Here is a 102,828-nt window from a genome sequence, read left to right as displayed (position 1 = left end):
AAAAAGCCCAACTTTGGCCTGCACATAGTATAACTTTCCTTCTCTAACCCATCCTCTAAAACATGAACCAACCTCCTTTACTCATAAACCAAAACCTGGTCTGAGTGTCCTCCTCTGTTTGGCCTGCATTTTGTCTTTTTATGCTGGATGGCTCTGTAAAGAAAAACATGAGTAAAGGAATATGTAGAAAACTATGAAGACCGGATGAAACTGTGAAAAGGAAGGAAGGCTTCTATTTTTTTATTATTATTGTTTTTTATTTTTTTTTTTCAGCACAGACACTGTGTAATATGCATAGAATAAAATGAATTTTCCACTTGGAAGGGACTGCAAGTTCCCAAGAGCTGTAAGTACATCTACTCCGTGTATGTACTGTTACAGGGCTCCAGTGAAGTGCTGGCACAGTCCACCACCACCAAACAAGAAATAACTGTTGCAGCAGCAGTGTTGTACCTGGTGCTGTGGAGATAACCTCAACCCACTCCAAGTGTGCTGGCATGGGCACGAGAAAAACTCCAGCCACAGCACCACGGATTTACTGTGAGTTACATTTTCCTTATGGGCTTTCTCTAGGCAAAGACAAAGCAGACACTTGCTTCTGGCAGCGGATTCCTGGGAACAGCGACATAGCTGTGGTTCTGCTGCCTGCTTCGCCTGTGCCAGAGCCCTGGAAAGCGAGAGTTGTTCCCGTAGCTGAGGGTGGAGCCAGACGTGCAGGGCAGCATTGCTGAGAAAAAGAAGAAGGATGACTCCTTCAAGTAGAGGCAATCACCATCCCTCAGTGGGTGCATGAACAAGACCAAACCATGTCAGGATGCCTACCTCCACTCCTTTTGCTCCCCTTCTCTCTAATTGTAGGGCTAGAGCAGCCTCAGCCCCTCATCCTTGGATTTGGCTAAGTCTGATGTTGCTTGTGTTGTCGAGAGGCTTCGAGCTTGCTCAGTTTACCCAGTTTTTCACAGGTTGTTTGAGGATATCACTATCCAAACAGAGGTCTGAGCAGCTTGGGCACATCTGTATCAGGTTTTAAATAAACGCTTGAACCATCAGGGAGTCTTCTGCCTCACATCTTTTCCAGCACCGGCAGAATAGGACACTTGTTCCGTACAAGCATGTTTCATGCTGCTCACATCAATTTTCTGCATGTTTGTGGTGTAAGATGCTAGTTCTCAGAAGAAAAACAGGTGGAAAAAGCAGCTGTTATCTTATGCAACAAGTTGGTGAATGCAGCATTGCAGAGACTGTGCTGGACAGCTGGTTTCTCTGTTCCCTCACAGCAAAGATATCAGAAATACTATTGTCTCACTACGCTTTGCTTCAGCCCCTAGAAGTGAAGCTACAGATTCAGAGAAGCTGAAGATGGAGGCAGGCAGACAGGTTCGGAGATGCACGACTGAAGGGAGAGAAGGAGAAAAAGGGAATCAGTAGAGTGGACACTGAACAAGAAGCACCTGAGAAGACTGTATAATAATAGCAGACTGTATAATAATAGCACAGAAATATTGCTGTGTAATAATAGCACAGAAATACTGGGAGGCACTGAGATGAACAGGCTGAGTGGCTTCACGTACTGCCACCAGAATGTGGATTCTGTCCTTTTTTTTGGTCAGACAACCAGCAAGATCCAAAATTCGTCATTTAGCTTCACGGCACTTTTCATCCAGATTCAAAAGAGGTGTCAAGAGGTGAATGAGCAGGCTGATACGGACAAATGAAGATAAACTTTCAGTTACCAACCAAAAAAAGACTCAGAGAAACATTTAAACTGGCTGCAACTGAACTTAATGCAATTTGTAGAATTGGAAAGGATGATTTTTTCTAGCCAGCACTGTAATTGAGCTAAAGATATTTGTTCTTCTGTGTATGCAAGTACCTGCTGAAGCAGCTGCATAAGAATGAAGTCATATTATTTGTGATTAAAGATTTTAGGGGCAAATTCTACTCTGAGCTACAAGGACATAAATTTGAAGTAATTCCAGTGAAAGTTGTCATCATCTAATTATATCAAAACTCCATAGAGTCCTTTTTTTTTAATTTCTTTTTCTTTTTTTTTTTTTTATCCACATACCGAGACCTGACTTTAGACCACCAAAGTTTTTAATGGATTGAGGTCCAGCAACCTGTTTTGTTATTCGTGCTGTGTTTCTTTTCTGCTGCAGAAAGTAAGACTCTGAGATGCTCAGAATGATGTGTTGTTGGGATATCTTTTTATTCCAAGAGATATGGCTAGATCCCAGACTACAAGATCTTCCTGTTGATGGTCTTTTTCATCCTCCTCAAAACTATGAGACCATGTGGAGGAAGAGGACAGAGACATGCCCCTGTGCTGCTGTACTGGACAGGGACTGCTGTACTGTACTGCACTGGGGCTCCAGACTGACCTCAGGTCAGGACTGTGACCTGTGGATGAGTCCTCACAGGAGCAGGTACACCCCTAAGCATCTCTGGCCATGAATAAGTCCACTCCGAAGCAAAGTGCACCTCAAAGCCTCTGTGGCCACAAATAAGTCCATGCCACAGCAGGTATACCTTGCGGTGTCTGAGTCTGTGGATAAGGCCGTGCCAGAATACCTCAAAGCATCTGTGGCTATGGATAAGTCCACGGCACAGCAGGCAGAGCTCTGAAGGGACTGCGGCTCATGGTTAAGGCCATCCCGGAGCAGGCACACCTCTAAGGGACTGTGGCCAATGGAGAAGCCCAGGCTGGAGCACGGGCGAGGGGAGGAGTTCACTGCAATGTTAAACCGTGTAGCCTGGCCTGAAGGGACCAGGGATGGAGATTGTGATGGATATACCTTTAAATTCTTGCAACCCATGACCTGAGTTGCATATTACAGGAAGTCCTACAGCAGGAACCACTCAACCCAGTGGAGGATGAGCCTTGCAAGACAGTTCAAGTGCAGCAGTGACCCAACCTGAGCTGGCTTTGGAGCTCCATAAGTCCATGCAGCTCACTGCCTCTCCTGCCCTGAGCAACCACCACAACAGACAGAAGCTCAGTCATGGATTAAAACAACTCAGTGGACATTTTAAGAACCTTTCACAGGGGTGGTCCTTAGACTAAGGGAATGATATCGGTGTATTAATTGAAGGGTGGATACATTGGAAAGTGTGGGACCTGAGCATGACATAAACAGTATGGAATAAGCGATGATTATTGCCATGGTTTGTCTGGGATAGAGTTAATTTTCTTTGTAGAGGCTCACACAATGCTGTGTTTTGGAGTTTTGTAGAAATAATGGTGATAACCCACTGATGTTTTGGTTGTTGCAGAGCAGCACTCACACAGAGCCAGGACTGTTCTGCTCCTTGTGCTGCCCTGCCCGCGGGGAGGCTGTGGATGCACCAGGAGCTGGGAGGGGACACAGCCAGGACAGGTGAACCAAACTGGCCAAAGGGATATCCCACACTGTTTGGTGTCATGCTCATAAATAAAACTGGGATAAGGAAGGGGGACATTGGGAGTGATGGCGTTTGTCTTCCCAAGAAATCACTGTGCATGCTGAGCCCTGCTTTCCTGGAAGTGGCTGAACACCTGCCTGCTGATGGGAAGTAGAGAATGAATTCCTTATTCTGCTCTGCTTGTGTGTGTGGTTTTTGTTTTCCCTAGTGAACCGTCCTTAACCCATGAGCTCCTGAACTTCTACCTTCCCAATTCTCTCCCCCATCCCACCCGGGGAGAGTGAGCAAGCAGCTGGGTGGCACTTAGCTGCCTGCTGGGGTTAAACCACAACAGCTACCTTTGGATTTGTTGTACATTTGCATAACAATGTTGATGACTTAGTAAACCTTAGAAGGTAAATTCTGTAAGGATTCTGTTTCCATTCCGTCTAGCCAGCAAGGGCTGAAATTTGTAATCAGAAATCGCTTCCCTGCAGTTTGCCTGACCTGGCTGAAGTCTCAGTCTCAGCTGGCATTGGTTCAAGACCCGGTGTAATTCCTTGCTTTTACTTCACCTTCCGAACATTATGCCTGATGTTGGGAAGATTCAGAGGAACTGTCAGCCATTTCACCTGATTCCACTCTTTATCCTACTAGTCTGAACAGTTTTCTTGTCATTGAAAATTTGCTTGGAAGAAAAGAAACAGTATGTAAAGATACAACATATAAAGATACCCAAACATCCAGAGGCAAAGTGAACCTCTGACTCCACACATACCCAGAGATCCTGAGACTTCCCTGAATTTTGGCTTCAAAGCCAATGGCTATGGATGAGCTAGAGCAAATCTTCTGGAAAAATGTAAAGATTTTGAAGTCTTTAGTGATGGAAAATCTATTACAAGACTTGCTGAATTGTTCCATGGTTAGGTTTATCCCTCCTGTAAAGAACAATGGTTATCATTGAATACCTTGCTGAGAAGATGCCCAAAAGCTCTAGATTCCAGGTTAGACTCCCCATCTTCTCATGTGTCTGCCTACATTATTTCTTGCACTTCACCTTACTTTTAAGCATGCAGAAACATGCACCGTTTTCTTGCACCAGGCTTACAGGCAGATATTGGAATAAATTCCCTATCAGTGGGAGAATCTCTCCCATAGAAGAGCAGATTAGCTAACAGTCTGTTATCCTTGGAAACAGGGTGGGAGAGATGGAGTGGTCCGGAGGTCCTCACCTGCCCTATTTACAATCTGACTAAGTTGTCCCCTGAATTTTTTCCTCTCCCCTTTTTACTGAAGCCATAATTTGTGTCATTAGCAAAATTTTCAATATCAACTTCATAGTTAGTTCTGGGTCATTGTTAAAAACATAGTTAAATACTGCAAGGTTAAGAAATGATCTCTTTGGGCCCTCATTAAAAACCCATCAGGTTGATAAAATTTTCCCCATTTATGGTGGCATTTTCAGACCTAGGAGCTAGTCAGTTTTTAATCAATTTAGAGTAATACAAATTCAATACAGCTTACATTAATTTCCTAATTAAAATGTCAGGTAGCATGAAGCTGAATACCTCTGGAAAGTCTGTAATATCAGACCCATTTCCTTTACCAGCCAAACTTGTAATTCAGTTTTAATTTCACCAGATATTTTTTGCTGACTGGTGTTACTCACATTGTCCTCCCTTAATTTTAATAACTAAGACCTGTATGAACAGTTAATCACATCACTCATTCCATCTATCTCCTTAAAAATGTTGATATGGTATTAGCTGTCTTCCAATCTAACATTTCCAGCCTTCCCAAACCTGTTGAAACAATGCGCATGGGTCAGAGAGCTCCTCGGCCTGTACATTTAAAATTCCTGAGAGCAAGGTATAAAGAACTGATGATTTCACAGTGACTTTTGTTAAACTTTGCTTTTTATCATCATCTTCAACCACTGCTAAAAGAGAAAATATATTAGCTTGCCTAATAATACCTAATGTTTCATGTAATGATACCTAATGTATCAATTTCAGGTTTTTTTTTCAGATACTTTTTGAATGGTCTTTGCTCTATTACTCACAGTTCTATCATTTCCAGATAGTAGTACCATTTCCAGCAACAACATTAATTGTTGTTCAAAGGACTTAATTTCTGAGATGCTTAACTCATTCCTTACTGTTAATTCTGCTAGCCGTGGATTTCTTTTCTTTTGATTCGCCTTCTTGTTTTTTGGTTTTTGTTTTTTTTTCCTAAAATCTCTGTTTCTTTTTTGTCTCCCATGTTTTGTAGAATCACAGAATCATAGAATCTTTCAGGTTGGAAAAGACCTCTAAGATCATCTAATCCAACCTATATTTGCATTTATACCCCTTCTGAGTCTGTCTGTTCTCTGTTAACTAGAATTGACTCCATTCTCAGTTGGATTGTGGTTTTTAAAGCATCTCCCTGAATGTTTTAGGCACTTCCTAATTATTATTCCCTTTGCTATTTATTTTCTTTCTTTTCAGCTGATTTAGCTTTTAACTGTTTTCAGCTTTGTGAGACTGGCTTTTTGCTTTTTGTTTTTTAAATTACCAAGTACATGTATGGCTGTCTGGTTACATGTCACAAATAAAATCAAGTCATGATACCTTGCACTTAAGCAATCTCTTTAACTTCGCGTTAGATTTCTCTACAAGCCAAGACTGAGTCTAACACATACTCGTTTCATGTTAGAGACAGAATTTTTGGGGCTAGGAAAGTAATCTTTAGTTAGCAGAACTTTTCACGTTACGTTATTAACCTGAGAGGATATCCTTAGTGACCCTTCCTGAAAGTACGTTTAAAAGTGAGACTGTAGACATTTGGCCATGTTTTTAATGAAGTATAGGTATGAAGAAGACCAACATGTTTTGAAGTATATTTTAAGAGTGTGGTCAGCTTAACCTACTAAGTTCTGTTCGTGCTGGGCTTTTTCCATTTGAAACTCAGCTGAACTCATTCCACCTACAGAACTTTGGTGCAAAATAGATAGAAAATGCTTTTGTCTTTATGATATTAAGGGATTGGCATTTGGAGGTATTACCTTAGTAGCCTGTGAACTTCTTAATATTTCTCAATGTGTTTCATCTTTATAAACCAGCCATACTGAAGCAGTGATCCCTAGAAAATCCTTGTGTGTTTATTTAGGAGGCATGGTTATTTGGATCCTCAGAAGCTCATGTGGTTTCTTCATATTTTTGCTGTAGAAAGGAAAAAAATACCAGTCATGACAACAGGTTGGTATGTTGGTAACATTCTGCTTTTTTTTTTTTTTCCCCACCTTCTTCTGAACTTACTGCCTCATTAACAAACGTCTCAAAATAGAAAGGATAATCTCTGTAAAGATATGCAAAGACTCATTTTGGAATGTCATTTGAGACTCTCCTCACTAAATGCTGTCCACAGACTTTGCTCTCCAGATGAAAACATGAAAAGATGTTCACAATTAATGTTGATGGCAAGCATCTCCTTAATAATGTTTTATTTTAAAACACTCCCATGTTTTAAACAAAGACAGTATATATGCCTTCCAGGGGAAAAAAGACATCTCTATAAACTACCCTATTTAAAACTTAAAATATAATGAGAGGGAAAAAAACATAGTAATATTTGACAGACAAGAACATTTTACTGATAAGCACAGTTTATTTGTGCAGTGTTGGCATTAAAGCAGGATACAGTGAGTAGAAGGGAAAATGCCATTTGTATTAGAAAACTCACTGTATTTTAATTAAAAACTTGATTTATGTGGATCAGATTTATCTGTATTTTCACTATCTGGCAGAAGTAAAAAGAGTCTCATAAACTTATAGTTGCTTCAAGCAACAGGGGTCAAGCAATGCACCATTTTACCATGTGGTTGCTTTAAAACAAGTTGGGGACCGACTGAATATTTTGCCTAGGGGCTCCAAGAAGAAAATTGTTGCGCTCCAATCCACTCCTTGGAAATAAGTTAACAGCAGTTCTCTTGGAGATCATGATGTTATTTCTACTCTGTAGGACCATTAGCAGTGGTCTGTTTGAAGGTCTATGCCTTTCAAAGGGAGATGCAGTTGGTAATTTATACTCTGATTTTAAAGTTGACTGCAGTTTATGGGCACTACCACCATTTTTCAATAAGTTATAGATCAAGCAGTTATTAAGTAAAGATTGCAAGATTAAGCATGTGATAAATTCACTCCCCTGGGAATCACCTGGCAGCAAATACCAGGCCCCGCATTTAATCAAGTTATCAGAGAAGCTGAATTACATGAAAATCTTTTTAACAGAATATCAATTCAATTAATATTTTAGACAGCAAAAATATACAAATCATAATGAATATTTTTATACCTACAAAGATTTTTTTAACCCACTCAATACCTAACACAAAATACTTTGAGATAGCACACTAGTCTTACAGTTTCTGGTCTTACCATAAAATAATAGTGGGAGAAGCAACTGTTTTCCTATGTAGGAAAACAGATGATCATTTAAAGATGTGTCACTAAAAATATACTTCCAGATATATCACTATACGAACTTGGGACAAAAAAAGTAAGTATCTATCCCTTAATTCATGAAGCAGTTACTTACATTCTAGAATCTTACCATGTTTGCATGACAGGGAGGTACAGTGGTGCATATACTGTTGTCTTTTTATGTCTCTTCATCTTTTTCTGCCTTCCAGTGCATATTCCAAAAATTCTTCTCACTCCTTCCACAGGTACTTCTGGTCAAATGCCTATAAAACGAAGCATTCTCTTTGTCTGTTTTGTGGCTTCTGAAGTTTTATTTCCCTCTATCACAAGACTTAAAGGCACCATATTCTACAAACTATCACATTTAGATGCAGTGAAACCCCATGTTACTGCGCACTAATGTAATAATGAGAAATGTAATTAAAGTCACTACTATAATAACATCTTATCGGAATGCACAATGAAGATAAACTTGCTTATTCCAGAGACAGAGGGCTTATTGCATAGGAAGCAGTTTGTTCTGATGGATTCTTTGATCTACAACCAGTATCTTTGTTAACTGGGAGGGTGGGAAAGGGCTTGGTATATATTGCTACATTTTCCTTCAGCTGCCAAGCAAAGAATAATTAAAAATAAGGGGGGCTTCAGGATCAAAGAAATGGAAAAAGTTACGTTGCCTAGTGGCTGAGGGAAAAAGTTTTTAAAAAGATCTTCATTAGTAAATATTTAGATGGCACAGATGCTGAATAAACACCTCGTTTAGCTAGACTTCAGCAGAACAATTACTTTGTGAAAAAAAAAATATCAAAAGACTCAAAAGAAAAAAATAAAACTAGGTTGGTGGCAAGTATGTAAACTGTGTATAGAGATACCGCAACTATGCACAAGGTATCGAGTTTTCTTCATAAAGGGCAAGAAATTGCTCTGACTCATCTCTCCATATTTTGTACACAAATGAGACTGGATGGCAACTGAAAGCCTCAGAGACGTTTCAGAAGTCATTCCTGGGAACGGGGTGAGATAGTGTCAGCCCACTGGCCCTTGGCACCATGTATCTCAAACACGTAGGGTCAGCTAGCTCCAGTCTTTCCCAAAGGGGCCGCTAAGAAGCTCAGGGAAATAAAGAAGAAAAGGAGTGATTTCTTTTTCTCTGCTTAAGGCATGCCAAAGCTAGAGCACAGCATTAATAGTTTATTCCAAATGCTTAAACACTCGGTGCGTGGTTCCATGTTTGCAGAGTCCAAGTGGAAATGACTCAGCACGAAAAAAAAAAAAAGAAAGAAAAAGAGCAGGCTGCCCTGTTGTAATTCACATAATTAAAATATTCTGCCTAAATGCATTACATCTCCCCACACACATCAAAGGCTTGTGTTTCCTCAAACTCTCCATTTACATTTAGGGAAGCCAGAGTTCTTAAGCTCTTAAGAGAGAGTAAATATGATGTGGCCTGGGCACCTCTGCCTTGGTGTGGATAACAAATCACAAGGCTGTGTAAAATACAAGGTCCCAGGCAATGATGCCTCATATTTAATACGTACTGCAGCAGTGCCACAACTCAGTTACCCTCTGCTGTGCTAACAGCTGTGCACCTAATGCTGTTTGCGTGTTAGCCTGTATTGTCATGTGCCTGCAATAGGGCACCTAGGTCCCTTAATGATCTACACCACCACCAGTCCCACTGCGTAGGAAAACGAGGTTGTCAAGGAATCAGCACAGGAATTTATATCCTAGCTGGGGGTGAGTGATTTCTGTCTTACTTGGGTTTTGAAGGGTCAGTGGGGAAGAGCTGGGAACTGGGAGGCTTCCTAGAGGGGTGGCACTTCAGACAGGACAAGGGCCCGCTGTGCCACTGGTGGTGGTAGGTTGGGGCTGCCCTTCTTTCCTCCTGGATTAGATAAAAATCAGTGAAGACTTTCTGCACCAGTTTGTGTGAGGAATTCACTGTCTTACCTAGCAGCCTCCATGTTGTGGAGAATGCAGGTGGAGAGGCTGCAATATAGGGAAATAAGGACTCGTAGATCCTGGTGTGAGGAGAGCAGCAGCCGTAGGTTTTGGTCCAGAAAAGAGAGTTACAGTCATAGCAGGCCATATCAGGTCAAGGAGGCCAATCGATGCAAGCATGGAGAATGGATAGAAAGGCAGCAGTCTTAGGAGAAAAGCTGGATGCTTTTCTCCTTCTAAAGCCTTCTATAGCCCTGTTAGCCAGGCCTAGGCCTAGGTCAAAGACACTGGGGATGTGAGAGGAGTGAGGTAGGGGCCAGGCTGTGGTGGTGGTACACCCTGTCTCTAGGTGTCAGGTCAGATCTTTGCCTTAGGGGACAGTTTTCTGGCTCCCTGTGTGACTGACAGGGTCAAGAGCCTTTCCTGGTGGGGTCAGCGACTCCAGAAGCTGGAGTCTCTCACCTGGCCCATATTCCCCATGTCTGATGCCTACAGGGTAGCCTCATATAGGGTTAGTGACGTGGCTCTCTCTCTATACTGATGGTAGGGAAACTGTATGGCAATTTCTGGATTCATTTTTATGTTTAGGGGAGCAAAGCCATTTGGAGTCAGCTGCTAGAAAACACATGTTGTGGAGGTGTGTTTCAAGAGGCACTTGACTTGCAAGAGGGCTTCACAAGGGACTTGCAACCTTGTTGTAGGAAAGTGAGCACCAAACCATCTTCTGAGGCAGGTAGGAAGTAGAGGCTGTGTTACTACAGTAATGTAATGGTTACAGCAAAACGGAGCAGAGAGGCTCTGGGTTCCCCTTAGCTTAAAAAAAATTAACCCTTGGTACCACTGAGCTATTGTTTAAATTGGGCTGTTTTTCAGCAGAAGGTGCAAGACTCTTGAGGACACAGACTAAGTGGAGAAGTGCAGAAGTACTTTTTTTTTTTTTTTTACGGAGGGACATGTTTGAAAATGGAGATTCTTGGTTCTCGTCCATGTGCTGGGAACTGCTTCACAACACTTGCCTGTCAAGTCATTGAATAAAATGCATCTGCAGCACTGGAAACAAGACCCAGGACTCCTTTCCCAAGAGGATATTTAAACTTTTCATTGGAAAAGATTTAAACTTTTCATTGGACATATTTTGTCAGCAATGATTTTATTACTCAGTGGCTATTAATCATATGCCTTACTGTGGCATTCATATTTCAAGTCATTAGCCTTTTACTTTCTGGCAAAAATGTAGTAGATCTGTAAGACTGACTGTTCCCTGCTGTTGAAAAATCCATGGCATCATAAAACTTGAGAAGTCTTGCACTAATACAATCAATTTACTAAATGACATCTATATTTGAAATGCAGTGTGCATGTATATTGCTTCACAACAGAAAACAAAACACTGGTGGCAGTGCCTGTTCTGGCAATTGGTGAGTTTCTTGTATGTGAGGGTCTGTTCCCTCTGACTTAGTGGCACCTACAACTATGAAGCTGTGTTGCCACATAACATTTTGTTGTCAGGTTTGTATCTTAGCAAAATTATGATTACATCTTTTTTTTTGTTGTTGTTTTTTAATTATTATTACATTATTTGTTGGTTATGAAAGATAATGTTTGCCATTGACTTTACATCCAGTGAATGTTTCCTATAAGCCTTTTTGCTGTGTAAAGCAAAGGCGTAGGAAATGTAAGCCAATTTATTTTGAAGCTCTTAACTGTCTTACTGTCTACAGAGAAAACTGCCACCGTGTGTGCATTGCTTACTTTGATCTCGTCTCTTCCTTGAGAATGAAGAATTAATCTATACAGGATACAGTCCTAACTGTATGGGATTCAATTGTGAGTGAATATAAATGCAGATCAAATTAGGAGTAAAATGTTGACAAGTCTCCAGAAGAACATGGAATCTTAAATGAAAGAATGAAGCTTTTGCGGAGCTAGGAATGTGAATTTCCTAAGAAACTTTCAGCGTCCTTGTAAATTACTGTCCAGGCACAGTTGAGAATATCAGTCTACATGCTTTCTAACTTTTCCTAATTCTGAAGTTATCTGACTGAGCTTTATGAATGACCACTCTGCAAATGTTTTCCCAAAACATTTTGCTTGATGGAAAAATAAAAGCTCTTGCACATTGCTCAATCTGGGGCAACTGTATTATGCATTAGATTTGCACTTAGTAGCAAAAGTATTCTCCCCAAAGTAATCACTGCACATAATAAAACATCCTTAAAGTGGGGAGTTGGTGTTGGGAATTGACTGGTGTTGACTGTACACCTACTGAGCTATATGCGTAATGTTTATATTAATAGAGAGGAAAGGAGCTAAAACCCCAGGATTTTTAGAGCAGCCTGCAGAAAGGGTAAATGGGGTCAATGAAATCACTTCATCCCCCCTGTGAGTGCTTGTTATTCACTGTGAGGAGCTTTTATTCCAACATATTCAAATCTTTTGCCCTAACACTGGAAAATTCAGAAGTCTTTTTTTTTTTTTTTTTAGTGTAAGTAAGTTATCATGCCCTTCTTCCAGACTAGGGATAGATTGATGTACAGTGTAATCTTGAATAAATCAGAATTTTCTAGGAATAGAAAGAATGCTTCATTATTTTATAACCCAGAGAAATCAGTAGATGTAAAATTAGATTCCTTTAAACATGCAGGTCTGTTCAAGCCACTCCTGAAATTCCTTTGTAATGGGGGAGGGTGCATGCAGCAAGAGCAACCTTCCCTCACTGTTTTCTCTGAAACTGTTTCAATATTAAAGGTACAGCATCCATGGTTTGGATGAACGGAGTGGGCCTTGCACTGGATTTTTCTTCCTTCCAGTCCTTTCAGTTTTCTAAGTGTAAGGTGCAGTCCCGTTCTCTCTCCTTTGCATGGTTCTTCAGGCGGAACTCGTTTCTAGGGTACCTGAGCAGTGACTCTGTATTTGGGACTTTATCATTATCCTCTTTTATTATCTGGAGAAGGCAACATACAGGGTAGGAAGTTAGCTGTACCATTAATTAACTCCTTTGATATGTGAACCAAAAAAGTCCATATTTTTTTTGCCACGGGATCACTCGCACTATATGCAAATAGAGGTGTGGGTGTAAGAATTTCAGACATATCATGTAAGTTGAGGCAATGCATGAATCTATGAATAGTGCACACAAAAGTTGCATAAATCTTACATATTCCTGTGCAGTCAGCTGTTTCTTCTGTAGCTTTCTAGCAAATACTTGAATGAGATTGCTTGCTGTCTCCTTGATGAGACTAATTGGTACTTTTTGTAGTCCCACTGCAACACTCCTACAGAAAACTGGTCATTTTTCTTCTGTTCCTGTTCTTACGAAGCATTTTATTGAGAAAATAAATTGTCAAGAATAGTAGAATTAGACATAACACCAGAAAACATTTTTCTTAGACCAGAATTTTATTGTTTGATTGAAAAACATTAAAGGCTGCTCTAACCTCATCTGTGCTTAAACTCTCATTATCACGAAAGCTTCTACCAAGCAGAATCTAGCCAGACTTGTAAAACTACTAAGGAAAAGCTGACACAGTGGATTAGCACTTCCAAAACGTATGACTTGGCTTAAAGACTGGAAGATGGCCATGGATATGGTTTTGGTTTTTTGTTTTTTTGGCAACAAGATACAAAAGTTATCAGCAGTTCTGATGTTGAGACCTTAAACGGCATCAGACCTAGTCAGCCAAAAAGAGTTAGAAATTCCTTGTGGTTTTGACCTGGTTCCTGGTTTGACAGCAGATGATTGAGTGCATGCAGCAGGGTAGCTCATGACAGTCTGTGCAACTGAGGTTGCAATGTGGCTACAGGATGAAGCCTGTCCTTGACATAATTGAATGACTCCCATAGCTAAACCTCTCTCTACTTAATGAAGATAGGAAGATAAAGATTTGTCCCACATGTGGAAAGCTGCTTTCCAGAGACCACGTAAAGTGAATTTGCCAAAACTGTTTGCAGAACTGAATGACTCTTCATCATCCTGTGGTTCAAACAGCTCTTCTGATCTCCAGTCCAAAAGCTGACACTCGGTATTTCTCTTTGTTTTGTAACGGGATCTTTATACAGACTCAGAATAACCCCAGATGAAACATTAGAACATGGCAAAAAACAGATGGGAATTCCAGAGTTAATGTCACCTCATTCTTAAAGAATATTGTACAGAACATGCCAGCAACAAAGGCTTGGATTCAGTCTAGATTTTGAAGCTCAATCTACTAAAACAACAAACTTCTGAAAGTTCAAAGGAGGACAGTGATCTTAATCTTGATAGCAGAATATGAAGACACAAGGAAGGTAGAGACTGACAGGTGGAAAGGCATAGACCTGAGAGGGACTTAAGGTCATGTAGGTAAGAGGGAACACCTGTGGCTATGCCATTTCTGGAGGACATGTCTGTTCTGCAACTGTTTCTTGAATACTAAGTGTGTGCATAGAAAGAGACTGTTTTAAATTATTTGTATAATTTGCTGTTTGTATGGCAGTGCTGGGAAGAGTGGTAGAGTTGTAGACAACTGATAACCACCCACAGTCTGTTAGAGAGGTTATGACCGAGTAGTGTTTATTGATGGTATAACAAGCCCTTAGAAAAGGTATGAGAACTGGGAGGCCCGATGCAATACCTGGGAGCTGCTGGAAGTCTATTCAAGTGGCTTTCCTCATGACTTGTCTGAAGCATTTCCTAGGGGCCTGCTGTAAGAACGCTTACAGAATCAGAATCACAGAATCACAGAATCATCTAGGTTGGAAGAGACCTCCAAGATCACCTAGTCTTGACCTAACACTAACAAGTCTTCCACTAAACCATATCACTAAGCTCGACATCTAAACGTCTTTTAAAGACCTCCAGGGATGGTGACTCAACCACTTCCCTGGGCAGCCCATTCCAATGCCTAACAACCCTTTCGGTAAAGAAGTTTTTCCTAATATCCAACTTAAACCTGCCCTGACGCAACTTTAGCCCATTCCCCCTCGTCCTGTCACCGGGCACGTGGGAGAACAGACCAACCCCCACCTTGCTACAGCCTCCTTTAAGGCACCTATAGAGAGCGATAAGGGCGTTACATTGCAGGTGGCCAATGTGCCTGGCTGACCCACAAGCTGTGCTGCTCTGTGCTGCTGCAGCTTGACTGCTCCCATTTGCCTAAAATACGTCAGGTTATTTCTCATGACTGCAGTTAGGCGTCTGCAGTGCATTGAAGAGCTACTGTGCTGACCAGTTTGCTGGTTTGAAATGTGCTAGGCAGTTTAACTTCTTTCTTCAAAAATGAATGTGCTGCTGTTGGCAGCTATGGAGTATTCCTACCCGTGGATTCCACATCCAGCAAGAGTTCATCTTCTGCAGAAAGGGAGACATGGAGCATATTGCTTTAGCAAAATAAAATCTACCCATGGCACTAATTAATGTGTACATACCAAGGCTCTGTGTGTGTGTGTGTGTAGTATGAGAATCTGGCAAACAGTCATCTTACAGACTGATTCACTGTTACCTGCAAGTGTATTAGTACTTGGACAACTTCTCCAAGCAATCCAAACAAGGGGGAACTGGATTTCTTTTTTTGTTTGTTTGGTTTTGTTTGTTTGTTTGTTTTTTAAGCCAGGGAAACATCTGTTTAAGGGAGTCAGGACAGATAAACAGGTCTATGAAATGAATGGATGTATGAAAAGCAAAATGGATTTAAAAATATTGAGGAAAATGGAGAGTACTTAGCTCTTTCCCTTCTGATAGATCTTCAAAAAATGAAATCATATTCCAGCACACCCTTCTCAGCTATGATCTCACAACTATTATAGCAGCACGGTCATATAAAAATACCATCTGTTTTTCCAGCAAGAAACAAAGGTTTGTCTGTATCTTCTCCCCTGAGCCCAAATGACCCCCTGGGCTAGCGTGGTCGAGACTCCCTTATGTGCTGTTGGCTAACGCAATAGGCACGACAGCAGCATCCAATTCTTAACCTCTGAATCCCTGTTCCAAAGAGGTAGATAACTTATGGTTCAGCTGGCAGGGTGCAGACTTCAGCAGTGCTGGAACACTACTTTAATTCATGCCCCTTGAGCTATAACAGACGTGCCACTGCATCCCTAAGTAACATACACGGATCATAAATAAGGTTAGATGTTATTTTAAGTAATAAACACTGAGATACAGAAACTTCATTGCAGTCTTCTGTCTTTGCTTGTCTCTTCATTTGGACTATTTTTAGTTTGCAGTCAGCGTGATGACTGTGAAGCCAAGGAACACTTGGACAATAGGTACATAAATAATTATGGATAGGTCTCCAGAGCCTTAAACATTAGCAGAGGGATTCAAGTTGAATACTGGCTGGGACTAGTCAATGCCTTGGAGGTATTGCTGTGTATGCTTATACATATTAATATAATTTCATTCTCCCTGGTGAAACACTAACCTGGACTTCTCCGTAGTGGTGGTGCTTGGAAAGTCTGCACAGGAGCTTTGGGAGTTGTAAATCGGTACCTTATGGAGTGCAGCTCTGCAAAACGAACTGGAGTTGTCTTCTGTATTTGGCTGTTTACACTCCCCAGTAGTGATCTCTGAGTACTATAAAGTGGCTGAAAACTGATTAAAATTGTGTTATTATTCATTTCAGAGTTACCCTGCTTTGGGATAATGCTAACCAAAATCAGTTAGGGATACTGAGCAAACCTCTAGAAAACACATTGCACATCAGCAGGACACGTCTGAGAGCAAAAAGAGAAAAATTTTGTTTTTCCAAATCAAATTTAAAACATGAGTTAACAAATGGTTTTTAAGGATAAAAAACTAAGTGTGTGTCAGGGGATTTTGTTACTATTGCTTTCGGTTGTGATAAAAAATGGTAACGGTAAAGAAATCTTGTGTAAACTACCGAACCTTTTTAGATAACTTTTTTTTTGTTGTATGTTGTTCAAAGACAAACTCTCTGATATGAAGTAGACTCAATGAAAAAGTCCCTTATGAAGTGTTAGTAAGTAGTGCAGAAAAGTGAGTTTTTACGTAGGTATATTAAAAACTTTTCTTAAGAATTGATATCTGCATTTGTTTAACGCACAAACTAGGAAAGCATTGATGTTGATAAGAATGTAGCAGAGTCTCTGAAATTACTTTGTTCTGGCGTTTCTTTGGATGGCTGGATCATGCAGGAGCCCATGAGTAATCTGAAAGATTTGTGTCTGCATGGGTCAACCCTACAAAAGCAAGGACAGGAGGAAAAAGGTTCAGATTCCACTGAAATACAAATTGTGAGACTGTATCTCTGCAAGTCTATAAAGAGAATAATGAAGAAAAGTTAGGCACAATTTGAATGGCAGGCTTTGTGATGAGGGAAGCATTCTACTTAGGCTCAACTTTGGTTCCCTACACAACCTCTGCAGTTGAGTAGGACTACATCAAACTGGAAGCAATCAGCCTTTCTCCCACCAGGAACAACTTGCAAATGTTCCACCAGAGCCTCCCATCCCGTGTTGTGGCACTACATAAAACCAAGCGGTGGCTTTGGGATACATCAAGAGGTGGTGCCAGGACTTTTTTTGCTGGAGGTCTGCACCTTCAGCTCTTGTCTACGCTTGAAAAGAGAAAAAAAAAAGAAATTTAAATTTTTATTTCTTACCTCAGAAAAGAGGTCTCATCAGCAAGTGACAAATCATTCTTTGAGCTTGTGGTGAGTTCATAGCTGTCAAAAGGGGAAGTCCTCCTTTTGCTGCTTTTTACCGCGTGCCTGCTGGAGCACACAGTGAGTCATTTTGAGTCACTGAAATGGCAGAAAAGGATCTCAGAAGGCAAACAAATGGAAGATGGCACCCTGCCATTCCAGTGAACTGAACTGGCCTGAGGGAGTCTCCAAGCAGCCGCAGAACAGGTGTAGAGGGAGCTGGAACGCTCCTCGGTACGGCCGTGTGCAATTAAACCAGCACAGCTGCTTCTGAAATAGTACCTAGGAGCATCTTCTGCTGCTTCTGGGGTTGCTGCACAACAAAGCTGAAGTATGTTGTGCCTGAAAGAATAGCACTCGCAAGAAACATATCCCTTGATTTTGATGTAAATAGTAAATACCCCAGAGAGAAAGACTGGCACCCGGATCTTCCTCAGCCTGAGGTAAGCACTGTGATAAATGAGGTCGAGTCATGTTTCCCTGCTGGGCTTTATGCACAACAGCACACGGTGGAACAGCTTCAACAGAAGGCAGTTAGAGAAAACCCCCTGGGACAGATGGGTTTGGTCTCCCTCCAGTGTGGGAATTTGCCTTTGGTCTCCCGTTCCTTAGGTGCAGATTTGGATCAGTAGAGCAGTAGGCAGGCTGCTGCTCTGCTGAGGGAAAACTTCAGCGGGATTTTCTAAAAGGCTTCTACTCCTCCCTACCCTAAGAAAAAGGTTCTGGGCTGTGCAATGAGCCGACAGATCTCCCTGTGTGCTGAACAGGCTGTTATTAGACAACTCCGACTAAAGCCAGCAGGCTGCTGGCAGGCTGCACGCGGTATTTCACGCAGGTAAAAGGTGCCTCGTTTGGGATTCTGGATTCCAGTAACCTCGAGGGCAGGCACCCACCCGGGATCTTGATGGTTAACTTCTGAAGTCATGTATTGGATCTGGTCCAAAAGTTGTCACCTGATGTGATCTTCATGGGAAAATCAAGATACGTGGTTCCAAACGTCCCATTGGCTCAGGCAGCTGCATGCAGATACTGGAAATAAACTACACTGAGTCACTAGCAAGAATCTAAAAATTTACAAGATTTAACACAAAAAAAAATCCTCCTTTTAAGGTAAATGCTTGGGGAAGATCAGGGTGTGAATGACTTTCTGTATTTCGTACAAAGAAAAAGCATCTCTGATCTCTGACAGCTACAGACTTGTATTAGATGTATTAACTTTTAAAGGATCTGGTTTCTGACAATTCTAAATGAGTTATGTTTTCCATCACTCTGCCCCTGACATTTCTATAAAACTTTTAGGTTCGTGTAAAACGTTCTGGTGTCACAGACTGTTGCCTGTGTGTTGGGATTATTAAATACTGTAATTTGTGTCTCTGCTACGTGGCCATCTCATGTAAAAAATCCATAAGCCAGTGTGTAGCTTCTTTTCAGAACATCTTATTATCCTTCACATTTGCTTAGAAGTGAATACTTGTCATTGTGCTTCCTTTTCTCTGCATTCATTAAATATATGGACTAAGTTAACGTTTATCTGTATGTTGATATGGGTCTCAAGATGCATGGGGACTTAAGAGCGCTGACCCAAATCTGAAATTTGCCAGTATTTAACATCTTTGCTGTGCTGTAGCCTGATCTGAAGACATGGATGAGCCATGGTAAAATCTTCTGTAAGTTCCTCATACACACTAAATTTCACTGTGAACAAGCTCCTATGCACTTTAATTTGCACAGTGCAAAGGCAGTTTCTGCTCATCTTTTATTTGCTCTTTGTTGGGTTTTACAAAGCAGGCACACCTTTGCCTCAGAAGTGTGGTATTTATATATGGCTGACAATACATGATTAGAGGAATGCTGATAACCGAGCAAAATCCTAAAACCAAGCATGAGTCTAAGCTTCTGTTATAGCACTGCTGGAGTCCTGAGCTCCTGTGACAGCCTGGGCTTGGGTTCCCTTAAACAACAGAGCAACTGAACCTGTATCGTACCACTCTCTTTGGATGCATTGACCATTCCACCAAGAGGGAAAAAAACCCAAAAACATACACCTGTTTTAACTTTAGCTGATAAAGGAGAGCATACTGTCCCTCTTTATCCTTTGTCTCGTGTACACTATCCAAACTTCCAACTTATAAACAGAAGGTCTATCAATCAAATTGCCTTAGCCACACAACTTATTAATTCCTGAATCAATCCAATGAACTAAAAATACGTATTTAGGAAAAATAGTCCTTATATAAGCAAATATCTCCTCATAGCACATATACACAATGTGGGAAAATGTCAGAAAGGCGGCTACTTTTTTCCTATGTTCTTCCTACTTGGCTTTCTAATTCTGAAAAGTGAATTTATATCGAAGCTTGGTATGTATAGTCTCCCATATCTTTGTGAAAGATTCCTCCATTGCTCCTTAATGCTGTTCAGAACTGGGACCAGGAGGCCTACTGCAGATTTCAGTGACCAGGGGTGGAAGAATAATCTGCCTGCTAGCAGGCATTTATGGATTAGCCTGCTAGCAGGCAGTTATGGATTAGCACATAAAGATGAGATACGATTTGCCAAAGGGTTTCGTAGAGGTTAGATAACAACTGAGAATCTTAGAAAGGGAACCTGAGTTCCAGACTCTGAAAATTGCTCTGTCCCCAGTCCCTACTTGTTTTAAACCATGGCATTTCTGTCCTAACCTTATTCTTGTGGTGGACTTGGCTTACTGAACCCCTTAAGCTTCCCCTTCCCTCATTAGTAATGTTTCTTTTTTCCATCCTTAACTGATCTGTCTCCTTTCTCATTCCCTTGCTCTACTCGTTTTGCTGAGTCCACTTCCACTGCTGTTCCTTTCCCATTCCTCGTGCAGTCTCAGTTTCCCATCTTCCATTTCACTCACTGGCTTCCAGTCTCAGCCCCAGGCTGGCCTCCTTTTCAGTTTCTCCCCACACTCTTTCTGTCCCAGTTTACTCTTTTTTTTTTTCCTCCCTCCCAGTTCAACTTTTCTCCCCACTGCGTGTGTCACCACAGTGTGTGTGTCAGGCTACACCTGTAGAAGTAAACTAAACCTGTGCCAGGTGTCCCCCAGCTGCCCATGCCTGTCAGCATGCTCTCAAAGTATTTTTCAGGCACAGTTTGGCAGTCAATGTGGGTCCAGAACTAACTCCAACAGATGTTGGAGTTTGGACGTGGCAAGCCTGCTTTGAAAGGCAGCTGGGAAGGAAGATGTAGGTGTTTGGATGTGACCTGTGCCATGTCTGTTGACCTCAGAGACAGAGAACAGACTCTGGACTACTAAGATGTGTAGTGACCTTTATCCAGGGCTCAAATTTACTGAGACAATTCCCATTTCTCCCTTAAAAGAATTCCCTGCCAACAAGTTCCAGTGTCCAACCCCAAAAAGCTCAAATATGGTAAATCTAGCCTTACCTCTGCATCTCTCAGGTTGGAAGATAATTTTTTTTGGTGTTGTTGGAATGACCTATGCACAGTTGCTAAAGGAGACAGCTCAATAAAGAGAGAGTTACTGGAGCATTAATCTGCCTATTTTTTTTTTAAAAAAAGCTTTGTAGAATATACTATTTTTTTTAAAATTCATAAACTTAGCACCCCCTTTCCAAGTTTTGACATCCAACACAAAAGCAGAATTTCTTAAAGAAGAAGTCACCAGATGTTTACTTACCATGCAGAAAACAATGCATGACCTAAGTCTCATCATTTGAAAAAGGTGAACTATGTAGGTTAAAATTTAAAATAAAGTCAATTTTAAGATAAGACGAGGGAAATTTTAGGAATCTGCTTTTGAGAGCGGCTTTTGGCAACTTGAATTAATTATAGCCAGAGCTGTTACTGTCCAAGCTTGATCAGGGCAATTTATTTCACCAAAACTGAGAAGCTCGTATTCTATTCAAGCAATGTCAGCAATGAATCATGATTGATTCCACAGAAATGACAGAGACGTATGTGAACTAAGACACAGTAAAATCTGCAAAATAAAACCAAAGATATTTTTGAGAATTTATTCCAGCACTTAAATTGACAGAAAACTGAGGTAACCCTAACAAAAGCAAGAAATATTGCAGTACACCATTGCAGAAGACATAAGAAGAATCACCAGTTAAAAATGTGAAAATACAACCATATGCCCTTCATTCTTTAAATCTGTTCACATTTGTATTCGTCTTTCTTTGTTGGCAGTCCACAACTGTTCTGAAAGCACTGAAATTGAGTACTGTAATAAGGTATGGCACAGCTAATAAGACTTGAGATCTTTCTCTCCCTCTCTGATCTCATTTGAAGTACGAGAACTTCAGATTGGCATTGTCGATGCACAGGCCCCCAGTGTGCCTAGGGGCTCATTTTTGCATGCTCTGCATTAGTTTTCCATGCCCTTTTCACTACACTTTTGGAGATGCCAAGGACTCCTAGCCTTCAGCATTATTCAGCAGTATTAATTAGTGTGTATGAACAAAACATATTTATAAAAGACAACATTTTAGAATGAAATGTGCTTTCTTTCTCTTGGAACTCCTATAGTCTAGAGGCGATTTGCAGTTTGATCTCAGACAAACTATTTCAGCTTCAGACAACAACATTTGGAATGTCAAGAGACTACTGAAAGTCGTTAGAACAGCCTTATGAACATTACTGTTATAACTCAGTAAAACCATTTAATGTTTCCCATAACACTGAATCTAAATACACATTAGAGCGAGCCCTGATTGATCATTCCAAGTTGCAATATGGCCGTATATTTCCAGATACTACAGAAATAAGTGGCTGTGGTCATTCACAACGCAGTATCACACCTTGTAGAATAGAGTGCCTCTTTTTAATTTGTATAAATTTCACTAGGAGAAATTCCAAATGTATGATGAGACAAGAGCAGACATATCTCTGTGAGTGAGTTGATAAGACATGTTAAAAAAGTACTATTTAATAAAATAAAAACCTGGCTACCAGATAAGAAAATCTTTTTTGGAAATGCTTTCTCTTTTCAGAACATTGTAGAAATTCCCTGTTGACAATCTTACAAAACACGTACATGCTGCAAAAAGGAAACATACAGCAGGAGCAATGAAGAATTACCTCAGCTTTCATCACCGCTTAACTTGATTGAAATTGTTCTCATGTTCCATTAAGTATAATAATACATTTGGAAAATGTAAATAACCTAATTACATTTTCTTGTTTCAAGCTGCCAGGCACCAGTCATATATCGCAGTCGTATAAAAAGAAGATCCCTGCCCATCTGCAGCCAGCTCCAAAAGGGAACTAACTTAGAACCTGTGATTAATGAAGAAGAAAATCAGAAGGACATTGTTAGAAAAAATGAACAATGGCAAAACATACTTTTACTAGTCACAAGCCTCTGCATTCTCAGCACATTCAGCACTACAAACTACACCTTAATTGTCATAAAAAATATTACAAAAATATATATTAAAAATATATTGCCTTATAGCAATTACTTTGTACAATGAGTGGCAGCAGCAGTAATTCAATGTATGCCACAGGATGCACAGTATTCTCTGCGACAGGGCTTTGTTCAAATAAATAGGAACCTGAATACCAATAGTTAAGCAAATGATTTCTGAACGACTTTGGAAAGTGTTTGGAAATTGTCTTTGAAAGACAATAACCTCCCAATCTCTTACAGCAATAAAACGAATTTGCCAGTCTTCAGGCAAGGTAAGGAACACACACCATGAAACCAATTCCTCTTCCATCTCTGCCAACATTTGTGCTAGGTGGCACAAATGGAACTGTATTGAAAGAAAATATTCTCTTTTATAGTAAAGTTGGTTTAGGATGTTCTCTACTTGCTTGCACCCTTTGTCACTGTCACAGTTCATTATACTTTTTGTTGTTCAGGGGTTTTGTTGAGGAGAAAAGATACAGCTTAAAAATAAAATGTTATAGAAAAGAAAAGGAACTGCATTTGATCAGAGGAAGTAAGCAAGCAGAAACGAGCAGTACCTCTTAAGTTGTTTTTGCTACTGAGAAACGTATAAAGCTATTCTTTCTAGTACCCTAGTAACAGAGATCTCTGTGTAAGTTTCAAAGAATCAAACAAAATCTTAAGAAGAGAGGGTGCTCTAGAGGAGACCTTAATAGACGGGTTGAGAATTTTGGAAGGAGAGACAGAGAAACAGAGCTGAATCAATAAACAATGATGGTCAGGCTTCCTGCAGAGCATTTTACAATTGCACTATTTTTATTAACACATTATTGCAAGAGGACTTGCTGAAGCAGTACTCTATCCTAGCAGTATAATTACCTATCTTTGTCTCCAGTGTTACCCATTCACCTACTCTTCCTGTGCCTGTGCTACCATGCCATATGAGAAGGCGGGCAAAGACATGAAATTCAAAATTTTTATGGAAAGAAGGCTGTGTACTATCAAAATTGGATAAAACAATCCACTCTGGGAAGACCCTCAGATATTTTATTTGGGAGTGACACTTAAGGAATCTTACCAAGAAAAGAAACCATTTCCTTACCTTCAATTTCAGTCCAGTTGACAGCAACTTCTGCTATAGGTATTCTCAAGTGCTGAGCTATGTAAAGAAGTTCTACATCAAATGCCCTGAAATAGAACAGGAAACAGCAATATAGAGTGATATATATTTCCAGAAGGAATGTGGTGGTACTGTTAATTAAATCCTTAGCGTAATTTAAAACAGGTTGGTGCTCAAGTTATGAAGTTCGTACCAATTCCCTACAGGTCTGATGCACATGAAAGGGAAAATAACTTCCTTGACTGAATGACTAAGAAAATAGCCAACGTACAGAAAACAATACTTCACTGCACTCTGTTTCTGAAGGTGTGTGTCATGCTGAGCTCAGACCACTGCTCACTTTTCATTCTGTCACAATCACGATTTAGAAAATTTTGAAGACCAAGCAGTCAACTGTGCAATGTCAATCTGCATCTCTACTACTTTCATCAGAGGACGACTACCCACTGTGTTTTTATGCTGATATGATACTTCCTCCTTGTACTTTCTAAGTGAAGAATAAATGCAGTAGCACAGAAGTGATTTGAGAAGGTAGTGTACATAACAGAGCCTGAACAACAGCTGTACGTTACCCAGTGACCATTTAATGTACAACATAAAAACCCTAAAGACCTGTCTTTTTGTTTTTTTCCTGCACAGTTGTTCATAGGCTGTGCAGCAAAATGAATTGGAGAAGTGATCCTACGCTAATTAAGTCATCTGACCCCCTTGTCTAGTTTCTCCAAAATAAGCTTTAATCCTCACTGTTCTCTGCACAGAAAATTGTGAGCTTCATTCTTACAAGTATATGCTCAAATAGTCCCTCAGAACTGAAGCACTGAGGCTATCAGTATTAGAAAAGTGCTTTGGCAACGGTAGCTTATAATGCTTCTGTAGAAATCAGCATATGAAGTTACCGGTAGTTGCTGTTGACAAGGCTGAATGCAAATCACAATTATGAAGCTTTTGGTGATGCTGGTTACATTTCTTAAATTTATTGATTGCTAGGTCTTTATTTTCTCCCATTGCAGTCTTCAGTTTCCAGTAGGGCTGTTCTTGTTCCTTGCTGGTCATTGACATTCAAGCTAAAGACTTCCTCTCTCATAAAAATACGAAACAAAACAAAAACCACCACCTTTTTGATTTTTAAAGACATTAGTCTGTATTAGAAGAAAACTATCAATGGCCATCCATATCTGATTTCTGTTAGATTCAAGATATATTCAAACACAAGTTCATTTCCCAGGGAACTAAACCTTGAAGGTCAAGGAATTCGAAATATTCTAGCCAAGCTATTGGTAAGGTTTCCAGTTTGAAGCCAGTGGAACAGAAGTTGCAGAACAACTTACATAGGTCTTCAAAATACTGCTGTGAGGCAGTCAAATACGATTCAACACTAACCCATATTTTTTCTCTGTAACTTCATACTTTTAGAATCTCCTTAAATTCTCTTTGCTAACTCCAAATCAATTGTTTTTTGAAACGAGAAAAAAATAATAATCTGTTGCCATTGGAGAAAATGTATGCAATAAAATAATTAAATAATATAATTCCTTCGTGCTTCAAGTGTTGTTTGAATTCAAGCCACTAGTACTTCCATTTATACAACAGCTGTGGGGCAGAAAGGTGGTCAAGAGCAAGCAAAAAGACATACTTTAGCGGGTGGCTAGCCAAATTCAGACATTACTTCCTTGTACTTCGATCCACCCTCTCCTTTCATGCAGTGCAGGCTATTTCTGCAAAATTATTAATGAATGCAACAAGAGAAGCGACTTTGAAGTAATTATTCAGGTATGACACGTACACATAAGTTCCCACTGAAGCACACAGGCCTGCTGGTGAAATTGTTACCAAACACACATCAACCTGAATTCACACGGTAAGTACGTGTAAACAGAACTACTGATACCACTCTGAACAGCATTAAAACATGCAAAGGCAGCATAAACAGAAATTATCTACAGAGACTAGATATTTTATATAGAGAATTTAGAACCATTATTCAATTTTGATTAGGACGCAGACCTTTTAATTGTCACAAAATCAGTTACAGGAATAAATTTATGTATTTTTTTTCCTCAGTCAACTGAATCTGTGCCGAGCAGCCTTGCCATTTTGCTGTTTTCTTTAAATTAGGGCTGAATATTATTTTATTAATTATGCCATGGTCTCTTTTACTGAAATTGTACTACTTGATTTTTTGCTGACATTTTATATTTGTAAGCCAAAAACCTATGAATTCACCTTTGAATGTTTATGAGTCATATGTATTAAGAGTCAATCTAATTTTGCAATACATACTACTTAACTGACTAAAAATCTTAAGAGACACAGAATAATTGTCTGATGAATTATACTATATGAACTGCTCTAAAAATATTACTCCATGAAGTATTAGCCTGGTGAACTAATGGTTGTTTGCAACAATTCCTATGGACAACCAATTACCGGAATGTCAGCAATATACATCAGAGTACAGCAACATTAAATAGTTTGGCGAACTACAGTGCTCAAAGTATAAAAGGACAGGAATTAATCAGGTTGAACGCTAATATTGTTACATGTGGCTGTCATTTGTGTGACAGTGAACATATCCTGAAATATAAAGAACTCTATTCGAGGCTGAAAGGAGAATGACTTTTGTAGGATGCTGCTGGGGTACTGTTTTCCTTCAGCTGTTCCCCGCCATCTTCCAGCACAAACCATATGCGTGCTAGAAGAGTTAATGAGGGAATATGGGTTGTACTGTACTCAGTACACCGATGATGCTACGCTCAGACTGCAGACCACCAAATCCAGGCAGCACAGAAGTACTCAGTTTCCCTAGCCAGGATTTCGGCGTGGGTATATTAGCTGGAGCCAGCTCTAGAGATCAAAGCAACACCAGTGGATGAGCCGATGAGTGCAATACACGCGCTTTGACATGAAGCAGCACGTCAGCCACTTGCGAGTAGTTAACGTGTGACAGAACCACTGTTGGGAAGAGCAGGGAGTTGTTCCCACCGTGTACTTCAGGGGATCCTCCTGCAGAGAGCAGATGTAGGCGCCTCCTGGGCGTGGAACACAGTTCAGAGCACCTACGTTTGGCTCTAGCTTGAATGAATTCCTAGAAGTGCTTAACACTCTTCCTTGATCACGTAGAAAGTTCAGGCTCTAATTTAAGTACCTGAAGTTACCCCAAAATACACGGTGTGAACCATTTCCCCACCTACTCCTAATAGTGGCTCCATTATGTGTTAATTAACACAAACATGAAGTATAAAACACAGAAAAACTTTTCCGTGTGGTTGTGTTTATGCTAAATACTTTTGATTAAGTTACAATTTAAGGCTATGCTGGCAAAAACTCGGTTGAACACCAGGTTGGTAGGTGTTTAGCTGAATTCAGTCCCTTTTAAACTGAACCTGCAAAATGTTTCAACTTATATCTATCCTGCAAATTTAATCATTATTTTGAAATTGCTGTTTGGCTTTGTTGGTCCAATATCAAAATTTGTTGTTTCAAATATCAAAATTTGGCCTTCTGATATACCATTGCAACAGAAATTTAGAACTTTTCTATAACTAAGACGACGTGTTGTTCCAGCAAACTCTTAAAAGGCAGACAAAACTTTCAATGGCCAAAGAAAGAATGAAATATACTGTCATGCTCCAGCTGTACTGGGGCTTTTGAAAGCCCACGTGTGCCTGCTCGAAGCAGGATTTTTTTTTACTTCTACAAGACAAAACAGAGATAGTTGTAACAGCGAAATATTTTTGTGTTGATTAGATGTCCATAAACAATTCTACTTGTCATGCATAAAAACAGGAAAAAACAATTCATTCCACTGCTTGTGTTCGTCTACAATGCTGAAGAGGTGGAAAAAAGTCCTTCCATACCAGTATTTGTGTGTTTATCTAAGCAATGAACGCTTCTTTTTCTGTAAATTTTTTTTTTACACACTCACATTTAGAGGTTAGTGATAGACTGAAGAAGCAAACATGACTTTTTATACTGAATTTGTGTGTTTTAAATGTGAAAAAATGGCTTGTTCAATGCACAAGGCATTTTTTTAGACAAAAGTAATAACATTTTCATCTATTGTATCAATATTCTAATCAATTTATCTAATCAATGATCTTCTAAGTTGCTTAATATCATTATAAATTGCTACTTTACAAAATTATGTCAATCAAGCCAGAACAAAAACTTTGTTTTGAATTTCCTCTCATTTTATCAATATTCCAGGTAGGATAATAACTGCTGCCACGTCTAGCTCTTCTGTGTAAGGAAAGAAAAAATTCTGGCTGGAAGTTTTTTTTTTTTTTTTTTTAGTCAGAAAAAATATAAACGATCAAATTTTGGATAGGAAAATTCTGCCAGTGAGGCAATTGAATTTCCCACTTCTCCTCTTGCACATTATAATTTAACATAGAAAGTTACACTTTTCCAGGTCAAAACTACAGATGCAGAAGTAAAGCTTCTTTTGGAATCTGAAAGTGAGTAATTCCAACCATCTCTATTACGTTTTTAAAATACCTCTTTTAATTTTCTTTTAAGTCTTAATTTAAAAAATGTGCTCCATCCATTTGTGAAAAATAGATTAGTGGTATAATCAGATTCAGAACCTAAAACACAAAGCATATGCTCTCTGTTCAAAAGCTTGCTCTCATTTCAAACTAATGTCAAAACTTTGCTATGTAGAAAGTAAATTTCAAGAATGTTTAGTTTGCATTCATATACATACAGCCATCTCTCCAAAGAACAGTTACACACAAGAAGAAAACACTCGCAAAAAAAAAAATCTTGTGTACAAAATAAGCATGACTTCTCAGTATCAAAAATATAAACAGTTTCCAGCATCTATTAATTTTTCAAATGCTTTCTGAACTTTAGAGTTCGAGTAATAAAATATTCCAGGAAATATCTTGGTCTCTTTTGAAAAATTGTTATGATTCTCATCACTGTAACGATAAAACAGTATCTTTCTCTGTATATTTCAGTTTGCTTTTAAGATTTCCTAAATATAAGCATCTATAAATTAAATTCAGCATAGCAAGAAGGCAACTGTGGTCTTAATTTTCTAGTATTTTTAACATTAAAGAGGTGATACACAACTCAGTGTCAACTGGAAGAGAAAAGCACGATGAAAGCAGAAAAATGTGGAGGTCTGAGCAACTAGCTTTTCATTTCTACTGCAGCTGAAATTTGTTTATCTCCTCGTGATTAAATTAATACTGAAACTGTCAAAGGCAGACACAGGATCATATAAATGAAGATCATGACGCCCTGTCCTGTTGCTACCCCCCTTCCATTTTTTTCCTGTGACAGGTGGATATGGAAACACAAGGCTCCATTTAAAGGTGGTGCTAATCGAACACTAAAAACACCATCAGCATTTGTTTTTGGTGTCTCTGATAACAATCGAAGTATGGAAACTTAAAAATCTTTCGTTCTCTCCTGCCTAGCAGCAGGATAGCTATGTTGCTTACATTGAGCAGAGTGCGAGACGTTCAGTTTCCAAGAAAGAGACTGTGCTCCTAACACTCGCTCTCTGAGTGAGGTGTGTTATCAGCCTGCTGAGAGACATGCAGACAAAACACCTGTATTATTTCTTGGGTAAGTGTTGCTCTGCCTTATGGCAGTATTGACAAGATCCAGCACTTCAGTGCAGTCTACTGCTACCCAGTGCTAATTCAGCACTTAGGCTCCCTGGTATGCAAAGACACTTGAATTCCTTTTTCTGAAGGGAAGAATTCTCTGGGCTTTTTGTCTACAGAAACAAGCAACATTGCCCATATGGCCCAGAAATTGACCTGCCTCAGATACAAAATTGGGTTAGTAGTCTTCACCTTAATCCACAATGTTCAGGATTTACTGAATAGTTTTGTATTTTTAATGCAATTGATGCACAAGCAACTTGACATTTTTCCTATGTATTGTGACAGCGTGAGTGGAATTTACCCTGCTGAACTCCAGTTACCTACAGAGATAGCTCCTTCAGTACAAATCGTCCAGCATCCCTCTGTAGTCAGAGGCAGGAAATGGGCACTTGTTGGCCACACTTCATCTGGCATATTTTAGAGGCCTACACTAGAAAGAAATGAGTGATACCCTAATATTGTCCCTTGTTCTTTTGCTTCAGATGCTAGGTGACAAGCAGACGCACTCTAGATGAGATGGAAGGAAATCCGGTCCTTTGGGTGCACGTACTTATATTCTAGCTGAGCAATAAACTTAACAATTCAGGCAGGGATTATTAGAAAACCAATTTTATAGCCATTTTATATTAACATCTTATTAAATATGTCATATATCAGCGTTTAGTCTAAATACGACCTCCTGTACGAATTCACTCAACTCCGTAGCACCTCCAGAAATTGGAGCCTGACAAAACTTGAGCAGGAAGGCTCTTGCAGAACCTGCAGTCATTCTCTTAAACAGCTTACCACACGCTGGTTCAGCAGCAGGGAAGCCCGTGACAGACTCTATGACCATGCTGCTTGCTCTCGGATGGATACGATCCTATTAAATGCTGCTTGTTTGCTGCATTCTCCAGCACTCTCCTCCCTTATTACCAGAGCATCTGAGCACTGAACTGAAATCTTCTTTCAGTATTTAACTAATGGGATTTTAAGATTCAAACAGATTTTAAGATTCAAACAGAATCAACTGATTTCTTTAGATACCAAGTAACACCACCGCAGTGATGGAGGGGTGGCAATAAATGTAGATTTAAAAGCCTTTTGTCCAGTATCAACATGGAGTTTTCTCTCCAATTCCTTGCCAATGATCTAAGTACGAATGAGTTGTTCTGTGACCCAGTTAGGGATACTATATAATACTGAATACTGAGTTCATCAGGCAGCTGTAGGAAGAAGGCTCCATAGTCCTTCCTCTGACAGCTTCATACTCTCCAGGTGACAGAACTTCCATGCCACAGCGTCTAACCAGTTTTTATTTTTCATTTTTACACACCAGCTATATGATGGAAACATATCAGAAGCCAGTTTTATTTAAAATAAGGAATTTCTACTACTGGATTACTTCAGATTATTACATTATTAAATACAAAGAAATCCAGTGCATGGTCCTGTGAGATGAATGGCTGATGTCTCTATACCATTTCCTACTGCAGCTGTCCCAACTGTCTGTACACCACAGACATTTCACTTAAAACAACCATTTCCTTCAATATACTCGCTTTTCCCACATGCTTATTTCTTTCTCCCCGAGTTTATTTCCAGATCTTGCAAATACTGACTGGGAAAGGGACAATAGTCTGTTTTGTGCACTGAAATGTTAGCTTCCACTTGCGCAAGCTGGATGTTAGCTATGGAGCTGATGAGTAACTTTTGAGTCCATATTGTAGTATTTTCTTCAGCAGTGGCAAAGCCTTTCATCTTGAGATCTTTACTGTTCTGTCAGATTTGGTTGAAATTAGCCAATAGGTGTGAAAATAAAGGGAGGGAAGCACAAGAACTGCCTGAAAGACAGATGAGTAGAAAAGCAGACAGTATATTGCCTGTTTTGGCAGAAAATTAAAGGAAATAAATAAATAAATAAAAGTATTACTTTTGGCAGATTTGTGACTTGGAAGTATCTGAAGAGCTGCTTTTTGGAAGAATTTGAGCTGTTCTTTTTTTTGACTAACAAAATATTCTTCTTCATGAACCAGCAAGTTTCAGATAAAAAGGAAAACATTTATGGGATTGGTTTATGGATTATTGTAAATAAAAAAGCAAGTACTGAAGTCTAATTTTATAACAGCACATAAAAGCACAATGTATTAGCACACCACGTCCTGAAGTGCTGGTGTGTTCCACACTAGCAATAAAATTACTATAAAATAAATTAGCAATATCCCTTTATCACTGCCTGTATTCTTGGATAGTGGGGTACAGGTGACAGCATACAGCACAATTATTTTTACTCTTTTGTTCCTTTGCTGATAGAGAATACAAGTGGCAGAACAAATCTTAAAGCTCTTCTTTAAGAAGTTGAACGCTTTTTGTATGTCTGACCAGTAAGTAAAATTACATTCAAAACACTCAGTTTAAAACATCATAAAATTGATGATTGCATTTTCACAGATTAAAATAATTGTTTTAATTCATTCCTTTCAGTGTTCCTTCTTGAACCGCTTAAAGAGTAAAGTTAAATAGGATAATTTTGAGATGTGCACTTCTGGGCCATGGATACATGTTTAGCCACGTATTAAGAAAATTCCTGAATATGAAATTTACACAATTTTATTGGTGTTGGAGTTAGCAGCACAAATAAAGATTCTAGCTCAGCTATGGTTTTCTTTATGGCAATCAGGAAACCTCTCAGCCAGGAAAGCAATTTTGCAGATGCTGGACACACAAAATTCCAGATTCAGTTTAAGAGAAGCTGCATCATACGCATCAAATTTGTGTGCTCAAACACTACCTTCGCAAGCCCATTCTCTACGAGTGATAAAGCGTGACTACCACTGCCAAAACTCAACCTAAAACTAGATGTAATAGATTTTACTGAGACTGTGGGATTAGGCATTTTTTTGGGAACACTGGTCAGCAATTCTGCTCCCTGTAGCAAGCAGTAGCCTGTGAAACATTTTTTTGGATGAACACAATAATTTGAAAAGATTGATTATAATTAAACTTGGGGACTGTCGTGATGCTTTTGAGCAATAACTGTGGACTAGGAAGTTTACAGAAACTCTGGTATTTATGGGGAAACAGCGTTTCAATCTCATAACAATAGTCACGACTATAACTCTCATAAGGGAACTGTTCTAGCTAAATTATAAAGAAAGTTCTAAAGTAATTCAAAGATCATACATCATTTTCTAGTGCCTTGAATTAATGAGATCTATCAGTAGCCCTCTCGTTAGATATTCCAGCCAGAAAATAAAGGTATTTCCTTTTTCTTTGAGCCTTTAGCAATTACCAATATCTTGTCAGATATGGACATTAGGAAAAATGCTTTGGTTAAGGAACACTCAATTGTGAGGTTGTATTGCATAAAAATAGTTTGTTAAAAGTTTTGAATAGGATTTATAACCGTCAACTTTCCACATCACAATATGAGCTTCTCTCCATTTCTTACTCAGCCTTTAGGGCTCGTATCTGTAAAAGGAGAGAGGACTCTCGGAAATAAGTAATGGAATATAAGACCAAAAAAAAAAAAAGTCTGTTTGGGTTTTCTTTCTTTTAGACGTGAAGAGAGAGGAGAAGAGTCCACTCTCGTAATCAATCACCTATTGGTCTGACAAGGCAAAACCAATTTGTACTACTTCTGAGTACTACAAAACTCTTTCTACACCACATGTCAAAGTAAAATGGACTTGCAAGGCATCAAAGAGTCAACTGTTATCCAAAATCTCTGCAACGTGGTCTTACAATTCTTCCTGCAGTTTACATTGGATGCTATTTTAAAGTCAAAACTTAGTTCAAAACTCAGCAAGTCCATCTGTTTCCCTTATCCCTATCTTCACAAAAAGAAAGAGTGAAATGAACTAATTCCTGAAGTAGATCTTAAGAATAAAATAGAATTCCTAGCAAATACCAAGGTATTTTTACTATACAAGTAGTACTATAATTCATCAAGAAACTGGGCAGCTAGGATTTATGCACAGACATTGTGTTTCATAGTAGCTGCAATGCTGGAATTACTTTTTCACCACGTTCAATACGGAAAAGAAAAAAAACACAACAAAAAGAGAGTTTACCAGCGTTCTACATGAAGAGTTGAGAAAGTCCGCAAGGCAGCTTCTCTGGTTAAGAGTTTAAATCCACACTGCGTATCCCTGATTTCTTTGACACACAGAAACCATACAAGGAAGTGGAACCCGTACATAAGGAGAGTTCGAAAATATGAGCGCTGTGAAAAAAAGACAAGAAGTTAGATGGCTTCATTTATGTGATGAGTGAAGTGTTTCAACAGAGCTGGCTTACAGGACAATAAACATGTTTTGTGACAGCTTTCAAAGGCTGTAAACTATTTTTGTTTAGCACTGGAAGCAAGCCAGAACTTTTTGATTCTTACAGTGAAACGAAGTTAGAGCTGAAAAGGAACAACTTGCTGGTCAAATTCATGCTTAGAATATAGGCACAGGATATGAAAAGTCCAAATTCTTGTTGCTGCTTTCCCTAATTCAGAGCAGCTTTCCATTCTGTACAATAACATACCAAACACAGCAGAAACCCAAACCTGGATTTCAACTCAGATTGAGTGATACAGTCTGTGATTTCCAGGGAACTGGGGGTACCAGGAAGAGGAGAGTGAAGGAGGAAGGTGGAGTGGCATGCTACATTGCTACTCCACTGCGTGTATCTGTCTGGTTGGCTGAACAAGTCCAACAAATTCAAAAGTTAACACAACCGACACTGGAGAATAAGCCAGCAGGGCTGCATAAAGACTGTTATTCTTAAGGATATACAGTAAAAACTACCCAGGTTCCAGCTGCTACTCCAAAACATTTCTTTTGAAAGTTTATTTTTATTCCTAAAAACCAAAACCAAACAATAAAAAACAGGAGCATCCGTTGTTTGCAAAACACTTCTTTCATTAAAGATTCAATGATCTCCAGAGATTACACACAATGTGTTAAGGCACTTAAAGGAATGCAATTAAAGAATGGATGTTTTTTTTCAGCATGTGATGGATCAAGTAACAAACAGGACAGAAGTAACAGCTGCTGTGTAAGGTAATTTTTCATTTTATATTTCCAGCAATGTTCCAGTCACCTCTTTTGTTCTTTTGCAAATATATTTTATGTTCCTGCTACAAGTTCTCACAGTCTATTCTTTGGTTACACTTTTGCCCTTGACATAATAATCACACAAATGTGTTTGTCCATGGAATCCAGAGGTCGGCCTCTGGGTTTGCAGAGATCACTCCTAGTCTTGTGTTCAAGACAGCTCCTAAACAAACAGGACTCAGACCCACAAATCACTTCTGAACTCACTGCTGAATTAAGCTGAATTTAGATTATTGTATTTAAGACAGCAAGCCAAATACCATGCAAAATCTTTATGAGCCAACAATTCATCTGTTAAACATCTCTGGGTGATAAGAGATGCCTTTAAAGCTAATAATTGCAAACCTCAGTTGAAAAATGGGAAGATGTTCAGCTTATTATGTAACGGCTTTTGGCTTAAGGAAATTAAAGTTCATACCTTATGCCTCTTAGAAAAGAGCTCTCGCCCTGAGCTAATGGTAGATCTGGTGTGGATTTTTTGGCTCTGTTGGTGAAGGTGAGCCACCCTGTGACCAAGAACACAACACCACTTACTAGTCCCAGAAGGAAAGCTCTAAGAGGCTGCGTGACTGCCATCCTGTAATAGCGTGCGCTTACTTTGCAAAAAGGAGCTCCTGGGTTATGTTCATTGCTCTCAGGACTATTTATGCCTTTATTTATGGACTCATTAAAGTGCATTAACAATTCTAGAAGCAGAACAGAAATCTTGATGTCTTGAGACTTAATTTAAGGGTGAAATTCTGGTCTTAATAAATCCCACGTGGCTTCTTATCACAGCTTCATTCTACTGTCCTAGATGCCACTATGCCCAGAGAGAAATCCCAACTTCTCAAACATTATTTTGCATCTTTTTTTTATTTATTTATTTTTAATACCTATTGCCCTACTCAGCATTTTTTTCCCAGTATGGTTGTCCCTCATTTCCAGACTGGGGACAGCTGGGGTGATGAAACGTGCTACATATTTTAAACAGAACATTGCTACCTAATCAGTTGATGATTCCCTCATCAAAAAGTCAGAAATAGGGGGAGAAACAAGAAGCAAAGGAGGGATACTTTCATCCTGCAAACTCTATTTTTGCATTAAAAGATGAAGTGCTGTTCCAATTCTTCTCCCTTACCTAGCAAGACCCTTCAAAGATGCTAAGAAATATGAATGCACTGAAGAAAGTTCATGTATATTCAGTGCCTCAACACAGCAGGAAGGAATTCTGTGGGCTCCAATTTATTAGCTACATGGTCTCCATCTAGCTACATGGTCTTCATGTAGTAGCAACATTTCTAGGACTCACAGGCTAACTGTAAATGGTGTATTCTGTCCCACAGGCATGCAAGTTCCATGTCAAAGATTTATTCTTATTTGTGAAAATTATGTGTTGTTTTTTTTTTTCCTCCTTTTTTTTTGGGTGAGGATGCTGACATACACACACCAGTATTTATAAGAACTCTTTTCAAGTGAACTGCTCCAATGCTACCTGATAAACCGGAAGAAAAAAGATCTACCAGGTGCTGCACAACTTCTTTTGGACTTTTTTAAGGATTTTAGTATTTGGGTATATATATATTAGTTTCAAGTATCAAACATCAGCATAAACAAAGCTTACTCTTGAGAATATTCAACACGATGAGCATATCTAACCATGCTCAAAAATATTAGTCCAGCAATGCGTCTGTTGCAATACGAGTTCCATGCCTGTGCTTTGTCAACTATTGTCAGCCAAGATATCAGAAAACCAGATGCAAGATAAGACTGTGCCTGTGCATCACTGTTTATTCCACAAGAGCCACGCACTGAACAGGACTGTTCAGAAGATTGAGTACAAACTCAAAAATTTTACTATAATACAGAAAAATTACAGTACAGTACTTTCCCACTGATTGAGATACTCTTCAAAGTTTATTGCTAATTATCCCTAACTCACTTTGAACAGGCCTCAAGATCTGTAGATAACAAGCTCCTGCTGTGGAAGAGAATCAATGAAAGTGAACTCATCAGTTGCCTTCCACTCCACCACTACTGGCAGAAAACGTACACTTGAACAGAGACCATTCCACTGTAGGAGCTTTAACTCATCAGTCACAAAACGTTAACTTCTACAGACCGTGCCTAAAACTTTACTTCCTAATGACAGGAAACCAGAATGGTCTCTAGCAACCAGTTAAGTCAGGAACTTGAAGCTCTGCTTGTAAGATGTTCTCAACTAGAAAAACCGAATCCTTCAATCGTAACACTAACTGAAACCAGTTCAAAGTTGGTGGTGCCTGAAATCTAGAACACATCCATCTTATGTAACGGAGCAGCATATGCTCCACTCATGGCAAGCGTTTTCTATTTTTCAGCTTCCATTCTTTTACAGATCTTATTTAATTGTAAAACCTGTAGAGCAGATTCAAATAACGGAAATATTTTGAGTACTAGTACACAGAAAGAAAGGGAAACAAACCTTTGCTATTGAGTCCTTTTCCAGATGAGCTCTAGAACCACAGGAAATAGCCATCTGGTTCTGTGCAGGAATTCAAATTAAAGAATTATTAGTTAAACTAACATTTGCTGAATCATTGGAATTTTCTGTGAATCTCCACGTGAAACCTTTATGAGTAATGATAACAGTATAATAAAAACTTCAGAGGCGTATACTCTCCTGCTTCCTGTAGCTGCACTTTTTCTACTGCTGTATTCCAAGGCTAAAATAAATCTTTTTTTACAACTAACAGATCATCTAAAGGTTATTACATTTTGTATATGGTACATACAGATTGCTACAATTTATTCATATCTGGCTTACTTTATATCATTCCTCTGAAGTATGCATACAGTAAATGTACTAAACACAGATACGCAGTGAGCATTGCAAGGCTCCTAAAGTTATAACGTATGTTTCCCTTAGATATTACATTGTGAAGGGATAACAGAATACTTGTTGCCCTGATCTATCTTCAAACAAGTAAAACACCCCGGTTTCAGTCACAAATATAACCCCAAATTAAATCAAAAGAGATGATCAAAACAGAATCTTTAAAGTTATTCTCACACTACTACTTCTGACATAAAATCCCCCAAATCTGCTGTATTTGAGTGTGGGATTGATGATGGAGAACCAGCAACCCAGCTCGGCAGTGAAAAGCATCAGGGAAACACTGCCACCGGGTGGCCCCAGTGCTTGCGTTCCTACACTCACGGACAGCTGCTGTCCTTTGTACAGGTGCAGCCATCAGGGAGTTCCCACTGGAAGGCTGTGTATCATTCCTTGCATATTGGGAACCTAGCTAGATGTACCCCCTTTGTTCTGCACTTAAGCGCTAGGCTCATGAAAAAAAAACTCAGTTCTTTCAGGTCAAGCACCTGAAAGACAATGACCATCCAAGGAGAAACTCGTTCCACAGTTTTTTGAATTGGTATTTACAACAAGAATTCTTCCAGATACTGTCATTAAACAAACAATACTGAGAAAATAAAACCTCTAAAAATAGAATGAAATTAAGATGCACCCTTAGAGTTATATAGGATGACATCAGATAAGAATACTATAGTTAACTAAGCAAAAACAGTATTTTTAAGTGAATAAAACATGGTATTTATACAGAGTGTAACAACTTCAAAGGAAAAATGGTAAACAGAACATTATGTGCTGCGTTAAAATAGGCACTGTGAGTGCCAAGGAGGTAAGAACTCCATGGAAGCTACCTCCTGCAGCCCATTCTCACAACTTCTAAGTGCGAGGTCTTCAGACTGATACCTATGTCTTCAACTGGATCTCAAAGAGCTTAAGTTAAAGAGAATTATAAAAATTTATCTACATGCATGTGTATTAAACTAAAATACACAGAGTTTATTTATACTCACAGGCCACGGTTGAAGATTTTTTAGACCTTCTTCTACTTTTTCAATATCTGCAAATTTTGTAGCTCCATCTGCATCTGCCATAAGAATTTTTTTCCCTCGAGAAATGAAGACACCCTGCAATCAAAACAGTCAATAAAAATCCACACCTTCCAAATGAGTATTTGTCATAAGCTAGCTGCAAACACTAAAAACACCTGATGTAGCAACCAGAACAGTGGTATCTCAAAGATTCAACGCAACAGGTGAGGCTATATAATATTCTGCTACTAACAACAATTTATTAATTTATATTGTAACAACATCTAAAGACTTCACACACTGCACTGTCCCAAAATGACGGGGAATGCATAAACACGAAAAGTTAGCAATCCCTCTCCAGAGAAGCTTGCAAACTAAAAGCTTTACAAACTGAAATTGTGAGACATGACAAGTTGCTACCGTCAGCTAAACAGGGGAGCACAAAGCAGTAATTAGCAGTTGCCACCACACTGAACAGCCTTCCTTTGTCATTTAACTATGGAAAGGAGGATGCAGTGCTATTTTTTTCAGGAGAATTCAAAAGAGAATCTTATGTTAGTTCTGAGAAATAATAAGTCTTAAGTCACAGTGTCACTGCAAAACATACGTGATGCTGCAGGTTTTGTCACATTCTTGGTCAGAGATCTTTGACAATGTTTGATGGGGTCCAGACAGGGAAACAATTAACGGTGGGTTTGCCAAATATATTGTCGTAACTGAAAATGTGTGACTTTGGGAAAAAAAAAAACTGTCAATGAGGCCCCACTACACACTATGAAGTGCAAAACTGTATCACACACAGAATCACCATATAAAAGAGTTTTTTTGTAATTGTTCTTCTCAGGAATAAAATAGTTTCCAAGATCTACAATAAGCTTCTTTTATAAAGAGTTTTTGTTTTAATTCATGGAACCTATACTCATTTTTCTGGCAATCATTTTGTCAATATATTGAAATCATAATGTAGATCAGCACAGCTCTACCTTCTGCATATTTGGGCACAGGTAGTTCAGACAGAGAAGGAGATGAAAGTACAAATTACCATCCTGACTGCTCCTCCTTTCCCTCGATTTTTTACCAAAGAAAGAACTCGCACTTTGTCGCTTCCATATTTCTTGCAGTACTTCATTGCAACCTGATAGACATACAAAAAACGAGCATAAAACAAAAACAGGAATCAAGGTAGAAGTTTACATTTGCTCACCCTTTCTTTTTTTTTAATTTAATAGCACATAGCTATAATCACTTCAGTCTCCACAAATACATTGCCAGTGTTTGCTGGAGTCTGTTTGGGGAAATAAAAATCAGTTCACAGTCAACAAAAGAAGACTGGAGATGCTAGGCATGTTCAGTAGAATAGGATATTCCTCCAAGCAATTCTAAACCCCATTCACTCAAGTCCAAAAGACTCACAATACCAATGTAATTTACATCACACTATTTCAGACCCTTTATACTAACACAAATATTTAATCAAAAAATATGTATTTTTTACTGCTGCTACCTATTTCTCACTTGTCTTGCCGCTCTCTGTTGTCTTAAACAAAAAAATCAGTGATATAAAATCCTATTCACATTGATGTGCAGGCTCCATGCTATGGGAGAACAAATAAATCAGCTTTTTCCTCTAATCTTTTCTAACAGCTGCCGCAAGTCCTTGCAAGTCCAGAGGCCCATGGCCACAGTGCACTCAGTTAGAAATGATACTAGAAGGAATGCAAAGTCGATAAATATATATGAACAGTACTTAATGGACAAGCTTAAGCTTGAGAAACTTATGAAGAAAATGAAAAAGCAGCATTCATGTTAATACCTGACCCAAAAGTCTACCAAGCAGTAGTTAAAAATAATAATAAAAAAATCCCAAGTTGGCCACCTTTCCTTTCCAGTGACATTCATCAAAGTAGGAGGAGAAGAATGCAGAACTATTTTGAAAACACTGTTACTGTCACTGGGATTTTAAAATGAACAATGCCACAAAGGATACAGTAAAGAGCTACGCAATATGTCAGCCATTCTGTCAATTACAGTACGAATCTGCTATTTTAAAAGGCTTCTAATGTTTCCTTCAGTTTTTATTCACATCACTGTGCACATATGGAATATTTTTGAAGTCTATTGAAGCTAAGATTTGAATTTTTACAATTTCAGCAGCAGAAAAAACTGTGTGGCCAGCACGTCAGCCAGTTAAGAATACTAGCATTCAGAAAATAATTATATGTGTATGCTCATGCATATGTGACATCCATAATGCAGGTAGGACAATGATAGAAAGTATTCAGAAACTTGAATTTGCATTGTCAAGTATTTCAAGTAACAAAATGTAAAGGCAAAACATTATTCCACAACTGCAATGTAAAAATCCATACCTTTGATTTCTTGGAAAGACACTTCTTTTTCTTACCTTTGTGGTTTGATCTTTACTTCCATCATCAACCACTATTACTTCATAAGTGAATGAAGGATCTCGTTTCTTAAAAACAAGAACAGAAAAAATGCATTTCATCCAATCTCTGAAGTCCATAGTAGGTGTTTTCAACATCAGCATACTTTACCTCTGGCAGTTTTCAACTCATTCATGTTGAGACAGGCACCAATATCATGCAGTACATTTGCTACGGTAGCAATTTTAGTCAAAGAATTTTGCCACATTTGACGCCTGTTCCATCATATTGGCTGTCATATTGTTCCTCAACTACCATTTAGAACTAAAAAAAAATTAATTTATAAGAGATGAAAGTTCAGAACAACATCACTGCTAACACAAACAAACCAAACAAAACCCACAAGGGGCTTCTTACCCAAATAACCAACCCTAATGAAAAACACGTGTTTAAAAAACTGTTTGGGACAAACAATTATATAGTTTAGAATGTTAAATGTATCATTAATCCTTAGTCTCCATCTTGGAGAGATAGCATGCATCATACAGTAGTAATTAAATTTAATTAAAATGCCTTCCAGTATTCAATCTAAAAACAACTGATAAGAGACAGAAGTGTTACTTCCAAGTGGCTAAAATTACGCTATTTAACATACAGCAAAAAAAACAAAGTGAATAGATCACAGACTTATTACATATAGTAAATAAAGATAATATATTTTGAATGCAAAATGAAAATACCTGTCTTTTTTCCAGAAAATCCATAGCTTCATCCATCATAAGAGGTACTAGACAAGAAAAACACAACAATGAAGTTAGTAGATTTGAACACGCTAAACACCAAAAAGCATCTGTACATGCAAGCTGACAACAACCCCAAAGCTAAGATGAGCAAACTGCTTTCTTCATACCACACCAGCTTCAGTAGACAAGGTTAGCACCTGCAATTTTAAGCCCCATTCTTTCTGAGTGCAAGAACAATGAAAAAAATCACAAGTAAGACAGAAACAAAAATTTGTTTTAAAGATTAGAACCCACTTTCCATTTTAAAATGCAATTCTCTAAGTAGTATTAAAGAAAAAATTAGAATAATCTCCAAGACTGACCCTGCAAACCAGCACTGACTTTCGTCTATTTAAACCAACTTACAGAGAAATTCCTAATGCTACTTAGTCCCATGCCTTCTCCTACTAAGGCTGTTGGCTGTGATGCTTCAGCCAACAAACTTACGCTACTTTTGCAGCTGATTTATCTGCACGTTAGAAAGACATTCGACGTTACGGTTATCTTTGCAGGATATGCTCATTCCTGAGCACATCACCAGCGCTTATTCTGTCTCCAGTGAGACAACTAAATGAAAAGCACATGAAATATTTATGTTCTTGCTTACTGCAAGCACACATATGAGAACCAGAACTGAGGAATGCACTGGACTCAAGAAAGAGCCAGGCCTACTTTGTGTCCAGACGCACGTTGTTTGTCAACATCCCTCAAAAGAATCCCAAACAGCTTGGTAGTTTCACTCACCAAGAACAGAAACGTGCTTGTGCTATCATGTCAACCACAACTACAGCTCGACAATTTCTGTCACATTGGAAAGACTTCACTTTTTAGTCTTATGTCCTCATATATATGGCCAAGCCAAAAGCAAAACAGCAGAATCAAAACCATCAGATCATCCCTTTCCTGCTTGTCTGAAACTGCTGCTGTTGCTTACAGCAAGTCTGAAATTAATTTTAAAAGTCTGTTTATGCACCTTGCTTTACAGCAACTACAGGGGCAATGAGTAGCTATCCTGCTATACTTTATCAAAATAAAGCAGATTCCTACAAGTGCTCCATCCTACTTTTAGCAGCAGCAATCAAATTACACAATATCTTAGTTTTGAAATTCAATGTACTTGGACTGTTTTCTGGAAGCTGTGTAGAAAATCAGATACATAATCTGGAGTGCTAGAGTCTACTGCCAACATAAACTGACCTCTGCATTATCAGAGGAACAACAGATAGATTTTCTTCTTTTTCTCAAAACAAGAAAAATCTTACACCGGTCTTCCTCATTGTATGAAGGCACAACAACAGAGAGTTCCTTTGTGGGGGGATCATGTATACTTGGTACAGATTCTTTCCTGCCTTCAGAGTTTATGAAGAATTTTTCTTCCTCATATCGGTGAAGGGCTGGCATTTTTACAGCAGTTATGTGAGCAATCACACAAACCTGTGATGAAAAAGATAAGCAAGAAAATATTTGAGCATTGTTTATATACCCAGCAATGTATTAAAGGTTTATCTAGCTGCTAAATACGTTACAAGGGGCAACGAAACATATTTCAGTAATGAGATGAGTCAATAGTACATTGCTTCATCCACCAAACTGCAATGGACCTAAACTTTCTTGTGCGAGTGTTGATCTGCTTGAGGGTAGGAGGGCTCTGCAGAGGGATCTGGATAGGCTGGGCCGAGGCCAACCGCATGAGGTTCAACAAGGCTGAGTGCTGAGTCCTGCACTGGGGCCACAACAACCCCAAGGCTGGCTATTAGGAGAAATTTCTTCACCGAAAGGGTTGTGCGGCATTGGAATGGGCTGCCCAGGGAGGTGGCTGAGCCGCCATCCCTGGAGGTGTTCAAGAAGCGCGTAGATGTAGAACTTGGTAGCGTGGTTTAGCGGTGAACTTGTCAGTACTGGGTTAACAGTTAGACGAGATGGTCTTAAGTCAACTGCGACTCCGGATGCCCTCGAAGGGTTGGTCCAAGCCTCGCCGCACCTTGTCCAAATAATCTGTCAGCCAGCTGGCGCTGCCTCCGGTACCGCACTGAGCCACTGGAAGCGGTGGCATTACTCTGGAGCGCAGCACGCCTCTGTCAGAGCACTTCTATGCACAGCCGAAATACAGCTGGCACCTGTCTCCCCAGGTCCTGGGGAGCACCACAGAGGTAGCAGAGGTGGCGTGCGGCAGAATTTCGGCTTCCATGAGAAAATGCTCAACCTTGCTCCCCATTTTCGCAGCAGAGAAGCACACCCCTTGTCCCTGAGCGGCTGGGACAGGAGCCCCACTGCGGGTGCCTTCAGGAAGCGTACAACCCCCGGGACAAATCACACCCCTTGCGAGCCCCCCCCCCCCCGCTGCAAACACCACACACCCCGAGCCCTCCACGCCACCCCCGGGTGCTCTCACCAGGAGGAGGAGGAGGAGGAGGAAGGCGGCCAACAACGCGGCGGCCTCGGGCAGGGGCAGCGGCAGCGCCATAGCCCACGGCGGCGGGGGGGAGGCAGCGGCTCGGCGCCCTGTGGCGAGGCTACAGCCACGCGGAAGCCGCCATCTCCTTTCCTTCCCCTTCCCTTCCCTTCCCCGCCCCGCCGTGCTGGCAGCCGGCCGGCAGCGGAGGCTTCTGGGCGCTCTAACCCCGGAACCACACCCGGGGAAGGGAAGGGAAGGGAGGGGAAAGGCAGCGGCATGGCGACGGCGTTCAAGTAAGCGCGGGGCGCCGGGGCGGCCCCTCGCGGCTCTGCCCCGCCTGGGCATGGCCCCCGGGGGTTGTAGGAGGATCGGGGAGCCCGCGGCTTCTCTCCTCGTCCTGGGACCGTGGGTTCTGCCTGCTGCGCGAAATGGGGTGTCGCGAGTGATCGGGAAATGCGGTGTCGCGAGTGATCGTGGGTGGGTGGGTGCGGAGGGGTGCTGGCCCCTGTGGCGGGGCTGGGGGTGGGATCGGAGGAGCCCCCATGAGACGCGGGGGCTCCGTGTGCCGGCTTCCCTGGGGATAAGCATGCTGCTCCGGAGCCCCCTTATTTCCTTCTGGGTACACGTTATAAAACGTGTGTGTGTGTGTAACAGCGCCGCTGTCAGTGCCTGCATCTTAACACGGCTGAGTGCGGGGTCACAACAACCCCATGCAGCGCGACAGGCTTGGGGCAGAGCGGCTCAAAAGCTGTGCAGAGGAAAAGGATCTGGGGGTGCTGACTGATGGTCGCCTGAACACGAGCCGCCAGTGTGCCCAGGTGGCCAAGAAGGCCAACGGCATCCTGGCTTGGATCAGGAATAGTGCAGCCAGCAGGAGCAGGGAGGTGATCGTCCCCCTGTGCTCAGCTCTGGTGAGGCCGCACCTCGAGTGCTGCGTTCAGCTTTGGGCCCCTCACTACAAGAAGGACATCGAGGCCCTGGAGCGTGTCCAGAGAAGGGCTACGAAGCTGGTGAAGGGCCTGGAGCACAAGTCCTGTGAGGAGCGGCTGAGGGCACTGGGGGTGTTTGGTCTGGAGAAGAGGAAGCTCAGGGCAGACCTCATTGCTCTCTGCAACTGCCTGAAAGGAAGGTGTGGGGAGCTGGGGGTCGGCCTCTTCTCACAGACAACCAGTGACAGGACTAGAGGGAATGGCCTCAAGTTGTGCCAGGGGAGGTTCAGGTTGGAAATGAGGAGACATTTCTTCTCAGAAAGAGCAGTCAGGCACTGGGACGGGTTGCCCAGGGAGGTGGTGGAGTCACCGTCCCTGGGGGTGTTCAAGGAAAGGTTGGATGTGGTACTTGGGGACATGGTTCAGTGGGTGACATTGGTGGCAGGGGGGTGGTTGGACCAGATGATCTTGGAGGGCTTTTCCAACCTTAATGATTCTGTGATTCTAAACAGGAGAAGGCTTTGTTCAAATACTGAAACAACACTTATAAGTTCTTTTTACCTTAATGTTGTGTGCTTAAAAAAACAATGCACAAACTATGTTGGCAATATCTGAGTAATAATAAACATAAATTATTTCTCAACTGAAGCATGAAGCATTTATTGCAGTTTTTATTTTTTTCTAAAGATTCAGAGAAAAATATACCATTTCATGTAGTTGTGTTAAACTGTTCTGTGCATCTGAATGCAGTCATTGAGCTACCAAATATTTCAGATACTGTAATAAAATTACACTTTCTGCAGGTCTTCAAAAAATTCTATATTCTTGCTTCAGAAAACATTCACTTTGACCTTAAAACTAATAGGTATTTAATTAATATTACTGAGGTGAAAGCTAGTAGCTTGTGTTAGGTGTATGTGCATGCAGATTCGTTATGGAGAAGAAGTATTTTGGAAAATGAATGAGAAAAAAGCTTTGTGTCTTCATCTTTACTGTTTCTTAGATCAGTCTAGAGTTTCCAAGTCTTTCATATTCGTATTTCATATTGCTAAGCAGCTTTGCAAGCCATCTTGATTCTTAGATTATTTTTTGTTGTAGGATAGCGCTTGCTTTTTCTTTTTGCTCTCTCTCCTTGGAAGCTTGTGTGTAAACATCCTTTCCTATTTATTGCAGAACAGTGGAACCGTTGGAATATTACAGAAGATTTTTGGTGAGTAAAACATGATGTGCATGTATAAATTGCTTGCAAGCAATTCTTCTTGTGTACTCAAGCTTTTTTAATTTGCATGGAAACTTGAAACTGTAGGGGAGAAACAATTCATTGAGTTGGGGAAAAATGCTTGTAGCTCTTCAGAACTTGTTTTTCTTCCTGTCTCTGTCACTGTTTCCGTGGCAGGTTGTGTTCCTGTTTAACTCCAGATGTGAAAATGCTTTTGTTGGCCTCAAAAGGAATCTGAGTTAAATTTGACCAAGGTGGTGGTGCAGGCTTGTGTCTAGTGCAAAGCGACTTGGCTTTCAGTTGCTACTAAAAGTAATAAAAAATATTGCTACTAACTGTGCTCACTGTAACTATGAAGGAGAGCCTTTTTTTTTTCCTGTATGCTTTACACTAAAATAGTATTGACTTGGAAATGAGCACAGCATTACTGCCATTAGTTTCATTTCTTGTAATTGAACCAAAAGTTTTGATTTTGAGAAGCTTGAAATTGTGATGAGTAATAGTTCAGATCTAACGTGAATCATAACAAATTGATGCTGCTTTTAACTGAAGATTTAGGTTCTGTTGAACAACTTCTGACTGACAATATTTAGAAGTTTGTTTTGTTTTGTTTTCACTCTAATATTCATTTTGAGAGCTCTGCTAGGCGGAGTTAAGGGATGGGAATTGCCTAAAAACTCCAAACAACGCATACAGGTAGAAACTCTCAGTTTAAGTTTCTGAATCTAGCCTGTAATACTTATCCTTGAAACAGATAATCAATCTATTGTTATATTTATTTTCTAAATCAGTTTCAATAAATAAAAAAACCCTGAACCTGCAACCACAAACAGGGCATCTGTTGATGAAAAACTGTCTGGAATGTGATCGAGCTTTTCCTAGCAATTTTGTAGCTGTGCATTTCCACCAAAATGGAGAATGCTTTTTATATAAACTTACTGATGTGTTATTTGATCAAATACGTCTGGTGTGTTACTTGATAAGAGTATGTTTTCTAATTTGAAATTTGTAATTTCTGTGTAGAAAGAGAACTGTCGACCTGATGGAAGGGAGCTAGGTGAATTCCGGGCAACCACTGTCAACATAGGTAAGTAGAATAATAATGATAATGTGGGTATTATTAATCTCTCATTGCAATAGCCAGTACCCTTAATGACTTGCTGATCAGATTTCTTGGTGCTTGAATTTTGAAACAAGAAAGAGGAAGGATTTTTATTTATAGTTCCAACAAACACTGAAAAGAACGCATGGTACAGTAATATTTTTGAACATTGTTCTCTGGTCCTGCCCCGGGCTGGTACGCACGGCAAAATTTAGGTGGTCTTAGAAGTGTGGCTCCTTCTAAGACCAGCAGCTTCATGTTCTGGATGCTGAAGGCAGTGTCTGTCCACATCCTGACCAGTGCACAACCGATGCCTGGCATCTTGAAAGGTGCTGACTCCTGGCCTGCGCTTTGTTCTAAGCTCGATGAGCAGCTGGCTCAAGTAGAGGCAAGATGCCTTATGTGCAGTGAGCAGCAGGCCTTAACTACCTTTCTTAGACCTTGCTGTGGTTTCTGAAAGAAATATGCAGGTTAGCATGCGCCACCACGGAATGATTGCTGGTTATTCCTGAAACAAATGCTGCAGATTTTTTCCATTGTACAGTGTTGCCTTTTCAGGAGGTCTAGCTCTAAGTCAGTGAAAAGGTAATCTGGTGATAACCGTCCTTGATTACTGGCTTAAAAGTTTTCCATTGATAGGATCTGATCTAGAGCTGTTTTACCTGTTTGTGTGGTAAAAGGTACGTTTTCATCTAGTAGAGCATTGACTGCTATTAATGTCAAGGATATTATTAGTTCAAGTTTGCATCAATGTACAAAACACAATCTGTTGTACATGAAAAAAATTGATCAAGCTAATAATGAGGCAAGCTTAATCTGTAATATTTTGGGAGAAAATGCTAGTAGTAAATTTTGGATAATGGATTCATCAACCCTTAGCTTGAATTTTAAGAATGCTAATAATCCAATATTCTGACTGTTTGATAGAGGGAGGGGATCTGTTCCCATCCTGGATTCATCAAGACTTTGCTTAGCCTGCGTTTAGTTTAAAATGACAGAGATTAAGCACTTTATAAAGGCGGATGTTAATTAATTTGAATGAAAGAAAGATTTGTATCGAACTGCACTTTTTCTCTTCAGGTTCAATTACAACAGCAGATGGGTCTGCCCTGGTGAAACTGGGAAATACTACAGTAATTTGTGGAGTTAAAGCGGTATGGTTGGTTTTGATTTTAACTTGTCTGTTAGCTGAATTTGTTTATTTTTCTGTAGAATGCATCTCCTGACGAATTACAATAATATGCCAGTCAGATACAATTACATTATTTCATGAGTTACTTTCGGGTCTCAGAGATAATATTATTTCACTGTCTAGTGCTGCTTGTACATTCTGAGAATGTGTATTTTTGTGGTGTGTACTGCATACGGGGAAAGATATGCACAGAAATACAGAGCTTTTATCTAGAAATAACAGACAGCAATTGAAGAGTTTCTGCAGACTGATCAATAAGTGGATTGGTAATTAGTTGGCTGGACTGTGAAGTGCCTTGTAGCCTCAGCTTTACTGGTGGCCTGCCGTGAACCCTGGGATAAATCACTTCACACCCCTGCATGCAGTGAGAGGTTTTCCCATTGGCAACATACAGACGGTTTGCTACCTATGAACTTGCAACTGATGAAAAAGAGCTCTTGTAAATCTAACTGCAATGATAACTGGCAAGAAAATGACGCTTCGTACTTAGAATAGCTGGAGAATCTTTCTGAACAAAATTCAGCTCTTCATTTCTTCCTTTTTTATTCCAGGAACTTGCTGCACCTGCGGTAGATTCTGCTAATAAAGGATATATTGGTAAGCTTTTTGGTGTTGTTCTTACTCAGATTTTTTTATTGCTTTAGCTAAAAGTAATGATGGGACAGATGAAGCGTGCTGTGAAGGCCTCTTTAGGGAAAGAAATTGGGTAAAGCTGTATTACTTGCCATAAAATCAGTTTTCAAACTGACATTCAGGAAGTGGTACTTCAGAAATTTCAGAATTTCCCTGCTCTGCTTGTGAGTTTTCTATGCAAAGCTACTTTCTCATTCCTGTTTCCAGACCGGGATGAAAATAAACCCTCAGTGAGGGATGTTTGTTAAGGGGAGAAAGGTAGTTCATCTATGAAAGATTGGGCCATGCAAGGTTGTGCAAAGGCACGTTATCTTTTGTCTTGAAGTCCCAGCAGACAAAAAAGGCTACACAAACTGCTTATTTCTCAGGGAACTGTAGAAATCCAGCATCCTCACTCCTGTGCAGAGTTTCTTGTGAAATAAAATCATTCAGTGGAACAGAGAGCTTATGTGAAATCCCCTTTTTTATAAGGTACCTCCAAAGTATGTTGTTTTCAGTGAACCTCATTATGGTCTGTGGATTTTTTTTTCCACAAAAGTTTATGCATGTTTTTGCTTCCAGTCTAAAGCATCAAGTTTTAATGGTTGATGAAAAGCAGATAGCATACCAGTAAAGTGACGCAGTGGGACGAAAATGGTGCTGTTGCTTTATCTAGTTAAGAATGCTTAACACTAAGGGAAGGGTTTGTGTGAGGTCATGATACTCACAGAAGGAATCCAAACAGAAAATGGTAAGTACAAGTATTTGCTTTTCTGTGGAACATACCTTTTCCAAGTACAGACTTCTACAAGCTCTTTAGTACAAACTCAAATGTAAGTATTTTTGAGGGGAGAAGTAGGAAGGCTTGACTGAAGAATTCTTGGTCTTGCTTTTCATTTGAAGCACATAAAATGGTATTAAAAGTGCATATTGTCTTATTTCTGTTTTTGATTTCCCATGCCATGATTTCTTTAGTTTATAACTGATGATTTTTGTTACCCAGTTCCAAATGTAGAACTGCCATCCCTCTGTTCAACAAGGTTTCGCTCTGGACCTCCTGGCGAAGAGGCTCAAGCAGCAAGCCAGTTTATCGCGGATGTGATTGAAAAGTAAGGACCATCTTACTGCAATTACACCACAAACAACTCTGCAAGACAGTTTTCTATTTGCTGTTTTACTTTCTCGTTTTATTTTAGTTCACAGATAATAGCAAAAGAAGATCTGTGTATTGCAAATGGCAAGGTAAGTTGTATCTCCATATAAAGAAGGGCATACTAGCAAGATCATGGTGGTTAAGATGTTAAAGAAGGTATTGGGGGTTGTAGTTTTGTTGTTTTTGTTGTTTTTTCAATTTAGATAGCTTGGTTTAGGTCTAAAGTGTAAAATTTTGTTCTTATGAAAGAAATAAGTATCTTTGTTTGTGTGGCCAGTGTTTTCTTAGATATTGCACCATTTGCTTAGCTGCTGTAATAATTCACGTGTGCAAACCTTTTTTGATAGCTTGCTTGGGTGTTATACTGTGACATCATATGTCTGGACTATGATGGAAACATCTTGGATGCCAGTGCCTTTGCTTTGTTAGCAGCATTAAAAAATGGTAAGTCTTCTCTAGAGTAAGAAACACACTCTGATTGCTGTTGCTTGGAGAAATACGTTAGTTTTTAATCATGAGGGAAAATAATTGCTTCACAATTCCTTAACTCTGCTTTTTTCTGTCACCTAAATTCCTAAATTGGGAATACAGAGTGGAACTGATGGTAAGGATTCCATAGATACGTAACAGCTGGGCAGTAAGATCTTTTTGTACGTATGTTCTTGCTGTCTTGTAAGATTAATAGCCATTCTGTGTGTTCTGTCTCAGAAATCGGAACCTTTCAGCAGCGGTCACAAACGACTTTAATGTCTAGTAGAGCAGCTTACCTTGTTCATCTGTGTTGTGTAGGCAGAACAAGCTGCTGGGAGCTTAGCTTATTTTGTCAAAACACAATATTTGTAGCTTCATGCATTATAGTTTGAAAGAACTGTTTTCATGCATGCTAGATATGTATGATTATTCACAAGGTGTGGTTTATATACGCATGTAGGAGACAGCATAAAGAGTTAAGAGAAAGGCTTCCTTTTCTAAGCATGAATTGCTTGCCTTTGAGTTCCCATAGCTAATTTGCTCTTGATTTCCCTGTCTCCATTACTGGGTTGTTAGAGTGAGAGTGATCTTAAGATTGGATTGTGCTTTTTCTACAGATGTATAAAATACATGAGATGAGACTATATATATATGTTTTTTTTTTTACATGTCCTGTAGGCATTTTTTGGGGAAAAAATGCTTTTTGTTCCATTTGAGACTAAAGGTGTTGTAATCGTACAGTATTTTGGAAGCAGAAAATGCTTCCATGTAGGGAGGAACGTTACTTTCAAGAGAAAAGTGAAATAGTTACATGAACAGCTAGTTTTAAGCTAAACACTTTCCTTGGATTCAAAAAATGTAACACTAATAATGTAACCAAAACCCCCTTCTCATCTGCTTTCAGTGGCTTACCAATATGGTAAGAGGACAGCTTGAATATTTCAGTGGTCTAGGACATCTGTAGGCCTATTGAAAATAGCAGTGTTTAATATTTTACTATTGTCATTTTTTCATCTCTTCAGTCCAATTGCCATCTGTTACTATAAATGAAGAAACTGGTTTGTCGGAAGTTAATTTAAAACAGAAGAATCCTTTGGTTATCAGAAAGCATCCAGTTGCCACATCCTTTGCTATATTTGATGAGTAAGTTCCTAACTGTTTTGTACTTATGAAAACAACTGTGAATCTAAAAGAAATAGTGAAAACGTGAGGATGCTACTGGTGTTTCTGCACTTCTCATCCACTGCTGCTGGTGAAGGACGCGAGGGTTCAGGCAATGCTGTTTCGCTTGCTCTTATATCCAAGGTGTGTCTCGCTGAACTGATTTCTAGTTCTGCAGTATAAATGAGTATGCAGCAAAAAAAAACACCAAAGTTTGTCCAACTTCCTCCTGTGACTTCAAGCAGAACTGTTTCCCAGCCTAAAGGACAGGCATAAAAGTACTCTAGGGTTGAAGGTTTTGGAGAAGGTATTGATTTATGTTTATGCAGTATCCTTGAGACAAATGAACGCAACTAATAGAGTTAATCTTGTAAAATTTTATGTACATAGCTTATACAAAAGACAGTAGTTTTTTGAACAGATTATATGAAGGGTTTAGTCAACAGAGGAAGTAAAAAGTACCGGTCCACTCAAAACAATAAAACCTCTGGATAACTGAAAACATAATTACCCAAGATGAAGTATGACCAGCACTCTTAAGTCATTGTTCCTGTACGTAAAGAATCTGATTATAAGAAGTCAAAATAATCCCATCTGATAACTTGACTCCTCATCTGAAATTGTTTATTGGCTCTTCATTAGTGTAAGTATGTTATTTAAGTGTTCTGTTGCTGCATAGAAGAAAAGTAGAGAATCAAAAATACGGTATTTACTGTGCTATCAATCCATTTAAATATTTAGAGACGTCAGGCGTTTACGGCACATTTAGCTGTATTCACAGAAATTACTGATAGGCCCTTTGATTCAACTGTGGGACGGGGTGAGGGGAGTGCTAAGCTCCAATGCTGATCAAGCGATTACCAAATGAATCAAAGCAGAAAGTTACAGGCGCGCTGGTGCAGAGCACTGTGGAGCTCCACAGCATGATCCCTGCGGAGTCAGCCTGTACATAAATAAAGAGCCAGGTCTGATGCATCCAGCTCTCGGTGGGTTCAGGTTTCCTTTGTCATGCTGCACAGGACTGATGCTGCACAGCCTGTGTGGGTAGAATAAAAAAGTAGCATTTTTGAGTAGCATAGCTAAGGACTGTTATTTTTATTACACTGTTGCACTGAAAGAGCAATCTGAAACTGTTGGTTAAAGTGTAAATTACCCAGGAGAACTTTTTAAAAATTATGCATTGCTGCATGAGTTTAAATCAAAAAATTATTCCAATTATTTAATGGGCATATAGCCTTACTGCTATTCCCCCAGAACTTGCCATAATCATCCAGTCTAGGTGCACTGTAGCTGGTAGGTTGAAGTCGATTGCATCAATCTCTCACACAAAATTTAGTTAACCCACGTGAACTGAGGCTTCATGAAAACTTCAGGTATAGTCCGTTTGGCTATATCATAACTCAGAAGCGAAACGTTTGTAGTACCATTTTTTTTGTTTGTTTTGTTTTTGAAAGAGAAACTAAGCCTGACGTGTTGTTGTTTGGCTTTTTTAAGTTCAAGCTCTTGTTGTGCAAAGTTGTCTTTTAGTTGATATCCTTTTTTTCATTGGTTTGCTCAATTTTTAACTTGAAAACTAGTATTTTCTCCTTTAATGATCTGCATTGTCTGATGTATTTGACAGCTTATTTTGATTTCCTTAAGGTACCCAGTAACCATTTTTGAACCATTCACAGTCTGAGTGATGTTAGAGCTCTCTGACAAACAATTGAGAGCTACTTTGGTGAATTTACAGTAGGAAATGTATTTTGCCTTAAGGTCTGATATAGATTAATGAAGGCTACACCTAAAAACATCGTCTTTGCTTAACTATGAAATAAGTGGTTGCGTACTGCAAATAACAATTTTAACGGTATTTTCCTGCAATACCACAGGTCTATAAAACTTGCACATAAAGATGTATTTTGACAGCTGGTATTTTAACAGACATATACACTATTTCCCTTTTTTTTTAAAACTAGTACATTGTGGTAAAAAAAAAACACAGATGAGTTTGAACACTAAATCAATCTAGAATTATTTTATAACACTACATTAAAATTAATTAGCAAATGTATTTTGCAGCCATGTTTAAGGAACATCATGTACTAACGTCTGCATATATTTTCCTTTCAAAAGCACCTTACTCGTAGTCGATCCAACTGCTGAAGAAGAAGACTTAGCAACTGGAACAGTAACCATTGTAACTGATGAAGAAGACAGACTCTGTTCCGTCCATAAGCCAGGTACTTCCAAGCTCATTGCACAGTAACCTATGAAGAAGATCGTCTTTTCTTGACCTATATGCTATATAGCCGCTTTTCTTTGTAAAATGTGTGCGTTTTATGACAACAGATTGCTTAAGTAATGATTAAACCACTTACTCTTGAAATTCATTTTGAAAGAGGTGGCATGAGTGACATTTAAAAGTCATAGCTTATCCTGCACATAGCAAAGGACAAATCTTGAGCGTGCCTACTGTTTAGCTTCAGCGTGTTTGTTTTCTGTGCCTGAGGCTATAGTTGAAGTTGTATACTCTCTTAGGTGAAAGTTAGTTGAGAGAATTACTATATTAATACCCTGACTTGGAAAACACATGTAAGGATACTTAACTGAAGCGTAAGTGGAAAATCAAATTGTTCCTTTCGATTCTTAGGTGGAAGTCCTCTGACAGGAGCCAAGCTTCAGGACTGTATCACCAGAGCCATAACAAGACACAAAGAAGTAAAGAAGCTGATAGACAAAGTAATAAAAAGCATAAAGCCGAACTGAACAAAAGGCAAGATCTTTTCAAAAGTGGATTTGTAAAAATTGTATTTGTTACAGTGTTCACAAACCTTTTTATACTAAATAAACAAATACCAATACTACATTTACAAAGTTCATTTTTTCTAAAATGCTTTTCACCCTTATACTATGTACAATGCTGCTGAATGGTAAAAAATACAAGATAAAACATTCTGTTAAAAAATTAAGTGACTTAAAAGGAAACCGGACCCTAGCTGCTTTATCAATGAAGTCGCCACGTTATATAGGGGTAGCTTCCAAAACCAGTTTATTTCAGTGTAATGTCAAATGGCCGGTTTCCCACCAGTAATATAAAACACTGATTTGTTTTTAAGCTTTCTCCTTTTTGAACTGGAAAAAAAAATCACCTTTGAATCATTTTTATAGAGAAAAAAAAAAAGCAAGTCTCAGGATTTTGGAGGGGCTGGTGTGCCTCTTTTCCTTTTACTTTTTGAGTGGCTGCCTGAATGCTGTTGATGTCGCAGGTGAGCTGCTTGTGCTGCTGCTGCTGCCGCCATAGCCATTTGATGCTGCAAGAATCGCAACTGCTGCCACGAAGGAGAAGGGGGAGAAAAAGCTTGTTAGTGTTAGCTATGAAGCTATGTTTCACATCAGAAAGAATGACAGGAAGGTGGAAAAAAAATAAACTGAGGAGGCACTAGGTTAACAAAAGGAATACATCATGTACTTGGGCAATGAGTACAGTCAAGCAGCACCAGTGGCACAGAAGCCTGCTGAGGGCATATCTAACACTGTACACGTTCTCAGACAGCTGTTTCTTTGCCCTTTCTCTCCATTGCAGTAACTGCAGTAACTCAGCAACTTCAGTGAACATTTGGTGACAGTACATTTTTAGCATCGTACCTTTTCTGTGTATGTAGTGTTTTCTTTGTGTATCACAAGAAGACCGTGTGCTAAAAGTATTTTAATATTTTCGTAAAGCATCTGAATAACAGAATGCTAAAGGAATGCTTTGTCAGAGATGTTGTATATACTGACTGTAGCTGTGCTACACTGGAACTTACAGGTGCTTCAAGTGTCTTTATTTTGCAATCCTAATGGCACCTGGCAGAGCTTATTTAGTAATGTGCCACAAGCACTCCTTGAATGTTATCAAATCAGGAAGGTGGATGGCTTAAATGAATAAAAATAAAGGCAGTGCTCCAAGCTGAGAAAACTACAGATTTCAAGTCTTTCATGATAGTTTGTCTGAATTCATTTTTTTTTTTTTTTTTTTAGTTTTAGACTGTAAAGACAGTTTTTAAAAAAAGGAGATTTTTTGTTTTGGAGCTGAGAATTCTTTTTTTTTTTTTTTAAACAGAGCGAAGTTGCTGGATTACTTGTATCTGTTGCTGCTGCTGCTGCAAGGCTTGTTGTTGTTGCTGTTGTAAGGCAGAAGAGAGCTGGAGTCTCTGCTGAGGAAGGCTTTGCCCAGGTCTGTTCACGGCAGAGCCAAGCTGAGACAACACTAAGAAAGGAGAAGGGGAAAGCAGGCAGGTCAAAGAGGTCAGGTTGAGTTTGTCAGGGTTGGGAAAGGAAGGCATAGGAATAGAGTGTAACAGAAAGGGAGGATCAACAGAATTAGTTTAAGTAAAATTGGAAACAGTGCAGAATAAAATATACATGATATACGTACTTGGTTAGTTAGAACATAATTAGATTATGAAGTGCTCGTGGAGACACAAAGAGGTTTCTCATACTGGATGTTAACCACACAGTTAAAGAAACATTCTTCAATGAAGTCTGGCATGGAATTTTCCTGTATTTTCTTATCGTATCAAGTGTGACTTACTCATGCGATATAACCAATTTATTACACTTAACTGCCAAACAAAGCAGAGAAGTGCACGCGTTGGTAGTGGAAGTCAAGTATTTCTTGTATAATTCATGTGCTGATAATAAATAGCAAGTTGTTCTTTAAGACTTCCGTAAGACCAAACTTCATTTCAGTGTGAATTTATCAACATACACACTTAAATACAAAAGGAGGCTCAGCAAGCACATACCTGTGGCTTGAGGTTGCATAAAATTCCCTACTCCAGTCAGGTTAATAACAGCAGCTTGTTGGGCAGATAATGCCTGATCTTGATTGGATGGACCTTGGTCAGACCCCTAGCAAAAATGAAAAGCTTGATCCTTATTACCAAACTCAGTACCAATAAATAAGTAAAGCCAGCGTGACGACAAGCTTCCGAAGTGCCATTTAAAAACATTTAATTCTACGTTTTACAGTGCATGTAGATACAGGCTACAATGTAGCCCCTACTGAAGTATAACAAACGGATGCCGAATGCTTCCAAACAGCTGTTTGGCAGAAACGGAATTATGGCAGTGACTCAGAAGTACCATGCAGATATCTGCTTCCCTGCTGTCAGTCAGTAGAGATTACAGTTTATGGTTGTAATCTTAGCGCATTTCCTCTCCTGCTCCCCACCCCTCAAAGCCTTCAGGTGACACCTGAAACCATCCACATGCAAAGGTCCTAATCATAATCAAAACGTGAAAAGTCTGAAAACTTACATTCACATGTTCAGACTGTCATATATGCCTTAATGTAATTAAAAAAAAAAAATATGAACTCTGCTTTTAAAATTTTGCTTTCAGAACAAAGTAGCCCTGACACTAAATGGAATTACTGGATTCTGATCTAGTGTTTACTGACATTAAGAGTGCTGAATTACGACCTTTTCTTGCATTGATCCAAATAGCAGGGAAATAAAATATTACACATGATTTAAGCAAACTGCATGGCTTATCAGTCATAAGGAGGGAAAAAAAAAAAACGAGTTTTTGAGCTGGTGCATTTCCAGGAATTGCAATGCTTCTTTAGAATGACCACATGAAATAATACCGCTAAGATCTAGGTAAACTCGGCCAAAAGACTGAACATCAAGACATACATCATCATCTTGGTGAAGACAATGAAGACAGACTAACAAAGTCATAGAACCAGCATCTGGAAAGAAACAACCCTAAGTACGAACAAAGTAGGTATACTAGTGGTAGCACAGATTTTTTTTTGTCTTTTGGTACTAAAGTTTTTTCCACTAAGCACTTGGATTACAGCACTGTGAACATACATGTTCTTGTCCTTAGAGTGAGTTAAGGAATCTAGTGTTCATAATAGCTCATTTTAACCTAACAACCTTAACCCTGAACTATAATATGTAGTAAGAAAACCATTCCTTATGGCAAGTTAGCCAATACAGAGATTGATTTCTTCCAGAAAAACCTTTCTGCCACAGAAAGGACTTAGGCTCAAATCAGCCTTTGTGTAAATGTCCTTAAAGTTAGCATGTAGAAAATAAAACACTAGAATATGAGCTTGAATTATATATATGTATGTATATAGTTTGTTAATCCAACTAGTAACTGACATTTGGATTCTGAGAATAAGTCTGGAAGTCTCCTATTAAACCGTCACACATTTCAGAACGAGGCCTGTGACACAGGAGACTATACACCATGAAAATATTTTAAAGAGTCATCTTATTTATGAACAGTCTACAGCAGCACAAGCAAAATTATGACAAAGCGAGTTGTGTATCCACAGAGACAATTTGGTAAACAAAAGTCTTGCACGTTTGGGGAGATGAGAGCTTGTGATTGTAAAGAACACAGAAGCTGAGCAGCTGGTTTTCCCAAATTGCTGCACCAGTGCTGGAAAGACCTTTAGGCACAGGTAGAACTAACCACTTAAAATTTTTCATTTTGAGAATAAAGCGGTTTCCATCAAGTCTTTAGACTTCAGAGATTAACACCTTTAACACTAATTACAGGCAGCAGATCAGTAAGTGTCTTAAGATAACTTTAAAGCCAACTGATGTATTTATTTCTCTGGTGCAGAGAGAGCAGTTTTGTTACACTACAGGAGTGAAGATCATACACCAGCTCATAGCAGTTGTGAGCTACGAAGTTTTTGTTACTCAGTGGTAATCCTGTCTGTGTTTCTTCTCTGTTTGTCTATGGTATCTGCTAGTTATGATAAACAGAGCAAGACTAGGCTAATTTTACACCACTCACAGTGGGCTGGCTCTTTTAATGTTGGAGTGAGGCAGTGCTTAGCTGCTTTGTTACAGCTCTTCTATACAGGATAAAAATAAAGGAGTATAACCCAGCTCCAGCCACGGCAACAAAGCCACTGCGGTCTTTTGCAGTTCAACAAGGTTTTGGAGGAAGACTTTCCTCCCTCTCTGTTACAGATCTGTTGCATAAAGGCTCCTTTATTGTTGAGATGGTGAGAATAGGAGAAACTGATTCCTCCATGCACCCCAGACTGAGGGCTGTTAGCAACACACCTCTTCTCCCTGAGAAGAGCTGAGGGCTACAGGTTGTAGGCTGCTGAGACTGCTGCTGCTGCTGGAGCAGGTTAAAAATAAATGAACCACCTGGAAGCTGTTGAAGATTAAAAACAAAAGGCGTAATTCAATCAAACTGCTGCATTTCCCTCTGTCCTAGGATGAACGTGACACTGATAATGATGTATTCCTTGGAGGTTTTTTGGAAATCCTTTAGAATGAATCGGTTTGCAACAGCTGTTTTGTGAGGAAGCCTCATGCTCAAAATAAACCTGCATCAATTGTAGCTGGATTATTTTTTTTTTAAACAGGAAAATACTTTTTAATTATTCTATTTCAACTAAAATAGCAGAGATTGTACCGATACTGGAAATGTAAAGGATGGTCTTCAAAAGCACTGTATAGTAGTTTCACATTCTGAGTATGTCACTGAAGTTTAATAGATGCTTCCAAAAAATAAGCTGAAGGTCTGATGCAAGAACTGTTAAAGTGAAAAAGTCTCAATTCCTCTCCCTTACCCCATTTTAATTGCAGTGATTCCAGCCAGATTATTGTTGGCTTTTGAGTATCAGAGGTAGCCTGACAGGGCATACTTCAATTTGGAATCGCATAAATACAAACAGTTCATTTTAAAGAGCTCTACACTGCCTCCTGTGCCTGTCCTTTCCCATGTTTCTGGAGTGTGTACAGGAGCGGCAGGACGAAGCAGCAAAGCTACAGATGATCTTTTACTGGTATCAATTTTCTGAAGCATGGTGCAACATCTGTGGCATTTTGAAGCTGCACCTCTGCAGCTCTAACTTGCAGGCAACTTCAAGATCCAGGAATTACACCCAGTTCCACTCCCTGTTCTGCTTTTTAATGGAGCTCAAACGTAATAAGCACCCTCTGCTCAAGTTTCTATTTGTATGTATGCTTAGAGCAAATGAAACATTTAAAGCCTTTTTGAACATCCTATCTTATGCAAACCTCTACTTTCATTACCAGCAGCTCTTTAAAGTTATTATTGCACCTACCTGTGCATGTTCAGCTTAGCTTTTAGGCCTTGGATGTGTAACCCTGAGTGATTCTGCTGTACTGTTTTGTGCTTTTCATATCACAACTTTAGTTTCAAGAATGATTTGCAATAAAAGCTTAGGCAAATCCAGAAAACTGAAGATGGTATTTTACGATTAATCTCTTGAATTCAAATGTCAGCATTTTTACACTGTTACTGAAAACTAGCTGCTTTGTTGTGAGCTGAGAATATCATTTCCACCTGGTATCTTTATATAAGTAACTTCTTCCTCATTTTAAGTGTTTTAAAAAAGCAAATGAAATTTGCAGTAAATGGTTTCATCAACTGGCTTCAAAGATCTGTGGCAGCCAATACTGTAAGCAGTGCTAAGCATGTCTCTAACGAAATGTAAGAAATTATTATTATTGTGTCCAAGTATATCAATTACCTGTAGAAGATTTAAGGGCCGAAGATTTGATGCATTTTTCAAACCAAAAGGGCTGCCTGTTAAAGAAAACATCTTTTTATTAGTAGGAAGTCTTTACTTAATTATATATGTGTATTGCAATTAATACACCTTTCCACTGGGATTATTTCAAACATTTGGAAGCTGGAAAACTGGCAAGCTTAAATTTTGTACTTTAACACAAATGCTGCATTTTCCATGAAGATGACAAGTTCACAGTTATCCAGATTCAAAGTTAAAGAGCTGACTGAGCAGAAAGAAAACTATCACTGTCAAACATTGTATATTGTAACCTGTAACTTGTGTATGCATTTACTACAAAGATGAACATGGAGAATTTCGTGGCAGTTATTTTTTCAGCAATTCTCTTTCTGGCTTTGAAAAGTTTTACTGTTTGTTCAGTAAACCTAGAAATGTCCAAGGACAGAATGAAGTAGCAGGTTCCCAGTTTCTTGATCATTATAACAAACAAACAACCCTGTCCAAAATCTTAGCAACTGTACTCCCCTACAAGGGCGCCTGCAAAGAGACATCTGACTTGGAGGGCTTTTGGCATTATTCCACACAGCACTCCTCCAAGACACACTAAAAAGATGTATATGTAATTATCTGTGAGGTGGGTACAGAACTGATTTAAATGCTCCAGTAAAACTGTAGCTGTCAAACAGAATCCCCACTGAGGTCTGCCACAGACCTAGATCAGCTCTCTACTCCCATTTGTTATGTGGATGACAGTGTGGAGTAAAAATCTGTGACAAAATTGGTAAGGGTTGATAATGCTTGAAAGGACAGGATTAGAACTAGAAGTGCTCATAAAGAATTGAAGAAAAGGTCTAAAATCAAAGACAGTGAATTCCAAAAAGACAAACAAACAAGTACAAAACTGAGTTAACTATCTTTGCATCTACACAGCAAGAAAGGATGTGAGAAATTACAGAAGTCACAAACATATCTGAATCACCCGTACCACAAATTATAGAACACACAGAAGAAAAGAACTTCACACAGTTTACATATATAGAACTGTCACAAGATGCTGCAGATAATAAAAATACAAAAGGGCTCAAAAACCAATTAGACAAGTCCCCAGAACAGAAGTCTAGCAAGGGTTATTAAGCAAAAAGATCCACATGGGTATTCTTCAGCTGAGAAAGTCTCAAAGCTGGAGACTGCCAGAAGAGGTACAGCTGTATACCAAGGGATGTACTGCTTTACGTTTGCCTGGACTTAAATTTTCCCCTAAACGTCCTCTAATGGGCCACTGTGAGAGACAGAATATGAACTGGATGGACTTTTTGGCCTAAACCACTATAGCCCTTCTTAGGTTCATGTAATGCTGTTGCAAAAAAATATGAATAAAAATAGGCAGACCTCACTTGGGGAAATGTTAACAGGAATGTTGTGAAAGAGATGAGATGCAGTTATTCTGCTGTTCTCCACAGTGGTAAATCAGCCAAGCTCAGGCTTGTGTCCAGTTTTGGGTATCACATTTTAAGAAGGATGTGAGCAAATTGGACAGTCTAGAAAAGAGTGACAGGGTTATGAAAGGTTTGAAAAATACAACCTATCAGAAAGAGAAGACAAATGTGGGACATGACAGCATGTTTCTGATACTTAGAAAGTAAAGAGAAATAGCGAGCAAATACTTTTCACATCTGCAAGGAATAGGAGAAAAAATAATTTAATTTGCAATTAAGGAGATGCACTGTGATTAGGGGGAAACATTTTACACAGATAATGAACTACTCCAAACAGCTACTGAAGGAGACTGGAATCTTCTCCAGTGAAGGTATTTATCGAGAGTTTAGTATGGGTTTAGACAGATTTGACTGTCTCAATGTAAGGGATGGATACCTTGATGTACCTTCTATCCTTTTGATTCAATAATCATGTATTAGGGTTCTCTGTCTTAGTTTATTTTTTTCTGAAAATGTAATAAAGAATATAAATGTTGCTTTAATGAATATTGAAACATACAGATTAATATACTCATATTTAAAAGCAATAACAAACTAATTACTTGTCCGTCTAGAATAAAGGAGTACCAGTGGTAGAATGAAATACCCTGCACATTTTAAAAACAGAGGCCTCCTTCTAAATTCAACCATGTCTTTTCTGGCAGTCATCATTATCAAAATTGCATCTGAATTTGGAGTTTATCTCAAACATCCTGCTGGGCATACCAAAGGTAATCTGGGTGCAGAGTACATTTCCCCACTCCAGTTTCTCAGAGAAACAATCTCAATCATAGCTTACAGTTAGACTGCAAAAATATTTATGTTGTTCCTAAGTTCAAGTCATCAAACAATAATCCATTCACACAATGGCCACTTTGGTCCATTGTCCTCACAGTAGGTTTTACACTGTCCCTCTCTGAAGGATGGCTTTTCAACTTATTCACACTAACCTGCTTGAGAGGCAGACTGCATTGCAGCGGGCAGTGCACTTGGTACCAGACCTCCTGATGGTAAAATGCCACTCAGATTTATACCTGCAGGGGCTATGGCACCAGTGTTGCACCCCAACATAGGGTTTGAACCACTCATCAATGTCTGTGCTCCACTGTAGAAGAGGAAAGACAACACATCAAATCCAAGTGGTACAAGCAAACCTGAGTAACTATGTTTTTGTCCTCTGTCTTTTGCTAATTAAATTAATTGTTTTCTGCAAGTAGGATTGTGGATAAAGCATCAAAGCAGCTTAAAAGATCATTATGCTTAGTGTAAAACGAATATGTACATTCATATTCTCAAATGATTGTTTAGTATAATCCACTGAAAATAAAACTTAAGTGGTTCTTTTATTCTAGAAACACTGAAAGATCAGTCTTCAAAACAGTTGTGCTACAGTAATAAAAAACTAAGGAACAGGTTGGTGCTTTCCTTTTGCGTCATAAAAGTCTCTTCAATTAACCAACAGAAATCAACTGCTGAACATCTTAAATAAATCAAGTGCCTGATACCTGCATTGAAGCACACCATGTGTCTTACACTGAGCATCTTATACTGACCACAGAATTTTATTTAGTCTAAAAGCAGCTCACTTTATACCATATAATCTACACCTGCCAGCAGCATTATTTTTTAAAACTGCTAAATGAGTTTTACAAAGAATATTTAATCTAAGTATTTGCCTAAATTGTTAGAAAACATATTTACTCTTTTCTTAAATTTCACACACCTTTATTCATAGCACATTTATAACGAATTTCTTTCCATTTTTCATTTAGTGGTCTGCATACAACATTCCACCTTCTCTCTGATTAATAAAAAGTTTTCAACATTAAAGAGCAAAACCTTAAAACACACTTATATTGAGGCACATCTTATGGAATTAAATTATATGCATCTGAAAAGCTCAAAGTACAATTTTCTTTATAGACTTCTTTCAGTATTCTCATACTAGATGCTTTCAACTTTGAGAAATGTAAGTAGCTTCTAGTGGCTTTTCAATTCAGAATTACAAGGTGAATGGTCTTTTTGTATCGCAGATTCTGAAAAATATCTACCCTACTGGCTGCTGAACAATTCTGTACAGCCAAAAAAAAATCCAGCAACCAACCACCAACCCACCCAGGACAAATTAAGAAGCCGTCGTAACAAAGCACTTACCACACAGAGCCCACTACATTGATGAAGTTAAGTCCTGCAGGGTTTGCCATGACCTGGGTGGAGGTTGTTCCTGTAGTAATGGATGTTACCATGGTGGAAAGAGGAATGGTCATTACAGGCAATGCCTGGCTCAGAGACATTTGCTGCTGAGCAAACGGGGTTAACAAAGTGGGCTGAGGGGTGAAGCCTGAATCTTGGGGAGTAGGGGTGGCAGAAGGGGTAATAGGAGTTGAGCTCTGAGCATCAGGAGGGTGTGGGGTCGATGAAGGGGTGTTGGTTGGAGTAGGAGTAGATGGTTTAGGAGTTCCAGACCCTGCTCATTGAGAAAAATAAAAAGTGCTAGTTTGTTATAAAAGGCCAGTCCCTTTCTGTATAATAAGGTTAATGGAATCTTATTTAGCACTGACAATTTGTCCCATTTCTCAAACTGCAAGTGTTAATTTCTACACGACACGAGCGTTGCAGCACGCACTCATTGTTAAGGATGCAGTACAATCACACAAAAACCCGTTCTCCAACCTTACTTCTTTAAGCCAAACACTGTTCTGCATCCTCCATTAAGTTCTTCCATAATTTATCGTACAGTAAGTCTAACTCTATATTCAGTAATACTTAACCCAAAATAAAGCCATTTCTTAGTGACCATTTTACCCTAATTAATGTTTTTGTCCTAAAATGTTAAACACATAGTCTATATGCACTGCCTGCACAATAGCACCATGTTAAAAAAACATATCATGGAAAACAACAGATTCAACAAAGAACAGATACTATTTCAGTAATCATGGGGGTCAGTCTAAATTTTATCAGATAACTAAACTCCCATTTGCCAAATTTTGATCAAATAAAAAGAATAACTTTTAAAAATAAGAACCAGAGGATAATACTGCATCTTTAAAAGCTACTGTGTAGTGCCGTCTACTTAAATGTAGTATGTATAGCTGTATTTGTTGTGGATGCAGTAAGCACAGCTCATCAATACAAAAATGAAACAAAAACAAAAAAGCAAAAAGCTCAAAGTGTTTTTCTCTCTTTTTTTTTTTTTTTAAGCTTTCATGTCCTGCAGAAAGAAAGGAAAGAAATGTGAATGTCCAGCTGTTGTGATAAGGGCCTTACTTAAAGGAACAACTGTGAGCAGTAGATTTACACAATCCATAGCACTAAAATAAGCACTGAGTAAATCTGTTAGAAGAAAACTTTTGTCAGCTTTCTATTTTTTCTTTGTGCAAAACAAGAAGGCAGAGAAGTTACACCTTTTGAGCTATCCAGATTTTGAATTATTTAATGAAAAAAGCATATTATAATACTGTGCAGGATATTGGAATGTGCAGTACACAATAATTCATTAAAAATTGAATAACTGCAGCTGTGATTTCTTTGTACAAATCTTTTCACAAAACGTCTCAAGACACATACATATTTTAAAGACTGCATATGATCTATAGCTACGATTACAACGATCCTGTCAGTGTTAATGAAAATAATTAAACTAGGATGTCATTTATTATTGAAATTTACATTTTAACACCTGAGAATATGGTGCTATCATCAGCAGCATCACCACCACACTTGCAATCAGCAATGATTTGTAAAACAGTGCAGGAGTGTTTTAAAAAATCATCTTATCGTTTATTGTATCACCACCTTGGGACTAATCAGATTATATACATACATAGAGATACAACTGCACCAGCTCCTATAACATTTAAAAAACCAGATGCTTAAATTATGTAAAGGCAAACTGATCTAACATACTGTTTGTACACTGGAGGAAAAATCTACACTTTGGAATTTTATCACATCATCTACCAGCCTTTCATAAAGAGGAGATCATACTAATTGCATAAAATGTATTAAAACGTATACACAAAGGGTGCATACATATATACAGAAAAACGAACACAATTACAATAAACATAAAAATACATACAGTGAACAAGAGACCTGCCTAAAGCTGCACAACTTATACAATTTAGGGTACACTGTACACTTAAATTTCATCATTCCACAGGTTAAGAAGTTTTATCTCAGGAAGCATTTAAGCAAAAGCCTAAGATTTAATGGAGAATTTAGGTCGTGACTCACTTTGTGAAGAGCTCGCAGGAGACATGGCAGCTGGAGAGAGCATGCTAACTTGATTAAGATCCATAGATTGCTTCCGAGAAAGACCAGGTGGCTTAGAAGGAGGAGGAGGAGGAGGAGGAGTTGGGGATTTTAGATGGCCACTTGACTGCTGTGGACTAAAAATATTACCTGAAAAAAACATAATTACAATACATTATTGTTCTGTGAATACAAGTTAACTCAAGTATTTTTTAGGATACGTATTCGTACAACAATACAGTCAGAAATTAACAAAGTGATACTTTGAAAAGCTCTTTTCACAGATAAAACACTGACTTTTTTAAAAATAAAACTTTACTGAAGGGTCAGCATATCACTTTACAATAAGCAGAACACAGAAAGGAGATGCTCAAGTCGATAAATAATTACCTGAAGAGCTACTTCCTGAACTTGAAGGTAATTTGATGGGAGGAGGTCGGTGTTTTACACCTTTCCCCAGTACTGAAGACTGAACAGAGCCTGATATACTTTCTGGCTGCTAGGAGGAAAGAGAAATTAACACTACCAGAGCAACAATGCGAGCTTCCATATATTTGACAGAAGACATCATTCAGTTAATTTGTGTTATAATTCTCAAAATCATAGCAAAATTACCTTGAAATATTTCAGATTTTTACATATCTGAAAAACAACCTAGGACTAACTCTTTTTAGATCACGACAGTTTATGAAGAAATTCTAAAGTTCCAGTAAAATTTAAACTGAGAAAAAAAAAATTAAGGAATTTGTTTTTCCTAATTCTGAAGTCCTTCTTAGTAACTTTTCACAAATGCAAGTGACAGATGCACTTTATATAACAATTTGGTCTTGAAAAAAATACATCATTCCATTCATTCACCAACTGAATCATCTACTATTTCCAACCCTGATTCTGGGAGCAGGAATTTGAATACATTCAGGAAAATCCTCAATGCATACAAATCACTTTGTTTTCTCATTGACTTCAATGGGATTAGAATTTCCTTAATCTCTTTAATTTAAAGGTATTCCCTTATTATTTGTTCTTATAACATACTTATCAGGATGTTTAAACACAATTTAACTTCAGCTAATCAAATCTGTAAATCTTAGTCACTCACAACAGACCCTAAATTCAACATAATTTCATAATTTCAACAGCTGACATCATCAAAAGACTCAGTGAAACACATTTACCATTACAGACTATATTTTCACATATAAACCATATATCCCATAAGTGAAAATAGTGTCTAAAGCATGCAGTCTACAGACTATCTGAAACTAGAAAATCAGGCTCTCTGTATAGCAAATAGAATATTTCAGTGCTGAACCTAACTTAGATCAACATGAGCTGGCAAATCAGAGCATCCACTATTGTGCAGAATTGATCTTTCTGGAGAGCTTAGCCTCCACTGACTCTCAGTAATAAGAGAAACTCCTTCCACGTGTTTGTAGTTGTTTTCTCATAAAAAAAGACTCTGAGGACTAGCTCTTTCTTCTTCTATGAAAAACTCTTTTCTTCATTTTCAGAATAAAAACGAATGCCCCATTTGAAAAGAGACAAGATCATTAAACAAAGTAATCTAAGTAACTTTGGTCCAGCTTCCAGTGGGGACTTGCACAGCTGGACAAGATAACTTTTCGAAGTATCCTCCCAACCTAAGTTATTCTGTGATTTTACAGTGTGTGTGTGTGTGTGTGTACACAGTGTACGTATGTTGTGTATACTATATATAGACATGCATGCAGATGCGTGTACATGTACACACACATTCATATTCCTCTCTAACTAGTCTTCAACGTACTGTTCTTCTGGCTGACACAAAGAACCATCTCTTTCAGAGCAAGGTTACAGCATTTCAGAGGATGTATTTACAGCAAAGACACAGCAAAGCAAATAGCCCCTGCTGTCACAAATTCATTTACTAGTTGGGGCTTAAATACAGTTGACCACTACAGTACTGAATCTGATCAAGAAAGCCAGCAGAAGTAAAACACAGGGCAATGAGAATTCAAGCACAAGCATGAGAATTCAGGAATTTCTACCACATGCATACGAAAGCATATACACTTCAAAAGTTTTTTTTGTTTTGAAAGTTTTCCTCTTGAAATTAAGGGGAAAATAAATTATAAGGGTAAAAGAAATGCTCAGCTATTACATCTACTTCTGTTTTACTGATGTGTATTATAAAATGCATGGCTGCATTTTACTATACTGCTCTGTGAAACGTTTATCTGAACAGAGAAAAATGCTCTAACAAAACCCTGGAGCTAACTGTACTATACAGGGCCCTAAAAAAGAAGTCATGGCTAAAAGATACAACATCCCAGTAAAACATACAGTAAAAAGAAAAGTGCTTTCCTCTATCTTTTCTGATATACTCACCCTGAATGATTATGACAACATGTTTAAAAATTAATTCAGAATGAATTTTTAGGTTATTTTACTTTCAAATATGAACAACAAGGATTATTCTAATAACTCGACAAGTGCAAATAAAAGAAATACATAGCTCAATAAACTCACTTCCATTTCCTTCCCTGGAGAAAGATGACTGAGATTGACTGATCCACCTGAATTATGAAACATTTTCACAGGACATTTAGCTTCGTTTTGTACTAACTCCTGATACTGGTTCACCACTCTGAAACAAACAAATACACAAAAACAGTTAAAGATCAACAACTTTGAACCTATATATGTATGTACTAACTACAGATATTACATAAACATATATATATATATAATTATGCATAAAATATTTATCTATAAATATACATCTGTATAAAATCTAGATAAACACACAGAACATATTTTTATATATCCATCTTTCTACTTTATGTTCCCGGGTTCTGTGCTTGGATTTATTCTGTTTTAAAGCTTTGTGTTTCTTTGTTTTTTAAACCACTGATTTTGATAATGCCAACTGCAAATGCTTAGATGAAGCAGTTTCCTGCAGTAGGCTTGAATCAGTCAAACTACTTTATCTAAGTTTAAGAAACACTCTTTTAGAGGAATATGCAAAACAGTAGACCTAACAGTTCCCTTCCCAAAAGGCAGTACAGTTCTTTGGGATGTCAGCCAGCCATTTCCTCCACGAGTCCAGAATCTTTTATAGAGCTGCGTCCCCTCTGCTATGTTCGTTATAGAACAGTCAACCCTCCTTTAACTTGAAGTCTATGTCAGATGAAGACTCCTTAGAGCAGGGGAGGTTCATAGTGAAGGTATATCCAAAAATCACTTATCACAGCACAAGTGACCACACTTTCTTCTTTGAGCACTGGGACAGCAGAATTTTATTACAGGAGACTAGCAAGCAGTAACATACCCAGGAGTGTAAAGCATCAACAGCATCAGACAAACAAATGCAGAACTGCTCTAAGAAATCCAATGCTACATCTCTAGTAATTTGAGGGAAAACTGTATACTTGGCTCATGGCTGTGGTAAAGTAACCTAGCAGACCTGAAAATCAAACTGAACCTTTGAGCTGGTGCTTATGGCCTGAAGAATTGCTGGAGCATTTCCATTAGTCTGTACCTAAATATGAGTATAGCACTGATGTAATATGCTGCCGTAGGCAAGGGTCCCAAGATGTGCCTTTTCCAGTACATAGGATCTAGACAATTTAAAGTTACAGTGGAATGAGAGCAATAAAGTGCTGTGCGCTCAGAAAGGTGCTGCTGCCCTCCTTCCTCCTCTGATACGTCTTGAACTAGACCCTGAAACCCACCTACTTTTCCTGACAGGAGGACTTGTGTAGAGTGGCAAATATGATCAGGAAATGAATCTCAGTTAAAACTAAACCCCATATTACCGTTGCACTGGTTTTCAGCCAACCAATTCCCTAATTTAGCTTACAGCACAAGCAACAAAAGCCTGTATTACCACAAAGAAAGCAGGAGAAAAAAATAAGCATGTAACTTATTGATCAAAATTATCTATTAAAACGGAGAATATTGATATTTTGACCAAATCAAGGGTTCATCTCCCTGCCAGGCACACAAGAAGAGAGAACCACATAGTGGGGAATGGCTGTGGCATGTACATCACCTCAAAGTCTCCTAAGAAGGCATAAACATGCGAGCAGCTTTGTGAGAGTGCTTTTAACAGGTTCTGCCCTCATGTGCAGAGGCACACGGGTATCTGTAACATGATGCTTACAGACAAATATTTGAAGAAATTTGCCATCACACAGTTATGACAGGATTGCTAATCCTAATTATTCTATGACTTAAATATACTAGAAAACTGATTTGTTTTTTTTTTTAAGAAAGCTGAGTCAAATAATGAAGAGCATACCAAAAAAAAAAGTCCTATATCACACTGAGCTCAAATTAACAATTCCACGATTGCCAATTTACCATACAAAATCTCAAGATGAAATCCCTCTTACGTGCTTTCAGAATTTTTAAGTACTTGTATAATCAAGAATAACTGTGCAGCTAAGTAACAACATGCTTAGGACTTAAGTAGTGGGACAAGCTGTATTTACATACTTGCTTTCCTATATACTTCCCTGCTTGTTAAATATAGGAATTGCACATTATCTCCCACTTCTTATTATAATAATTAACTCCTCTTATTTTTCTTATCTGTTCAGCATCTGTTTCCATAACCACAACATTAACAGTCATAATAGCTAAAAGGAACAAAATTCATTATTTGGCATTAAGACAGTTAGTTCTATATCCTGTATTAATTTACCTTTCAGCATCAGTCTTGGAACCAATGAGGAACCTGAAATTTAGAAAGTATAACACATTTTCAGTCATGGCTCATACTAAAATAATGTTTTTATAATTACAAACTGAAAGAACATCAATGCTGTTCTGTTTTCAGATCTGCCCACTGAAAAGAGACACCTGATTCATTTGATAGACTCAGTATTTAGTACTTGAAATAAAAACTTGGTTTCATAACAGTGCACAATATACATGTTGTCTAATATAGACTCCTTTAAGAGTAAATTACCTACAAAAGGCAGAATATGGAATTCTTGTATTTCTATTTTCAAAAAATGGAAGTGAATAACTGCTACAGCATTGCTACTGTGAAAAGTAGCAATGGTAAAGTTATCAAGACGCCAATCTGCTCACCCACTAATACAAACGTAAGCGTCCTGTGGGTATGTCAAAACCAGCCCTACCTGTATTACTTAAACATTTAGTTTCCATTGTTTGATTTCACTTGTCCAAATTCCAACTCCTCACGCTTTTCCAGAACTAAACATTTCTCTTTTGCTTAATGCTTATGGCTTGCAAATTATCATCATCGTTTTTTAAACACTACAGAACTTCTCAGTTTCTCCAGCTCAAAATGTGTATTAATTTTTAGTAAGACAATAACGTCTTCTGCACCTTTCACTTCCTATGATATGGTTTTATAGTGAGGAAGACAAATTTTGATGTACATCAATGGGTAATGTCTTAAAAAACAACAGACTAGAACAGTCACCCCCCCCCCCCCCCGAAAAAACAAAACAAAAACAATAAAAAACAACTCCTCAAACCAACAAGCAGCTAAGAGCTTTATATTCCTTTTAATCCCCAGCCTTATTACAATTGTAAGCTAGCACTGCTGTTCTAAGTAGATCAGTAATAAGTACAGAAAAAAAGTAAAATAGCTCAGACGCTAGGGATAAGATACTCTAAGATCCTTAGATTTTAATAAGAACAGTATATAAGAATTACATACCAGACAACAATAAGAATAATTTTTTGCTAACAGAACTACAGTTTGCTCAGGCTAACTGCTTCCCGCCTTACTGAAATTTATAGGGTACACCCTGCTGCACAGGTTCCTCCATACAAAGAAGTGGCAGACACAACAAAAAGAGTTAAGAATACAGAATCTTCACAGAGTTGCAGCCAACAGTAGCTGATTCAAAACAGTAGTATGAACAGGAGGTAACTTTTTTGCACCTCTTGTTTTCCTTTATTTACTTAGCCTAAAGTTCTTTACATACGGGTAAATGCAATATAATCAAGTCTATTTTTTTTACAGCTTTAGGCAGATTTTGACGCAATGATCAAAATTATGAGTACCACTGGAAAACACATGCTAACAATGTCTTGCAGTATGAGACACTAAGATTTTCACAAGATGAGATTTTCTTAAAATATTGCTTTGATGTAAAAGAACATTTAGATTTACTGTAAAAGAACATTTAAGATATGATGTTGGTTGAATGTGTCTTTTTTCTTGTTAGAAAAAAAATTGAGGTTTATCACCTGATTTTTTTTTTTTTTTAAACAAAAAACCTCTTAAAATCAGATTTATAGCTCCTGCATATTCTTATACCTGAAAATGGTAAGTAGTGGTTGTCTTCTTTTATCTACTGCATCATACCACATTTTAAAAGAACATATAACTTACTGTGATGGAGTTAGTAGGCTGTCACTTTCCTCATCACCTTTGAGTGTCTGAATTTTACCATAGTACAACGGATTGCCAAGAGACTGAAAAATAGTCAGCTTTGTTTTTTGCAGCTGATTACCAACTTCACATTCAAACACATAATCGTCTTTTATTTCCTAGAAGAAGAAGAAAACCAAATAAGTCTTACAAAAGCAGTAAGAGAAAAAGCTAGTAAAATATGCCAGTTCTATACAATACAAAAGATAAATAAAATAAAAGATGGGGTGTATTTGCTAAAATGAAAATTATTTGAGAAGAAATTATCTGAAGAGATGGGAAGAAAAGTTTACCATCTATTAAAAATCCAAAAATATTGCAAAACTTAAACCAATCATGTTAGAAGATACCAAAAGCCAGACTGGGTAAACATATATAGAATTCTATAAGTTACAGCAATACTAAAAATGTTCAAAAAAGATGTCAGAGATGAAAATTGAGTTCTATGGGGAAGTATTACTTTTTGGTAATACGAAACTACAGGGATATCATGATACATGTTGTTAATAAAAATGATAAATCAATTCAGAAATTACAAAGAATTAACGAACTAATGTATGTCTAATTATGTTAAAATGACCTCTCCTTATCAAATCATTACATTTGTGTGAAATCTTAAGGTTTGACTACAACAATTTAGAAAGGGCTTTCTGTATTTAATATTTCATGATTTATTTCAAAATTTACCATTTTGATTTTGACAGAAGCCTTTTTCTGTTAATCTTTATATAAGTACCTGCATGGTGAAAGCAATTTATTGATCGGAGTACTTGCTCCCTGTAAATTATTGTTTTATTTATTATACAGTGACAGCACATTACTTGGGAGATTAAAGGTGTTTTTCATCACATTTCTGGAAAACTTGATGAAATTACAACACTGATCACTGCATGAAATTACAAGTTTCTGTAACAAACTTTCTATGTCTATGTAATACATGGAAGGTTAATTCAATTGATGGAAGGAAGACTATTCCCTATGTTATTTAGATTTTATTGAAATACAAGACATTCTAACTAGAGATGGAAAAGTTTGGGCAAAGGTCTAAATTACTCACATGTGCTGGCCAAACAGTTGGTTGTGAGTCGTCAGGCTTGATAGACTTTTCCACTTTGGCGTATTTTTCCACCTTAAAGAAAACAGTGATTGAAAAAGAAAACAAAAAGTAAGTAATAATGGTCATCTTGGGCCAGAGTTAATGTCAACCTAGTCCAGCTTCTTGTTTTAAACAGTGGCTAACAGGAGAGTCTTCAAAAATGAAGAAAACCTCATCTCTGTATGCATTTTTCAGAAAAAGTAAATTGGAGAACCTTCAGGACTTTACATTTACTCTGTTACATCGTACTTGATGTATGAAACTTAAGCTACGTTTCACACTTTTGTTAAGAGTACAGATTTAAACCACTGCCTGCAGTGTGGAACGGCTATAGAATTTCACAACAGTAGTTAACTCCAGACTCTGATTAGGTCAAACACAACACTGCTGAAGCACAAAGGTAGAGAAGGCATATGCAAACTTACAGCATCATTCGATGTGTAATGTACACTCCTGCCACCCACTATTAAGCCCAAACCTACAAACTCAGTTAATCCACTGACCCCTACTGTCTGGTAGCAGTATACGTTCTGACAGTGCCAAAAAACGAGAAGGTGCACATCCCTGAGATGTGAATGCACACAGACTGATCAGAAGAATTCTCAATTAGAATTCTCCATATAAAAAATTAAACTATTGAAAATAGTTTATAGTATAGTATCCTAGAGTATAGCATGTCCTATAGTATAGCATGTCAAGAAAAATTTCTACCAGGCTGAGAAGTAACTCCTTTTAAAACACATTCCTTAACTCTTAAAAAAAAAAAAAAAGGAATATTATCAACAGAATTTCATATGGACATTGATCCTACAGATCAACAGTCAGTTTGCCCTGTTTGTCTTATCCAAACTATCACACTGCAGTTGCAATGTATTCCAGTGTAGCTTAGCTTGTGTTTTATCTTACACTACAGAAAATTCATTTCAAATGTTAAAATCTTTAAAATTCTTGTTGTTTGATCCCAGCTAGTCTTCAGTCACTTCCTTCTTTATGCAATACAATGTTGAATACAATTGCTAATAAATTGCTAAAGATAACAACCAAACTTACATCCACTTCAGAAGGTGCAGTCAAGTAGCAAGGGTTCTGTTTCCACATATCTACACACTGGAAGACGAATAAAGTGGTATTAGTGTACTAAATTTGTAAATAAACAGTTAACAAGTTCACCTACCTATGTCTCAGAACACTTACATTTCCAGCTTTAGAAATTTTGAGGTCATACTGCTGGGTGCCTTTCCTCTCCTTCCTTTTCTGTAAGTAGTCAAGTATTCTGAGCTGTGGTGGCGTTGAATAGTGACCTACTTCCTGCTGCCTGTTCAAAGATGACCTTGAGTACCTTTTGAAACACCTAAGGTAGAATAACAGATAAGACTGTAAAAACATCAAAACTGAATTTCCCACTGCCTAAGTACAAGCACAAAAACATGCAGGGAAATGCTATTAACATTGAGACTAGAAAACAGCTTTTCCATATTCATTTAAAATCACAATTCTTGACTGTACAACATAAACTTGATTTTGTATTTTTGAGAATAATATACTAGTATTCTGTTCATATGTTTCAGTGCTAAGAATGGGGTTATTTTTGAAATGCATAATTACATTGTCAAAATAATTAACTATATAAAACGCTACTGACCTTATAAGATTTGTATATTACCAAAGATTTTAGTCCTGCCAAAAGATCCATGTACTGCTTACGTGACTAGGAAGTTATAAATACAGGAACTACTCTTCGTTCTTTGTTTCAAACCCAACCCTTTGGCACATTAATGCTATCCGGGACATCCATTTAACACCTCTGCGTACTTTTGTAATGGAATGCTCGTTGACCACTATGCTCTAATTTTTAAGAGCAGCTTGATCAATTTGTCTATTTACAATTAGCACCACTAGTTGTACATTAGGATAATACGTCAATGCGTTCTAGTTTTAAATATATTTTGGTAATTCTAGCAGACCATTAGTACTTTTCATTCCACAGAATGAACGCACCTCTTTTACTAAGAAAAATTAAACCATTCCAAGCTTTTGTGGAAAAAAAAGTGAACCACCAGGCACAGAAGTTAAACAACTTCGACATTTTGTACATAGCGTGTTCCACATTACTTATAAATCTATTAAGATTCTAATATGTCAACACTTCTGTTTAGCCTATAAACCTCAAAAAATAAATAATTCCTTTGATTTCCTTGTTTAGCGTTAAAATTTTACATAGTTTTTAAAGAATCAGACAACATGCAACACATCCATTTATATACTTCATATTGAGATGCCATTTGACTCATTTTACATATGAATTAAGCAAAAGGACAAGATCGAAACTACCATATTATGTCTTATGTTAAAATAACATACACGCTTTTGATATACAAAAATAAGCATACTGCAGTTTCTACTACTAAGCGAAACTTAGTAATACATACTTACACTACAAAACTGAACATTTGAAAATAAGATAATCTCACTAGTTCCAATATTCCAAGTATTTAAGCAGATATTGAGCAGTGCTTATGTTTTTCTTTGAAACACCCCCATAAAAACTTGAAAGAGTCTCAACATGCTTCACACTACGAAATACCTTTTCATGGGGCGAGTATTCATTTTCTGCTTGTTGTACAGGAGTCTGTTTGTAGTACAGGTCACTGCTATTGAAGGATCAAGACACAAAGGCTCTGCTGTAGCCAAAATAAGTTGACTCTCAAGTAGAAGTTTGTCCTCCTGTAATATATAGAATTATTAATAAATGTAAAAATAGGAAGACTTTTACATTAAGTTAATATACACCTATGCATAACACGCACGTTATCTTAAATAGAAGAAATTATTTGCTGATACTCAACAAGAGAAAATACTCAACACTTAAGTATCACTAACAGTTATTACAAGTTACAGAACTTTGTTTGGGGGTTTCTAACAGAAAAAAAAATATTTTTCAGTAGGTTCTATTTTCCTTTCTGTTTTTTAATAACAGTAATGGTAACAAAGTTAATTTTCTCTTAGTGATTTATCTTGATGGACTAGCAATAGTGTCATAAAGATTATCTGCCTGGAACTTTAGATTACAATTTGAAATGGATTTGAGCAAGATTGTGGGTCTGAAAGACCAATGAGTACGCTGCCAGCACCATGCTCTTTAGCATTTAACTAACTCTAATTTTCCAAGCCTAGTTACCAAGATTCTCTTTACTATAATAATATAATTAGGAAAGTGCCACTAGAGGAGCAACTGGAGGACTAGAGGAGCAATTAGACAATAACTGCTGCTCTGGAGCTTTATATTGATGACAAACGAAGTAAGGTAAACTATTTAGAGTACCTGCAACACTGTCATTCTGCATTACCAAAAAATAAGGTCTAATTCTATTAACAACTATTGTTTTCTGTGGCATCTCAGGGAAAGATACTACTGACAAACAACTCTCTGGTGCATGTAGCATGCACCACTGCGCACATCACTAGCAGTTTGAATAAATCCAGAATATCAGTTTTGCTTATCAGATTTTATGAAATTAAGTACATTCACCACATCACTGTAAATTATTAAAATAACTGTTGACTCACCTGTGTCCATTTGTGGTTGTCACTTGTTATAGAATGCACATCACAAATTAAAGTCTGATGAGAAAGACATAATTGTAGTTAGCTTTCAACAAAGTAGGAAGAGTTCTTAATATATATTCAGTAACAGCTCTTATCAAGTCTGGGAACTACCGTAACACTGAGAAATGACTTAAAACACTTCTCACCTGCATTGTAGGACGCAAAAGAATGTGCTTGCTTTGGTATGTTGGAGATTTCATGTTACCAGACTGCCTATAGTCACGGATTTCTGCTATGACACATCCACAATGAAAAATATTAACCTAGTTGAAACAAAGAGCAACTTGTAAATACTCAAATATTTACTCATCTGCCTCAGCCCTGGCCTCCATATAGTTTGTTACATATTATATAGTATTTATTGATACTATGGATAAAACTACTAATTTTGACAAAATCATAGGTCTTGGCAAGATCATAGGTCAACATACCTAAACAGACCTAACATACAAGCTTCAAATGTTTTGTTTTCATGTATCAGCAATGTAGTTTTAAGAAATTCCCATGCCAAATATTTCATGACAAAACAGAACAAAGGACATTTTGCTAGAACACAGAATCCAAGTTGTCTGGCAGCCTAAATAATAGCAACTCCTTCTATTCCTTTCTCCCCAATATTTATGAATTACCTTTTTATAGTTATCAATCAAGTATTTATTTGGGGCATTAAATATTTTGGTTCCAAATGAGCAAGTGTTTCATGTTTTGTTGTTGGAATCACGTATGTGAAGGATTCGTAGTTCAAAGTCTATCTAGGTACAAAACAACTTATTTTTTAAAAACAAAACTTTCAAACCTGAGATTTTTCTAAAAGATCAACCAGAATTGGTGGTAGCTCCTCTGCATCCAAATATTCAAGCAGTTCGCCTTCCTCATAAGGCAGCCGTATGGTCTCAGAATCTGGATTTGAACAAAACATTGCTTTTCATTTGCCTTTCAAGTTCAGACTATAACAATGTGAAATCTCAAACAAGCTTGCCACAGAACAAAGCAGGGCTTATGGAAACTTATTAAAATTGCTGCTTTTTTCATAATATTAATTTTTACATCCATTTCTGTTCTCAGAACATGATTTTTTTTTCTTACTGAGCTAGATAGCAATGCTCCTTTATAGCTCAATGGAACAAAGTTTTGCTCCCAAGTGAGACACTATAGATTCTTATTGCCTACTACAGTACCAGGTAGCGTGAAGACGCAATCAAAATGGAATGTCTATCCTTTCACTAGACTTAAATAATTTCTTTCACTCTTCCTTACAGAAGGTACATGAAGTGAGAGAAACTCAGATGAGGAACTCAGGATGAAATGGGAACAGATACAAAGCTAGGTGGAAATAAGAGAGGAAAGCTATCAAAAACATTCATACGTATGGATTTATAGTACACTGCTAGAAACTGTTTACAAGCGCCTCACAGCTGTATGCAGATTTGCAGTTCAAGTACAGGTGTTTTATTTTTAAACAAGGAATTGCATTATCAACACTTAAATATATGCAACAGCAACACAGTCCAACTATTTACAAAGTATTCTGAATAGTTTTAAAAATTAAATAGCAAAAATATTACCTGAACCATTTTTTCCCCTGAGCATAAGTGAGTAACCCTCATTTCCTGGATAGAGGTTCACTACCAGACATGACAACGTCTCCTGCATAACCAGCTTCTCAAGTAAATTCACATTTCGCCTCAGCTTCTGCTTTAAAAGTAAACATTGCTCATGAACATAATACTATCAAGTAATTAGAAGCATTAAAAACAGTTGCCAGAATCTGAGTAATATTTATTTTAATGTTGAAGTATGTATCAAAACAAGCCCAGTTAAATTTAGTTTAGCAGAATTCAATACAATGTATTATGTATTATTGTACATACTTACACACCCTTTTTTTTAGAATCACTCCTTTCAATTCAAAAAACTTTAAGTGCGCACAAAACGATTAGCAAGAATGGTCCTTGGCTAAGATTTACAGTGTTGCAAATCTATGGTGCAACTTTATTTGGTATCATTATTATACATTATACACTCCTTGATAACAACAACAAAGTATTTACTACTCTCAAATATTCCTAACAAGCAAATACTCCTTTTCCAGACTAAAATCTTACTGCCTTTTACAGTTTAGAAATAATGCAAACTACCACAAAGGAAAGCACGATATCCTTGTCTCTAAATTGGACAGAGATAGATTTGATGGATGGACCACTCCATCCATCCCTGGTGGATAAGGAATTGGCTGGATGGTTGCCCTCAAAGTGTTGTGGTCAGTGGCTCAACATCCAGGTGGAGACCAGCTATGAGCAGTGTTCCTCAAAGGTCAGAATTAGGACTGGAGCTATTTAACATCTTAGTCATGGACAATGAAGAAAATTGAGTGTACCCTCAGCAAGTTTACCAACAAGCTGTGTGGTCAACATGCCAGAGGGTAGGGATGCCTGCCAGAGGGACCTGGACAGACTTGCGAGGTGGGCCTGTGCAAACCTCATGAAGTTCAACAAGGCCAAGTGCAAGCCAACAGTATCCTGGGCTGCATCAAAAGAAGCGTGCCCAGCAGGTCGAGGGAGATGATTGTCCCCCTCTGCTCTGCTCTTGTGAGACCCCACCTGGAGCCCTGCGCTCAGCTCTGGGGCCCCCAGCTCAAGAAGGACATGGATCTGTTGGAGAGAGTCCAGAGGAGGGCCACGAGGATGATCAGAGGGCTGGAGCACCTCTGTTACGTGCACGGCTTCAATTTTCAGAAAAATCACTGAGTACAGAGTAGAGCTATTGCCTCTTCACTTACACCTAGCATGAAATATCCTGGGATACAGTAACTGCCCTTTGAAAACAAAGTCAACTCTCAACTCCTCTGATATCTTCATTCTTAGCAATTGAGATACTGTCATCTTTTGATGGAAACGTTTTGATTTCCATGTTGGAAAGATCACTCATTTCATATTTAGTTGTGCAATGGCATTAGGAGGGAAATAGAAAGGGACTTGTGAATTATGTAAGACTTGATTTAAAAAAGATCACCAGGTTATGTAAGGCACGTTAAGAAAATTATTTGTTGTAAAATTATGTTTAAAAATTAAAAAGCAAATAAAAATAAATCCATTTGGATCTCATTGGGACAGAATTAAAACAGCCTCTAGAAGTTATTAATAATACTGTTAATATTTCTAATACAACTTTATTTTCATGAGCTTAATAAAAAAAGATTATTCAACTAATGACATTATTCCATGAAATCACAGGCCCAGAATTATTTAAACTTACTAGCAATCACTAAAAAATTCTATAGAACAATTTACCTTTTTTCCCCAGAAATTTGTTCACATGTACAAGAAATAAGAAATAATTATTTTTACAGGAGGCCTCTGCTCATTAAACCTAAGATAAGTAAAATATATAATGGTAATTCAATTGTAAAAATTATTACGTTGACCTAATCACATTACTCAGTGAACAACATGTTAGGTTTGTTTTTATTTTATTTTTATTGTTCAGTAACAGTTAGCCAGTTATGACTTGGCAGGTCTTTTCTCGCCTTTTTTGGGGGGGGAGGGGGGGGAGAATGGCAGAAGACCAGAGAAAGGAAAGGACAATCAAACAGACCTGAGAACATTTTTGGCATTGCATTCATATGAACTAAATTTCTTAGGATGGATGCTTGGCACGTTTTAAAATAATAATGCCTCTCCAAGACTTTGGAGTAAATTGGTGTTTTTGGTGTACAAAAAATGGCGTTCCAAAAATAATTAGCAGGTAAAATTACTTTTCAGTAAGCACGAAGACGGCAATAGCCACAAAAGGACCTTTCTCCTTTGAGCTGGCTTTTGGAGGTAGTAGCTCAGAGCGGGTATTAAGCTCAGATCTTGTCTGGAACCATTTTAAAGATCAAGAAGTGGATTGAGGTGTATTAAACTTCTCAAACGTTCACCGCAGTATGTTGCAAGGATTCAGACACAGAGGCACAAGGCAGTTACACTACCTTGGCTGCATCAGCTAATAAGCTAACACTCCTAACCCTCTCTGAATCAGCAGAAAAGCAGCACTCCTCCCTCTGTGAACACACTGCAGTGACTGTGTAATGGGTGGGAAGCAGCACAGAGAAGCACAGGTGCTGTCTTCCTCTTCCAGTGACTTATGAAGACTACCACTGAATAAAGAATACTGAGTGACTCCTCTCTAAGAAGACTGAGACAGTGTTTTTATGCTATGCTTGCTATTACTCCATCCATGGCTATGTTTGTAACATTGCTTTAATATCTTATCCTCTGACAGTGCACCATTCTTGCACAAAATTCTGATTTTATCTTTATTATGGCTGCTGTTCTTGTCTCTCACTATAACATCTTAAGTCAATTTTTCATTGCCTGTTTTACAGCTTCTGACCAATTCTTCAAATTGATCATCTCCATAAAAAGCTCTTGCGGGTATTTACCATCTTTATGAAATGCAAGCCTAAAAAAAACCCTCAAACCCCATTACCCCGGGTTCTTCCCTTGACTTCTGACATATTTCATTAACCCCAGCATCACCTTACAAATGCATAGAACATGCAAGAACAGATTCCCTTTTAAGAGAGAACAAGATTCAGATCAGAACAGATTCTTTTATTCTCTGCAGGGCCTGACAAGTGAATAACTTGTCTATTAACAAGAGATTGTCTGTGCTCACCATCATAATCTTCTATAAACTCATGAGTTCATAGTTTCTCTGATTTTTCAGTAATTAGAGAAAATCAGAATTCAAAGTTTTTCATGTCTGTTATTTTTACCGCAGAGTCATCAGTTTATGGCAAGTTTGCTGAACAGCCATCATAACTTTGGTGCCATCACTTTTTCAAAATCTTAGAGGGTTACAGATGTCACTGTATGTACCTTGTCCCAGGGAAGTGGTGACATCACTGTCCCTGGGGGTGTTCAAAGAAAGGTTGGTGGTCATGGTGCTTAGGGGCATGGTTCAGTGGGTGACATTGGCAGTTGGGGGATGGTTGGACCAGATGATCTTGAAGGTCTCTTGCACCCTTTATGATTCTATGACTTTTCTATTCTAAAATTTAAAAATTACTGTCTTGTTCTGTTCCTTTCAATCTGTAGCATTGAGGAAAAAAACAGCAGACAGACTCAGGTTTTTGATCTATTTTTTTTTAAGTGAGTATCCAGCATTTCCTATTTTCAGGGAGCAGATGCCTTCTAAGTGTTTTCTTCTGTTAGATAATTTAAGGAAAAATTTTGAGAGGTCAAGATTTGTTCAAAGTGAAATCACAACTCTTATACTCAAATTATTTCAGAATACTTCCTTTAGGGTAAACATTTAAGAATTAGTTTTCACATACGTTTCTTCTTATATCATAGATGTTCTTTTCTCAGGTACTGAGAGGCAGTGGTGGCGGTGGGTATGGATTGAAAAACTCATTCCACAATTATGCAGTTCTGATGGCTTTATATGAAGTCTACCATTTTCAAAATGCTTAGAATAACCCATATACTGAAATCTACAATTATTCTTTGAGGGAAAAAAGAGTAATCATAAGATGCCCAACCCTGGAGGCGTTACTTAAAGACTTCCTAAGGTATAGCAGCAGCGTAGCTAACTACAAGTCAGTCTCAGTGCAGGAATTACCAGGGGAAATTACATGGCCACTGTTATACACAAAGGAAGATTAAATATGACTGGTTGCATGAGACAAGGTTCTGATCTAAGAGCAACAAGGATTATTTAGTATTTTTGTTCTCTTACATAAATATGCAATTATATATTTTAATCAGAGAATTAAGCATTCAACATAAAGAAATTAAGTATAATATTATTATAACCTAAAGATTATCACAACTTTTTAAACAATTCTTTAAAATTTAAAATTTCACATTAGTAAAACATATGTGATTTCTTCACATCTAAGAACATACGACTATTTTTGCTTGAAATTCAGAACCAATTTCTTTCCTCTCTTCGCATGGTTTGTTCAACAGAGTCAAAGAGATCACAATTTTATTTTCTCTCAACCTCAACAGAAGTATCAACTACATGAAAATTAACTGTGTGAACCGTGACAAGCATTGTTCTTTCAGAAAACTGAAAGAGCAAAGCAGAGTTTTGTATATATTGACAAAAAAACCCAACCCTACAATTCAGAAGATGCCTCCTTTTGCGGAGGCATTGTTATTTGGTTACAAAACACAAGGAGTATACTGAAGCCTAAGGATGTTTGTGACCTCATTGAATCTAAATCAGATTCTTAGAGAAGACTGCAACTACTAGATAAGTGCAGAGACTAGTATTATTGTAGCTATTAAAGACAAGACCCACAGAGTCTCCACAAAAGATTTCAGTTTCATAAGTAACACCTAAGATAAGCTTTAACAGATCAAACTTGAGGAATGCTGTGATCTAAAAAGGCTGTTTCACACTAATGAGGTTTGGTTTTCTTCAGAGTAGATTATCATCGCCAAGTGTTACATCACCTCACACGTGCTAGTTACATGTAAGAAGATAACATTTTACACAGCTCCCCAAATATATCCAACAGTGTGCATCATTATCATTAGAGACTAACCAAGGAAAAAAACAACACCAAAACAAAGAAAAAGCCCTCACCATTATGTGGTGAGGTATCATGTGGGGAATGAGTAACAATGATACCTGAACATCTGCCAGCGTGGGGAACAGTCCCTAGGAACCCTTGTATACCAAAGTAGCAGATGTACTATTTGTTATTTCTGTACTAGTCCAACATGGAAAATCAAATGACTTAATTCCAGTGATTTTCATTAACACTGTTCTGAAACTTTCATTACTTTGAGATATTTTCATGCTTGCTCACTGATGTTGCCCTCTAACAGGTCCACACAGTAGCAACTACCTACCTAGCCTAAATCCTTCCAGCCCACAGCCCAAGTCTCTTTCCACATTTGTGCCTACAACAATTCCAAAATTATTTTATATTTATGTCAACGTTTAGGTACAGCAGTACTGCACAGGAATCTAAAGGACACAAATTGCTCTAGAGAATCACTTCAGCATAACTACTACTCTCACTAGCATGCATGTGAACAAATGGGAAGCCTGGACTAATAGAGGATGAGTAATTTATTAGTCCTTTGTGAATGAGTGTGGAAAATTTGGTGTTCCCTATGCACACCAAAAGCAAACAAGAATATAAATGACCAAACTGCAGGCTAGGAAACATGAACATGGGAGAAAGGTCGCATTACAAGAGTTAAGATACAACTGAAAAATAACACTCAGTATGAATGAAAAGATTGCTTCTGAATGGACAACATACTTCGAATTTGTATCATCAAAGTGATGCAGTAGTGGAACAGAAGCTTTGACAGTTCTGTATATCAAAACCTGTAAGGTCATTGGCCAGTCTCTAGTCAGAACACTATTTCCTTGTTGTACACTGAGATGACCGAGCAGTCCTATACTCATGGATGAGGTTTCACAACAGCACTGTCTTCCAAACTTTGCATCTCAATCTTTGAGCTTCTCATTTTCAGTAATTAGAATACACAACGTACGACCAAGATAACTATCTTGGTTGGTTAACTATCCACATCTTAGTTCTGTGAATAAGGGGTCTAAATAGAAACTTTTGCTCTCATAAGCTTCCAATACCTCAATAAATAAGCCACTAAATAAAGATTAAGCAAGTTTTAATTCAGATCTTTATCAGCAATTATCCACTTCATCTACTGTGGTGCTAAAACTTTCCTCACTACTTTAATTTTATTAGAGTTGGGTAAGTTTGCTGAGCGCCTTCTGATTTAGCAACAACTATAGTATTAAAACCCTATGTTTTTCCAAGATTCCAGTCTAGCAAGCCCAATCTTCTCCCTGCTGCTCAAATATCTCGTTACTTATTTGCTGTTGATGGTTTAATCTTTTCACCTCTGTATTTTGCTTAACATCTTACTCACATTTGTGATATGAATCAGCATCATACCCTAAATAAAACTAACTACGTCAGAACCATTAAAAGAACTGCAGCTGCTCAATAATTGTAACATTTCATGCCCACTTCTCTTCCGATAGGTTTTTACTTCACCATGGGAAGCAGCAACACAACAGATTCCACAGCTGATTCTTCTCATTCCATTTGATATTCACAGTTCAGCAAAGTAGCTCACAGATCTTACACCTTTGATTTACTGTAGCTAAGCACGTCCAAGCTTCCTTGCTTAAGTTAAGATTTCACAAAACACTTTACCAGTTCACTGGTAACCCCAGGAAACAAACAAAAAACCCAACTGAATTTACAGCAGAGCACAGATTCTCAAGAAATTGTCTGCACATTTTTTCCACAGCAGTCATGCTAATCAAATGATTCAGAAACAGTGATACTGACAACAATGCTTGACATTTGCTTGCAACTGTGTCAGTGATGCACGACTGAAACAGAATAAACAGGTCACTCAAGCCAGACTAGGTCTTACTATTCACATATTACCCAACTACTTTAATAGCACTATCTGTTGCCTAATAAACTTCTTACACCTCTCCATTCTAGACTGTTCTTTTGAAATTTCTTTTTCACATAACAAAAAGCAACTCAAGAGCAAAACTGTCACAAGCCTATGCCAGCATTCTACTTTATTACCTTTAGGAACAGATTTAGGTTTATCAGGTAGTCACCAGCCCTCCCAGCACCATGTTCTTATTTCAAACTGAATTATGATGCTATAAAATACACAGTCAGTTTAGTCCACAAAAGTCATTAATTGTTGTTACTGAAGTCTTAGCCTTCACTAACTACTACAGCCACCAGCCTTCATTTTTTTTCAATAAAGGAATTAAGTGAAAAAGTCTATTCTGAACTTGCCCCATTAGACAGCAATGAAAAACCGTTCAGCAATTTCCACTTACCTTTATCTCAGGCTCTTTTTCACATTCTTCTATATATAAATCATAGAGTTTTTGAAATACAGATTTTCTGGAATAAAAAAAAAAAAGCTTAAAACGTAACCAAAATCAAACCAAATAAAAACTATTTAAAAATTAAATACCAAAACTCTTACTACCTTCCACTGGATAAATATTTTCTTTTGGGAGGTCTCTGACGGGCACTTTCAATGATATACTAAAAGAAAAAGAAAGAGATAAACTAAAATATAGTACATATATTACAAAGAAATGTAATTCTAGCTACCATGCAACTTTAGATCATTAATGGACATTGTTCTATGCATACAGTAAATAATTAACAGGGTAAATGACTAAAAATGTACTAAATGTGATCTACTGTATGCTATACTCAGTAACAAGGAAGAATCTCATTTTAGCAGTGAAACACTGCATTTCATGGCTGTAGCACGGCTTGCATGCAAAATCTTGATTTTACATCCACATTTTATATTGAAGTAGCTAATATTTGCTTAAGTTAACGTGCTAACTAACATACTGAAGCTAACTTGCTCAGATATCATCAATTTCATGTGTACTGGCTTGACAGTATTTACATATCAAGTATTCCCCAATATAACTAGCTGAGGGAGTTTTTTATTTTATCCTTGTCTTTTGCACTTATGCCAGGTTTCTCTATTTTATAGACCTGCATATTACAAATATAATTTTAATTAAAAAATACTAATAGTGTTCAAAGCAGCCATTACATCAGATGCCAGCATGAAAAGTAAAGGCACTTGCCTTTTCATTCCAACTGGGCTACCCTTAAAAACACAAACAGGATTTTACAACTTACTTCTGCCAGCTGTCTCCGAATTTAGAGCAATCACCACTGTACTGCTCCGTTTATTTCACAGCACACAGATTTGTTTGTTTCAAAAGGGGAAAACTTAAGTGCTGCAAGGTTTATCATCACTGTACCTGACAACATTCTCAGTTCAATGGGTAACAGACAATGACGTGACCTACCAATTTTAGTGAGAATTTTGCAAAACCAGTGTTACATATATGGGTTATTATTTATACACACACCACACACATTTACATGAACACACCCCCCTGCTTTTCACAGCTGCATTTTTATATTTCTTAAGTGTGAGCCCAACACATTATATGCAAATAACTATTCCTTACCTCTGCACGATCCAATGCCAGTTCTAAAGCTTGTTGCTGCAAGAATTATAAACAGGCTTTTTTTAGAATGTTAGCTGAAAAATCTCGTACATAAAAGCCACCACAAAAACCTCTATTACTACTGATATGAATTAATAGAAGATGGGCTCAAACATTCTTTCGCAGATACTAAACCTAGCAACTGAAACCTCTTGTAACTACATAAGCAGTAATTAATCCCGCTACCAAGCATCCACACTTGCAATGTTTTGGCTACATTATGAAATGTTAGAACAATGAAAGGCAGCTAGAATTAAAAGTGGGAATAGGAATTATGCCTAATAAAGATAACGATGAATATTAATCAAAATAATTACATACAAAAAATATAAAATCTGTTCTCCTTTAAGCTGGCTGCTATCTCCACATAAAGGTTAGACCAAAGTTTTCCTGAGCGGCAGCTCAGGAAGAAAACATTTAATGCATAGGCACGGATGCCAAAGATCAGGCATTTTTCTACAAGACATAAATGAAGATCTTGCACTCAGAACATTGCAATTTAGGAAGAGTTTCTTATTACATACTGTTAGGTGGTTGAAAACAAAGTCTCCGCTCCGAAATATCCTCCAAGAAAGAAATATCCGCTAAGAAATATGCCTAAACCTAACACACCAACATCCCAGCAAAAGCTTCCCTATATCCCATGGCATAGTATACTCAACAGCATTTATTTTAACAGATTTAACTCCTTTGTGGTGTCTTTAAAAAATACTTACTCAGGCTTTTTTACCATTCACCTACAGTATCTCTAACACAAAATTTCCTCCCCGTCCATGGAGAAAAAAGCACTTAATGATGTGCTATTACTCACTGCAACCTATCACCACAGGGCATTTTTAAAGTGACATTTTCATTTGAACACCTAAACAAACATTTGCTATATAAGCCCATCGGATAACTGCATGATTTCAGGCATTCTATTCACTGACTCTTAACACCAGGTAAAATCCATGGTAATACTGGTATTTGTCAATAGAAGAATACTAAAAAACAGTAGTGTGGAAGAAGGACGTGCACTTTGTACCCACTGTCTAACACTATACATGACTGAAAACACATCACTTTATGTGATGATTCCTGTGATGCAATGGACAACGAGTAAGTATTTAGGAAAAGTATTCACAAGCTATGAAAGAACATCACCGAAAAAAATGACAAAACTCTGAAGCGATAATTAAAATCGGAATTTTAAGAAAATCAAACATTAATGGCTTTCTTTTCATCAGGCAGACAGGTAATAGGCTACAAGGAAAAGATCTGAAAATACATTCTCTGAATCATAACTTACCATTGTAGTTGAAGCCAGGTGACCAAGTGGCAAAAGAAGTACTTAAGAAGTTTGGTGCAGTTGGTGAAGAATCATATTTTATGGTCACACCTGGGGTACTGAAAGATCAAGGAGAAAAAAATATCACTACAAAACTCATCATTTTATTCAAACACATCTTAAAGGGTTCATTGCACTTAAATCTCATCTGTATAGCATCTTCTCCTCCAAAAGCAAGAAAATTCTGTTCAGTCTAAGTGCAGAGGTTCCTATTCTAATGGCTGCTACTAATTCGCACAACCATTTTATGCTAGTTATACTAAAGTAATAGCAACTAATTGAAATTCCATAGCCAAGAACACTTTTCTGTTGTAGCAGTCTGCCTAGACACCCCTAACATCAAATCCAGAGATGCTTGACTCTTTAATGACAACTGGCCAGAATATTTAGCATACCCTATTAGTTTTTTTGTTTTGCTTTTATGAAGGTATTATTCCACAGACAACACCTCCACCTGCAGTGCCTCCTAGCACTGTTTTGAGATGTTATTTTAATACTGACTCACAGTAGGCTGTCAATTAGAAAGCGAATCAAATTTGCACAGCACCAGTGTGTCCCTTAGATGCCTTTGCCCTCAGATACTGTCCCTATGCCGTTTCATTTTAAAGTATGAAGAAAAAAAAAACAGGTCACAAACAGGATTTTTAAATCCTGTCTTTAGCAGCACTGTCAGTGAAGAGATGGGGAAAACTGAAGTCAATTTTACTTTGAAATTTGAACGTTACAGCACTCCAGTATATGTGAAACGTTTACTTAAGTAATCCCACCGTGCATAATGTCAGTTTGGGGAAACTCTTTCTGTCGCATCTGCCCTCCACATCAGCCTTGGGTTGGGCGGATGCCTTCAGGTGCCACCGCCTGCTCCCTCCCGCCTCCCCGAGCCTTTACTCAGCTCCTTCGCCGCGGTACCGATTCCTCCAGACAACACCGGCGGAGTGACTCAGAGCTGGGCACGGCTGGGACCTGCTGGCAGCCGCCTCCCCCGATCCCCGCCGCTTTCCGAGCAGCCTCCCGCACCCCCCCCACCCCGCCGCACGCTGAGCCCAGCCCCCAGGCCGGCGCCCGGCCGGCACGGGCGGAGAGCGGCCGGGCAAGAGCCGGGCCCGGCCCCACAGACGAGCGGGGCCAGGCCGCGCCGCCCCCGCACCGCCCCCCGCGGCCCTCCACGGCGCCGGGGGGGCCGCCCCCGCCCTCCCGGCCGGCCTCAGCCCCCCGCCGTCCCCCCGCGGTGGCGGTGCGTGCGGCGGGCCGGCTACCGGCGTGCCCGTTACCTGCCGGCCGGCCTGCCCCGGGGCCTGCCCGCCGCGCTGCGGCCCCCGCCGCCCGCTCATCCGCCCCCGCCTCAGCCCCCCGCGGCGCCCCCCGGCCGCTTCCGCCCCGCCGCTTCCGGGTCGGCGCCGGAAGGGGAGGGAGCGGTCGCCGTGGAGACGAGAGGGAGGGGGGAGGGAGAGGGAGGGAAGCGACTCGCGGCGTCGCCACGGAGACGGGGGCGGGGGCACGGAGACGCCCCGCCCCTCCAAGGCGGGCCCTGCCCTGTCCCAGCTCCGTGCCGTGCCCTCGGGTCCTGTCGCTGTCCCCAGAGAGCAGAGCTCAGCGCCTGCCCCTCCGCTCCCCTCGTGAGGGAGCTGCAGGCCGCCATGAGGCCTCCCCTCGGCCTGCTCTGCTCTGGGCTGAGCAAACCAAGGGACCTCACCCGCTACTCAGGTCTCTCTGCAAGGCTTCTCTACCATCAAAGGAGTCAGCAGCTCTTCCTAATTTAGCGTCATCTGCAAACCTACTTAGTATGCATTCAAGTCCTGCATCCAAGTCATTTATGAAAACAGAGAGAACTGGCCCTGAAATGGAGCCCTGGCAGTAACATGCCTGAAAACCTTTGTAGGCCAAAGGTTTCCAGTCGCTATAAAGATCAGATTTCCTTATGTCCCAGCAGCCCCCCCTACTACCAAATCCTTGTCATGTAAACCCAATGCATTCCTCCCCTTGCCTCTGTGAAAAGAATACTTAAGAACTATCAATAAAATGTACTCTTACATCACAATCATCAAAATCTTCACAAAGTTCATTTGCATCAAAGAAAGAGAGAAAGAGAAAGAGAAAAAAGAGAAAAAGAGAAAGAGAAAAAAGAAAAAGAAAGAGAGAGAGAGAGAGAGAAAGAAAAAGGAAGGAAGGAAGGAAAGGAAAGAAAGAAAGAAAGAAAGGAAAGAAAGAAAAAAAGAAAAGAAAGAAGAAAGGAAGGAAGGAAGGAAGGAAGAAAAGAAAGAAAGAAAAAAGAAAGAAAGAAAGAAAGAAAGAAAGAAAGAAAGAAAGAAAGAAAGAAAGAAAGAAAGAAAGAAAGAAAGAAAGAAAGAAAGAAAAAGAAAGAAAGAAAAGAAAGAAAGGAAAGAAAGAAAGAAAGAAAGGAAGGAAGGAAGGAAGAAAAGAAAGAAAAAAAAGAAAGAAAGAAAGAAAGAAAGAAAGAAAGAAAAAGAAAGGAAAGAAAGAAAATGAAAGAAAGAAAGAAAGAAAGAAAGAAAGAAAGAAAGAAAGAAAGAAAGAAAGAAAAGAAAAAGAAAGAAAAGAAAGAGAAAAAGAAAGAAAGAAAGAAAGAAAAAAAGAAAAGAAAGAGAAGGAAGGAAGGAAGGAAGGAAAGAGAAAGAAAGAAACTCACAACAAAATAAATATAACATCATCACAACACCAACAAAATGGACAATTTACACACATTCTATGTCTTGTCCCTTCACCACATTACTACAACACATAGTATTCACAATTATTACATTGGAAATTCTTCACAGTTATTTCATTCTTAGACAATGTCCGGTCCATGTTTTGCCCATCACTACTCTCAGTTATCACTATTATCTAAAAGTCATGTGAAGGCTCATGTTCTGCGTGTCTTTTGTTTTTTTTTTCCCCATTTCAGTTCAGGCTGGTATGAGGCAATCTAATTTCTCAAGAATGGTGTTATACACAGTCATGATCTGCAATAGCACTCCCCAAAATAGCTTATATCCAAGGCAGAAATTTCTTCTCAGCCCTAGGCAGTTAAATGTGCTATGCTGAGCCCTCTGGAGGGCCTACAACCTTCCCCCAGCACTGCCTCCAAGTTAGGTTATATCTGGACTTGAGTATCTGGCCACAATCTGGCCCCATCTGTGTGTGGGTTTCAGCTTGCCTAACATAACACTGCTGTGGGTGAGAACCAGCACATTAATGCTACTTCAGGGTGAAACTTTGTTTACAAAGGCATCTCAGTGTTTGGTTTGGAAACAAGCTTTTTTCCTAAGAGAGGGGCTAGATGTCTTAGAATCACAGAAAGTTTTGTACACTCTCTAAACATATTGCTCCTTTATGCTCTTTTTGTCCCATCACCAGAAACAAATCAGTATGTATTCCTTATTATACACAGATGGAATAAATGATGAACATATGGGGAACTGTTGTACAATGATTATAATGATGAAGACTGTTGTAATTGTGTAGCAAGAATCCTTTGAGAGTTTTATCCATGTTCAGATCCTCCTGAAAAGGTTGCAGGATTTGTGATGATAGTTTTGGGAGAGAGAAGGTTGGTCATGGAGATAAAAATCCTGCCATATGTTTCTGGCATTTGTTACACTTGTTTAGAATAAGAGATTTTGCATTTAGGGATATTTTCCAGAGTTCAGTGATTAACTGTGGATCACCAGACCTGTTTTCTTTATCATTTAGCCATTCATTGGGCTAGGTGACCACCCTCTTCCGTTCTGAAGCATTCTGAGTATCAGGCTGAGATAATTTGAAATATGAACTTCTGAATAGTCTTCTCCCACTTGAATGCCCTCAGTCAGATTCATTATGAAGCCTGTCCTCCCCAATTACTTGAGCCTTTGGAAGTCATAAACTAAGATGCTGTACATCAAGTCATGTTTTCTTGATTTCCTTTAGCTTAATCCAGTTGTCTTAGTTTTCTCTCTGTGCTCTCTAAATCCATGTTGAAAAGCCCAAAGATTTTGAACCTAGGTGTTCAAAGAAAGCTGGAGGTATGGAACTGATCTAAAAACCTACAAAATTTTCAGTGAGAAAACTGGAAAATTAGTCCCAAGGGTTGATAGTCCATCCACACTGCCTTCCAACTTGTTCCATCTATCTTTAAATTTGTTCATCTTATTTTCTCCTTTGTGCACCATGTGTCATTTAAAAAGCCATCTTTTAAAACTCCTTGATTACCATTCCTCCTACGCATCCAGAGCGTTTGAAGACAGATGCTGCCCAAGAAATTATGCTATGAGTCATATTACAGTTTACTGGAACTTTCATCAAAAGTTCTTGCTACCAAATGATGAGTTTTCTTTCTCCTTCAGAATAGGGAATGCTGATAATAAAAATTAAAGTTGTTTCCCCCCATCCCTTCATGCTTTAATTCAGGTCTCCCTTTTTAAATGTGTGTTCTTGTATTCCTTTTCTCTGGAACCAATTAGCTGAGAACAGTCCCACAACATTATTTCAGGATGGGCCATTTCAAACACTGTGGGCCTAGGTTAGGCTCTAGCTTTGCTTTGCTGTGTTTATACTGTAAAGGGAAGGCCTTGGGGAAAACAGGCATTCTATATTTCATTTGCTGCAAGCCCTTTTAGCACTGATTTTTCTGTACTCTCACATCTGCAAGATCCCACCATTTTTCTATATATTTTTTTTTTTTCTAACAAGGTCTAAGTTCAAATTTGTGAGGTAAATGTAAGGCAGTAGCTGAATTTAAAGACCATGCTTTCCAGGCTTTTCATGTTTGGCATCTTCAGCTTCTGAAAAGCCAGGGTAAGGTTCTTCTTCAGATTCAGATCCTCCAAGTTTGGGTTGAAACTAACCTTTATTTATGTTGGATTCCACCTGCAATTTTACTTCTCAGTCCCTTTTGAGTAATAATTTGGTATTATATATTTTTGCCACCTTGCTATTTACTCACCTACCCAACTTGTTTATGAATGTGTTGAATACCACAGATTCCTTCGAATCCCTAGTGGTTCACTGTGGAAAATGGCTATTTTCTCCTTCCTTTTGATTCTTATTTACTCTGAAAAGTTCATGTTAAGGCAATCCAGTCATGAGTCCTCTGGAGTCCTCTGTAGATGGGCGCAAGCAAATGCAACTTCTGCAATCTTATCTGTTGCTCTTAGGCTCTAGTCAACACAGCAACTTGAATTAAATCCAACTGAACAAGAGTTGTCCACTTAGTCTCCCAAATTCCTTCTCCTTGTAGCAACATAACCCTTTCAGACCTCAGCCTTTCATCTGTTTGAGTCAAGTACCCTGTCTGGTGTAACAGATAAGATGAACTGATTAGTCTCCACCTGCCCCATGCTTCTACAGGCCAATTTGTTTGATTACATAAAAGACTCTGCAGTGGAGATCCATCGTTTAGACTGACTTCTGGAATCTGGAATGATAATACAGGTTTGTTGATCATTGTCTTTAAGTTCTCATATTTGAACAGACTTCCCCTTCAGGTCTATCCCTCCTGCATTCCTTTCAGCTGTAGTGCGGTGTGGTTTTTCTACCTCAGGTCTGCAAAACTGGTTTTGTTCTGTCATACTGACAGAACTTCACATTTCACACTTGACACTTCTAAATTCTCTCAGCGTTATTTCTTCACTGAATTCAGCTTTGAAATCAGCTGGTCCTATACTTATAGCCCACAGGAGGAACAGGAGCAGCTATGCTGCTGCAAGGATGTTTTGGAGGGTGATCTGCGATAGAAGTATTTGCAATGTCTCTTCTGTTTCCTTCTGAATCTGAGGAAAAGTTAGTCCATTTACTCGGAAAGATAATTTCCTGCACTTGCAGCTTCAGGTACCTTCCTGGGACAAGATCCATAACTCTGTCAATTCGCTTTCTTACTTACCTGTTATTCCAGATGGACAAAGCCCTGAGCCCTGGTGTACCCCCACTGCTGACCATGCTTTGAATGGGAGGTTGGACTTTTCAGGTCCCTTCCAGCCTGATTTATCATACGAGCCAATGGCTTTCACAAAAGAGACCAACAGCAGCTCAGATATCTATAATAAAATCAGTGAAACACTCACTCTGAGTCTGTGATGTCTATCATTAGATTTTAAAAATCAGTGTTTTTCAAAATTTCTTAGACAGGAACCAACTTTTAATATGCACGTTTCACTTTGCTGACTGTGTATAACAGTAAAAATATAAGCCAGAAAGGGACAGTTCAAGAATTTTCAGATCAAAATATGGGAACTTTTTTTTAGCTTTAAGCAAATCTGTGTAGGTGAGAAGTCAGTCTCATTGTTCATCTAGCTAAACTGGATTATTCTTTAGCGATAACAAACCTTCATTCATAATGTTTAACTGTCTATAATCAGATTTGCTTGATTTGTGTGTTTGATGCATTCATGGGAATAGAGTATCTGACTTCTGTAGCTATAGTGATGCACTTGTCCCAACAGAAAATTGGAAAGCTGTTTTTCATTTTCCTGTGCTGTTTCAGAGAAATGGCATGAAGGCGTATCAGTCTGAAACAGATTTATGTGCTCAGGCTGAGGCACTTATTCAAGTATGGCCCCTCTCATTTGAGTACAGATGTAAAAAGAAATGACAGCATGCTCATGAGTAGAAACTCTTTATTCAAGTCAGACAGACTGTGGGCATGTAAGTTAAACTTAGGGCAAAGAGCCACGAACTCCTGAATTCTAAATCAGTTATGTCACTGACTTTCTGTGTGAGCTCTCATAAATCCCCATGGCTAACATTTCCGATCCTGGGTATGTACATCCTTATATAGGACTCAAATGATTTGCAGACATGCTGAAGACCCACAGTTTCTATTTATTTTTAAAGATATATACACCTTTCAAGTACAATCATCCATTCTTTTTGTAGGCAGATATTTGTAATATGACTGTTAAAATAAAATTTTACAGTTGGAAAAAAGAGATGAACAATATTCTTATTCAGCTTATGTTCAATTTGTTGTCCAGTCATCCATTTTTCCTTCATGAAAGCACACACAGAAAGTTACAGAGAATCCCTGTATTTGTTTTCAGACAGTAGAGGTGAAGAAAATAGGAAACACTGTGAAAAAAAAAAAAGTTTTCACAGTGACCAGGTGTAGGATTATGTACATAATTAATACACAAAAAGTAACTATTAGTGACCAAGGAGGGTAGGCAACTATTATACTACGTAAAGCCTAGAAAATCAATCCAACTTACTCTAAAGTAGGTATCTAGTGCCTTTTATGATGCACCTGAAGTATCTTAGACTCTTTTTCAGGACTGGCAAATATGACACAGAACTCAAGTGATATCTGTATTCTTCAGCAGGAGACAATGAGGACGCATAACAGAGTCTAATATGGTATGAGACCCAGTCAATGAGCCTAAGGCTGGTCGGCTGAGTCACTCTGTTGGACTTCCTTGGCTACTGCACTGACAATGGGAGAACTGAGAGATGTAGATACCTAAAATTAGGTGTCTCCTTCTCTGACTGTCTTCCTCCATAACATTTGCTGATGACATTTGCTCCATGACAGGAGCTCTGGTGCATCAGCTTTGGGATGCTCAGCCAGAAACACCTTAAAAACAGACCTGATTTTCAGAATATTCTGATTTATACTCCAAATTAGACATCACTGTTGGTTCTCAGATTTGATGACTAAAGAAAATGAGTTATCATTACAAATTATTTGTGATTTCTATCAGAAAAACAAACACACACACAAAAAAAACAAAGAGCCGATGCTACTCAATTCCAAGTACATGAGTTATTTTGAATTTGCTCTTCTGATTGCAACTGCAGTAAGACTTCTTAAAGCTGGATCGCTCTGTCTATGCTGCAGGACATTATGGTGGCTTAGGAGAAGGAATAGGACATTCACACTGCAGATGTGTGGGACACTTGGAGACAACCTCTATTCCACAGACCACTTTAACTTCTCCAACATCTCCATCTTACTCTGTTCTTGTCCTGAATTATTTTCATTTCTAATACTTTACTTCCCAGTCCTACACAAAAGACTGGCTCACTTCTACCAGCATCTCACAAAACAAAGGAAGGTCAGGCAGGGCAACCCGGCCCAGATTACCTAATTACTATCCTTTCTTCATTGCTTCCACCTTGCTTGAACTTGGCAGCTCTCACGGGGCACAGCACAAAATGGTTGATAGGAGATGAAATCATGGAATCATAGAGTGGTTTGGGTCAGAAGGGACCTTAAAGATAACCTTATCTAAACCCCCCTGTCATGGGCAGGGATACCTTCCACTTGACCAGGCTGGTCAAAGCCTCATCCAACCTGGCCTTCAACACTTCTAGGGATGGGGCATCCACAGCTTCTCTGGGCAACTTGTTCCAGTGCCTCACCACCTTTATAGTAAAAAAAATATTTCTAATATCTAATCTAAATCTGCTCGCTTTTAGTTTAAAACTATTAACCCTTGCCCTATCACCACACTCTGACAAAAAAATGGTTAAGGATATGCTGAGATTTCTGTATACCGAAGGCTGGAGAGCAGAGACTGAATTTAGGAGGTAACATCATCCTCAAAATAGCAAATAAAGCAAGAATGTTTAACAGCAGACCAGTGGTAAATCTGAAATGTCATGGGCCGGGGACAGTAAGAGAGAGGCTGATGTTACTACGAGTAACCTCAGTTTTGGATGCAGTTTTTATTTATTTATTTATTTTGAGAAAGGGGGGAAGAAAGCAGTGGAAACTGGAGAGATAGAGCATGGTCAGAGTAGATCAGCTCCCTGATCATCTGGAGGCAGGCAGGCAGGGTGAGCTAGGGGCAGAGAAAGATATGCAGTCCAGACTATATTTTATATAGAAAGGCCTCTGTCCTTCCTTTTTTTTTTTTTTTCTTTTTTTTTTTCTTTTTTTCATTCCCTTTGCTTACATAGAAACAGTTAGGAGAATGACAAAACATGCTTTTGATAGTTGATGTTCCAGGATTCTGTCTGAATTCTATGTCAAAACGGGCTACCAGGCAGCACCTTGCTTTCAGTTGGAGTTGGGACAGCCATCTTTCTTTGTCCAAAAGCCAGGGAACCTGTGGGTGGAGGTGTGTGGTGCCTGAGGAGTTGTGCTGGAAAGCATTTCAGGGCCCAGAGATTATCAGGCTGAGCTGACTTGTGCTGTAGAAACAAGCTTGTGGAGAGATGCAGAGTTTGGCATTGAGGGCACTTCAAGGAGGACCTAGGGCAACGTTGGTACAGACAAAAGTTTGAGTCTATGATGCCAACCTTACGCAATGGACATACTAGCATATGAAGGGAGGAATGCATCTAAACCATCCCTTTACTCTTTGAGTATTTCAAGGGAAAGAATTTGTCCAGTACCTGTTGGTACATCACGAAAAATCATAGTATGCACTTTGGCTTTACTAAACAGCGAGGTTGCCATGATAAACCATATTGGAACAATAAAATGGGGCCCTCTAATTGAGGTGATGATGTCTGAATGCAAGATTTTCACCACAACAAAATTTGGGAGAGCCTCAGGAATCCCTAGAAATTATTGTCAAATTATTCTTCATTTGGCAAAATAGATATGCATACTTCTATTATGAACAAAATTAACGTGGATATTGAGGTAATTAATCTATAATAATGATAGAAATAGGATAGTTTCTTCTTCAAAGATTAAAAAATACATCTTTTATTGAGCTGCTTCTGTATTAAATAAGCAAAGAAATGCACCATTCCTACATAATTAATTTTTGGATGAAGTGTTTTGGCTGAGTTTTCCAGAGTTCATAAGCAACACATTTGTTGGTCTTCTCTTGCAACACTCAGAGTCTGGAACACATATCTGCGTATTTGGATTTTGATAACATACAGATGATGTGAAAGTGTGGCACATTTGTGACTCTTTGGAAGAGTTATCTTTGTTTTATTTTTTTATTTCATAAACGATGCTCTTGTTATTCTGTCTGTCTCATTTGACCTAATTCCCTTCTGCTTAGTTCGTGGCAAATCAGAACATTATTTACATTAATGTGGCTGCATATTGTGACCAAGAGAATCAGGTGTATGGATGCTTTCATTAGCACTGCTGTGCTGGGGACTGAAGAATACAGATATAGGCACACAGTTCAGTAACTATGGCTATCCTGTTAGTACCATCCATGTATCATTTATCCTGTGTCAGGAATTTGAAAGAGGCTGCCCTCATTCCTATTGCTTTGTGTCTTTCTTTTGCCTTGTATATGAAAATAGCGTATCTTGCATATTTTCTGCCATGTTAGTATAGAAGCCTCCCATATTTCATTGGAAAGTCATTGCAGCAGTCATTTCAGAGCTCTGGATTTAATTTTCACTGTGGGACAGAAATAGCAGGAAGCCTAAGATCTTTGAAGTCTGGTGTGTATCAGGGAAGTGTTAAGTGCTATCAGTTTTCACTGAATGTAATAGGGGTTGATAATGCTTCACAGCAATCAGGTATGCTTAGATTTAAAAAAATTGCAATATACTTATCCCTAACCTGCCTTATCTGTTTTTCTGAATATAACGATAGATACCTCTTTGGCAAAAGATAAGTGAACTGGAAAAAGATAACCAAACTATGCAGATAACTAAGAGACTAATAATGGGCTTTACACAAAGCTCCCAACAGGAATCAGCATTCATCTGCTGAGCATCATAAACACCTCATCAATCAGATAGATGTTGCCATAAGGCAAACACAGTACTGCTGTTGGCCTGTAATTAATTTTCATCTGTTTAATAAAATAGCTAGTCTTTGGCTGCTCGTAGGGCTTTGTTGGAACTTCTATATTTTCCATCTTTAAATGAAAATATTTTTGGAACCAAATTAGCATGCTATTCTGCTTGCAATGACTGTTTCACTCAATCCACTAGAGGTCAGGGATGTACTGCTATGGTAGATGGTTAAAAATCAACTAGCAAGAAATCTCTTCAGATGTTGACAGAAGTGAAAATTCTGTCAGAGGTTTCTAAATTATAGAGATTTATAAGATGATATATATATTATTCAGTTAATATTAATTAATCCCTCATATTTAATACTGGAAAAGCAGTCCATTCAGCAGATCTATGGTTATTAAACATTTATACAGATCAAATTAGCAATAACAAAAAAATACTAATATGTCTTGTAACCCATAGATCCCCCCCAAAATTGATTTCATTGCTGTTGAAGCTTTATTTCCAGATCTGTGATTGCATTTTATACACTAGTTATTTAAGTATCTACTTGAAGAATATCAAAGACAGATATCAGGAACATTTCTTACTTCTGTAGAGCAGGGGCTAGTTCCAGGCATGTAACCTTCTCAGCTGCGTTTTGAAGGAATGGGTTAAAATAGTAATGGTTTGTAATCAAAAGAATGGGCAAGGTCTTTGAAATAACCTTTCAGTTTGACATCCAGTCCAGGGAGTTTTGCTCTTTACTTGCTGGTTATAAGAACTTATTGTATCTTAGTATAAATGAATAAAACATAGTACATGATATAGCTTGTTAATATAATTATATTCTGCTCTCTAATAGCATCTTTCTGGTAGAATTCATACAAATTAATGTAAAAGGGAGCCCCAATGCTCACGGCAAATCTATACAAATGGTTAATTACACTGAACTGTGAGGGAGAATCAGACAGGGGAGCTCGCTATTGCTTCTGGTATAAGAAAGGGGACATTCTTTTCCCTGCTATATTGACTAGAAGTCTGAGATAGCTAGTTCTTCCTTGTGTCAAGAGAAGGAGACCTGAACAGATGAGAAATTAGTATTCATCCTGAGACTAATAGTGGCACTTGCTCCTTTGTCATGCTATGACATCAGTGTCTAAAATATCTAAAACATCTCTCTCAAGTGAGCAGACTTCAGACATACAGGATTCATTTGTCAGAGAGGGATGTCTGCCTCTGTGATGGATGTGTGTCTGCAAGTGGGGGTGAGCAATAAAAATGAATACATAAAAACAAAAACATAAATAAAACCAGATCAGGGTGACACATGGCAACCTACACATGGGGCTCTGAGTAATGAAACTGCAAAAACACAAACTGAATGGGCCATGGCAGGGCCAGAAGAGTGAGTGTTAAACTGGCAGGTCTGCTAGTATTGACATTTAACATTCTTAGGGTGAAACCTCCCTATTTCCCTAAATTTTTGAAAAAAAAAATCAACAATTAAAAATTTCATATATGCAGTTGTGTATTTATCCAGAACAACTAAACTATGTTCCATAATATTTGGCTTAACTATTTTAGAAATCTCACGTTTACAGAGCTTGATTAACTTTTACCAAGGAAGTTGTATTTCTGAGCAGCTATGATGACAGTATTTTTGGAGAATGCAATTCAATGATCTTGCACATTTAGTAGTACTCCATAGCAAAGGAAATCCTTTTGACTGGGATTTGTCAGCCTTCTTTTTGCACCTTGCCTCAGAGAACTGAATTTGGGAAAAGCAGTGTGCATACTTCATAATTCTTCACAGAACTACAGGATGGTGCAGAACAAACGCACCTATCTCTGTCAGCAGGAAGGATAATATATACTGTGACAAGAAAAGGCAGAGACCCTTTTCTGTAAAGTTTGTGAGGAGCATTGTAAAATGACCTGCAAAATTTCTCACACCTTGAATTCTACCAGATTCGGTATGTAGTTTGCTATGCTGTGCGTGGAACTTGTTCACTACAAGTTCACATTGTACAGCATTATCTCCAGAAGACATTTTGCAGTTTTAGAAGGCAGGGAAGACAAATAAGGTGATATAAGAGTCACTGACCAATTGATTATTTTGTATCATAGACTTAATTCATTGCTTTTTTACTGTAGCACATTATTTTTTAGTGCTTTTCTCTGGGGTTTTTCCTCAACATTCTTGCTTGTTCTTTTCCCTTGTCTGGTTTGAAGAACACTTTATGAAGAACGCTCCAATTTGAATGGGACTATCAAAATTAGTATTTCCTCCAGTCTTCCCTCATTCTGTCTTATGCTATAAAGCACATTTTCCTGAACATCCTAAAGCTGTGGGGAGGGGACGCTCTGGGAGAGCAGGAACAGTATTTTTAGTCACCCAGGCAAGGACTGGACTTAAATGCCCATCATCCCCATCTTTGGTAATTGCACTGACCATGAAGGTAATGATGGAGAGAAGGACACTTCATTTTCCTTTATGGAGAGATTGATCAGAGTAATCCACTGTGTGTGCTCTGAACATACATAATGAATTGAGCTCGTAAGGTAACAGGCCTGAGACTGGACGACCGCCTTATCTGGTGTATGCATGAAATAGGTGCTGAGCTTCTCAGAGCTGTCAGGATTGCATTTCTTCTGAGGATTCACAGAGGCAGCATTCTAGACGACAGTTGAACTCTGCTATCAGAAACTTGGCCAGCTATGCAGTTTCTGTCCCTCCAAACTGAATAGATACTGAATGGTGATTTTGCTGGGCTTCAGTTCCAATTAGCACATCAAAAAAGGCAGTCAGGCCTCATCTACAAGAAGACACAGGCATTTAAGGAAAATCTGGATTAAGCTATTTGTTACTTATTTTAAGTGCAGTAAAATTTATTACTAATCAAAGAAATATCTGAAAGCAAGGTCCTTCATTTTATTTTCTAAAGCCCAGAAAGAACCCCATTATTCTATGCTTCGCTTTGTGTGCCTCAGAATGACAAAATTTTCAATATGCCTCTGGTTTAAGTCAATTTAAAACATCATTCGGTAGGATTAATATATTTTTCTGAAGAAATAGTTCTGAAAAGAAGTCAGATTGAATATTGCTAAACTGATGTAGCATGGAAAAAATCACCTGGTGAGAAGGCCAAGTATCCTTATGATGTAACTTTGTCTTATATATCAGGTCATAATTTTGTTTGAGAACATGTTTCTTTCCAGCCATTGGCAGTCTCTGCTTTTCAGCTTTATGAGCCTCTAGTGTGTCTATTAAGAAGAACATTGGTTCAAAGCCATTTTTGTTTTGTTACTTTCCAGATAGAATACAATCACTGCATCTTCTTTTTGTGTAGATAATCCAGAAAACTTTCCTATGGGAGTTTGCTTCCTTTTCAGTTTGGCTTGTTATTTTCATTCTTTCATTTATTGTTTTTGTTATACAGTATGCTGTAAATGATAAAGAAATCCAAAGCCCTGAACTGATACTGAAATCAAGAGTATTTGGCCCTCTCTTACATGAACAAAGCCAATTTATTCCATTAGGGTCATGAAAAGTTGGTTTGTAATTTTTGTTTATGTATTAAA

At 38.5% G+C, this 102,828-nt stretch overlaps 3 protein-coding genes across 10 annotated transcripts; 1 reads left to right on the top strand and 2 right to left on the bottom strand.

The window, feature by feature from the left end:
* Positions 1-21,415: 21,415 nt before the first annotated feature.
* Positions 21,416-44,218, bottom strand: ALG5 (ALG5 dolichyl-phosphate beta-glucosyltransferase). Its single transcript, XM_048081186.2, has 10 exons — positions 44,056-44,218; positions 42,926-43,097; positions 41,622-41,668; positions 40,902-40,970; positions 39,540-39,632; positions 38,480-38,593; positions 37,080-37,139; positions 33,605-33,756; positions 23,914-23,999; positions 21,416-22,696 (listed from the first exon to the last, which is right to left on the bottom strand). The coding sequence occupies exons 1-10, from the start codon at positions 44,125-44,127 to the stop codon at positions 22,584-22,586; spliced, it is 978 nt and encodes a 325-aa protein (XP_047937143.1). The 5' UTR covers positions 44,128-44,218; the 3' UTR covers positions 21,416-22,583.
* Positions 44,219-44,253: 35 nt separating this feature from the next.
* EXOSC8 (exosome component 8) lies at positions 44,254-57,980 on the top strand. Of its 2 annotated transcripts, XM_066989689.1 has the most exons (12): positions 44,254-44,351; positions 46,161-46,197; positions 47,230-47,293; positions 48,389-48,462; positions 49,052-49,097; positions 50,116-50,221; positions 50,309-50,354; positions 50,613-50,709; positions 51,759-51,879; positions 54,013-54,119; positions 54,530-54,652; positions 55,982-57,980. In XM_066989689.1, the coding sequence occupies exons 1-11, from the start codon at positions 44,335-44,337 to the stop codon at positions 54,643-54,645; spliced, it is 831 nt and encodes a 276-aa protein (XP_066845790.1). In that variant the 5' UTR covers positions 44,254-44,334; the 3' UTR covers positions 54,646-54,652; positions 55,982-57,980. The 2 variants fall into 2 exon arrangements, with proteins under 2 accessions (XP_066845790.1, XP_047937146.1); XM_048081189.2 differs by lacking the exon at positions 55,982-57,980 and having other exon boundaries at positions 54,530-54,745.
* SUPT20H (SPT20 homolog, SAGA complex component) lies at positions 54,671-90,021 on the bottom strand. Of its 7 annotated transcripts, none has more exons than XM_066989682.1 (23): positions 89,898-90,021; positions 88,588-88,685; positions 87,261-87,296; positions 86,243-86,301; positions 86,088-86,154; positions 78,800-78,929; positions 78,031-78,134; positions 77,381-77,497; positions 77,196-77,249; positions 76,213-76,352; positions 74,823-74,979; positions 74,679-74,735; positions 73,590-73,661; positions 72,494-72,651; positions 70,823-70,855; positions 68,644-68,761; positions 66,526-66,634; positions 66,118-66,285; positions 64,033-64,345; positions 62,829-62,983; positions 60,404-60,459; positions 56,667-56,772; positions 54,671-55,208 (listed from the first exon to the last, which is right to left on the bottom strand). In XM_066989682.1, the coding sequence occupies exons 2-23, from the start codon at positions 88,588-88,590 to the stop codon at positions 55,105-55,107; spliced, it is 2,316 nt and encodes a 771-aa protein (XP_066845783.1). In that variant the 5' UTR covers positions 88,591-88,685; positions 89,898-90,021; the 3' UTR covers positions 54,671-55,104. The 7 variants fall into 7 exon arrangements, with proteins under 7 accessions (XP_066845783.1, XP_066845785.1, XP_066845788.1 ...); XM_066989684.1 differs by having other exon boundaries at positions 54,671-55,205; XM_066989687.1 differs by having other exon boundaries at positions 64,033-64,102.
* Positions 90,022-102,828: the final 12,807 nt, after the last annotated feature.

The sequence above is a fragment of the Anser cygnoides genome, chromosome 1 (assembly GCF_040182565.1).
Source record: "Anser cygnoides isolate HZ-2024a breed goose chromosome 1, Taihu_goose_T2T_genome, whole genome shotgun sequence".
Taxonomy (NCBI): Eukaryota; Metazoa; Chordata; class Aves; order Anseriformes; family Anatidae; genus Anser; species Anser cygnoides.
Note: the sequence above shows the minus strand (reverse complement) of the source record. Positions and strands in the feature narration are given on the sequence as shown.

Bases quoted from the DNA above. Each gene is read 5' to 3' on its own strand.
- ALG5 (XM_048081186.2), bottom strand. From the start codon at position 44,127: ATGGCGCTGCCGCTGCCCCTGCCCGAGGCCGCCGCGTTGTTGGCCGCC. The intron at 43,098-44,055 runs GTGAGAGCACCC...TTTTCATCACAG, and splicing joins TCCTCCTCCTCCTCCTCCTG to GTTTGTGTGATTGCTCACAT. The intron at 38,594-39,539 runs GTAATTTGTACT...TTTTGATTGCAG, and splicing joins AAGGAGGAGCAGTCAGGATG to GGTGTCTTCATTTCTCGAGG.
- EXOSC8 (XM_066989689.1), top strand. The intron at 46,198-47,229 runs GTGAGTAAAACA...ATTTCTGTGTAG, and splicing joins AATATTACAGAAGATTTTTG to AAAGAGAACTGTCGACCTGA. The intron at 50,710-51,758 runs GTAAGTCTTCTC...TCATCTCTTCAG, and splicing joins GTTAGCAGCATTAAAAAATG to TCCAATTGCCATCTGTTACT.
- SUPT20H (XM_066989682.1), bottom strand. The intron at 77,250-77,380 runs GTGAGAAGTGTT...CTTTCTCATCAG, and splicing joins TTTTGCGTCCTACAATGCAG to ACTTTAATTTGTGATGTGCA. The intron at 73,662-74,678 runs GTAAGTTTGGTT...GTTTTCTTTAAG, and splicing joins CTGCACCTTCTGAAGTGGAT to GTGGAAAAATACGCCAAAGT.